The sequence below is a fragment of the Miniopterus natalensis genome, chromosome 16 (assembly GCF_054644295.1).
Source record: "Miniopterus natalensis isolate mMinNat1 chromosome 16, mMinNat1.hap1, whole genome shotgun sequence".
In the NCBI taxonomy this organism is placed as follows: Eukaryota; Metazoa; Chordata; class Mammalia; order Chiroptera; family Miniopteridae; genus Miniopterus; species Miniopterus natalensis.
Window position 1 is genome coordinate 10,466,022 of NC_142096.1, and position 110,475 is coordinate 10,576,496.

At 37.9% G+C, this 110,475-nt stretch overlaps 1 protein-coding gene across 1 annotated transcript; it reads left to right on the forward strand.

The window, feature by feature from the left end:
• Positions 1–1,320: 1,320 nt before the first annotated feature.
• PKHD1L1 (PKHD1 like 1) lies at positions 1,321–107,377 on the forward strand. The gene is made up of 78 exons (XM_087825597.1): positions 1,321–1,393; positions 3,050–3,139; positions 6,910–7,054; positions 7,993–8,101; positions 8,359–8,416; positions 9,238–9,331; positions 12,432–12,485; positions 13,009–13,082; positions 13,955–13,997; positions 17,026–17,096; positions 18,430–18,540; positions 20,122–20,211; positions 22,289–22,557; positions 23,835–23,926; positions 26,732–26,891; positions 27,195–27,330; positions 28,152–28,295; positions 29,023–29,180; positions 30,101–30,214; positions 31,627–31,776; positions 32,362–32,486; positions 33,688–33,851; positions 35,061–35,233; positions 36,365–36,512; positions 37,000–37,154; positions 38,954–39,076; positions 39,772–39,877; positions 40,819–40,929; positions 41,541–41,705; positions 42,668–42,789; positions 44,129–44,261; positions 44,657–44,852; positions 46,483–46,625; positions 47,040–47,144; positions 47,805–47,993; positions 48,754–48,924; positions 49,455–49,681; positions 50,424–51,408; positions 53,509–53,757; positions 54,457–54,606; positions 56,864–57,038; positions 57,981–58,137; positions 58,555–58,711; positions 59,928–60,007; positions 60,615–60,744; positions 61,694–61,823; positions 63,610–63,851; positions 65,440–65,576; positions 67,590–68,619; positions 69,879–70,070; positions 72,065–72,216; positions 73,221–73,380; positions 73,906–74,077; positions 74,659–74,747; positions 75,087–75,235; positions 76,706–76,835; positions 78,137–78,255; positions 79,027–79,156; positions 80,249–80,422; positions 83,182–83,285; positions 84,232–84,361; positions 85,075–85,196; positions 86,765–86,855; positions 88,325–88,473; positions 88,555–88,677; positions 89,293–89,404; positions 89,485–89,601; positions 90,150–90,315; positions 92,499–92,731; positions 92,922–93,089; positions 93,684–93,841; positions 95,882–96,017; positions 96,907–97,251; positions 97,909–98,060; positions 98,440–98,586; positions 98,928–99,081; positions 100,134–100,380; positions 107,242–107,377. Exons 1-78 carry the CDS (start codon positions 1,321–1,323, stop codon positions 107,375–107,377), a joined length of 12,870 nt encoding a protein of 4,289 aa, XP_087681723.1.
• Positions 107,378–110,475: the final 3,098 nt, after the last annotated feature.

Below are 110,475 nucleotides of genomic sequence, written 5' to 3' on the forward strand. Positions count from 1 at the left end.
CTTTCAGAGAGAGAAGGGAAGCCAGAAGAGAACCTGCAGGAATGCCAGTTTTCAGGAAGAGATGGAAGAGGGAAATACAGGGTAGCCCCCAAAAAAGTATACACACACTTTGAATAATTATAAAGGCAGTGTTTATTAAAATACATTTCATTTCCGAAATTGAACTATCAGCTGTTAAAGCATGTATACCTGTTTTTGGGACACCCTGTAAGAGCTAGAAGTGATTGGAGAGGTAGGAAGAAACCCAAGACTATTCAGAGGAATGGAATTTCAAGGAAGATATTAACAGTGTCACCTGCTGCAGAGTTGGGGGGGGGCACTCTTTTCAGCAGAGTGGTGACCCTGGAAGTCAGTTTGCAAAAAAACTTATTAGGTGACTATAATTAGCCAGATCTAACACAATTATTTTCTTAACCCCAGTGAGCTAGATATAAACACCTAATTTTATTTATTAAAATGTAAGGGCCCCATTTTATTTCCTTATCTTAGAGTTCTCTTTTCATTTCTTCTGTCTTCCCTCCCAGCTACACTTGTCAGATTTAGTAATGCTGAGTTAAATTTGAATTTCAGACACACCAAGAATAATTTTTTAGTCTAAGTGAGCCCTAAGCATCACAAGCCCTCGCTGAAAGCCTGCGGAACCGCGGGCGGTGCAGAGGCCGAGGGCGCTGGCTCTGGAGTCGCTGTGTTGAGCCCTCGCCCTGCACTTGGTGCGTGGCCCTGGGCAGCTGAACCTCCTGCACCTTGACGGGGATCATGCCAACAGCCACAGTGACAGTCCTTTCGAGGCGATTGTGCGTTGAAGCCTCTAGAGCACTACCCCTGGTGTTTGGGACATCAACAAATATGAGTAGGATTGAGAGATCATAAATATTAGTATGATTGTCAGTTAAAGGGAGAGCAGGCACTTATTTAAATGTGTGAGGTTTGCGTATTAGGTGGCCTTTTAGGCCCAACTGGGGGATCGATCGATCAGAGCAGACAGGCCATGAAAGTCTGCAGGCTCAGAATTAAAATAATAATAATAATAATAATAATAATAATAATAAATAAGGTAAGGAAAGGGGAAAGGGGGTGGGGCTCTTACCCCCACGGGAGGAGCCTTGGGATGCTGGCGCCCAGGCTGAGCGGGGGTTCGGGCGTGCGGGCGGGTGGCGGGGCGCGGCTCCCCCGCGGGCTGCGTGTCTGCGCGCGAGCCCCCGGCGCCGCCCGATCGCCGTGGGCGGGGCGCCTGCGGCGCGCGTGGGGCGCGGCGCGCGCGGGGCGGTGGCGGTCCCGGGGAGCGCAGGCGCGGGCTGGACTCGCGGAGCTCGCGCGGCGATGGGGCACCTGTGGCTCCGGCGGACCTGGGGCTTCTGGGGGCTGCTGCTGTGCGCCGCGGGCCCCCGCGCAGGTAACCCGCTCGGGGCGCAGGGAGGCGCGCGGGATGCCCGTGGAGACACAGCCCCTGCCCCGGGGGCGCGGGAGAGGCGGGACCCCCGGGACCACCCCTGGGCGCCCCTGCTCGGCGAGCCTCGGACCTGCGGACCTGGAAGGCTGGCCTCGCGGAGAGGGACCGAGGGGGAGGGAGGGGTGGCTCTTAACTCCCCAGGGCTGCTGGTGTGACTTGTGGAATCTCACCTCCTCGCCCCCAGGGCACTGTTGAAATGAGACTGAAATTTGGGGTGGGGTGGGGGCCTGGGCGAGAGAGACAACCCAAGTCCCCCCTCGCACTCTCCTTGGGTCCCTTTGCCCTCTAAAGGGAGGTCCCCCAATGGGACAGAAATGGTCTTTGTGGCGGGCGTCAGTCACTCCCGGGCCTCCTGCCCCGCGCCTTCAGAGTGATACCCGGGAGAGGGCTGGGAGGAGATAAGAAATTGGAGTTGGCGGGGAGATAGGGAAGATGAACCTGAGATAGGCGAGGGAGCGCGTCCCGGAGAGAGGACCCGGCTGGAGTTTCCCGCTGGAGCTGTCGGATGCTGGTTATTGCAGCGCCGAGGCAGGCAGCCTTGGGGCTCTGGGCAAAGACAGGCCCAAGGGCAGGGGCGCTGGGTCCGGGGCTGGCCTGCGTCCTGCTGGAGAGCTGCTGGCCTCGTGGCTCAAGTCCCTGCGGAACTTTTCCCAGGCAGGGATGAACCACACAGTCACCATTTTTTCCACCTTCCTCTCACTTCCATTTCAAACAATTGACGATTTCAGTGGTTTTCCTTTGTGCCCCCACTTAAATTTTTCCACCTACTCTGAGAATTTTGTTACTGGATTTAATAATTGCCAGATCTGTACAGTCGAGGCAGAAAATAATATCTCCTGTGCATTGCATATCTTTGAGTTGTTTAAATGCATTGCTTACAGCTCTCCCAAGAAGCCACTCACTCACCCTCTGTCTAGAACTCTGTCTTTCCCACAATTGGTCCAGTCTAGCTAATTCCTATTAGCCCTCCAAGATGTAGCAGGGGCACCTCTTCTTTCAATAAGCTGGTGTGACCCAAGATGTATGGATGAAATGCCCCATAGGAGTCATCCATAGCCCCTGTGCTCTCTTCTGTCCCTCTGTATTGTGCAAGCTAAACTTTTGGGAAGTTGGGATTGTTATGCATTTTTATAGCTTCAGGACCACAACACCGTTTCTTGAATGAATCAGTGACCTATGCATTAAGAACTTGCTAGCATCAGGAGGCTAGAAAGATCCCAGAAATTATCTTTTCTGGAATCTTTCTCTCTCACAGAAAACAATTTCTTCTTAAAACACAACATTCCCCTTTGCACTTGGGCTACTCTTTGATTCTACTAGCTTTGCACTTCCTATGTGCATGAACTTAAGGGTTTAATAAATGTTTCATAATATGATAGGTAAGAATGATGAAAATGATCGAGTATTAACTTAATGACTTAACACCTTGTCAAGTCATTGGTTAGCAATAGAGCCAAAAATAAAACATTGGTATATTTACTTTCAGTCTATAGTCTTCATGGTATTTTTCTAGCAATGTTGTAATATATGGTATGGAACTTGATGCTTGAAATGAAATACGTGATAATTTTACCTCTACTGTACTTTAATATCTTTCAGATGGCTCTAAAATAATTCCTAAAGTCACAGAAATAATACCTAAATATGGCAGCATAAATGGAGCAACAAGACTGACTATCAAAGGAGAAGGTATGGTTGCCTTTTTTGCATTTTTTGCCAAGGTTGAGGTATTTTAAAGACTATTTCACATTTCGAGCCTTATGGTTAAAAAAAAAATCCAAGGTTATTTCTCCAGTTGGCCAGAGTAGTAAAACTCTATCCCTTTAACAGTTAATGAAATCTCCAAAGTCTCCATCAACATGATCATCTGAATTCGTATTATAATTACTTGATTAACTCTAAGATCTGGATTCTAATGACTAAACTGAAAGGAATATCTTGAACTCAACTCTGCACAGAGTGTCATGGTGAATTTCTAGTTTTCCCATAAGTCTCAATTTATGGGTGCTTTGGGTAGAGAATTCTAGAGTAGTTAAATCTTATTTGAATTGCAGGTACCAGCACCCCCACCCAGATTTGTCTCCCCTCTCCCTGCTTTAACCACACACTGTAGGGCACTGAAAATGTGTTAGCATGTGTCTTTCTCAGATGCTGAGTCTAAATACTGTTTTATGTAGGTTTGTACACAGAATGTATATAAAGCAATGATAATTAGTTTGCAAAACACACCAGAGCTCCTATAGCTACATGAATACAGTACTTGAACCAAGTTTATTTGGAAGGACTGCATTCACACGATCCATCAGTATTGTGTCTAACAGACGCTCTCTGTGTAGAATCACACACAGAGCTAAGTTATTAACCACACAAGAACACACTCTAAATGAAATCGTAAAGGCCACATGATTACCCAAATGTTGGTCCCATAGGACTTTTTAAATGTTTTATCTTTGTAAAAGTTATGATGCAAAAGTAAACTATTATAGAAATGTTTGACTTAGAAAGTGATTTCTCTGAAATTTCACCCTCTAGAAAGACCTACTTTAATATTTTGGTGTATCCATATGACTTTTGGCTATTTCCACACATAATATTGACCTTTACGGGCAAAAATTTGCTACTGCCTTACCTTGTTCTAAAGGCTGTGCTTCAGGAGCCAAAGATACCTAATTTTACAGTTATGATGCCCAAGGAAGAGTGTTTTGTGCAATGGCATGATTGTAGAAATACTTCTATGTCCTTCTGAGACACAAGTTTTAGACTGCTATCAGGAGGCCCAGGTTTTCATGCCTGGCACGAAAGGTTGTATTTGAGATGCTGTGTAATTATTTTGCTAACTTCCAGAGTGTTTCTAACTACCGGTTTTATTACATTATATTCATACCTTGTATTTCTCAGTTGTCTTCCTTGATATTTATCATGTTTCCCTTTATTTAAAAATATCATTAAGATGGAAGGAGTAACATTTAACTTTTGGGTCTTTTTTCTGTATTTTCCTGTTACAGGGTCTGCTATATATATTTTTGCTGATGTGCAGTGTTGAATTGCACAATTTTTATAATATTATAGCTTTAAGTTCCATCTTTGCCACTTTCCACTATGTGCCTGGGGGAAGTTATTGCTCTAAGCTTCCGCTTCCTCATCAGTAAAATGGGATAGCAATTCCTACCTGTTTCGGAGATTGTGAATATTGAAATGTATGATGTATCTAAGATATCCATATACAGTATATGCTCCATAAATTAGAGCTACTTTATTGTAATTATTATTTTGCGTGTATGTTATAGGTTTAGTTTCATTCTTTAGAGGTTCCTTCCATCACACTGAACCTTTCCTTCCCATCATGTTCAATGGTACAACTTTTAAGTAGCTTCATACACTCTCAGCCATGCTTTTTTCAAGTAGAGAAACCAAAACAGCCAGAATTGTACGTGGCAGCTGACATCTTCTAGAAAGGCAGCCCAGACTGCTATCAGGAGTCCCAGGTTTTCGTGCCTGGCATGTCTTGTCTCCAGTTTTTCTGCAAAAAAAAAAAAAAGATACATCAACATGTTAGGAATTTCCATTTGAAGCCTCAACCCTTTCTGTTTCCTGGGTACACCCAACTGTTTCCAGGGTACACCCAACCCTTCCTGTAATCTTTGTGCCTTGGAGTACTTCCAGAGGTATCTTCTTTATGCGCAATTATTTATTTAGAATTATACTTTTAAATTAAAATTCATTTAAAAAATAATTCTTTGGAATTTTTTAAAAATTATGATTTTAAATTAAAATTCTTGTAAGCTCTTTGGAATTAGCTAAAAATTAGAACTATTTCTATGCTTGTTTTTTAGCAAAATTTATAATGACAATATTTACGAAAATATTACTGATTTGATTCATATTTTTTCCATAGATTTTACATGTATCTAGAGAGAGAAAGAGAGTGTGTGTGTGTAAACAACTCCTAAGCTAAAGGCAACATCCCCTTTTGTTGGTGTTGGTTTTAGAGTCGTATTTGTCTTGGGAAAGCTGAATGACACACCTGCACGCCGTATCATTCATGTGACATGCACCTAACGGACCTCACACCCCGAGCCGCAGCACAGTGGGAACTGTCCCCTTTCCTTAGTCGCCAGCAGCCCACTGTGTTTTCCAGACTCGCGTGAGCTGCAGAGCTAAGCAGCAGCCGGCAGGAGCTTGCGCGTTTACAGGGAGCTTGCTGTGCCGCGTGTCCCTGTGTCCCCGTGTCCCCACAATCCCGTTTCGCAGCGACCGCCTTTCTAGATTCGAGACCGCGAGCTCAGCGCCAGCATCCTCCCCGCTGTCCAGCTGATGCTCCCGGCCGTCCAGCTGATGCTCCCGGCCGTCCAGCTGATGCTCCCGTCTGTCCAGCTGATGCTCCCGGCCGTCCAGCTGATGCTCCCGTCTGTCCAGCTGATGCTCCCGTCTGTCCCGTTCCTGGTCTGTGCCAGCTGAGTAACGTCCAAGCTTCAGAAGAAGAAAGTGGCTTTTCTTAAGGCCCCTGACTTTCGTCGAGTTTCCTCTTACCTTTTCTACGTAGAAAGGATAGAAGAAAAGTGATTTCCTGCAGCGGGAAACCTCAGCCAGTGGGGCCAGGGCTTGATGAATAAGTGCTTCTTCCTGTTGACTCTGATTGTGAGAGGCCGTCTCTGTTTTCCTTAGAAGTTACCAGCAAGATTGAGCCCCGCTTGTCCTCAGGGGTGCTCAGTTTGTCTTCAGATCTCATTCTCCCTTGTCCCTAAGAGGTCACCACCCAAATACACTGCTTGCAAGTCCTCCCCTCTGACTTTCCTTTATAGAAACTTGTGGTAAAATAGTGTCATAGTGTTCCCCTCGTGCAATTTTTCTCTCCCCTTTAGTGTGGTTTTTCACAGTAGTTGTCTGCACCGGATATAGTATATAGCATCTGGTGACGTATATATGCACATACATATTTATGTATGTGTATATAAAATATTTGTCGCCCTCGCCGGTGTGGCTAGTTGGTTGGGCATCGATTCCCTTTAGGGCACACGCCCAGGTTGCCAGCTCGATCCCTAGTAGGGGCGTTGCAGGAGGCTGTGCATTGATGTTTCACTGTCACATGGATGCTTCTCTCTTCTGCCTTCCTCGCTCTCTAAAAACCAATAAACTGTTCTTTAAAAAATATATTTATCTATTTGCTCCACCCCTTCCTATCCTACCACAGGAATATAAGCTGTTTGATTCCACTGCATTTAACATCACCTGACAAAGAATCAATTCTCAAGAATTACTTTTATGAATTAAATTAATTAAAGTCTAATTTTTCTGCTTCCAAAGAGAATTACAATCATAGGGATAAATATGGAATAAACTAACTGCTTACTTCAATTCTATTCCTTATTATTTATTGAATAATTCAGTACTGAATGACAGTGGTGAGATCTCTAGAAACAGAATCCATTAATAATAATTGAGTGTTTTTACTTTTTCAGGTTTTGCTCAGGCAAACCAGTTTAACTATGGAGTTGATGACGCCAAGTTGGGAAACACTGTGCAATTAGTTTCTTCTCTTCGATCCATTTCTTGTGATGTAGAAAAAGATGCAAGTCATTCAACTCAGATCACATGCTACACTAGGTATGTTTTAAAGCATCTTTAACAACGTCATTTTTATCACTTCAGAATTGCAGTTCTGCATATTAGTATTATAATAAGTTTTATCACTCCAGCTGTTAAAATCATATTTTTTGGTTTTCAGCTATTTTTGATTTCATGATGTTTAGACTATTTTATACCTTTATTACATTCAGTTATAATGCTCTTTCCACATATTAGCATGATAAAATATATTCTAAATTCTTGCCCAGATTATAAGACCTATTATCATTATTGATCTATTTTAGAAGATAAATGGCTACTATTAAATTGTAATGATGTTCCTGAAAATATCAAAATTATGCTTTCCTGTCAGGTTTGATTAATTTTGTTCAATATCTTGACTTCGTCATTAAGATTAAAGACGATCATTTTATATTGTGACATTTCAAGTTTTTTACTATTAACCCAAATTAATGTTTGTTATTAGCAACTTAGTGAAAAAAATTAATCATTTTAAACTGCAGCTTTCAATATTGTAACATGTAGCATATATTCCAGAGGATTTCATCTACTTTAGGCTTGTTGGCTGTTTCTTTGCAGCAAAAGCTTACTTATGGAGAAACTTAACTAAAACTTTCTTTTAAAACAAAGCTAGGTGATCAACGTTATTATTATTTTAAATGATTATTATTACATTTGTTGTTACTGCATTTACTTTTCTTTTCAATATTCATTGATGCACTTAGAATAAGCAATTGCCTGAGGTCCATGATCTAGAGTCTTCAGTGCAGGATTCAGGATGGAGATCATTTTTTCATAATGTAAAGTAGAATTTAACTGTCCATCAGTTAGAATTTTAGACACCTCTTTTCAAAAATGACCTGTAACCTGGGGCAGCATTTTTTCATTAGTACTATACATTCAATAAAAGAGTTATTGTACTTCTACTTCTTATATGTTTCTCATTTGCCTTCCAGAGCAATGCCAGAAGATTCCTACACTGTTAGAGTCAGTGTGGATGGGGTTCCTGTTACAGAAAATAATACCTGCCAAGGTCACATCCACAGCCGAGCGTGCAGCTTCTATGTATGTGGGGGCTTGTCTTTAACTTTCAAATAATTGATCTCACACTTTCCTTCATGTGGAACTGGGTTTTTATTTTTTAATTTTACAGATTGTTATCTATGTCTGCACTTAAAAATATGTGAGCAAGTAGCTAAGGATATTTTGATAGTCATTTTATGGATGCTGTTTAAGTAGAAATAATGTAAAAAGCAGAGATATTCCATAAAACTAGGAACAAAATAGAGATAAGACTGCTTATCGACAGTATTATTTTACAGGCAAAAAGTTTCAGAACCCCAACAATAAGGAGCATCACACCTTTATCTGGGACTCCAGGTCTGTTATACAGAAGCTGAAATATCTTTTTGGTTTGTGGTAATTAATTAATTTACTTTTTAGTATATAAAATTATAATATCTGAAAATTTATAAATAGCATTTTTCTGATTATACTGACCATTTGTATTTTTTCTTTTATAAATTACCTGTTTTTCTCCATGGTTTAAATTAAGGCTAGTCAACTTTTTTATATTAGATTATGAGAATTCTTTATATTTTAAGGATATTAACCATTTATATGTCATATATGTGAAAAATATTTTTTAACTTGTCATTTGCTTTTAAAATTGATTAATGGTCTTATTGTCATTCAGGCACTTTTAATTTTTATTACCAAATCTGTAAATCTTAACCTTTGTTATTTTTTCCTTTGTTTTTATGCTGTAGAAGACCCCAAAATCCTAATTATGTACATATTACATAAATTTTCACTTATTTTTCAAGAGTTTTTATGGCTTTAGTTTCTACATTTAATTTTTATTTCATGTAGGGTTGATTTCATTTTTTAGTATATAGTAGGGACTCATTTATTTTTTCCCAATTAAATCACCCGTGACCTCAGTGATATTTATTGAATAATTCATCCTGTCAGGAAACACCTCTTTATGAATATTTATAGGCACTTCCTTAATACTGTAGATACTCATTTATGTTTTATTGTATTTGCTAGAACTTTCAGAACAATGCTAAGCAGTAGTGGTGAACATGAGTTATAAATATTTGGATGCTTGTTTTATTAGAAGACCCTCTAATATTTTGGTAGTAAGTGCATGGGCCTATAGGCAGATAATCTTACACAGAATTTTTTGTTTGTTTTAGGTACACTAATAACAATCCAGGGCAGAATCTTCACTGATGTCTATGGAAGCAATACTGCACTAAGCTCAAATGGGAAAAATGTTAGGATTTTGAGGTAAATTATCGATGTAGAAACATATAACTTACTGACCCGATTTGGTATTCCAAAAATAATGGGTCAAATTATATTAAAAACCACTTCAATGGAATTAACCAGTGTTTTTTTCAGCCATATTGTAGGAAGAAAAATAGACTGTTGGATGATGCATTGACATGGAAACATCATTCATTTTCTGTGATGGATTTTAGTAATAAAAGGCACGTGGAGGCAAGGGCCAGAGCAATTGAGTTAAAGTCACAGAACTTTATTACTAGGAAATTTTGTTACTTAATCTGACTGCCTCATTTTGCACACGTAAAAAACCCAAAAACAAAAAAAGAAATCCTCTGAATCCTAAGGTCCAAAGCTTCGTTAGGGTCAGGAGGAGAACCCAAGTCTGCTAACATGCAATTTGGCAACTCTTCTACTGCACCGTGCTTTACAGGAGAGTGCTAAGGCTACAAACCATCACTAACATTAACAGGCTTGAGTGTGAATCCTGGTTCCCCCGTTTGCCAACTCTGGACCAGTTGGTAGTATTGGCTAGTTATTTAACATAAAAATTAATTGTCTACATTTTGGACTGAAAACTAGCATTTTGACTAGAGTTCTTCTGTAGCCTAAGCGGGGTGATCTCAGTCCTACCTTAAAAGACTGAAAGTCTGTTCATTTCCTGTAGACCGAAGTACAGAATCAGTATCATGCCTTTCAAGTGCTTCTTGCTAATTGAATACATACATAAAATGGATAAATGGATAAATTAAACAATTTAGACAGCACACATACATGTACATTTGCACATATAGTTTTGTAAAACATGCACTTTGAAAGGTTTTATTTACTAAATGAAATAAAGTTGATTTATCTGGCATTCTGTGAGGTATAACTCTCAATTAAATAATATTTGCATGAATCTATAATCTAGAAATATTCATATTGATTCCATATATAAGAAAGTAGCTATGAAATAGGGAAATAACTAGTTAACATTTTATATGGACAGTTTAGCCTAATTAAAGATTTTGTTTGCAACAATATAACTGAGTGTTAAGAATGGTTTATATTCTAATTCTTAGATGGGGCGTTCTAAGTCATTCTTACTGTCAAGAAATAGAAAGTTTAACTTTCAAAAAAGAGATTCCTTTTTCCCCTGACTGTAGCTAAAGTTTCTTCTGTTTAATACAAAGGAATGGATGGAAATTATGTCATAAAATCACATAATTGCAGTCAGCAGGCACCTCAGAGGTTGGGCTACCCAGCCTTCACCCTCTGGGAACCCTGAAATACTATGTATAAATATAGAAAGAATTTCACACCTATTAATAGGAGGAGAGAAGACCTTAGACCTGCATTTATCTCATTTCTACCACATTAATTGTAGGTAGGGCCCCGAGGCATTTCATTGTGCCTGAATTCCATTAACACAGAGCAGCGGACTAGTTACTGGCTCAGGAAGTCAGGACACCCCAGTGCTCAAGCTGCTTCTGCTACTCACAAGTCTTATCAATTCAGTCACATCTCCAAATTCACACCAGGTACAAATTATAGAGGACATGCAAATGTCTACAGTGACCTAGTGCCTACCAAGGAGATTTTGGTCTAAAAGATCAGATGAGAAAATATAAAAATATATGTATTTGAGGCCAAATAGTGTAGTATTACCATAGACAGGCAAATGCAGACCAATGTGGGAATTTCGGGATGTGGTTAGGAGCAAATAAGGAGCTAACTGTCTGGGTTTAAATTCTTGCTCTACCCCTTACTGGCCACAGGCTTGGGCTAGCTACTCAATTTTCCTGTTTCAGTCTCTTCATCTGTATAGTGAAAGGGTAATAGTTACCAGCTTATAAAAGGCTGCAAGGATTAACTGTGGTAATGCCTCTAAGTATCAGCTGCCAAAATTCTTATTTTGGCGCAGTGAGCCAGGAGATCTGAAGGAGAATATGAATCCACACATCTATAATGGGTGCAGTAATTCAGGTTACGTTCTTTATAAACCTAATGTAATGACCAAGCGAAAGGATTTGTATGCAAAAGTATATTAAAAAGTTCAAAAAGGGGACATCTGTAATACTTGCAACAATAGAGAAAAATTTTTTTAAAAGTTCAAAATTCTGTGCAAACAGAAGTTTTTATATTTTAAGTTCAAGTTTGTGTCCAGCCTTATTTTGAGTCTGGGGTTTGCTGCCACAGAAGCTGCTTCGTTTATGATGGTGATGCAAACGATAGGATAGTAGTCAGTCACCTGCAGGCCTCCACCAGCATCAGGTTCTATCAGCCTTCAGGCCATAGACTGACCTAACCAGCTGCAGAAATGCAAAGACAGATGTTCTGCCTCCAGCCTTACCCTGCCCCCTCTCAGCTTCTTCCCCTTTCAACCTCACTGATGCCCTTAGACTTTCTTTTCTTCCTGATTAGTCTGTGGGGCCTCTGTTGTGGACCTTGTTTAATTCCTGTTGTATGAAACTTACTACAAAATTATGTTTTGTATTTGAGTTCATTGAACTTCAGATGGAAGAATCCCGGTTATCTGTTTCTATGTTTTATATTCCCATAGTGCTTATCACTCACTAACCCACCAAATATATTCTTTTTAAAAAATTTTTTAAAAATTTATCTTCATTGTTGAAAGTATTACAGATGCCCCCTCTTTCCTCCCCATTGATCCCCTCCACCCAAATCTGCCCCACCCCAGGCCTTTTCCATACTATTGTCAGAGTCCATGGGTTATGCATCTATGCGTATAGGTTCTTTCATTAATCTCTCCCCACCCACTCCCCCATCCCCACCTTCCCTCTGAGATCTCTCAGTCCGTCCCGTGCTTCTGTGTCCCCGGATTTCAAATATGTGCTGCTAATCATCTTTATAATCAGCCTCCCCAGTTAGAATGTCAGTCCCACAAGGGCAGGGATCTTTGTTTTTTCCACCGTTGTATTCCAGGACCTAGAGCAAAAACTGCAGCCTAATAGGTGTTCAATGAATGTTTGTCAAATGAATAAGTGATGAATAATGAGTGATTGAGAGAAAAAATATAAGGTGGCATTGAGTTGGTGAGAGGAGAGCATTTTGAAACAGTTTATTAAATATATTCTTTTCTAATAAAATATTTATACAGAGTGTATATTGGAGGAATGCCCTGTGAGCTTCTTATACCACAGTCTGATAATTTGTAAGTAATTCAAATAATTTTCTTTAGAAAAATAAATAGTAAATATAAACATACTAAGTTTAAAGAGTAATTTCTAGCAATACACCATAGCTGAATGCTTTATAAGACAGTATAAGTTATAATATTTTATAGTAAATTAGCGAGAATTTTTATACTTTGATATTACCTGATATCCCTCATTGTCTCCAGTATAGTATGATATTATTTAGATTATTATGAGAAAGATGTTTTGAGAAATATTTCTTATCAAATGTTTCACTTGGTAGTATTTTAAACTTTAAGAGGAACATCAATAGGGATAGTAAAATTAAATTACAAAGTATTTTATTGTTCAATGAAGTTTTATTCAAATATCTTCAACCAAAGCCAGGAAATACTTTAATTTCACAGAAATTATTTTTGTAGCAACGGTTTCTATCTGGATACTTATTCTGAAATTCATAAGATGTTTTTAAGGGAGAGACAATATTTTAACATTTCAATGTCAATGTAAGCCTTGAAACTAACATATATATTTTACTAGGTATGGTTTAAAACTAGACCATCCCAGTGGAGACATGGGCTCTATGATCTGTAAGACGACTGGAACTTACATTGGTAAATGTCGAGCACTCTTTATATCTCAGAAATGCCTGACTCTGTCTCCTTGTTTGGTACTCTCCTGCCACATCAACCGTTGATTACATACTGGCCTTTCCTCTTGTCCTTGGCTTCTTCTCAGTTCCATGTAAGCATGTATGAATTACCTTTTCCCTAAGGCAAGCTGCCTCAGATTTCTTTTTTTCTTCTTTGGTCATCCAGAAGATTTCATGACAAACTTAGCCATTTCACTGTGGCTCTTCTATACACATAAACCTTTTAGCCCTGAATGAGCTTCACCCCCATGTCTCAGGCCCTTTGCAAGCTTCACAACCTGAGAAGTTCAGATAAAATGTCTTGTCTTCAAAAAAAGCCTTCCCTAATCTAACTGGCTTCCATTCTCAAAGCTCACGCTCCTTTTTCTTGATAGCTTTGTCACAATTGGTAGTCGCCTGATTGTGTCATTGTTCTGGACTGGCTGCCCCCTCCACTAGGCAAGATGCTCTTGGGTGAAGAGCAGACTGTGTGCTCACCCTCCGTCTCTCAACCCCTGGCAGAGTCTCTGACCCAACTAAACAGCTGTTGAAAGGATGGAAGAAATTTGGGGTCAATATGGTTACATATATGTTCTTTCATTACTCTTCATTTATTATTATATTTGTCAGGGTTTTCTAACTTTAACGTTGAAACAGCTTATGTACATATTAAAATACTGTAGTCGGCACTTCTTTAAGATAGTTCTGTTGTCATTTCTTTGAGGATTGATAGATGGTTGTATAATTACAGTTTTAATTTTAAATTCCTTTGCTTTTAAATCAGCTTTATAATATATAGTTACTGTTCTCCTATGATTGGGATTTTAATTGATTGTGTATTTTAATTAATTCCAGGTCATCACAATGTCAGCTTCATCTTGGATAGTGATTATGGAAGGTAGGCCATTTTGTAAATAATAGTTTTCATAATTGATTAAACTGGGTAAATAAAATAAGAGTATATTTACTTCATGTTATAGATCCAGAGATTAAAAAATTAATCACTTTCTTCCCACAAATTAATATTTAAGGGGTCTGTAACTCCCTTTCCCTCGTAATTCTCTACCATGGCAGGATCACCCTACTCCTGGATGCATTTGCAAATGTGTGGAGACATTTTTTGACTGTCACAGTAACTGGGGCATGCTAATGACCTTTTATGGACAGGACCAGGATGTGCCAAGCCTAAATGAATTATTCTGCCCAAAATGTCATAGCGTCTTCCATTGAGAAAATGAGCCAGTTAGCAGAAATCCAGATAAATCACATTATTTACCCGTCAAATGTAATATAGCTATAGTAGATCAATAATAGAATAGGTCTATTGATTTCATTGTTGTCTCTGATGAGAGACTCAAGGATTAGAAGTTTGAAAAGAATAGTAATGTTACAACCAAAGTAGGTGTTATACCTGGTTAATGCTCACAGGCTGCATGAGAAGGGTGTTATTTGTTCCCTGCATGCTTGGAACTGCAGTTGAGTTGGTAAGACCAAATCCATTATCATAGTATTTTGGGATCATCTAGTTCTAGACATCTTGATGCAATAGGTTTGTAACACAGTGATGCCTGGGCTGGCCACTTTATTATAGAACAATATAGGTTGGACCAGAACCATGAAGAATGTTGTAATTTAAAAACAAACCAGAGTAGATAATATATAAATGGTACTAAGATTTACCTTTGTGACTTACAGGGGGCAAATGACTTAGAGTCCCATGAGTTAACTCTCATTTTCTTCAAGGACACGCCATATTTACATATAACTTGATAAGACAGGACAATAGTATTTTATTGAAAATATTAGAAAACCATGTTAGATGCAATAATTATTGAATTTTAAATGATTCCTTGAAATATATATCATTCTTTTAAGTTCTCAATGTCATCTCCACGTGAGAAAAATGAATTCTTATTTCTGAGACTATAGGAAAGCTATTAATTGCCAACTCCATCATGTCTCTCAGAGAAATAATTATCCAAAAGTAGAAGGTGTGAGTGATCAAGATTGAATGTGATTGTTAAGTATACATAAATCAATATGATGCATTAACATTCCCCCAAAATTTCGATTTAAAAAAGCCAGCAAATTTTCACATAATACAGGAAAATACTGCATAAAATTGTTGGCTCTGTGATCTTGACTTAAAATTTTTTAAAAATATATTTCATTGATTTCAGAGAGAGGAACGGAGAGGGAGAGAGAAACAGGATCATCAATGATGAGAGAGAGTCATTGGTCAGCTGCCTCCTGCACACCCCCTGCTGGGGATCAAGCCCGAAACCTGGGCATGTGCCTTGGTGGGAATCGAACCTGGATCTCCTGGATCATTGGTCGATGCACAACTGCTGAGCCACACCTAGTGGGCTAATTTTTTTAAAGCAAATTGCTGTCTTTTTTCTTGTCTCAGAATTGATGAAATTGTGTTTCTATATAAAATAATCTTAGGAATTTAAGAAAACTTAAAAATATGATATTTACTACATGAAAGCCTATTTTTAAGATTATATGGCGCTTTTTAAAATGTTAAACCATTTTATAAATTACAAAATGTGTGTTTTGCAAATTTTCAGGGGCATTTCTGAATATCAAATGAACCAATTAAAGACCACCGTAGCCTCCATTCTGTGTTTCTTTTAATAGCCAACCTTCTTTCCTCTATTACCCAAGTTCAAACAACAGCTGTTCCAAACTGATAAGGTTCAGATGAGGCTGCCTTAATTGAGAAATGCCTAGTCATTATCAGTGAATTAGGGAAAATCACCTCAGTGTCATACCAAATAAATTACATTCCAATTTTATATCAGGAGGCAATTTCCCCGCCAACGTAAGAAGCAGAGTTAATTTCTCTGGTGCAGGATCTGCCCACAGGCAATATTGTTGGAACTAGCATCATTTCAGATCGTTTGGAAATCAACTGAAAGGTTTATAACATAAAAATACAAAATCCAGTATGTACTTCTTAAATAACTAATTTAGCATCAGATACTTCCAGGGACTCTTTAGTGTTCAAATGCACATTAAAATGCCTGGGTTAGACTTAAAGGAAGCTAACTGTTGGTCTCAACCGTGAGGTTTGTGTTACCCTATTAGATTTTAATTCATTGTATTCTGGTTAATTTGATGAATGGGTATGAGTCTTAACATTTGAATTTTGTAGCTTTTCTAATTGTGAAGTTCATTGAGGTAATCAGGGAACAGCATTTAATTTCTAGGATCAGATTCTTTTCCTTCCCACACCTTCATGCTTAACTCTGGGTCACTGTTAACTTGCTCCCGTCCATTTGTACTCTCGTGTAGCTCAGTGGGTCTACCGCGGGGGTTCTGGGCGCCTACTGCCTGGATTCACATTCCCTTTCTGCCACTTACTGCCTTGGTGATCTAGTGTAGGATACGTAAACTCACTGAGTTTTGCCCACCTTGTAGGTTGATGTAAGGGTTAAATGACACAATAAATTAAAATATTTTTTAAAAATCTTAACTGCTTAAATCTCTTAGCATGATATGATACCTGGTAAGTGTTTAATAATATTAGTTATTGTAACACCAAATGGGTTATGAGAGAGAGTGGGGGCTCCAGCGGAAATGCCTAGCCTTCATAAAAGGTAATCTTCTTGTTTTTTATGGGAATATAAAATTTTACATAATTGGGTTATAATTTACATATACTAAAATGTGCATATTTTAGGGGTACAGTTCAGTAAGCCCTTACAAATGGACATTTGTGTAGTATTTGTTTACTTCTATAGTTGTGTAATCAAAGGTTAAATCAAGATACAAAGCCTAACCTTCCCAAAAAGTTCTGTCTAGCTCCTTTGTAAATTATAACATGATTATATTATTAATAAATAAATAATAATATTTTCCTAAAATAAAGTTTATATTTAAGGTAAGAGGTTTTGAACTTTTTTTTTTTTTTAAAACAGGAGTTTTCCACAAAAAATGGCATATTTTGTTTCTTCTCTGAATAAAATTTCAATGTTTCAAACATATGCAGGTATGTGACCCTTCACTGTGTGTGTGTGAGAAGAGAGAGAGAAAGCTGTCTATATTTCATTTCATTCAAAGACAATACTGACTTAAGGTGTACCATATTATTTTACATACTTCTATGAAGGAAAACCACCTGACATGGGGAGTCTCATAGGAAGCCCTGTCATTAAATTAGGACCCTGAAGACTGCATTCCTAGCATAAGGTTGACTGGAAAAGAGGCCCATCACATGCAAAGAGACAGAAGGGAAACTTGCATGTCTCGAGGTTGGCTGCTGGTTGCAGGAGGAAAAAAATTTCTGCTGTCAGTTTAAGCCACAAGCCAGATATATGCTCTGAGTATGTCCAAAGGAATCCTCAAGCAGATTATAATTTATTTTAATTTACACAGGTCTCAGGTTGGCAGTACTCCTAGGAGAGTGTCAAAAGCAAACACAAGTCTTCTCGAAAGAATTATACTTCACTCCAGCTCAGGAGTGATGGAATTGGCATATTCAGATTTCATAGGTGTTCAATGCGAAAGAAATGTGCCTTGGAATCAATCCAATATGATATACCTTAGATTTTTTATGAAAATTTATTTAACATGAAGCTCATATGTGAAACTACACAGAGCTTTGACAGAACTAATAAGAATAAATTTTAATAAGAATCTACCATATGTCATGCACTGAGCTCTTTTATCAATATAGCTAAAACTTTTATATTTAAAGCCACAGGAATTCTAATCGTAGTTAACATATTACTATATAAGAAAAATATAAAATTTATTCTTTTTTTTTTTTTAATATATCTTTATTGATTTCAGAGAGAGGAAAGGAGAGGGAGAGAGGGAGACAGAAACATCAATGATGAGAAAGTCATTGATCGAACCCACAACCCGGGCATGTGCCCTGACCGGGAATCGAACCCCGATCGCCTGGATCCTAGGTCGACGCTCAACCGCTGAGCCACGCTGGCTGGGCTAAAATTTATTCTTCAAGAGCATAGGGGAGATGAGGCTATTCTCCTGCCTTCCGGTGTTTTCTTTTGGAACCAAACACCTATGCTCAGCCCAGGTCTTTTTTACTCCCTGGGTCCTTCCATTACCAGCATCTCCTTAGCTTCAGTCTCCACAAAAGCCTGGTCCCGAGGAGGTGTAGGTCTCTAGGAAGACCATGTTTATTATCCTCTGCAAGGTTGCATCAGAGACAAAATAACAAAATATCTAATTCATTTTTTGGTAAGGCAAAACCTACACTGTACTAAGTGCTATGGCTAGCGAATTTAGAAAAAATTTTAAAAGCAGGCATTTGGGTTTATGTGTAATATTTATGACATTTCCCTCCCCCTCCCCAGAGGTCACTATGATTTCACCTTCACGAGGAAGCATTCAAGGCGGCACCACGCTGACAATCAGCGGACGGTTCTTTGATCAGACAGATTTCCCAGTCAGAGTTCTAGTTGGAGGTATTTTTCACCATTTTTAATCTATTGCTTTATAAGAACAAATTCTGCCTTTTCTTTAATAACTTGTAAGAAGAATAATAGTCCTTTCTCAATTAATATCTTAAATTTGAAGCTGGGTATTTTCACATGGGCATTTGGTCCTGGGTCTCAGTGCGTCTCCCACTGCACCTTTGCAGCCTTACGTGACCAGGACTTGGGCCCTGAGGTCGGTACCAAATGGCATTGTGTGGTGGCATCGTGGCTGCCATCGACAGATTCCTTGCCACACTTACCGACACGCCTGCCCTCTGTTTAATGAATTCTTAAATGTCATTCTTGAACTGTTGCTCCTTTTCAATGGGTTGGCTAATTATGAGTAAATTTGAAGTCGTATTTGGGGATCCTCTCCTCATCCCGTTCTCAGATACTGTACCTTGTCTGGACATCAGTAATTACTGATGATACTGGCCTCGGAAAGAGCGTTAATTGATATGCTGTGTAGTCACAAATGTACAAAGGGGTTGGTTCTTTGGCTATGCATCACTTTATTGTGTCTAGCCTTGATGTCTTCAAAAGTAGGGAGCTATGCAGCTCAAAAGGGAGATCGGGGTGATTATAATAATGGGGATTTTCCCACTTAGTCATAGTGACCTAGGCTGCCTTGATGAGCAGGGGAAAGGATGTCTGTCTATGCTCCTGGCCCATATGTTTTCTGATACAGCCCTCTGCTCAGGCATTTTCTACTTTGAAGGAATTTTTCTCATAAGCCAGCCAAAATGTGATTTCAGGAAGACAAATTAATATAAAGCAACCTCATCTAACATTTATGCAATATCTTTCCCATCCCTATGAAGCCTTCTTGGTTACCTGTATAAATATTAAAATCTAGGCCATAGATTTTAAAGTTTTATATATGTTATTTTGATGTTTTAAATATAAATATGCTTTGAATATTAAAACCAGGGATATAAATTATTTTAAATTTATATAATGTGTTTTATGATCTGATATTGTACAATTGATAGGCAAATATAACATGTTAATTTTTATGATACTTCATTGCTGTTAATGTGACAACCATAACTTGACATTTTGAATCCTCAATAATTTCTTGAAAATAATGGTTTGAAAGTACCATTCACAAGTTATAATCCTTTTTGTTTTCATTTGAAGAACCGGGACCAAACCACTGTCTTTTTAACTCAAGAGGACTGAGATCATCTGCTTTTGTAAATTCTGACTATCATGCATTTATTCAGCTAATTTTCTTCAAGGCTCAAACTATAAGGCTTCACTTTGGAACCAAAAGTGAAATCTCATTATGACATAATTTTGTCAAATTTTTAATTTTGTTTTTCAGAAACTGTAAAATTTTCTCAGTCAGACTTGTGATATTTTGCCAAGAAAATGTGGTCATGTGGAAGTATGACAGTTAATGAATGATAAGCTTTAATGGAGAACATATAAAAGAAATGAAGGCCCCCAAACTTTGCCTCTTGCTTGTGCAACTTAGTTTTAGCTGGAAAAGTGCTTCAAGACAGGCTGATGTGATTTGCATTCTGAAGCTCTGTAGTAATAGCTCTGTACCTTGCTCCTCTACAGGTCAAGCCTGTGATGTTTTGAATGTCACAGAAAATATTATATGTTGCAAGACATCCCCTAGGCCTGATATTCTCAGAACTGTACATCCAGGTAAGTTACCAGAAGAAATGGCCATTTCTGCATTTACTTAAGAAGACTTATTGGGCTGCCATATGGACCAGATAGCTTATAAACAGCAAACATTTATTTCTTATAGTTCTGGGCCCTGGGAAGTCCAAGATCCTGTTACTGGCAGATTAGGTGTCTGGTGACAGCTGCTTGCTCATTGATGGCTCCTCCTCAGGGCTAAGGAGCTCAGTGGGGTCTCTTTTATGAGGGCACTAATCCCATTCATGAGGGCTCCACCCTTATGACCTAAGTAAGCACTTCCTTAAAGCCCTACCTCCTAATACCATTACATTGGGCATTAAGTTGCATTTAAGCACTTCCTTAAAGCCCTACCTCCTAATACCATTACATTGGGCATGAATTTTAGGGAGACACAGTCAGCCTGCAACAATTAGTAAAAAAAATTATTTGAACTTTTTAGAATTTGTAGTTAGAATTATAATAAAGTTTTTCCTAGTTTTTCTCTTTACACTTTCTGGAATAGGAAATATTTGTGTTAAAATAGCTGCATCAAGGCTGCACCAATGGAGGTAAACCTGACCTGAATCTCTTGGACAGTCTACTAAAACAGCCATCTCTGTTGATAGGATGCCAGGCTGCCTTTATTTCAAATTAAATGATGATTACTAAATGTTGGTCCAGGCTACAGGGAAATTTAAATCATGCCTTTTCCTGGTTAAAGAATAAATGGCAGAGTTTAATCCTCCCTTGTCCAGAATGATTTAGGAGTAACGGAATGAGAGAAACGAAACTCAGAATTCTTTTCAGACTTTCGCTGTGACCCAGTGACCGTGCAGCTGATGGCCTTGGTACCTGCAGTCATTCCCCTGAGATTCTGTGCATGCATTTGAGGGGCTGTGTAGCTATTCTTGTGTATACAGTGAAATCGGTTTATAATTACATCAGTGGTTGGTGTTTGAAGCCAAATAAATCCTGTTTACCAACCTCTTATATTTCCTTGTTTGAATGATATTAGGAAAATGACCAGTTTAAGCAAAGAATTTTGCCCGGCTGGGAGTGGCTCAGTGGTTGAGTGTCAATCTAGGATCCAGCGGTCTGGGTTCGGTTCCTGGTCAGGGCACATGCCCGGGTTGTGGCTTGATCCTCAGTCGGGGGTGTGCAGGGGGCAGCCGATCGATGACTCTCTCATCATTGATGTTTCTACCTCTCTCCCTCTCCTTTCCTCTCTTTGAAATCAATAAAGATATATTTAAAAATAAATAAATAAATAAATAAGAAAAGAATTTTGATATACTGATAACGTCAAAGAAAGTGGTATATATTATAGAATGAGGCACTCAAGCTTTTCTTCAAACAGACTCAGCAAAAGAGGAGTGGCCATTGTTTCCCACATCCAGACACTCCACACGAGCTTGAGGCTGCTGGAGGGAGTCAGGAGCCTGATCGATGCTGTATTTGACGGGAGAAATAAAAAGAGTTCAGTGGCTCCTTCTTTGCTGAGAAAAAACTTAATCATACGGTTTATAGCAAATGTAGCTACACCTTAATGAGAATATTCTCTCTTGTTCTGCCCAAAAAGGAGATGAAATCCTTGAGCAGAAGTGATGTTAAAAAAAAGAAAAACTGACATCTTAAAGCCAGGCGTATCTGTTCTTTGATTGGTTATAAGCCATTAATTAATTTTTGTTACAGAGAATAATTAAGGCAAAGGTTTTGTGGTCAAATGGTCTGAACCTTGAAGTTTTTAGACTTAACTATATAAGCAACATCAGTCATATCACAGTATTTTATGTATTATATACGCAAAAATATATTACCTATATATTATATCTAATCCCCATAGCATCCATGAAAATAGTAGTATTACTCTCATTTTACATATGTGGAACCTGAGGTGCAGAGCAGTGAAGTAATAATAAATTGTAGACTTCTCAGTAGCAATCTATCCTCTGGATACAGGTACGTGCAGTAATTGTTTTAATCACACACATGCTGTAAAAATATGAATTGAAATAGAACATCTATAACCACACCCAAATAGAAGGCCATTCAGACACCATATCAAAATTCTGATGACAGTCTTTTATTTTGTGTTCAGGTGGGAGAGGCCTTAAGCTTGAGGTATGGAATAATAGTCAGCCGGTGCATCTGGAAGAGGCACTCGAGTACAATGAAAAGACGCCAGGCTACATGGGTGCCCATTGGGTAGATTCCGCCTCCTATGTTTGGCCCATGGAGCAAGACACATTTGTAGCACGTTTCAGTGGATTCTTGGTGGCTCCAGATTCTGATGTTTATAGATTCTACATCAAAGGTGATGACCGTTACGCAATTTATTTCAGCCAGACTGGGCTTCCAGAAGATAAGGTAGGGGAGACAAAGGTAATCTTTGAAATTATTAAAATGACATGATAATCATTATATAAAAGGTATATCATTTATTGTAAACCAACACCAATCAATATATGAAAGAATTTATCAGACACATTTTTCATGTGGGTGGATTCTCATGTGATATGAATGATAAAGTTGTCATAGAAAATCCATCACCTAAAATAAAATGCTCTCCCATATTTAAATTTTCTCTTCCATGGAAAAAACATGTTTCCTTTATAATTGAAATTTGTTTTTATTATGAAAGAATTATAACTACGACAGAAGAAATTTGGAAAAGAATAAAAATTTATTACTGTACTTTTACTCAGTCATGAAATGAAAGTTTTCATTTTCTTATCTCTCTTTTGTTCTTTACATAACTAGGATCATGCACCCAATTTCATAGTCCTCCTGTGTCTCATATTAGTATGTCAACATGTTATTAAATAATTTATATAACACCATTTTAATGACTGAATAGTATGCTATTGCATGGGTTTACTCAGCTTAGATCACTCTTTCCATACTGGTAAGATTCTTACTTTTAATTTTTATGACCGCAAATAATACCTTATCAAACATCTGTGTTCGTTAAATTATTCTGTATTTTAGATTATGTCCTTGGGACAATTTCATAAATGTGACACTGTTAGATCAAATCAAAATAACATTTTAACTCAATATATATGGAAAGATTGCCTCTCAAACTGACACATGAGTTTAAATTGCTCCCTGTGATATATGCATTCCAATTTTATCATAGCTTGCCAGTATGCTTCCTTCAAAAATGGTGTAGTCACTCCCAATGGGAACCCACATCCTAGCATACAGACCCACTTAGTGATCTTTGGCATCTTTCAGACATACTTTTAATGATCTCATTTGGATTAAATCCCTCAAAGTTCTCTGCAGAGCAAAAGAATATTTTATTGACAACCAAAACTATCCTCCTGCTACCTGTCTTTCTATTTTCTCTTGCAGTTCTAACTGTGGAAAAGCTATGGTCTGTGCAGTATGTTTGTTTTAGTGGTGCTGATGTTAGTTAGGGTGGAAGGAATGAAGTAAGCTTTGACCATTTTTTAAAATTCCGTTTAATCATGGATAACAGATCTTAGAAGAAAAATATGAAGTAGCTTCACATTTTTCTTTTCATAAAAGTCTTAAGCTAACAGAAATAATAAATAATAAGTGCTGAAGCAGTTTATTAATATTTCTTCTCTCTCCCTCTCTCCCTACCCCCTTCTCTCTCCCTTTCCTTTTGGGATAAGATGAGGATTGCATATCATTCTTCCAATGCCAACAGTTATTTTTCCAGTCCAACACAAAGATCCGATGACATTCATCTTCAGAAAGGAAAAGAGTAAGGTTTTTTTCTTTAAATTATTGTGTAGTATTTTAAAATTATAAGTTCATGTCTAAATATGTTTTTAATTTATTTTTATTGGTGGAAGTGATATTAGTTTATTGGATTAATTTGTAATTGTTTAGTCTCTATAATTTTAATACATTTTGTTTTTATATTTTAAGCATACTGGCATTCAGCTAATCAGGGAAATTTGACATCTGAATTTTCTCTGTTGCTGAAATTATAATTTTGTGAGATATATTTAATCCTGTTTTTAGCTTTTTACTAAGACCTTTCAGTCAATCCAGCCATCTCATTCCTCTGATTCTACAGAAACCTGAGCTTCTGAGTATTGTCAGAGAAAAATCACAAAACCACATGGATTGGTGCCACCGTTAATACATATTTATTATTCACTAATTTATTCCAGACCCTGAGCCAGGTATTGGAAATTTAATACAAAGGATATTGAAATACACTCCCTGTCCTTAAGAAGTACATCATTTAGTGCTGAAAGGTCAAGTGCAGAGAAAAGATGAAGGTAGCTTTCAAATAGCAGATAATACCATTCAAAAAAATTGTTCAAGATTCCTAGAAAAAAAGAAAGGTGAAAGGCATGATATATTTAAAATAGCAAAGTTACATGAAGAACATCAAGAGATTCATCGAGATCATTTTCCATTTATCATTTGTATCTGCTAAGATTTGCTGCATAAGAAACCATTCCCCAAACTTTAGAAGCTTAAAGCAACCCTATTTTGTGATTGACTGGGCAGTTCTTTTGGTGCTGGCTACTTTAGTTGGTGATTGATGGTATCGGATGGCCTCACTGCCATATCTGGAGCCTCACTTGACACAGTTGGAGTTAGTTATCTGGGATGTCACATTGACAAATGGGTTCCCAGCAGGAAAGAGGGCAATTCCTAATGCACATATACTTTTCAAGACTGATTGTGTTGCATTTGCTAGTATCCCATTGGCCAAAGCAAATGGCCAAATCTAGATTCAAGGGTGAAAAAATAGATTTCCCTTCTTGATGGGAAGAGTTCTTGTAGATATTGATGAGATTTTGCTCATAGGTAGCACCGTGAAGACCTGACAGTTGGACAGCGGGTTGGGATCGGTGGTGCCTGGGAGTAATCCCAGTGTTCTCACTGAGGTCTTGGCCATAGTGACATGCAAAAAGCATTCCATTCTTCCCCTCCTCTGCCTTCTACCTTCACTTCTTTATGTACTTAAGCATCTTCTTTCCTAACAGAGATCACTGGGCCAATTTAGGGTAAATGAAGTACCTAATTAATCCCTGCTTCTATTTAGTGTCAATTCACCTTCAGACTTTGCCTTGGCCTTGGAAAATGAGTTCAGTTTACCTGCTTGGCAGGAACACAGAGCTTGCATGAAAGTGACTCCTAATACATCTGCTGCCTGGTATCTGTGCTCCTGTGCTAGCTTAGAATTTACACACTGCACTTAGAATAATGACTGTGAATTTGAAATTGAGCCCATTCTAGCTGCATTAGTGCACAGTGGTACCTGAGGCTTTTCCAAAGGTACCTCATCTCCAGTTCATTCTACTCAGATGATGTAGCCCCATCTCCAAGCATGTGTCTCTTTGCTGTTCTACTTTGAAATCTACCTCAGTTACTGATTTTTAAATAATCTTTCAATTTTTAATACTCTCTTAGTCTCTGTTATTCTTATGAACAGAAAATAATAATATGTATTTTATAGGATTTGGTGAAGATTCTATGTAATAATGTCTGTAAAGTGTTCAGATTAGAGTCTAGCACATGGAAAGTGCCTAATGAATATTTTTAAGCTGCCAGGTAAGGATAAAGAATTTAATGGTTCTTCTCTCAGTCCTGCTCCTTAGTGTTGACCACCTTGATTTGGTAGAGCTGGCAAACAGGTTCTGAAGGCAGCCGAGAGCCTGATGCAATCCTCCAATATCAGTTCTATAAAGGGGATGACCCAGAGCCCCATCATTCTAGATAGATGAGAGGAGAGGTGATGAATGCCCCTCATTCAGTCTTCCATGAACTGCAAATATGTATTCTCCATATTCAAGAGTATGTGTTAATGACTGAGGCACACAGAGGAACTCCCAGCAGACCTCTCCAAAGATGGGAGCAACAGTAGCACTGATGGAGATTCAGGTAGGGAAGCAGTAGCTTTACACTCACCTGTAACAGCAGGTCAGTGGATGCCTTGTCCTGGATAGACAGTTGGATGGTGGGCTGGGGCCTCAGCCATCAAGAATTCCAGCTTGTTGTGGGGGCCATAGTCAATCTAATTAGTAAAGGTTTCCAGAGGCAATGTTTTATTTCCCAGTTTACAAGTGGAGCCAATATTTAAGGGATATGAGAGTAGGAACTTTCATCCCCAACACATGCAACCACTCAGATACAAAATAAATGATATGTCTTGTCTGCCTGCCATTTTCTTACACATATTAATTAACGTCTGCATGTCCTCTGTGCTTTATGCCAGGATCTTTTTTTATAAGACGATGTAATTTTGTCTTATGCTCCTTGAGGATAGGAGATAGTATTTTTTTTTTATAAATATTTATTAACAAAACTAAATGAATTAGTTATGAATGGGAACAAATCTTTACTAATGCAGGTATCAAACATAATTCATTTTATTATAGCAAACCACGATGCAGCTTTTAATATTTAAAATCAGGGATACCACAATATAAATCAATTAATAGGCAGGTGTTTTATATAGTATTAAAATTTTATTCATTGAAAAAAGAATTCATGACAAGTGCCCAGGGGAGGAAACGTTATATTTATTATTAACTCTATTTTCCAGATATTACATTGAAATCTTGCTGCAGGAGTATAGACAGAGTGCTTTTGTTGACGTTGGACTGTACCAGTATAGAAATGTCTACACTGAACAACAAACAGAAGATGCAGTAAACGAAGAGCAGGTTATTCAGTCCCAGTCAGCAGTCGTCCAGGAAGTTCAGGTTTGCTGTGATTATAGCCCCACTGTCTAGAAAGAAAGATAGGAGCTCTATTTGGTTATTCCATTTACTAGGTAAGATACTCTTTGGGGGGAAAGCAGTTGTGGAAAATTATTGAGTTGTGGCTTGGAGTATCTGTATTATAAACTAAAGAGGCTGTTACTTGATAAAACTTAAACTTTAAAATATGTTATCTTTTGCAATAAAATAGAGCAATAAAGAGACATTGCATAGCTGAACTGTGATGTTTTAAAGTGTGGTGTGTTTTTGTTGTATAATAAAGATCTTTTTTGAATTGGGCAATAGGTTATAACATTGGAAAACTGGGAAACAACTAATGCAACTAAGGAAGTTCAGAGGATCACAGTAACCAGCCCATGTATAGTAGTCAATTCATGTTCCCTTTACCAATATAGACTAATTTACAACATGGAAAAGACGGGTAAGTGATAAATGCTAAGGAAGATTTTATTTCTCTTCATGTGTACATGTAATTTATAGAGAGGCATTTGCTGTAGTCAAATTCAGTTTTAATAGTAAGCTAGACAAAAAAGTGGAGAAATAAAATTCCAAGTTAATTAAAATCAAACCAAATTTTCCTTTGTTTTTCATATGTTTTCATTTCACTTTTCAATAAAACATATGAAGATTAAAAAAAGAAAAGAAAAGCCTTCAGACTGGTATAGAAAATGGCATCAATAAAAACATTAAAAAAAACATAAAAATATGGTACATACTATCATTTTCTTCTATAAAGATCATGATAAATGTATATCTAAATGCACAAAGGATTTTATATATCTGTGACTCACAGGCATAAGTTAACAGGAATTAAATTCATCATTGCAGAGAAGTAACACATTTGCTTTCAATCTCTCAAATTAAGTGATAGACCCATGAGACACTAATTATGTTGATAAAAACATTATATTTCTACATTTTGTAGTCCTGAAAAAATAAATATTGTTCTTTCTGTTAATTGTTTCAATTAGGAAATATTGATGAATGCTTACTATTTGCCAAATACAATACTTATTGCTATGGGAACATTAAAACAATAATATATGAGCCCTATCCTCAGGAGACCACAATTCAATTAAGTAGCCAATGTTGTTGAACTTGAATCAATTTCAGAACATAATTTCATTAAGTGATGGCATATGGTGCCGACTATGAGTTCTTTAAAAAAGTCAACTCTAAGACGTCATTGTTAGTAGTGCAGAAAGATTTCAACTCTTTTTTTTTCTTCTAAATTCATCCAAGTCTTGCTACCTGCTGATGCTTCTGACTTCATACTGCAATCAGCCTTAAATGACCTCTGGTCTTTAAAACCGGATACAGTTCAAGTAACAAGGACACAAAATCCCCAAAGCTATGTTTACATGATAACCTTTATATCGACTAGAGGTAAGCATGTATTTCATTTTGCATGTCTCTAAAGTTTTTTCTAGGAAACAAATTTATATCCTATGCAACTCTACTGAAAAGAGTAAAAGCGCCATAAAATGACAGGAAAAAAATTGGATTCACAGCCTTCATCAATTTTAGAAACAGTAGAAATTAAATGGTTATTTTTTTAATTGTAACTTTAAGTCCCATTGTATTTAGAGGAAAGTACAACTCCAATGCATGAGAAATACACTATGTATACTATAAACACACTATCAGTATAATAGCCCATTTTAAATTAGAAAAATTAGTGAAGATATTAATTCTGGAAATGAAATTTAAGTAAATCAATGAATGTATGTGAGTTTACTTTTCTTTGGACTATCATCATTTCCCAATTTATTTAAGTAAAATGTTACATCAACATTTGTCTCATCTTATGAAATTGTTAATTTGATTATTGGGTAGAAGTTGAAGAATTTTGTTTAACATGAATTGAAGTTCTAAAAATTCCCCAAAAGTTAGAGCGTGAGAAGACTATATACATAAAAAATATGATTACCCAGTTTCTCCCAGGAACTTATTTATAGATCAAATTCAAAGACCTTCATCTTCCCGATTCATTTTTATTTTGTGATAATGGAACTCCAAATAAAACCAATTTTTTAAAGTTTGGGTTCTACTATGGATGTATTGATATCTTTTTAATTAACTTCTGAAAATTCTGTTTGGTACTTCATCGCAGGAGACTTTGATCTGCTCAGTTATGAAGTATTTGAAGGATATAATGTCACACTGGATATTACAGAACAAACCAGAGGAAAACCCAGTTTGGACACATTCACGCTGAACTGGGATGGGATCCCTTCTAAGCCTCTTACCCCATGGTCATCAGAAGCTGAAGTATGCTCTGTGGTAGTTTTTTAAACAGAAAACCATTTAAACATCACCTTTTTATTAAAAAAAAAACACACCAAAACACTCTAAGTAGTAGTAATACACTCTCCTACTTGGCATGATGGGTTGGGGCCAACCAGTAGTGAACAGAGAAGGGAGGAAATGTCACAAAGATAAGAATGACGGGATTTCTTTAGATCTGTGCCAACAGGACCCAGTGTATTCATATGGGCAGCTGTTCGTAAAGAAAAAATATTTATTGTGAGTTACTGAATTTTGACAACTGCCTGTACGATGAATTTAAGTTAATATTTGTTTGAAGATTAAAGATGACCTGTCATCCCAAGTCCTTAGTTCTAAACATCATTGTTGCTTTGCCAGAGGAACAATGTGGAAATTACAGGAGACCTCTTGAATGTGTACCGATTCCTGTATACTCAGAATTATTTATTATTTTTTAAATAGTCATAAATACAGGCTTTCAGTATCTGTATCTCTCTTCTTTTGAAAGACAATGCATTGGGTTGTATAGTGTGTGTTTTTTCCCCCCAGTTAATTTTGAGTTAATTTGTGAAACTGTTCATTTGCAGTCTGTTTAATTGGGTGCTAATTTATTTAGGCTTGCTTCATTGCTCTCTGTAAAAAACTATTAAACGTATATGTCTGCCTTAGTAATCACTAAGCTAATATTAGCCAGTTGGATGTAGCTATTGTCATTCTGAATTAAAACTCTTGAAAAAGAAATAGGACTTTTTCACATGCTACTATCACATTAACTTTTTAGGAAGTGATCTCTCAATCATGGCTAAACTATGGGAATTATTGTATGAATATGTTCTAACTAATAAGTAGAATTAGTCATTGAATTACTAACGTTCTAACTCTTCATGGAAAAGAAGCTACTAAAGTTCACATTGTTAATTTAGTTTCAGGCAGCAGTGGAAGAAATGGTTAGTGCCAAGTGTCCACGGCACATTGCAGGCTTGGAAGAAGGGTTTGATGTGAAATACTTCAGAGATTACGAAACTGACTTTAACCTGGTACGGGAAGTTTGAGGAGCGGTGAGACTGACCCAATAAGAATTCGCGTGAATGTTTGGCATTTTGTCATCTCTTTTGTGAACTAGCATTAATTCCTTATCTTTCAAGGTCAGATTGCAGATACAACTTTTCGGTAAGGCCTGTCGTTCTAACATCTCTTTGCATTATAAAGCGGTTCATTTGCGACAGCAGTGTTCCCAGTACACGTGAATTTTCTAGAACAGTAGAAAGTAGGCAAATATGAGATCTGTAGGGTTGCTTGCTTTCGTCGCTGGGGTGCAGAGTTTCTCTTTTCCTCATTGGCTTCAGAGAACACAACTTGTGGTCGAGTATTACAGAGCAAGTCACCGTCCTTGCTTTGGGTATCATTCTCTGCTCAGTACAGTGCCTAGTGATTATTTCTCGGTGAGATACAAAGATTTTTCATTGATACACAGTAAAGAAAGTTTAAAACACAATACTTTCCTAATTCTTTTTTTGAAGACTTGAGGAGGCCAGATAGTCACCGTTTCCAAGCAAATATCATCAAAATAAGAAATATGTTAGTTATTCAATTCAGATCAATATCCAGAAATAAATATGAGACTTTAAAATGTATATTATGTGATGCCTATATGAAGATGTTTATTAGTGGAGAAAAAGGGAAAGTCCATTTAATGGGCTACATTTTCCGCTTAGCAAAGCTGTGTGTCTTTAGGTTTTCCTATCCTGAATGCAGTACTTACAGCTGTGGGAGCTGCACAAGTAACTCACATTACACTTCTTTCCCTCTTCATCGCCATCAGCATCACAACATCCTGTGCTCCACCTTACCCCTTGAGTTTGCATTTCACAGCACTGCTCTCACATCCCTGCTCCTCTGCACTGTTACCCTCCTCTGAAGCCCCTTGGCTTCCCTTTTCTTTTAAATAATTCCTTTTTATCTTTAAAGACAAACTCCTGTGCCACTTTCTCCAGGTCATTTTTCTAGATACTTTTATGTTAGATGCCTCCCTTCAGCCTTGGTTTTATGATCCTTGGTTCCTTTGTTCCAAACTGGTAGGTGTCTGTGTTCACCACTTGAACCCTGAAGATTAAACAAAAAACAAACAAATTCATAGGCAAACAAAAACCTGGCACACAGCGAACAATGAATAAACTTTTGTGGAAGGAAGGATTCAGTATCATTAATGAGCTCATAATATAAGGGAAAGATAGGATTTGGGAAATACAGCTACAAGAGACTTTGTGATTATGGATCCCAATGAGTTATAGGGTGAGGGCCTTAGAATTTCAGAGAGAACACATTTCAAGTTGCAGTAGTTTGGGAAGCAATGGGATCCGAGTCGGAACGTGAAGGACTTGGGTGGAGATGTTGGGGAGTAAAGCAAGCACAATAAATCACGTTTTCATTTGAAATATCGTTTCTCTAGGAACATGTTAATAGAGGGCAGAGGACAGCTGAAACGGATGCTTACTGTGGTCGCTACTCCCTGAAAAACCCAGCTGTTCTTTTTGACTCAGCAGATGTTAAACCAAACAGACTACCATATGGAGACATTTTATTATTTCCTTATAATCAGGTAAGCTCAACAAAATGATATGCTAATTAAATTTGTAAAATCCCTTGGTAATAAAATTTCATGAAATTTTAAGACAAGGAAAAGTGCTTGTCATGTGAAATCATGTCACATTGGACAGGCACTGTAGTGCTCTCTGGGTGCTTGTAATTTCTGGTGATTCTCAAAAAGAGAAATTTAAATAATATGCAGTACTATGCACATGTAGTCTGCTTTATCTCATGATTTCAAAAAATCATTTGCACGCAAATTTAAATACTAACGCAATTAAGTATGTATATATATTTTTCAATATTTCTTCATTAATTAGGAAGAAACAAAAATGGATAGCCATCATAGGGTGATCTCAGGAAAAGTGAAAAAAGATTCTGAGAAGAGATGGCAATTTTAGGATGGGTATTTATGACTAGCAATCATAGATTTCTTCTGTACCTTATTGGCTGAAATTAATTTTTCCTTCCTGTGTTCTGATAATTTTTATGGAAAATGCTCAATATATATTTATTGGATTGGATTGAATTAATTTGAATTGTTACAAAACAATTTAATAATAAGATATTTTTACTTTTTTTCTTATTTTCTCTGTAGTTATGTTTAGCATACAAAGGATCCCTGGCAAATTATATTGGTCTAAAATTTAAATACCAAGACAAAAACAAGATTACTAGAAGCACTGATATACAGTTCACATATAGTTTTGCTTATGGAAACAAGTAAGTTACACTATGAATTTCAAAACTTAAATTATACTACAGTATATAAATTATGAAGATAAAACAAACCCATTTCTTGTTTGTTTATTTGTTTGTTTGTTGTTTTTGAGAAATCATGTACACCATGGGCCTAACTGCGATTTTCCTGCCCTCTACGTGAGCTTTCTAACAGAAATAGTTGTGTCAAAAATAAATCTATCAATTATGATAATAAAAACTGGCGTAGTGTCATCATCACCCATGACCATTTCAGTGACAAAACAATGGTAAACTGTTAAGTCTACCAAATCTTCTAATTAGTTTTTAAAACTTCAGAGTCTTGTAATTCATAAAATTCTATTTAGAGGCCCTAAGTACTTTTATTAATTTGAAGGGCACTTGAACTTAATGTAGTGCTACATGTAATTTTCTAAAACTGATGTAGTTCTAAGCTGTGATGCACCACAGGTAGATCCCAGGATGAGTTTGCCAACCATGAAGGAAATGAGCATAGAAAATGCCCGAACAAACTAGTCGGATAACGACTCTAGCTGCTGATGTAAAGATTATTGTTAAACTGTACTTAGTAATTTAGATGGCAGCATTTATCTCTGTTGTAAATTCTCATAGCAGAACTGCTTAATTTTCATTTATGAGATTCTAATGCAGTTAGTATTTAATGGAAAATCTGAATCTAAATTACACAATTAAAATGTACTGAATCAGCACCTTTTTTTCTTTTTTTTCATTTAGAACAGTAGATAGTGCAGCTCCAGTGAGCTCTTTTGGAAGTAATATCAAGACCCAGTTTTGTTTCTTAGTATTGAACTGAGTTTACTTTTCTATCCCTGACATTTTTTACTAAAATAGTTTCCTTCATTCTTGTGTCTTGTTTTACCCACTCTACACCAAAGTGCATTCTCCTTAGTTTCCTTACCTGTTGCTACAGAATATTTTACATTTCCTGTGGCTACTGGCAAGGCTGTACAGGTAAAACAAATATATTTGGATGCCACATTAAATCTTTTACTGCCAGTGTAAGTTTCTGCCTGCTGTCCCTTGAAATGGTTGCTTTTCTATGCTAATGAAATATGCTTAATGCCCTTCTTGTGAGAGAAAAAAACACCTCTTGCTCTTTAAGGTTTGAATGCTTTCGTAGTGTATTTGTTTATATTACACATTACAACTGATCAATATACCTAATTAATGAACCATATTTCAGCTGGACATACACTTGCATAGACCTCCTGGACCTCATACAGACCAAGTACACTGGGACTGATTTTTCTCTTCAGAGGATTAGTGTACAGAAAGCATCTGAATCACAGTCCTTCTATGTGGATATAGTATACATTGGACAGACACCCACAGTTTCCATATGGGATGGTATGTTGTGTCCTCTCATATCTACTTAAACCATCTAAATCTATTGTGTAGTAAAATCTTACCATGAAAATTATTCAGTCTATAGTTTGATAGAAACATTAATCTTTAACTACTTTTGAGTTTTTTAGCACAATAATATTATTTAAATCAATATTTTTTTAATCATTAGGGCCAGGTGATTACTCTAAGGATGACATCCTTAATGTAAACTGTCATTTTAACAAAAATTGCTTTTATTGTCCTGGATTCTGATTACAGATACATAAACTGTGGCAAACATTTTCATTTTGATTTTTGATTGTTGAGAAATAAACTACCAAGATAGAGATGTATTCGCTGAGGTTGATGTTGACATTGACATCTGCTTAGTAAGATTGAGCTGAATCTTTTCATGGACTTGATAGCAAGAATTAATAATGTGATAAATGTAAACTTTATTTCTGGAGGTCTTAGCATTGTTTTTCTAATCATCTTAGTAGACTCATATATAAGCTATGATAATAAAATAATAAAAGTTAAACTATGATTTTAAAAAAAATCAATTTAATCCCAAACAGTTCCCTCAACATTTTTTTTCAGAGTTTTGGAATTTTTTTTTTTTGGAAACTATTTTCAAGTTCAAGATCATGAGTCACCTGGTAAAAAATTAAATGTTATTGCTTTAGAGTCAATCCTTTCAAATCTGCTATCATGAAATCTACTTTATAATTGGTAGAACACATGTATAAGACCGCTGATTTGTGCTAGGATAGAGGTAGTTCCTTAAATAACATTTAGGCACCTACCATGTGTCAGGCACTGTGTTGGATACTGTGTCGGGCACAAAAAAAACAGTGAACAGGACAATCCTGGTCCCGCCCTCGTGGAGCACGTGTCCTAGTGAGCCACTCTCAGGGCCTGGAGCAGAGCAGAGCTAACTGGCCCACAGAAGGCTACACGGAGCCCAGGGCTTGGTGGCTTTTAAGTAACAATTTAAATAATTTTTTTGGTTTGTTTTACCTGATAAGGCTCATAGGTCAAAAGACTTAAAGCTTTTATTCTAGAAGTGAAAGTTTACCAAGCACCACAAACTATTTGCCTTAAGATCTTGTTTCTAAAATTTGATTTTAAATACCTTATTCCATGACATGTGGTTATTAGTTAATGGTGATTTCTTTTTAGCAGCAGAAGTTATGCACTATTACTCCCCATTTACTTTATGTTCTCTAGAAATGCCAAAGAGAAGACTCCCGGCATTAGCAAATAGAGGGATATTTTTAAAGCACTTTCAGGTGAATCAGACCAAAATTAATGAATCAAGTATGACGAACCAGTATTCTGTCACCATGACTTCATATAATTGCAGTTGTAATATACCCATGATGGCGGTGAGCTTTGGGCAGGTAAGCCTAGAATTGTACAAGTTACTATTTATTTTCGGTTGGTGCAGCATTAGCTTTGATCTAGTAGACTTTCTTTTCAATTTTTACAAATAGCTGATATACAGATTGAATACCTTTTAATAGGACAGGACAATTATTCTAAGGACAAATGAAGATTTAGAGGCTTGTTGAATTTGAGCATGAAAATTCACTTTAAACATTAAAAAAATTTCAAAAGATATATCTGTAGGGAAAATGGAGAAATATCCTTATGAAACAGTCAAATTTAAGTAGAATTTTCTCTGTTGATTTAAAAGAAAAAAATGTGGGCTTTTCCAATAAAGATCCCTGAACAAAGATTACTGAAAGAAAATTTTAGATTCTGCATGTTTTTAAATTGTTTCTGTTATAAACACCATTTATCTTTTGCTTCTATCGAAATTGATACAGGGAGGGAAGAGACAGTTTTCCACAATTCCGAAAGGATCTGAACAATTTTTTGTGCAGCTTGAGTTGTTTATGATAAGCATTAAATATTACAAATATGATGAGTTTTTAAAAATTAATGTCCTACAAAAATATATGAGTTAATATATTTTCCTGCAACAAACCAAAAACAATTTATGAATTTTTATACAATGTGTTGCTTTAGTTAATTGATTAGCACTCAACACTAGTCAGGTATTTCCCGAGTCTGAATTGTTCATTGTACTGATCATTCACTTCTTCATATTGTTAAGTTTTCATGTCCCTGTATGTATTTCTGCTAGAAGGTTTTTAGGTTTTTGATAGCCAAGACCACATCTCATCTTCCCTTGCCTCCCCACAGTGATTAGCACTGTATTTTAAATAGAATGCCTGCTCAATAAATATTTGTTCCTTGAGTGATGGAGGCTACACTCTGAATTAATGAGGAATTACTGTGGTTCCAGCTGATTGCTGCACAGATGACTGAGTTGACTTTGGCCTCATTATTGCAGCTCTATAGGTATGGTCTGTGTTGATTTATGGGACCCTCCTTAATGTTCTGAGGAATCCTGAATATGTGAGGCTCATTTATGTCATGTCACGGGATTGTACCATGGTGAAATAGAAGTCATCCTAGCCATTGTCGTGTTTAATCATTCTATCAATATTTATTTTGGAAATTAGATAATCGCGAACAAGACCGAGAACGGGACTGTTTACAGAGGAAATAATTGGCCGGGGGAGTCAAGGATTCGTGTTCAGAGAATTCAAGCAGCGTCTTCGCCTCTGAGTGGCAGCTTTGACATTCAAGCTTATGGACATATTCTCAAAGGTATATGCAAAAGTCCAGAATATTGGTATATGTGTCAATTGGACAGTGCAAACATAATACACATCTGGGTGTACTTCTTTCTAATATCGTTTCTCTACATAACTTACATAATTTACTAATGTAAAGGTAAATGATCCAGAACAAATTACATTTTCACATTTTTTTAATTCTTGCATGCATGAGGTTTATTCTTTGTGTCGTGAAGTTTCATAGGTTTGACAAATGCATGATGTTATAGACCCACCCTTACAGAACAGAACCGTGCAGAGTAGTTTTACCATAAAAGCCCTCTGTGCTTCACCTAGTCACTTCTCCCTTCTCCCGCCGAACTGTGTCAAACTCTGTGATTTTTGCTTCTAAGAAATATATAAATTCTTGACATCAGTCGGAGGAGGACGGTGGTTTACGAGTGATAACGCATAGCACACATTTCATGTATTTTAAGGGTAAAATAGATTTGTGACTTTCCGACCCTCTGTGAGTGCAGGCCTCCCGGCGGCAGTGTCGGCAGCAGACCTGCGGTTTGCCCTGCAGAGCCTGGAAGGAGTGGGGCAAGTCTCCGTTACGCGAGAGGGAACCTGCGCTGGCCACTCCTGGAACATCAAGTGGAGGAGCGCATGTGCAAAGCAGGATCTTCTGCAGGTTCCCTTGTTCGGCTGGGTTTCTGTTTCCTTCTCTGTGGTGCATGCCTCTTTGCACCCTGCCACAGTCTGAAAAGAACCGGAGACTGTGTGTATTTTTTTAAAATGCCCACTATAGACTGAATTAAAGTGAGGAAATTGAGAAGATTGTTCTGAATTAAGTCGACCAGGTGTTCTCTGCCATGGAAAATAGCTGTTGGTGCTCTATTCCCTGGCCCCTCGGGGGAAAGTCCAGGAGTAAGTCAGGAGACCCTTGGCAGGGGTGGCAGGAGCCTAGGCAGGGCCGGGCTCAGGACTAAATCTGGGTGTGCTCTAGGAGGGACGGGGATGATCAGCCTGGCTGTCCCCAGTTCTGCCACTGTGCATGAGAGCTGTGTCCTGGGGCCTTGGACGCTTTTGTGGTTTTACAGATGACCTTTTCAATTCATAAGGGAGGCACAGCTTAAACTCTCCTCTACTTGCCTTTGAGGAGTTAAGGGTGTGGAAGGGGCAGGGGAGAGGGGTCAGGCTGAGTGTAAAGGAGAGACTCTGGGCTCGGGTGGTCCAACATTAGAAAGATGATGCTTCCTGTGACGATGAGCGTGTGAGGAGACACCCTCCCTCATGCTCTGTCGCTAAGAAAGTAAATCAGTACGACTTTTTTGGAGGATAATTTAGTAGCCGCCTGACTACAGATACCTTATGATTCAGCGCTCTTTGTGATATAACTTTATTTTACTGAAACAGTGATGCAAATATTAAATGATATGGGCACCAGGCTAGTTGCTGCAACATTCTTTATAATAATGAAAACCTAGAAACCTAAATCCCAGTCAATGGAAGAGCGAGTGTCAAATGGACAGACCCTGAGCACTGTGCAGCCGTATGGACACCCACATGTGCCCATGACATACGGTGGGAAAAAATAGAGCTCTGCTTAATGAAACCAGTTTAGAAAAAGGAAAGGAGGGAAACAAAAAAAGGTGTATTAATATAGAATACAGCGTACCATACATAGGCTGCATGGGTGTCATACAGATGTGGGGGTATTTAAGAAAACACGTGCACGTACGCGTGACCTGGAAGTAGAACTGGAAAACCCTGCAGCTGAGACCACCCCAGTGACTCGGCTTCCTGTGGCACCTGCTGACGCCCCGTACCCCCTGCCTGCTCTCTTCCCTAACCGGTCTCCTCTGCCCATTCGTCGCTTCTTATCCGTTGGGCTCACAGGTGACCTTCCCCAACGTCCTAAGGTAGCTACTCTCAGCGTGGAGATGCCGATCTGTTTGCTAGGCCCCGTACACAGCGCATCGGTAGAGGGATTTTGGAATGACCAAGTGGTACATTTTTATTTGGTTTTATTCTTGCCATGGGCAGAAAACAAAATTCCATGAGTGGGTAACAAACCAGGATAGTCAGAGGTGAAAAATGCTGGAAGTGGGAAAGCTGACCCTCAGGCGGAAAGAAGGCTAACATTTTTAATTATTAAAAAATCATCTGTGAAAGTGGCAGAGAACATTTGGAGAAAATAAAATTTAGTAAACTATTTTCCTTAGACATATTTTATTCTAAAATTCAGGCTAACTTCTGTCATTTCATTCAAGTTGTAATTGCTGCAATGTATGAGATAGTGCAAGGCTTTTAGTATTTTTTTTTCCCTTTGGATAGATTATGTTCCTTTTCCAAGAAATGTGACTGAAGCAGTTTTGAATATTTTTTCAACCTTTATCCTTTATTCACTTTCAACCATGCTAAAATTTAAAAAGAAAAATTAGTGTGGTCCTTATAGCTTTCTAGTAAAATAATTTTGTCTAAAAATAGATTGATGCTTCCAACATTATTGGAGAAAAGGCTAATATGACAGTTACAAGGGTGAAGGAAGGTGGTTTATTCAGACAACGCGTACTTGGCGACCTACTTCGTACACCCAGCCAGCAGCCACAGGTACGGTATTTTTGAGACGTTCCTCATGACATTTAACACCATCTTAAATGTACAGCAAGTTTGTAATAAAGTTTGGTAAAACAGGAGAGATGACATCTTTATTTTTATGTGACTATTAGTGTACATAGTTGATTAATTCAGTAATATTATTTTATGACCTTTGGGAAAATTATCTTTCTTAGGATAAGAGAATGGACTTTTAAGCTCTACTACTGCCTGTTAGAATTTGAAAATACATTCTTTCATTTAATCTTTACAGAAACTCTGTGAGATAATTTTTAATGTTACCACTTTAATGATGAAGAAATAAGAGTGTAAGGAGTTTAGGTGACACCTTCATTTTCCTTCATAAGCACTCAAAACCAGAGCATAATATGCATTTAGTTTTTATAATTATTTTTTATTGTTTTATGCAACTATCTTTCCCATCCCTGGTACAGCAGGGATGTCTTCTGTTCTGTTCAGTGTTGTATTTCTATATTCTGACATTGCCAACTGTGCCCGACACAGAGTGGTCACATCTACTGAATGAATGGAGTGTCAAAACAGAAAAAGTGCAAATAGAATAGACTAATTTTTATAAACAAACAAGGAAACAAACAAAATCCCATTATTTGTTCTAAACTCTGTGTATATTCTTCTGAAACATGTGACCTCTTTACCTCTATTCTCTATCTCTATGTTTTTACTTGAAGGTTGAAGTCTATGTCAATGGAATTCCTGCTAAATGTTCAGGCGACTGTGGGTTTGCATGGGATCCCATGACTACTCCTGTGATCCGGGCCACAAGCCCGTCCCAAGGTAACCTCCTGCTTTTTAACTTGGAGGATGGAGTGGAAGACAACCAGCAAAAATGTAAATTCTGATCATGATTTTATATATGCTAAATGTAAATGCTGATAATGATTTTCTTATATGCTGGTGTCACCAACTAAAGCAAGCAAAGAGTTCTACATAGTGGAAATTTTTTTTTTTTATCAGATTGGAAAGCTATGGAAAGATTGTTAGTGACTTATCTTTTACTTCATGGGTAACCATGGATTTTGTATCATATTTAAGAAATTCATTTCTATGTTAAAGTCATTTGATTGTTTTTTTCTCTAAAACTTTAGTCTTTTTATTTTTATTTTTAGCTATTTAAATCCATGTGGGATCTTTGTTGTGTGTGATGTTATGTAAATTGGGTGACTGTGTTGTTTATTGATTAAATCTGGACACTTTTAAGAGTGAATGGAAAACCATTAAGTATAAGATACTGGGAAAGCAGCTGTAAACTGGGAATGTCCCAGGCACTTGAAGTTGTATCTCACCCTAGACAGAGGAATCTTACTGTATTTCAGATGGGGAGTGTCCGTAACACTTATGTCACTGTTTACCCTTTTCTCATGAATTTTTAATAGCAGTTCTGAAATTATCCAAGTCACCATAAAGAGATGTCTGCTTAATTTCTTTGTTGTAAGAATAACTTTTCTTTCCTTCATTTTATACTTTCAGTAAGATAACTCTTTCCACTAATCTCTATCAACACACAGGTTCAAAATAATAAGCAATGTAGAGTAATCCAATGGAAAAAAAAATACCATGGCTAAGTAAATGTGTATTTTTCCTCCCTGCTTGCTTATAGGCTTATTGTTTATATCTTTTAGAAGATAGGTTTATTTTTCTCCGAGAAATATCTGATTTCATAACAATGGATTCTAGGTTTTGTCATCTTAACATTGTTATTTAAACATCATTTTCAGGGTCTTTTGAAGAAGGAACAGTCCTCACCATATCAGGCTCTGGATTCTCTCCTAGTTCAGCTGCTTCGGTCTCAGTTGGACCAATAGGTTGCTCCCTTCTTTCTGTGGATGGTAGGTTCTTTTAAAAATTATTCTTATTGAGTCTAATTGTCCTTCTCTAAGAGAAAGTGGGATCAAAGATCACTAGAAAAATGTTCTATCCTTTTAATCTTTGATTATGAGCACAGACTAATCCTTTTGTTGTTGTACAGGTTCTTCATTCCATGGTAGTTGATTTTTCTGCTTTTTTCCTTCATACAGTGATTACTTTGAAACCGTTCCTTCTTTGGTATGTCTCTGGGACAGAGAAATATATGAATTGCCACTCTGTTACTCCATGGTCCCTCTGCCTGTGTAGAAGGGGGCGTGGCCATCTTCCCCGACTTCCAGTCCAACAGAACCTCCATCCATTAACATAGAATTTAAAATTATTCACCTTTTCTGCTCTTGAAAAAAATGAAGGCTGTAATTATTTATTTCCCTAAAAACTATCTTTCATAATCCTAGGTGTATTTCTTAATTTTAATAGGTTGAAACTAGGTGTATAAGTTTCTTTAGGTGTATCTTCTGGGTGTGTAACAGTGAAGGTCAGTGCTTATATTTGCAAGTATAACATTTCAGTGATTTGGTCTCATAAAAACATTGGCTTTATCGTTTTGTTCCTTGTTTTTTTTTACCCCAAGAAAATGAGATCAAATGCCAGATTCTGAAAGGAAGTGCTGGCCATTTCCCAGTGTCTGTGTCCATGGCCGACGTCGGACTGGCGCGGAGTGCAGAGGACCAGGTATCCCACTTCACTTACCAGAGTCAGATCTCGCACATCTGGCCTCTTTCTGGAAGCCTGGCAGGTAATAGTTGATGGTTGCACTCATTTCCATCATTTCACTGCACTGTTTCTAGAACAGGGTGGAAGGACAGGAGCCCAAACCTCCCTCGTACAGAACAAAGAGACTCCCCCTCAGAAGTCACAGCGATTAACTGGCTGACTGATTCTTTTGTTTCCTATGAAGCTCGAGTCAGGGCCATTGCTTATACTTACATCTTAGGTTATTGAATTAATATCATCAATTATTACATGTTTCTATAACAAGCTCATCAGTTATGTCAAGATAAGATTTATTAGTTATTACTCTGCTTACCAGCTGCTCCATTTGTAACCACAGTCTCAATGGAGCTACTTGACCCAGAAAAAGTTCCGGGAACACATTGGGGGAAGGAGGCGGCGCAGACAATGAGAAGAAAAGAGCACATTTCGCCTGTTGTTTCCTTTCCTTTGTGGGTTTTCTGTCTGTTGTTTGTTTAACCGTGCTTAGTTTATAATTTTGTGCTAGCCTCGAACTTTTGGGCGTGTTTTGCATTTCTATTTTACTTTATTTTATTTTACTTCATTGGAATATTTTTTCTTAGTTTTCACTAAGAGATACTGAGATTTGGGATTTGGTAAGAGTCTTCATTCACTCTCATGTCCCACCATGGAATGGTTGAGCAAATAGAAACAGTGTAAGTTTTCTCCAGGATGAAGAAGGCACTAGGGGAAATAGAAGTTGCCACTGGGAATGTCCCAAAAACAGTGTTGGTTGCCAGTCTGTTATTTCATTAAATTACTTAGCCCAGCTCCTTTACAGTTTCAGACTTCGGAGCGCAGGCTCGGGTGTGTGGTATGATTGTCTACATCTTGAGTCTGGTCCCTGATCTGTTTGCCAGCCCATCTCTTGGATGGTTAGACAGTTCTTGAATGATAAGTGAGATTATTGCCAGTTTCCTTTTGTTACAGTTAATCTGTTGTTGGGTTGTTTTCTTCCTTATGTAGGTGGTACTCTTCTGACTCTATCTGGATCTGGCTTTAATGAAAATTCAAAGGTACTAGTTGGAAATGAAACCTGCAGTGTGATTGATGGGGATTTGAATGAGATAACCTGCAGAACCCCAAAAGTAAGACATCTGATTTTAGTCACTTATCTGAAATCTTACGAATTAAGGAACATCTCAGTAGAGGGTTAAACAAATTAAGTAATTAGGAAGTGCAGAGTTTCAGTCATGCTCTTTAACAATTATTTCTTCAACATCATTCTGCTAATATTCAAATACAAAATATTACTCCATATTTTAGATACTTCAAATATCATTAAAGAAGACAGACACATAAGCCAACACTAAACAGTGTGTTCGATATGAAATAATAGGACTAGAGACAAAGACAAAACATGTGGGAAGGGGGTGTTAGAGTTTCACAAGTAAAGTTGATGTCCTGTCAGAGCTTGAAGGATGAATGGGAGTTGACCAGGTAAACCAAAGGATGAAAAAATTTTAGCATTAATAAATAGTCTAAAAAATTCAGGGAACCACGTTTAGACAGTTTTAGTTTATAAAAAGGACTGTATATTTTAAATGTGTTAAAGTTTCAGTTTGTTGATGAAAAAAAACTGAAGTTCCCGATGGAATACTCCATTTTAGAACCAATCGTTGTTCTTTATTTTTAAAAGTAGTGTTTAAACTAAAACAAAGACTCTGGCTTGCTTCTTATGTGCAAAAGGATGGTGAATCCAGCCCCTAACATCTAAAAAGTGTAGCAGACTAAGGTGGGTCTCATGCAGTCGAAACCTGTAGGAAAAGTAAATTTCAGCGTGCATTGGACTGAATAATCATGATGAGAATCTGGAGGGTAGGTCAGTTAAAACCTAGTTTGTTTAAATTATGACATTAAGTTATACAATCAGTGTGCATTAAGTAAAGACTAGGTATAAAAAGTGCTTTTTCTAACTGGCAATTGAGCATGTGCCCTACCAGTGAACACACCAAACATTTATTTAAGGGTCCAAGTGTTAGTCTTAGATTCTGGATCTAGGCTAGCTCAAGATATACTAATGTGATTTGTCAGTGAAGGGGAACAAAAATAAATATAATATATTTGAGTCTGTTTTAAGAGCAAAACATCACAACTTTTTGTATCTTATATTTTATCAGTTAGAGAATCACTTGTTCAGAGCTTCTAGACTATATTGCCTAATCCTCTGGAATTCAGTAATATAGATGCAATTAAATTGATCAAACCCACTATATCATATGCCTTTATCCTAAGAATTTAAATAGGCAACCTACATTTGAAAACAGGACTTTCTAAATATCTGAAAACTGACTCTCATTCATAACTTTGAAAGAAAACATCTTTGGAAGTTTATTTTGAATAATTCTGATTGCTTTTGGCCATTGGATAGCTGCATCTCAACATTTAACATTTTCTGATTGCTTTATTTTTTTCCTCTTATTTCAGAGAACTGAGGGTACAGTTGATATTTCAGTTATAACCAATGGATTTCAAGCCACAGCAAAGGATGCTTTTAGTTATAATTGTTTACAGACTCCAGTGATGACTGATTTTAGTCCAAAAGTATGGACAATACTAGGTAAGAAATTCTCAATAAGATGTTATTTGACATATATAAACCATTTCTAGAAAGGTTCTCAAACATTTTCCCCTGCAGTTCCGTTTCTTAAACAAAACCAGTCACGAGTTGTTTTTTTAAACCGTAGATTAGCCTATTTGTCAATTCACTAGGAACATGCGCACTAGGAGAAAAATATTAAGTTTTTTAAAAGTACTTTGCCGTCTTAACAACTAAACATGACTCGTGTCTCCAGGTGGCAGTTGTCAGCTCTTTCACTGATTTTTCTTCTGCCTCTAAAGTGTTGGGATTTCCTGAATCCAGTGAAAGAGATGAGTTGGTTTATTTAATATGCACATTGCATACTGCATACTAAGTGGCACCTTTCTGTAAAACTTTTTTATTTTAAATAATAGGAGAAGTTAACTTAACAATTAAGGGTTATAACTTTGGAACTGAGCTCACACGAAGCGTGAAGGTGTATGTTGGAGGAAAACCCTGCCAGGATCTTCACTGGAACTTCACCGATATCAGATGCCTTTTGCCCAAGTTGTCCCCTGGAAAACACTCCATCTGTGTAGAAGTCAGAGACTGGGGTTTTGCATCGACAAGGTACGGCAGTGAACGCGAGCTCGATGGCTCTGTGGATCACATGGGGCTAATAGGGTCAGGATAGGAGAAGAAATAGTCGTTAACCTTATAATATTTAGTTGCTTTCTTCACCTCTCTACATCTCCCTTTGCAAAAAGCTCTGAGAATATCTCATAAAGTGCACATAATTCTTAGTTCTGAGACCATGATCATTCAGATTAGGTTGTAAGATTCTCTGCAGAAATAGGTTTATGTATATGTTACATGATTTTCATTCATTCTGGAAATAAATACTTGTCACGCAGTTACTAGGGGGTAGGCACTTGCTCGGGGCTGGATTCATCATGGATAATAGAGGAACAAGCCCCCCTTCATTAGTGATGCCACAATTTTGTTGGGGAGGAAGATTTCAAACAGAGGATTACATAGTAACTTAATTATACATGCGAAAGGCTATGGAGAGCTACCAGGTGCTGTAAGAGTATGTAACAAAGAAAGCTAACTTTTCCTGAAGGAAAGGGAGGAGTTCTTTGGAAAGGTGACAATTAAGCCAAAAAGTGGGTAGGAGTTGGTCATCTGAAGGAGAGGATCACAGATCCTTCTCCAGCTCTCACGTGCCTTAAGTAAGTGTTTAGTTATTTTCTTCCCCAAAAGCTGTTCGTTAACTGGTAAAACGTTGGTTCTAGCGTAGGAAGTTACAGTTTTCGAATACATAGAAAAAATAAGAAACAGGGATTTAAAGATTGAGAAAAAGCGAGTAAAGCTGCCGTCAGAGTGGAAGGAGAAATGATCGCAGCGAATCCTTGTGGGAGGGGAAAGAAGACGGGCACACAAACAGTAAACACCAGCCTCAGAGCTGCATCCCGCCCGGGATCCAGGGGCAGAGCGCCTGGGTTCTGGAAAAGCCGCTGGCTTGCGCTTCCACATCATGACACAATGGGCAGAACTGACAGCAGACTGACTGCGTAGCTGGGTGGCCGTTCAAGAAATACCCATTTCATTAAGCTGAGGGAGTTAAAAGTTAACACGGAGGCTCATTCAGGTTACGGTCAGAGCTGGCCTGCAGGAGCCCACTCTTTGTCACGTCTGAAAAGCATTGTATGTTTTGATGGCCTCTTAGTAGACACATTGTTTGTAACAAAGCAAAATAAATTAAAAACCGTCTCATTGAAGTAATGGGAAGAGAGGTCAGGACAAATTTCCAACAAACACAGACAGATAAATTGAAATTAATTGCTCAAAACTTTTATTATTCATATAAAGTATATGAAATTTCATTGCTATTCTTTTTTATAGATAGTGCTGCCTTTATGTTTTACTCTAATGACTATGTAAAATATTTTAAAGGATTTTATGTATTTCTTGTGACCTCAGTTCTCATAACTGTATTTTTCCCATAATATTTTAAAATATTTTATCTCAAGTTCTACTACCATGGGATTTTCAGAAATCTAATTTTCATAGGTAGGGAGAAACTATTATCTATATGCCATCTAACCAAATTGAGGTTCATGATAATTAGTTTGAAAACGTATTGTTTAATTAAATATCCAGTTACTTTCTCTTTTTAAATGAATCAGCTGCTAGTAAAAGTTTAACAACGTGACCCCTGGAAAGCTCATTGAAACATCTATTAATTTTTCTCTTGCAGAGACAAGTTAAATGCTTCTATACAGTATATTTTGGATGTGAACGGCATGTTTCCGCAGAGAGGTTCCTTATATGGGGGAACTGAGATCACCATAACGGGTTTGGGGTTTAGCACGATACCCACTGAGAACACTGTGCTCTTAGGTAAGAGGATCATCCTCACAGGAGGGTGGCTTCATTTTTTTCCCCACATTAAAGGATGTGCTATAGGTGCTGAGTTATTACTCAAATATTCTCAATCATGGAAACTTTAACTTCCTATCAGTGCACAAAAGGTTAAGTGTATTTGGTTAAGGTGGTGAAGAGAAACTGAATAACTGCTTTCGATTTCAATAAGTAATGATTGTGCATTTAATGTGAGCAAAACACTTAAAAAGAGGAAGGTTTTTGTTCTAAAAATCAAGACTCAAACACGATTACTATCAGAAAACTGTACCCAAAGCCTACTATATAATGTGAGTTTTTGTAAGGCCTTGACTTTTTAGTAATTATACTTTATTTCTATAGTTCAAAAAAATATTTGAGAAAATTTTTTTACCCCATCTTTATTCTTTCTAGGGTCCTTCCCTTGTAGCGTGACATCATCATCATCAGAGGTCATAAAGTGTACTCTCCCTTCAACGGGGAATGTATTCAGGATTACCAACGATGGGGAAGATTCAGGTATAGGCCAACATTTATATATTGGATATAATGGAAGCACTTACCTTGAAATTAATTTGGTTTTTATTTAATTTGTACTTGAAAGTTTTCAGAGAATATCTATTGTTATTTCTTTCTATAATTTGTCAGTGGTATCCATCCCCTTGACAAACAGGCCACACAGAGAGTGAATCAATGGTAGACTTGAGTCCAAAAGGCCAGATTTTAGTGTCCAGGTTCAGTAATTGCCGTTGGGTTTTACTGCAGTACAGCACCTCCTGAATTACTGTATTTTGTTATCAGCCATGGGTTTCTTAATGAACATTCAAATTGAAATTATACAGATTTTTTTTGTATTCCTGTTTGCCTGAGAAAAATTATGTTTAAAGAATTAATCAGCTTTAACATATTTCATGCCTGAACAGCTGATGGACTTCCCGATTATTTTCAGATTGTCTCTTGGTCATCAGTTTTGTTGTGTATGTGGTTTATTTTTTTCCTTAATTTTCATTATTTCTGTTTATTTTTGTTACATGTTTAAATTACGCACATAAAAGTTTTACAATGTTATTTTAAAAGATTTCACTAGTAGCTCTGTAAAAATGCAATAGTTTCAAAGATATAAGAATTTTTTTCCTTTTTTCTTCTTCTTATGAAACGTGGCCCAATTTTTGCTCCCAGTGCATGGGTCAGGCTATGCCTGGTCGCCGTCCGTCTTGAATGTGTCTGTGGGAGACACAGTGGTGTGGCACTGGCAAGCACACCCCTTTCTCAGGGGAGTGGGGTACAGCGTCTTCTCTGTCGCCACTCCTGGAAGCGTAACTTACGACGGCAAAGGATTCACGAATGGAAGAGAAAAATCTGCATCCGGTATGTTTCCACTTTGCTCGGTTTTGCATCCTGCTTCTTTTTTTCTAGATATAATAAAAAAGATACTTTGTCTAGATTTAAAATACATTTGTACAAATAGTATATACAAAATGATTTAGTTGGCATTTTAATTGCTGTAGTAAAAAATTAAAAATTCTTAAGCTGTAAGTGAATGTAAGCCAGGTACTTTAATACATCGGTGATGAGTTTCTGATACCGAAAATATCTTTATTCATTCTGGAATAAATCAGGTGAAAAAAATATATAGAAACAAGCAAAATGCAAAGAAAATTGGAATATTTTTTAAATCATACCAGTCTGCTAGCAAGTAATGAAATTCTGTTGATTGAGATCAGCTTTAAAATCAGTATTTCTCCTAGGACAACTCTGTAAAGTGTTTATTTTAGTTCATACATGTAGCAGTTTGAAACTTTTTTACTCATGAACACTAAGTATTATTTTTTTTATTGTTTATTCTATGTCGAGTTCTTTAAAATTTGGTAAGTTATGCCACACTTGACGTAGTTTTCTAGAAAAGTCAGTGCTGAACCCTGTGTCCTTGGACTGTCATTTCATTATACAAGAGAGCTCTTTAAAGCCAGGGAGTCATTTCCTCACTGCTTGCTTTCTGTGGAAGTAGCGCATAAATGAAAAAAAGAAACCTGTCATCTGCATGTGCGTTTGAACGATCGCTTCAAATTTCTTTTCAAAGGTGCATTAACTGCCTGTATTTATTGTGTGCAATCTTATATTCTGGCAGGTTCATTTTCTTACCAGTTCACTTCGCCCGGGACCCATTATTACAGCAGCGGGCACGTGGACGAGGCCCGCTCCGTTTTCCTCCAAGGCGTCGTGAACGTGCTGCCCGCGGAGACCAGGCACCTTCCCCTGCGCCTGCTTGTGGGCAGCGCCGAAGCCGCATATACTCGGGGTGAGAGTTCAAGACAGGCACCCTGTCGCTCCGGTGACGCAGCTGTAATTGACCTCTCTGGAGCAGGAGGCAGGTGGCTGGGCCAAACCCTGCTTCTGTCCCTTACCAGCCGCATGACCTGGAGCAGGTCTGGACTACTCTGAGGCTGGAATTTATTCTATAAAATAAGGTTCATGTTAATGTTGTCCTGCCATTCCCCCAGGATCCCGTGCGCCTCAAATAAGATATAATATTTTTAAAGTTCTGATATTCTGTATGTGCCCAAAAATATGTTAAAATGTGAGATGATGTTATTGTTGTATTTTCCTCATGGGATCTGGCCTTGGACAAATTGGAAAATAAGTTAATTTTATATTCACTCTTTACTGTATCATCTTTGTCCAGGTCTTTCTTTTAACATTAAGGGGGAAAAAAAAAAAAAGGTTTACCAGAATATAAACCACCATGGTCAAAATAAAGAGTAATGCAATCTGAAAACTTCTTATTTTAGAATATCATCCATGACTTACAGGCAGTTCTTTTGTCTAAAGGAGAACCTGTGAATCTGAACTTGGGAAGCTCTGTGGCAGGCTGCCCAGCAACAGAACCCCTGTGTGGCCTGAACAATCCTGGGGTTAACAATTCAGATAGATTGCTCTTTGAGCTTTCACGGTGTTTTTCACCATCCATAAGCAACATTAGTCCAGCTACTGGAACAGTAAATGAATTGATAACGATTACTGGACATGGCTTCAGTAATCTCACATGTGCTAATAAGGTAAGACTATAAAGCTCTCCATTTTCACTTTTATATATTCAATAAAAGGAAGACATTTTTGTCCATAACCTCATAATTTAATTTCTAACAGCTTTATTGTGATTATAATGCACATACCATACAATTCACCCATTTAAAGTGCACAGTTCAATAGCTTTTAGTATATTCACAGTTACACATCTATCACCCTGGTCAATTTTAGAACATTTTATTACTGCAAAAGGAACCCCACAACCCTTAGACATTACTTCCAACTCCTCCCTACCTCTCTGACCTAAACAACCACTAATCTAATTCCTGTCTCTGTGGATTTCCTATTCTGGTCATTTCTTATAAATAAAATCATACAATATGCCATTTGTGACCAGCTTTATTCACTAAGCATATTGTTTTCAAGGTTCATACGTGCTGTGCCCCGTATCAGAGCTTCATTTCTTTTTATGGCTGAATAATATTCCATTGTATGGCACACACATTTTACTTACCCCTTCATCAGTTCATGGACATTTGAGTTGTATTGACCTTTTTGACTATTATGAATAGTGTAGCTGTGAACATTTATGGACAATCATAATTGTTTTAAGATTAATCCAAGATATACTGTAATCAATTCCCCAAAACAACTTTATGCATAAAAACTTGCACTTGAGTAATTTTTTTAAAATTTAGTTGCCGATAATACAAAATTTAAACTTGTACTAGAGAAATGTATTGACCCATTTTCACATTCATTTACTTTCAGGTTACAATTGGTAGCTACCCCTGTGTTGTAGAAGAAAGTAGCACCAATTCCATTGTATGTCGTATTGACCCTCAAAACTCAATGGATGTTGGCATCAGGGAAATTGTCACTCTAACTGTCTACAACCTGGGCATTGCTATCAACACCCCGTCCAATGAATTCGATAGGCGATTTGTACTTTTGCCGAACATTGATAGGGTGTTGCCAGATGCAGGGTCAATCACAGGAATGACAAAAGTGACCATCAAGGGCTCTGGATTCTCAGTGTCTTCTACAGCTGTAGAGGTCCTCATGGGTCGTTTTCCATGTGAAGTTCTGTCAGTGAGTTATACAAGCATTGAGTGTGAAACATCTCCCGCTCCCCCCCAGCTGGTGACAGTACAGGTTCTGATCCATGGAGTGCCTGCCCAGTGTCAGGGCAACTGCAGCTTTTCCTACCTAGAAAGCATCACTGCCTTTATCACAAGAATCTCCCCCGACTCTATCAGCGGATCTGTAAGAGCTCAGATTGAAGGAGAAGGTTTTGGCACTGCCTTGGAGGACGTTGCTGTTTTCATCGGAAGCCAGCAGTTCAGAGCAACCGACGTGCACGACAATAACATCACCGTTCTTGTGACTCCTCTCCCGGCTGGACTTCACCCCGTGCGTGTTGTGGTGGGAAGCAAGGGCTTGGCCCTGGGGAACCTGAGTGTCAGCAGCCCCGCAGTAGCGTCTGTCACACCCACTTCTGGAAGCCTTGGCGGTGGAACTACTTTGGTGATCACAGGCAATGGCTTCTGTCCAGGCAACACCACTGTCACTGTTGGGGACGAACCTTGCCGAATTCTCTCTGTCAACTCCAGTGAAGTCTACTGCCGAACCCCAGCCGGAGCAGCTGGGCGGGTCAGCGTGAGGATCGGCGTCAACGCAGTCGCTTATCCCCCTCTGTCCTTCACGTATGCCTTGGAGGACACTCCACTTCTCAGAGAAATTGTTCCAAGTACAGGTAGGTACTCCAGTACCCACCTTTTTATTGTCCTGATGTATTATCAGTAATACTTCTTAGCATAGAATTAGAATAAGGTTTATAAAAGATTATTAAGATATAGTTTTAGACACTCCTGTTTAAACCAGTTAATACATGGGATTCCAGTTCTGTGTAGTCTCTATTTTGTGATTATTTTTTGTACATTCTTGGGATAAAATTTTTAGTCAAATTCCACTGATATTTTGAAACAAAATCCCTGTTAATTTGACCTAAATTTTAAAATGAAAGAGAAATAGATAGAGTCTAAAATTGTTAATTAATTTATGACATTAATGTTGATTGATATGGCACAGAAAACACCTGTTAAAATTCACAAGAAGTTGATCTTACTAACAGAGAATTTTTTGGAATACCTTGTTGCTATGAAACTAAAATTGGTTATTAATTTATTAGCACAATAGAATCCTTTTAAAGAGGTAATTGGCTCATTCAGTTAGAGAAATAATATAAAATAAAGATTTCTTTAATTTAGCATGACTCATTTTTTCTAAGCTAAGATAGATAGATCCTTTGTCGCTGTGATCTTTGTCGTCATGTTAGGCTATTTCTGATCATCTTCAAGCTATTGGAATGCTTGTCATCTGTGTAATAAATTCTGGAGAGGCGGCTGTAGTGTCATGGGTGAGAACATGGTCCTGATGGCCTGGGTTCACATCTTGGTTTTTCTCCTTTTTACTGGTGAAACTGCATGTCATTGATAAAATATAACTTAGAATGGTACTTTTAATAAAGAACTCATTCAATGTTAACCTTTACAAAGTGTTTTTTAGTTTATATTACTAGCAAAGTGTCAAGTTTGGGTAAGATGTATTCTCTGCCTTCAAGAAGTTTGCTACTGAAATTTTCTTTGATGCATCAAGTTTTCTCATTTTTTGAAAAACAAACATTAACAATTACAATGACATTTTCAATAACAATGACTTTTCCCCCATATATTTGTAGTCATTGCAAATGATGAACTAAATATTGGCATATGTTCCTTATTTCTATAAGCCATTTATATGTCAGCTCTCTCTTTGAATGTCTCTTTCAAAACAATCTATTTGAAGACATAAAACTTGTAGAAAGTAGAATTGAGCTGTTTTATTTACTGAAGAGACAAGGCAATAGATTACACTTAAAGCAACACTTTCATTTGGAAGGTGAAAATGCCTGACAAAATTAAAAATTTAAGACTCCCAAAAGCATATTTTAACTTGGATCTTAAAATTATTCTACCATAAAAGATCTCATTAATATCAGTGTATTGTCTTTAAAATGACAACATATATTTTAATGATCTTTACAATGGTCAATTATAAGGTTATTTTTACTATTCCTACTTGAATTAAAATCAAACTACTACTTGGTGACTCTGCATTTATAACAAGTTATGTTGCTCAATATCTACTCACTTAATACTTAGATATGTAGGTTATTCGGATGACCTATGAAAAATTCCATGTGCTTAATGTCTTCAATGCATTTTTGTCAAAAGGAAGGGGAAAGGGAATGAACAGAGGGATTGAAGTACTTTGTTCTGTGTACATTTATTCAAAGCATCAACATTCATCTACAAGTCTTTAATTCATCATTTCTGTGTTTACTATGTTACACCTAATTATCTATCATAATTTGTTTTTCAAGTTATATCTATGGAAAATATTTGAATTAAGAAAAATAATCCACCCTCAAAGAGTTTCTAATAGCTGGAAAGTACCAAAAATAAAAACAGTAAGCTCATTCCTAAAATATACCCCAGCCCACCACCTCCTGCTCAGACATTCACACTCCTAACTCTGGATCTATCTTCTCTTGTCCTTTCTTCTCACCTGGCCTGAATTAGTAACATACAACTCAGTAGAATGGACAAAAGGGGCTGAAAAGTAAGGAATGTTGTCATAACTTACAGTTACTGTCCCACGAACCATAATGTATATGACACAACATGTTTCATTGATATTTATACCCATTTTTAAATACTGGATATTATTTTGTTTGTGGAAGTAGGTAAGTATATCTTAAATGCATGTGTATTAGAATTTAGATATATTTATATTGTTTGTTCCTTTTTTAAAGGTCCACCAGGAACCAAAATTCAGATCACTGGATCTAATTTGGGTACTGATATCTCGGAAATTTCAGTGATGATAAATAGCATCCAGTGCAATGTAACCATGGTCAATGACAGTGTACTGCAATGCATCGTTGGAGAGCATGCTGGTGGCACGTTCCCTGTGATGCTGCGTCATGAGACCAAAGGCTCTGCTGTGTCCACAGTTGTATTTGAGTACCCACTTACCATTCGCCATATCCACCCAACCCAAGGTAGTCAGCAGTGTGCAGGAACCTACAAATATTTTATGTTGTTCCAATAAACACCTTATTTAGGGAAAAAAACACTCTTCAAACACTGCTAAAATTGTAGTTTTTTAAAACACATTAAAAATATGTTTGTTTATGCATCAAATAAATAAGAATGCAAAGGCATCAATTAATCATTTCAAAATATCAGTTTAATGCCTATATTTCTCTTACTGCTATATAATTCATTTAAAAGTTAACCCTACTTAAGATGGACAAGTTGTATGTGGAAATTTCTTTTAAAATTATGTTTAGATATCACTGGCCTGTAATTGTCTACATAACTTTTTTTTCTATTTGAAAATTATTTCAGTTACTAGAAGTCTTATGGAAGTATAAACAATGTATTCTTAATTAAAACAGTAATTGTACATTCATGTTTTTACTGCTCTGAAATTCTTTGTGACATCTCTAAGAAAATTTTAGTTCCTAGTAGTTGAAACAAATGACCAGACGTGACATTTACTCAGTGAAGATTTAAAACATTACAATAGAGAGAGATTGTATTGCATTAATATACTATACTATAAATATTATTTCACTTATGAGAATCTTTTAATTAATGTCATTTCTATTTCAGATGTTAAAATAAAGTTAAGTATATACATAGAAGAGGTTTTCTTTTAATCTGTTTTGTTTTTCCCATTTTTATGTCTTCACTAGGGAGCTTCGGTGGTGGTCAGACCATGACTGTGACAGGCACCGGGTTTCATCCACAAAATTCCAAAATATTAGTGTGTGGCTCAGAATGTGCAGTCGATAGGCTTAAATCTGATGACACAACGTTATTATGTAAAATTCCACCTAATGATGGTAAGTTGTCAGAAAAAAAAGTCCAGTCTTTGAGAAATGGTTAATTTTATAAAGATCAGAGACTGCATTTCTGTTTTCAAGATTTTGTGTCTTCAGGGCAATTGAATCACCTTTACAACTGTCCTGATTTTAAGCAATTTCTTCAGAATTTTTTTGATGTTTATGTGTTTCAAGACTCGTAACATGGGTCAATTGAATTGTTTATAATAAATTGCAGGGTTTCAGTTTATGACATAAACTGATGGCTCTTAGTTTATTAAGCTTGCCTAATGGAGAAAACATTGTTAGTTCCTGTAGGAGTGTTGGATTTCCCTTGAAGACAGGATAGTGTAATGGTTATGAGTGTGAACCAAGAGCCAAACCCAAGCTGTCCTTGGGTAAGATATTCAACCTCACTGTGCCTCAGTTTCTTCATCTGTAAAGTGAGACTAACACATTAGCTTACTTTATAGGATTATTGTGAGGTTTAATAACTTAATGTGTATAAAGTGGATGGAATGATACCTGAGACATGTTACGTAATTGCTATTATGACTCTTTTAATTTTTTAACAGTTAAGAGCTGGGCTCTGAAGAGCTGCTGAATCTCAGTTTGCCATTTACTGTGCCACCTTAGCTAATAACAACTCCTCTCTGCTTCAGTTTCTCCATCTATCAAATGAAGCTGTCATTAACCCTAATTCAGTGCAATATTGTAAAGTTTAAATATATGGTATTTTACATAAACTACAATTTTTAATTATCTAACAAAATTTAAGAAGAACCAAAGGAAATATTCTCAAATAGAAAATAGGTTTCATGTGCAAACATTTTAAAAACATTAACAAAATTTGATGAAGCTTTTCTAAATATTTTAGTACCTTTCTCTGACTTCTTAAAGAATATTGAAGAAACTAGAACATTATTGTGACCGGGTTTATTTATCACTTTAATGTCAGAGTTTGTATCCTGATTATTTTTTTTTTAATGCAATGCTGTCAGGATGTTTGCCTTAACACTAGCTCTTCATTTGACTTTTTTGTATTGGGTTTCCGTAGTTTTTCTGTCTCTTTCCTTGCTTTCAGCTGTCGCTCCTTGCTGTTGTCAGAGTGCCTGCCGTTAGCAGCTCTTCCTTCCTTCCTGCTCTAATTTGCCATGTTGGCTCCTCCAGGACTAGGAAACTAAACAGGCAGGTTTGTAGAATTGTCCACAGTGAGGTGCTCCAAGGGAGGGTCTGAGGGGTTTTTCCCTGTTGCTTATGTGTATGAACCTTGTGATGTTTTGGGCAATTGCTAGAGATACTTATTACTTCACATATAGCCCGTGAGAGTGATTTGGGGGAAAGGAAAATATTATTGAAAATGTTTGGTTCAGAATGGCTATCGTCAATAAATCTACAAATAACAAGTGTTAGCAAGGATGTGGAAAAATGGGAACCCTCATGCACTGTTGGTGAGAATGCAGATGGTGCAGCCACTGTGGAAAACAGTATGGAGGTTCCTCAAAAAATTAAAAATGGAACTGGCTTATGACCCAGCAATTCCACTTCTGAGTATATATCTGAAGAAATCCAAGACACTAATTGGAAAGAATGTATGCAGCCCTATGTTTCATTGCAGTGTTATTTACAATAGCCAAGATATGGAAGCAACCCAAGTGCCCATCAATAGACAAGTGGATAAAAAGAGCTATGGTACATATATACAATGGAATGTTACTTGGCCATGAAAAAGACTGAAATCTTAACATTTGCAACACCATGGATGGACCTAGAGTATATTATGCTAAGTGAAATAAACCAGACAGTAAAAGACAAATACCATATGATTTCACTTGTATGTGGAATCTAAAGAACAAAATAAATGAACGAACAAAACCGAAACAAACTCATAGATACAGAGAGCAGACTGATGGTTGCAAGAGGGGAGGTGGGGTTAGGGGGTGAGTGAAAACGTGAAGAGATTACTAAGTACAAATTGGTAGAGACAGAATAGTCACAGACATATAAAATGCAACCTAAAGAATATAGTCAATAATATTGCAGTAACTATGTATGGTGCTGGATGAGTACTGGAAATAATGGGGAACACTTTCTAAAGTATATGATTGTCTAACCACCATGCTGTACACCTGAAACAAATACAAAATAATATTGAATGTAATCTGTAACTGGACAATAAACTTTAAATTAAAACATAATAAAAAGAAAATGTTTGGAGTTTTGGAAATGAATAGGGCCTGATGGCAGAGCTGTACTCAGTTGTACCCTCTTCTCATAGGCAGGGGACCTGAGCAAGCCTGCGAAGTGACTGTGGTCAACGGGAAGGATCTGGCACAGTCCGCAACTTCCTTCACGTACAACGTGTCACTGACTCCACTCATCGCCCACATATCCCCCAGGAGAGGCAGCACTGCAGGGGGCACCAGCCTTACGGTCGTGGGATCCGGCTTCAGGTACTGTCTTCGCGGGCGCACACATCACTGCCTGTCCCCACACCCGAGCCGCTGCGCCTGCTTTCTCGTATGCCAGGGCAGTGCTAAATGCAGCCATGTGCTGTGTACCCGTCTGCTGGAAAGTCATGCTTGAGGACCATGATAGTGCTAATAGCTGGCATTTACTGAGTGCTTAATCTCTGCCGGCCACCTCCTACCCCACTGAAACCTCCTGCCTTCTGAGATATTTTTTTATCCCATTTTATGGTTAAGATTACGAAGGTTAAATAACCTGCCCCAGATCCTACTAACGTCACAAGTATAAATCACCTTCTTGTTATACTTTCCTCAGTATCTCGTCTCCAACCACGACCTGCTTCGCTGGGTCATTGAAACATCTCTTCATGCATCAGGACTGTTTCATTGTAACTGGCCAGATTCCTTTTTCCTAAAAACACTCATTGTTTAGCTAAAATGTATGTCCTGCTTCATCATTTAAGTGAGTGAGGCTGACTTCAGAGTGCCAGCTCATTCAAATCATAGAAGGCAATTTTAGTTCCCGAAGTACTTATCACTACCTTGAACTTGCATTTTACGTGGAGATGAAGCTCTAAGGTCTGTGACTGTGGTGAAAGTGTCACATAGACAAAGCGACCCCTGAAAGTCTCTTACGAAGGTGCCTGCTTGGAGACCAACATGGGATTTCTCGATAAACTGAACCCAGGCAGGTTTTCTCTAACACTGGCATACCTTCTAGTTTGTGCGTTTGTATTTCCTGGCCTCTTTTTTTCTGTGTTTTTTCTGAACAAATATTTTGAAGTCTGCACTTTGATGAATCATACAGTATCAAATCTGCACTTTGATGAATCACACGGTAAGATTGCTAGTCTTGCAGTAACGCCTCTGTGACCTAGAAATTTGAGAAAATCATCACTGTTTTGTTTCCCCCCTTTTTCTTTACAGTGAAAATACTCAGGATGTTCGCGTCACCCTCGCTGAGGCCAAATGTGACGTCAAATATTCCAACCAGACCTGGATCATCTGCATGACCAGCGCCCACACGCCCTCAGGGTGGGCTCCGGTGCAGGTCACCGTGGGAAGCAGCGGCATGGCCAGGCGGGTAAGGGCGCTGCTGGGCGTCTCACCACAGCAGTAGAAAAGCTAGCATCTGGGAGGCGAGGTGATTGGTAACGAACTTTTTACTTCGTTAAAGTCTCCAAAAAACAACTGAGCTATGGCTATAATAAATTTAAAGTAGGTTATGTTTTTGGGTTGTTTTTGTTTGTTTGTTTGTTTTTTGCTTATTAAAATTTATTGCTATTTCAAATTGTAATTATTTAATTGTGGGGTAATTAGTAATGGATTTTTTACTTTATTATTACTGTGAAACAAACCAACAGGCAGCTACAAAACATTCAAAGTAGGTTATGCTTCTTATAAATGAAGATGTTTATTTTCCTGGGAGTTCTTCGCCTTTCAGAAGGGGAGTGAGGAATCCTGATAAAACCCCCGCCTGAGTCCCCGCGCTCTGTTTCAGGGTGGTGCTGACTTCCTCTATGCCGACGCCTGGTCCTCCAGCTCCTCGTGGGGAGCAAAGCCCCCTCCAGGGGAAGGGTCGCTGGTTGTGATTACAAAAGGACAGACAGTTTTGCTGGATCAAAGCACCCCGATTCTGAAAATGTTGCTCATTCAGGGTAAATTTTGGAAAATCTGCTTATTAGACTCTGTGTATGGAATATTTCTGTAAAATTAATTTAGTCGAAACTCATTACTATAAACATCCATAGTTGTATCATGTTTTTATGTGGAGTGTCGTACTGAGTTCTTTGAGTATTACAGTCCATCTGTGGCATGAAGTTATTTAGTGTATTGCAACCAGAATGTTTTAATGAAATACAATGGAAACTATCAGAGTATACTGCATTCCTAGGAGTGAGCATCTCTTAAAGCTAAATGTTATTTCATGAAACTTTTGTTTCAGTAACTCTGTGTGTGTGTGCACGCGTGTGTGCGTGTGCACACGTGTGCATGCCTATCCCCTTGCAGTGGATCACAATAGTGAGAGGTATTTCCCATTTAGAAAAACACTGGTGTAGTGGGTCCCAGGGGTTGTAAAATCATAGAAATTTGCATTAAATGACACCTCCCCCTGACTCCCCTTGGGTCCCAGATTGTGATTCTCACCTACACCTTTGAACCTGCTTTCATTGTTACCTGGAGTTCTCTCTGCTTCTTGATATTCTATTTAACTACGGAAAACTAAATAACCAGAACAGTTACAATTGCATGTAAAAGAAGCGATCATTGGCAAGAGTAAAATACTCTAGGCTTTAGTGTATAAATTTTGTGGTTTTAGCTGCTCAAAGACCTTTGTATTTTGTTTTTGTTTTTACTTCTGGGATAATAACAGTGCTTTAGTTGTTTGAAGTTATTAACTATTGGGCCCTTGGACAAGTTTTCTGTCATAAATTTATATCAGTCTTATAAAAATGTATCACAGTACTATCTTTAATAATGCTAATCAGGATATCGCTGTTGCTAGTGCAAATTAGTGGGTAAAAGTTCAGTTAATGTTGGCATTATAATAGTTTCTTATAAACAGTGCCTTTCTTTAATTTTAATTGGTTTCATTCTTAATTTATATTTTGTGGCCCTGTGTTTGTAGAACTAGAATTCATGTGGCTATTTTAATAACATTTAAAATAACCAGTGGTCAAGAGAAAATCTGCCCTGGGATTTGAGTTTTCTACCACTTACTGGGTCTTGTCTGAAGTTTTTATATTTATGCTGCCGAAGAGCTGAAGTGAAGTGACATGCGGAGTGATAAAGTTAATTTTAATGTGTAGTTGAATGAATAGCTTTTAATATTAATTTTCTTTGTGACATATTTCAAAATTGTATGACTCCTAGGTGGAACGCTAATATTTGATGAAGCTGACATTGAACTCCAGGCAGAAAATATTCTAATTACAGATGGAGGAATTCTTCAGGTATACCAAAGAACCTGAGACATAGTCACTGGTAACCTCCCTCCATTTCTTTTAAAAAATGGACACAGACAATAAAGTGATGAAGGCCTAGCAAGGCGGGTGCAGGGTGGAGAGAGGCAAAGGCGGGGGGAGGGGGGGGTAAATTGGAGACATCTGTAATAGAATCAGCGATTAATAATAATAATAATAATAATAAAATACTGTGTGTAAAACAGTTAATTATACTAAACTCGCACAAGTTTATCTTTGTGTAATTCCCTGTTTTTAGTACAACATCCTTTTTTGGGAAAAGTTTTCCAGAGTATTCTTGCACTTTTAATGAGAAGATAATAGCATATTACCCTAGAGCAGAATTTAAAATAGAGCAGAAAAAAACGGTTAGCTCTGAGATGTGGCTAAAGTCAATCAATGCACTTTCCAAAGGCCTGGCATAGTGCACTTGGCTGACTAGAAAGTTTCAGGTTTATCTTTTGGAAGAAGGATACTGACAACCGAACAGTCAGTTCTTGGAGGAACAGGGCGTACGGGAAAACTTTCCTTTTGAGTGGCTAGAATTGTGGCTATTGCGTTTGATCTCCCTGAGTGACGCCTGTGCAATCCCGTGCAGATTGGGACGGAAGCATCCCCGTTTCAGCACAAGGCCGTCATCACCTTGCACGGGCACCTGCGGTCTCCGGAGCTCCCCATGTACGGGGCCAAAACGCTGGCCGTGCGCGAGGGAGTCCTGGATCTGCACGGTACGGGCCTAAGGGCTCCGGGACTTGGTCAGGGAGACCAGCCAGGAACCCGAGACAATCGTCCTGATAACTTCCTCTGAAGGAAAACTTGCCAAGCTGCTCCTGTCCTTACACATTCCCTTCTTTTATGCAGGCCAGTGGCAGCCCTGCGTAGGCTCAAGACTGACAACCAAGGCCACCCTTGGGGAAGCCCTTCTGGGCCTCTCTGCATCCATTCCATGTGCTCCCTTAACACCTTTTGCCTAATTTAGTGCTAACCAGCGTCATGCTGATTGTTTATGGGCTCTTCCTGAAATGTAACCATAAATTTGTAGTTGTACTCTTGTATAACTGTATTCTTGTATAACTATATCACTGCAAACAGCAATGATTTTGATCATGTTTGAGGTCTTAGGTCAACGTATTTAAAGGAAGCGTGGGGTATTTCTTTTTATATCGAAGTCTTCTCTATTGCAATAATCTGTCTCTTTTATAAATTTAGGATATATAAACACGATACCCCCACTATGATCATAAATGCCCTGCATTGTGTTCAGTAGATACACTAATGGGATTTGCAGAAATTCACACATATCATTTATCTCTAAATTATCAATTTAAGCAATTCCCGTCAACAATGACAAAGATAACAGGCCTCTGCCTATCTTATCAAGAGTCTCATACCACATTTATATTGCTTTCACCTAAAGAAGACGGTCATAATGGAACATGTTGGTGCAGAAGGCTGTTTTCTTTAATTTATAGACCCATACATATCATTACAAACCTGATCACTACCTGTATAACGCAAGCATTCTACATATTTCTTTTGTGAGAAAGTTATGAAATATGAAGGTAAAATGAACCTTCCTCATATTGATTCAATCCAGGATGAGATGAAAATGCATAAAGTTCTCAATAACCAAGAAAACACATCTTTAGAAATACTTGGTCTGTATGTTGGCTCCAGGTCTGCCTGTTCCCGTGGTCTGGACTCGTTTGGCTCATACTGCACAGGCCGGAGAAAGGACTCTGACTTTACAAGACGCAGTAACGTGGAAACCAGGAGATAAGATAGTGATTGCAAGCACAGGACACAGGTATGATGTCTTCTGGGCCTGATCATTTAGATTTGTAAACAGAGATTTTTTTGTAACTATGAAAAGAGAGATGATTCAGAAGGTCCACAACTCTTTCATTTAAATTTGAAACCTCTAATCAAGAACCATGAACAGCCCTGGATGGGTAGCTCAGTTGGTGAGAACATTGTCCCAATTTGTGGGTTCAATCCCCTGTCAGGGCACATACAAAATCAGCCAATAAATGCATAAATAACTGGAACAACAAGTTTCTCTCTCTTCCTCCCTCTCTTGCTCCCTCTCCCCCTTCCTTCCTCTCTCTCTCTCTCAAAAAAATAAATCAAATAAATTTTAAAAAACAAAACACTAACAGCTAAATATGTATTTGCTAAATGTTAATATTGTGTTGATCACCAGTGTTATTTTCACTGATTGATTTGAATTTACAATATGAAAAATTATTTATTTGAACCTATAAAATAAATATATACAGTAAGTCCTCACTTAACGTCAGCGATAGATTCTGTGGCTTTAAGCAAAATGAAGTGTAATGAAACCGAATTTTACCACAGGCTGATTGATGTAAGCAAGAGTTAAGTTCCTGTGACATCTCATCAACATTAAGCGAAACGACATTGAACGCAATGACGTTATTCGAGGACCTGCTGTACTAATAAAGAATTTGGGTCGTTTTTTATGGTTAGGTCCCCATGTAAGATTTTGTTTGCGGAAAATATTCTGCTATTAAAAGCCATTTGAAAACTTCTGGCTTAGAGCTTTAGCCAAGCACTTGAATGCATGCAACAATGTAAATGCCTCTTTGTTTGGGGGTCACTAAAGAGTGGGGTAAGAAGCAGCAAGTGAACCCTTTGTTATCTTATAGTCCCAGCAGTGGTTCCATGGACCAAACTTGTTAGGAATGATTGAATGAAAGGGAAGCACTCATTACAGAATGAGTGGTGATGGACATGACCTTTCAGGTGTCTGACATTTTATAATCAAAACTGCATATGACCCTCAATTTCTGTTTAATTATGTATTTTGGCCAATAAGAAATACAAGACAGAGAACTAATCGGCTTACTGCATTCCAGCAGATACTGGTGGGGAGGCAGCCAAGGGGAGCTTTATTTTTGCTTTATTGTTCAAATTGTGGGGGTATCGGGGAACAAATAGTAATTTATGACAAGAAACGACTAAATTACATGAAGGTTGTGACTCAATTTAGAATTAAATTTTAAGATGGCATTTTGAGTTTGCCATTTTCCTGGTTAAAAATAGACTTGCAGATGTGAGGAAGAGTTAAATATATACTTAGCTTTATAAGTGACAGTTTTTTTCCTGCCCTTGGATGAAATTATAATTACATATTTAATGGCAAATAAAAGAGCCACAAAATGGTCGGGCTTCCCAATAGAATAGAGAGTCCTCAGTTCCAGCTTCTCTGTAGGAAAATGAAGAGTAAATTTAGCATTTCACGCAGAAGTATTTCGTTTTAAGAAACAAGAATTAAGTATTTTCCCACCAAATCTAAGTCACTGTTCACTATCTCATTGGTAAGTGTTATTTGAGAGTTTGTAAAGCCACGGGTTAAGAATGCTACTTTAAAGTCAGTCTCTTGGCTCCAACTCCCACAAATAACACTTATCAGGCTTGGGGCCATATTATTTTGCTTCTCTGGTCTTCAGTAAAATTAGAATGCCGTTCCTGTCTATCTCAGATTACTGTAAGAATTAAGTGAGTTTATCAACAATGTTATGTTGATTAATATTAATTTTGAAAAAAAAATTTTGTTAACATTTTTATAGACACAGTCAAAGAGAGAATGAAGAAAGGACCATCGCATCTGTGTCTGCTGATGGCATAAACATAACGCTAGCTCATCCGCTGAATTACACACACTTAGGAATCACTGTCCCCCTTCCTGATGGAACACTGTTTGAAGCAAGGGCAGAAGTTGGAATTCTTACAAGAAATATTTTAATAAGAGGATCTGATAATGTGGAGTGGAATAACAAAATTCCAGCATGTCCTGACGGATTCGACACAGGTAATTTTAGCAGCTATAGTGGGACCACTTAAAATGTTTTCAGACATTGCAAAAATATTCCCTGGAGACAAAATCACTCCTGGATTGTTATGCTCTAGTAATAAATATGCTCCAAATCTCAGGGATTTGAAATGAGAAAGGGTTATTTCTCATTGATACTACATGTGTCCATAGGGGGGTGCTAATGTATTTCAGGATCTAGGCTGATGGAAGCTCCATTGCAACCGCAACTGGGGCTTCCTCAATCTCAGAGACAGGACTCAAGGTGGCTGGAGAGTTGAGCATCAGCCACTAATTACTTTGGTCCTGAAGTGACAGGTGTCTGTTCTACTCAGGTGCCATTAGAACTGCTATGCAATGCTTAACTTTAAGGAAATGAGTTAGTGCAAAGCCCAGTATATGAAAAAACTGGATATAAGAGAACCTGAATGATGTTTACCACTGTATAGAGCACAATGTATTTTACAAGTCTCTTTTAAATATTTTACATAATCACTAATACCATCACAATCCTATAAGCAGTTGAATAACAGATACAGCTTAGATATAGCTTTTTCTTCAATGGAAAGTATACTATAAGGTAAAACTCATTGGATTTGCTGCCAAATGACCTATGTTCTAATTCTAATTGTCAGCCAAGAAAAAGTTCAGGCTGCAATAAAGAATTAAAAAAAACCCACACATTTATTTGAGCAAAAGAATTACCACCCAGGAGCACAGGTTCGGATAGCAACCCAAAGTGCACTCCGAACAAAGAAAGGCAGGGTTTTCAACGACAAAAACCACAGAATGTAATTCTTTCGTGCCAATGAAGGGTTGCTAGCTAGATGAGCAGATTGGTTAGTTCCAATATGCAAACGTGGGGGTGGGGATGGCGAAGACTACTAGGAGAGGGTCAAGTCCACGCGTTCCCACACAGCAGTTGCTGTTCCAGGATGTTTATGGCTCAGCCTTGAGCTGAGTTTAGCAGCAGGGCTAGCAACTTAATAGCAGCTCTGAGAATTAGCAGCACAAGACATGCACAGGCCGCCTACCCCGCTTCCTCAATAGGCTCCTGACTATTTTAGGTGACTCTCTTGGCAATGCTTACTCCATTCTGCTTTCTCCCCCCATCATCAGTTCATTGGCATCAAGTCTCAAAATGCCCATTAAACCTAGTTTCACCCTGTTTAAAGTCAGAATGCTTCCTATTCTGCTTACTTGCTACAGTTATAAGAATTAAGTGCGATCATGCATATCTAGTGCAATACAGGTGTGAGTTTGCATTAATTATGTTAATCCCCAAGTCTTGGGGAAAAGCTTCAGAGATAAAATGACAAAATACCTTTATCAGCATTCATTCACCCGCTCCAATATTTATTTAGTATCTTTGAAAAATACAGTAGTAAGTGCTTTAAGGAACACAGAGGCAAATGAGACAAGGAACTTGCCTTTCTTACTGTCTAGAGAGGATGATATGAATGCAAATACTGAAGTTCCAGAAGGAGAGGAAAATTATATGTGAATAAAAAAGATATAATTAGGTAGGAGAAAAAAATCTTTATGTAATTAGAGGATTTTGACATGGTTTTTCTTTTTTTTTTTTAAGGTGAATTTGCTACACAGACATGTCTCCAGGGAAAGTTTGGAGAAGAAATAGGAAGTGATCAATTTGGAGGCTGCATTATGTTTCACGCTCCTGTACCCAGTGCTGACATGGTAACTGGAAGAATAGAATATGTAGAGGTGAGAAGCATTGTTAGCAAATCACAATGCTTTGCCTGAGGTTGTCCTTGCAATGAATATGTACTACGTTCATGCTGTTTGTCAGATGCTAGTTATAACCGGGTAGAGGAGACATATCTTTTTAATACACCTAATTATTCACCCGTTTAATCATGCCAAAATTTTGTTTCTTTTCCTTATACTCCACATCAAATTCATCAGCAAGTGCTATACACTCTGCCCACAAAATACTGTATCCTGAATCCGCTGTCCTTCTACCACCTCCCCTTGATCCCTAACCCAAGCCACCGTCACCTCTCATCTGGGCGGCTACCATTTTCTTCTAACCGGTCTTCCTGCTCCCACCCTTGATCCAGCAGAATCTTCACACCACAGCTGAAGTAAACATTTTAAAGTATAAATCACATCTCGTTATAGCGTGTTCAAAACCCAGCAATGGCTTCATTGGACACCTAAAACTAAAAGTGTGAGTCCTTCCCATAGGACCCACAGGATCCATCCCCCGCTGGCCTCCGATTTTATCTCCTGTGACTCTACCCCTGGCTCATGCCATGCACGACACAAAGGCCTCCTGCTGTCCCGTGACCACGTCCAACACATTCCTGTCTCACGTTCTTTGCACATGCTCTTCATTCCACTTGAAATGCTTCTCCACCAAATATTTGCACGGTTCACACTCTCATTCAGTCAGCCCTCTTTACAAATGTTCTCTTCAGAGAGCTCTTTCCTTGCCATCTTTATTTGAAATAGCTGCCCACACCCCTGCTTTCCTTTATTTACTCATAACTCCCAACATTAAATCTATTTTTGATTTATTTTATTTCTCCCTCTAGAACATAAACTCAATTATTTTGGAGATTTTATCTTTCTGGTTTTCTGCCGATTTCTCTGTGGCTGCAACAGTGCTTCGCGTACAGGAGATTGTCAACTGATTGTTACTGAGACAAATATATAAATATATTAATAAATATGCAACTTATCCCCAAGAGATTAGGAGCTCCTCTATATTAGTTATATTAAGTCTATGTACTAGTTTTTATCAAGTATCCAGTAAAAGGAAGGAAGGAAGGGAGGAAAGAAAGAAAGGAAGGGAAGGAAAATAAAGTCCATAAATCCATTAAGCTGAGAACATTTCCACTGCAAACAAACTATTGAGGGTGACAGAGTTAACACCTGCATTTCGTGAAACTCCCTTCCTCCTAGGATATGTTACACACTTGTTACGTCTGAGATATAGACTGAGTGAGGTTGCCAGAGTCAATCTGTATATTAAATATTAGTAATGGTTAATTTTGTATTTTTGGAGGAAGACTGGAAATAGGTACCCTCATATTTTATTTCCAGACCTCCTGGGATCATATTTTATACACACACACTCAGATATGCATACTTGCACACACTAGCATCCACTGTATTAGACTATTAGATTGTAGATTTATTGAAAGAAAGTACAGCAGAGTGGTTAATAAGAGCACCAACTCCAGAATGAGACTAACTTGATTTTAAGGAGCCTTATGACCATGAACATGATATTCAGCCTTTCTAAACTTCAGTTTCTTTGACTGTAAAATGAAGTTAATGATAAGTGGCTACTTCATAGGATTGTGGTAAAGACTGTGATCATGTACATACAACACTTAGCACAATATCAGGTACATGGTAAACATTCAAGAAGTGTTTCTTATTATTCTATAAGAATAAAAGTGAAGGAGAGAAGTCTTTTAAGAGGTTTTATTTTGCTAAACACAAAAGTTTCATAATAGACTGAGGTGGAAACAGAACAGTTAAAGATGGCTTTTGTTCATTGGTATTAAGTATGGGTTGCTATAGAATGACTCCAGATGGGTTGGGGGCCAAATATTTTCTAACGAAAAACATAAGTAATATGGGAGATATAAATGTATTAATAATTATTATTATAAGATTGGAGATTATTTTTAAACAAGAGAGTATGAGCTAGGCAAACTGTGTTTATGTGGATCACTAAATAGTCATGATTTCTGAACTTGACAGGTATTCCACGCTGGCCAGGCTTTTCGGTTGGGGAGATATCCAATACATTGGCACCTGCTGGGAGATTTGCAGTTTAAATCTTATGTAAGAGGCTGTTCAATTCACCAGACCTATAACAGAGCTGTTACTATCCATAACACTCATCACCTTCTGGTTGAGAGGAATATTATATATGATATTAAGGGAGGAGCATTTTTTATAGAAGACGGCATTGAACATGGCAATATCCTGCAGTATAACTTGGCAGTATTTGTACAGCAAAGTACTAGTCTTCTGAATGATGATGTGACCCCAGCTGCATTTTGGGTAACCAACCCAAACAATACCATTCGGCACAATGCAGCTGCTGGGGGCACTCACTTTGGCTTTTGGTACCGAATGAATGACCACCCTGATGGGCCATCCTACGACCGAAACATTTGCCAAAAAAGAATTCCTCTTGGTGAATTCTTTAACAACACTGTTCATTCTCAGGGTTGGTTTGGAATATGGATATTTGAAGAATATTTCCCCATGCAAACAGGATCTTGTACTTCTACAGTGCCAGTGCCTGCAATATTTAATTCACTGACTACTTGGAATTGTCAAAAAGGAGCTGAATGGGTCAATGGAGGTGCCCTTCAGTTCCATAACTTCATGATGGTAAATAATTATGAGTCTGGAATTGAGACCAAGAGGATCCTGGCCGCTTATGTTGGAGGATGGGGTGAAACCAACGGAGCGGTGATTAAAAATGCCAAAATAGTTGGTCATCTTGATGAACTGGGAATGGGGTCTGCATTTTGTACAACGAGAGGCCTGGTTCTCCCATTTAGTGAAGGCTTGACCGTGTCATCCGTTCACTTTATGAACTTCGACCGTCCCAGCTGTGTAGCTTTGGGAGTGACATCCATCACTGGAGTTTGTAATGAGAGATGTGGAGGTTGGAGTGCAAAATTTGTTGGCATCCGGTATTTTCACACACCAAACAAGGCTGGCTTTCGATGGGAACATGAAGTGGTACTGATCGATGTCGATGGTTCACTCACAGGTAATATTATAATTTCTGATAAAATACTTTGGAAATATGTTTGCTTTAACCCAGAGTTCAACTGTCAAAGCAGACTCTGCTGAATCACAGACTTTACCCGGTACTGAACTGTACTAATGACTGAAGGATATAGGCATAGATGAGACATTCTTTTCTGGAAGATCCCCAAGCGATCAGATGCAGCCTCCAAATATGTCTTCTTTTCCCCTACATTTGCACCTTGGTTTTGAATTAATAGCAAATTTTGAATAGTTATGGAAACATTGATCACAAAAGGAAGCCGTTTTTGTTTTATAACACCTCCATTTTATTACTGTTAATTACACAGATAGAGACTGCTTATATAACTTCCCAAATTCTCCAATCATGGCCCATACATGTATAAATTCCAGGTTTATTTATACAAGCAATGTAGACAGACTGGATAAATCCTGCCCAAATATTTTAAAGGAAAGTAGTAAGTTACAGGCCTGATACTAACCCTTTTCTTTCCTATCTGAATTATGAATTTGGAATTAGTTCAAGAAATATGTTAACTAAGAACATTTTTTACCCAAGTTCACAGTATGTCACATTTTAAAGATATTTTTAGTCTCTAGAATTTAATGTCTTTATAAAGTTTTAATGATAAAGACCTGTCGAAATAAGATAGCCAGGGCATGTGTGAGAGAGAGATTTTGCTTAATACTTTAGAAGAGAGAGAAAGTTGATAAGTAAAACTACAGATAGTAACAATTTACTTTTGAAAGACTTTGAAAGATGGAAGAAGATTCATCTCAATATTCAAACAGACTGAATTCTGAACTATATTTGTTGACTTCTGTCTCCTGTTCTAATGGTGGCCTTAAGAGGGAGAACATTTGGATGGTTCTAATATAAAGCTTTGTGTAGCCTTTATTAGTTTATTTAATTCAGCTTAGATTTTTATTTTTAGTTAGCAGTCTGTTGGTTAAGACTACAGGCTCTACGGCAGGCTCTTGGCCAAGTTACTTATCCCACTTCCTGTCCCCTACTTTGGCTCTCATGGGTGCTTCAGATGCCATGTTTCAGTTATATCCACAATTAACTGCCTGACCAAAGAGTCCCTGCAAAGCCTCTGTATAAGGTCCCCTTGCCCCATGCCCAAAAAAAAAATTTACCAAGACTTTTAGATTTTATTAGCAGTACAACGGGTCACAGTCCCTTTACGTTGCAGACCATTTGGTTTTTCAGTTTTATAACATGAAGAAGGAAACATGCTGATTGTGTCCATTTCCTAGGTCACAAAGGACACACTGTCATTCCATACAGCTCACTGCTGGACCCTGCTCACTGCACTCAGGAGGCCGAGTGGAGCGTCGGGGTCCCCGGGTCGGTCTGTGACGCCTCAGTCAGCTTCCACCGCTTAGCGTTCAACAAGCCTTCTCCAGCATCGCTGCTTGGAAAGGATGCGGTTCTCTCCGACTCTTTTGGTAAGAAGAACGGAATCATTTAGCCCACTAACTTAAATATTTTCCTCAGTTTTCATCATCATCTTCTTGACTTGTCACTCGCTGTTTAGAACATTGGGAAAAGCATAATATTTGTGTGTCAAAAGCCAGACAGGAAACAAATACACTCAAAATGGGCACGTGAGGAATATCAAATAAATGCATGGACCAGTCTGATATTCTGTTGATTAAGGAACCTCCAGCCAGTGTTGTGACACAGAGCAGGAAAGCTGACATACCCTTAGAGCAAAACAGTATAAATACACCATTGTTCCTGCCATCGAATGCAAATGCTTTTGATGATCTTTGCAGATTGAAATGAGATGGGGGAGCATTTGCTTTGTCAGGAGCTGCACACTGGGTTCCAGGGACTGTTGATTTACTGATTGTTTCAGGAAATATTGTAGCTGAAAAAAATTAAGATAAAAACAACTTCAAAAATGAAAGTTAGTTTTACTTACGAAACGTCGGGTGAAAATATAATTCCATGCATCAGCAACCTTCGGTGGAGTTGGATTCTGGCAAATATAGGAGCAAATTCTAGAGGTGTTGGAAGATTTGAATTATATGTCTTATATAAGTCAGCAATTGGTTCACCACAGGCTTATCCAAAACTCAGTAGCTTAAACCCACGATCATTTATTTTCGCTCACATGCCTGAGGGCTGGGTTGGTTGATCTGGGCTGGACTCAGCTGGGAGGCTCTGCTTCAAGGTGAGGATCCAGTGGGCTTTGCTCTTCCTCAAGGGTTGAATTCAGGTTGCTCCACGTGTGCTTTTTGCAAGGCTGAGGCTGAAGGGAGAGCAGGTACCTGGGGGAGCCTCTTCTCGTGGCAGAGGCTCAAGCCAGCAGGCCTCACCCAGCAAGCACTTTTCAAGCCTTTGCGAATGTAGGTTCTGCTAATCTCCCGTGGGCCAAACAAGTCACCCAACATCAACAGGGCAGGGAAGTCTGCTCTGCCCCGAAGGAGGGGAGAGGACCAGATATTTGCTGAATGACCCAGATTATCATACCTCTTCTTATACGTGGCAGGTCTTCTGGACTGTGGTTTAGTGCCTCTGCTCATGGTCCTTTCAACACTAACTCCACTTCATAAGCCTAAGAATTAATGAAGTTATTCTTACTTGATATTGGAATTTATTTATTTTTTGCCTTATTCCCAAAATAAAAAGTATGATAGTTGATTTTATAATCTTGCTTCTAGATTCTTCCTCTTAAATTTGTAAGGGAAGTGGTTACAAATTTAACATAAAATTCAATCAGAGGAAAGGGAGAGAAAAAAATAGAATATGGGCAATTAATCACATATCTTTTCATTATATTCTAAGAGATTTTTTTCAGATCTTCTACTGAAGTTGTCAGGCACTCTCTCATGACCAAAGCATGATTAAATTACCTAGTTTGTCCCATTACAAGTAGTTCAGGTTCCAAGTTTGTCACTCTCAAAATTTAAGGCATGGCCAGTGTTTGTGGTAGGTCTAGTTGTAATCAGCTCCTTAAGAGTTCTAAATCAGACTTTTCAGTCACACTTGGTACGCAAGTTTGATTACCTCAACAAATATAAGAGACTCTAATAAAGAATCAGAACTTACGTTTGCTTACATTGCAAATCAATGATTCTGAAGAATTAAGTTCTTAAAAGAGTAGAAATGGAATTATATTTTAGATCAGTGATATTTAGAGAATTGAATAATATATTTAAGCATTTCTGTCATAGTAGTCATAATCATTGTTTTAATTTTTTCCTTTCCCTAAGGAAGAAAGGCTCCCTCTTAATTCAAAATTCCAAGTGAAAAAAATTTATGTTTCAGTTAAGTGTAATATTAAATACGTTTAGAACATAAATAATGAAAGGTTATGCTGGCTTCTTTAGAGACTTCCATAGACTAGACCAACGTTTTACATGTGCATTTGTCCATGACGGAGGAGTTTCCTAAGGGTAGAGGTCACTACTGTTTGTTTGGTGTTCTCCTACAGGCACGAGTGTTGTCCCATTTCAGAAGAAACGACTGACTCATATGTCTGGCTGGATGGCTCTGATTCCAAATGCAAAGCACATCAACTGGTATTTTAGAGGCGTGGATCACGTAACCAACATATCATATACATCAACATTCTATGGATTCAAGGTAAGCAACAAGCTATAAAATCCATCTTCTAATAATTAGGGTTGAACATTACTCAGCCACAGGGTACATTCTCGCCCTTACACCGACTGTTGGGCCCAGAAGGCCATTGCCTCAGATATTGACCTATTAAAGTCCTGCACACCCTCCGTTACCTGCCCTGAAATCTAAGACAAGCCAAGAAAAGGATCCTTATTTAAGAATCAGAAGTAAGCAGTCCTCGAATAATAGCAAACCTGTGCCCTGTTATTATTACCATGATAACAACCAACACTTACTGGATGTTTATGATGTTTCGGGCACCAGTTCAGGGCTTTATTATTGTGTGTTATGAAATATATCAAACACAGAAAATTATAGAAAATAGGCCAAGTCCTGATGTGCATGTCAACCATCTCTGCCCGAATCTAACATTCTGTGAATATTTACTTCTGGTTTTTAAAAATAAATAAGCATTTTAGATGATGCCCAGTGCCCTGTGTGGTGTATGGGGTACTCTCTTCATGTTCTTCACTGCCCCCCTAAGTGGACAGTGTCCTGAACTGGGAGTCTTCAGCTCCTTCATTTCTGTTCTTACACTTATGTGTGCAGCCAAAAATAAAAGAACCCTAGCATTGGTTGAAAACATTATAATTGAAAACATTATAATGTTTTCAAACATTATAAAATAAAATATTTTTCTAAATACAAACATATATATGTGTGTTGAGATTTATATATATATATGTAAGTGTGTGTGTGTGTGTGTGTGTGTATATATATATATATATAGAGAGAGAGAGAGAGAGAGAGAGAGAGAGAGGACTTTTATTGCCTTAGTGACAGAGTTAGTGTTATTGCCACAGACGTATAAAATGTTAATAAACAAAATATAAATGCAAGATGAAACAGAAAGTAAAACCAAAACTTGTCTTAATATATAGGCCGATTCTATGTTCTCAAAATTAATGTGTATTAGGCAGGGTATTAACATATAAAACAAGTCACTTTTTTGTAAACTTTCATAGGAAGAAGACTATGTCATCATATCTCATAACTTCACTCAAAATCCTGATATGTTTAATGTTATTGATGTGAGGAATGGCTCCTCAAATCCCCTGAGCTGGAATACTAGCAAGAATGGAGACTGGCACCTTGAAGCAAACACTAGTACTCTCTATTACTTGGGTATGTATTCACCAGGCAGAAGTGGGTATTTTATATAATGCTTTGTGTAAAGGAGCAGAAAAATTGCTTAATGGGCAAATGTGTTATACAGTGCCCCACATATAGCAGGACTCAAGAAATGTTTGCTGAATGAAAGGACTGGAGATGTATCCATGCAGGGAAAAGCCTTGAGTTGAATTAAAAACTTACATTTTATGTTTGGAGATGAAATGAATATTTTTCATTTAAACATGGCCCCAAAATTTATTTCACAAAATTAAAGGAAATTATTATTTAATTATTTTTGGAAAATAAAAATACTTAAAAATAAATTTTAAATTATAAAATATTCATTTTTTTCAAGATATTTTGACCATGTGCTTCTCCATCAGATGTGCATTTTGTCAGAATTTCTCCATGTATATTCCGTGCATTTGAATTATACCGAGTTACTACCTAAGGAATATTTTCAGATTGCCATGATTTTGCTTACCTTTGAGCGCTTTGGTCACCGTGTTGATTTAAACTGCTTTACTTCACGTTTAGTGTCAGGGAGAAATGACCTTCCGCAGAGCCAGCCGGTTTCTGGGACCCTGGACCCGGACGTGAAGGACGTTATTATTAATTTCCAAGCTTTCTGCTGCGTCCTCCAGGACTGCTTTCCTGCTCGTGCCCCGTCAGGAAGCCCGGCTCCCCGGAAGCGACCCGCCGCATATAAGTATATGGGCCTTTTGTTCCTTACTGCCTTCCGTGATCCTTTTCATACCTCGCTCCTGGGTGAAAAAGCAGTGTCCCCACCTGCACGGTGCCTCATGGGCCACAGAGCACTTCTGTAGGCGTTACTCCGCTTGAGCCTTACAGCCACCCTCATGAGCTTACTGGTCATCTCCGACTTGCACAATGTTAGATCTGAATGATTAGACCAATTCCCTTGTGACTTAGGTGAAGCCGAGTGACCTGAAGTGAGTTGCCTGAGATCACAGAACTTCTTGATGGTACACCCAGAGCAGCAAAATTAGGGTGTCACAACAGCATGGCTTTGGTTGGAGAGAAAGTGATTCAGGTTGTGGATGGAAAGGAAGTTTTCTTCAATGTAGGAAAAAAACCGATATAGGTAGTTGTGTGTGTTGAGTATGTTACTAATTTCACATATTAGCTTGTCTACTTAGTGAAGTTATAAACTATTTAATTTGCATTCTGTCATCCTCAAATCATCTAGTATAATGCTACACCCTCAGAAGATGGTCATTAAATATGTAGAGATAATATTTAATGGAACTGTTTTTCTTCTGTTTTCAGCTTATGGTCAAATGATTCTTTTTGGCAATCGTCTCGGGAAAATAATTATACCATACCTCACCCAGGAGCAAATGTGGTTATTCCCGAAGGTAAATACATGAAGAAGTAAAATACTTCTGTTTATGCAGCATTGGGTTCGATGCCACACAATAGTTATCATTCCACCTTTAGGAAGCACTCCTCAGGAAAGAGCAGATGTGGAGACAGATCCTATTATTGTGTCCTGGAAACCAGACTTAGCCTTCTGGGTTTTATGTGAACTTAAACCTGAGTATTAAGAATATAGATTTTCCCGGGAGGCAATAACCAGTCATTGTGTGGAAAAAGGGTGACACACTTCAAAACCAAGACTCACTGAGAAGGTTGTCAATGTTTTATAGGCTATAATCTCTGGATTATATTTCTTATATTTAAGTATTGTTTTACAGGAACATGGGTTGTAGCAGACACAGATATCCCACCACTGGAAAGGCTCATTATTTGGGGGGTTCTGGAACTGGAAGATAAACACAATGTGGAAGCTGCAGAGTCTTCTTACAGAAAAGTTGTTTTGAATGCTACCTACATATCACTGCAGGTAAGAGTATGGTCTTATAATTTATTAGCCAAATTCCAGAATGTTGGAGGTATACTGAAAAGTTATAAGAAAACATATTCAATTGATATAAATATAAAACACAGCTGGCTCTTGCCCATGAAATGGAAGCCTCATAGAAGTCTAATATATTTCTGCTTTCTTTTATATTGTGGACTAAACATTCTTTAAGGAGTGATGATCGTGCTACTTTTAGTGTAAGGTTTTCCCATTTTCAGTCCTACATAGGGTAGTTGTGTTATTATAAGGTACAGCTAAACTCACAGCTTGATCCAATCAACAGAGAATCCTCAGGAATCCTGGGAAAAAATTAAAGATTTTAAGCCTTTTGTTTGTTTCTTTAGAAAACAAACAGTATTTCCTTTTTTAAAAAATAAGTTTAAGTTGATTTTTAGAGAGACAGAGAAACATTGATGTGAGAGCAGAACTTTGCTTGGCTACCTCTTGTACGCCCCCTCCTGGGGATCGAGCCCAAAAGCCAGGCATGTGCCCTGACTGGGAATCGAACCAGCAACCTTCAGGTGCATGGAATGCCGCCCAACTGACAGAGCCACGCCAGCCAGGGCCAAACAGTATTTCTTAAAATGACTGAATGTAGATGGAATTATGAAAGCTGAAGTAGATTAATAAAAATAATTCAGTTAGAACAGTCACTTTATTCTCAGAAACCTCAGATGGTCTTATAATCATATAACAGTTTAATCAGTCCAGTTGTTCTGTTAGTCTTTTACTATCGTTCATTAACAAGAATGGCCTAACCAAAAAGCTGTTAAATACCATTAAAAAATAAAAGTGTGCAGTAGCTTTTCTTTGGTAAAACTAAGCTTTTAACGTTTTAAGGGTGTGTGATATTTTGGTTCCATGTGTGAGCTTTGAGGATTGAATCCTTACTTCAACTGTGTAATAGTTGGGTGACCTTGGGTAAGTTATTTCACCACTTTTAGCATCAGTTTTCTTACCTATAAAATGAGAATAATACCAATTCATGGGTTTAGTGTAAAGGTTAAGTGATACAGTGTATGTAAAGCCTTTCACATTATGCCTGACATAAAGTCAGCAAGCATTTAGTAGTAGCTATTATTATTAACAGTGATGGCTCATAAATGGCATAGCTTGGATGTAAGTAGAGGAGTATATTATATATAGGCCATATTATTTTAAAATCCAGTGTGATCTGTTCAAACAACATTAGTTTAGGTCCTAAAAGGTCTCAGTTTTAGGTCCAGTTCTGACAGTAAGTAGATAATGAATTTGACCTTGGAAAATTAAATTGCCTATCCCATAGTGAGTAAATTAAATTAAGGTCACTTCCAGTTACAACATTGTTCTTTGTATAACAGAATTTATTCATTTTCACTAGACAAGGCCTCCTGTCTTCCTAATTCCTTTCTTATGGGGGAAATTTTTTCTGCTCAATTTTTTAAGTATTGACAATTTTCTGCTTCACTGTAGGGAGGTAGACTCATTGGTGGCTGGGAAGATAACCCTTTTAAAGGAGAATTACAGATTGTTCTTAGAGGAAATCATTCTACCCCAGAGTGGGCTTTTCCAGAAGGACCAAATCAAGGATCAAAGGTCTTAGGTATGTGCTTCCAGATACTAAAAGCATCATTTATATCAGTTTTAAGAATGTACTTTAAAACGTATAGTATTGTTATCAGTTCATGATGTTATGGTATCAGAAGCTTTTACAAACATTTATTGTAGAGGGTTATAAAAGTGGCAGAGATTTTTAAAAATTAAGTCATGTCACATGAAAATAGATATAGATGTGCATATTTTAAACCAACATGTAATCCATTACAAAACTAACAGTAAGAAATCTCTCCATATTCACATTACTTCTCTAATCTGGTTTCTTCATAATCTTTCTTTTATATAAACAATAATACTTTTTATATTTTAGTACTTTTCCTTAAATGACAAGTTTCCAATACAGTACTTCATTTATAATGTTAATAATCTGTGAATGACTGACCACAGAGTCAACTGATCCACAGTTTTAACTTCCCTGTTGCAATTGTATGACTGTACATATTCTTCTATGGGCCTGCATATTAATTTAAAAGACACATACAATCACATGCTATAATCAATCACCCCACTGCACAATTTCTAAAACAGTTACAATCAGTAAAAAATTATAAAAGTGGCTTGAGATTGTGTTAGCTCTCCCAAGACAAATTCAGAGCTTCAAAAATGTCCCAAGGAAGACAAATTCTCTTACATTTTTTTATGTGTTTATTTCTTATTTCAAAAATAACATTTCAAATAACACAGAACAATATCAAGGAAAGACATTAAAGAATTATATACATTTTTCCAATTCTACTCCCCTCTTGAGGAAACTAGCTACCGTTAGTTTGCAATGTTTGCATGTCTTTTCATGTTTTCTCAATCTATGCCTATGTTCATATTATATATATTGATTTGCGGTGGTAGTGTTGTGCCTTTTACAAAAACATGGTCAAACTAAATAAATTACTATACAGTTTTCTTTTCTCAGCATATTATGAATATCTTTCCAGATCAATACTTACAAATAACACTCTTCCTTTTTTCGGCACGTTACACCATGGTATTAGTATATTACAGTTGATCTCATCATTCTATTGAAGTAGACTTTGATTAATTTTAGTTTTCTAATATTTTCAAATATTGTTGTACTTCACTCATATACCCTTGTGTGCTGGCCTTAATGTCTATGGACCAGATTCCTAGAAGTGAACCAAAGTGCAAAGCCCTGAGCAGATACCCCGGTTGACTTCATGCATTCTAAAATGTTCCGTTGCTTATTAAGATATATCACTGAATGCTTCATTTTATATCAGCACCTACTCAGTGCCGTGTGGTGAATAGTAGGAGTGTGCTTTCCTCCTGCAGGGGTGTTTGGTGAGCTGGACCTTCACGGAATTCCACATTCAATATATAAAACGAAGCTCTCGGAGACCGCAGAGGCCGGTTCCAAAGCCCTGTCTCTGAGGGACGCTGTGGATTGGAAGGTAGAGGGGACACTGGGGGTCAAACGTGCATGCACTGAACTCGTACCCTATCACGTTTTCCCACTCGCCTCCCTCTTCATCAAACCCAGCATAGAAACACTCAGGTTTAGCAATTTCTTCAGACCTTCATTTCCTTATGAAGGCTCCCATGTCACACAAAACTGCTATCGAATACATTTCTACGCTTTTCTCTTGTTAGTCTGCCTCTGTTGCAGGGGTCCCAGCCAAGAACTGAGAGGGGTGGAGGAAAACTTACTTTCCTGCCCTGCAGGTACATCTGAGCAGAGGTTTGGATGGCAGGAAGGAGCTTGTCACATACAGATAACGATTCTAAAACTTGCTCTTTTTCTTTAAGGTTTCTCTTCCTCTCCCACCTTTCAAGAATATCAAGTGGTAGTTAATTATGTTTTAAAAACCCTGGGAAATTTTTTTAAGCCTTAAAGAATATTGTTCTGATCAGCTTTTTAATGAATTCACGGATATATTTTCTTTGATCTATTTAATTTTTTTAATGTACAGCCTGATTTTATTAAAAGACAGAATTAAATTTAAGGAAATTCTGAGATAATTCAAATTTTAGAATTCTTAATACCAAACAAAAGCATATTTTTGTAGATACCTAAATGTATAGGGTTTTTTCTCTGTGATAATATCATGATTCTAATCAGATATAAATTAAATTAGAATTATCAAATAGTTATTAAGAAATATAAACCTATATAAACCTATTTTAAAAATTGTTCCTGTATTTGGCACTTGAATTTTTCTAAGGAGGGAGAAGAGATTGTGATAACAACCACAAGCTATGACATCCACCAGACGGAAACTAGGAGCATCGTTAAAGTCCTGCATGATCACAAAATTCTCATTCTCAATGACACCCTTTCCTATACTCACCTTGGTAAGTGGTATCCTTTAATCATACATATGTAATTATAATGTCTTGAAATGTTCACATTTTAGTGCTTTCCTCTGTAATTGCATGTATTTAGTGAAACATCTCACAAATATTTTAGAAGAGCATTTCACCCAGGCTCTCCTGGTTTGACCTGCTGCCCTCATGTGAATCCCAGGAAGTGGAAGCAAACAGGGGTGAGTGTTAGAAACACCACTCAGGTGCTCCTGGCACTCCGGAGACCCCGCCTGTGAGATGCTGGGGGGACTGGTGGATATGTGATCTGCATGAAAAAGAAACGTAAAAGAACTTTTTAAAGCAGTATTTTGATAGAAGCATATGTGTCTGTAGTTCTATATCACACATTTTTCTTTAAATCAAAAGGAAAAGTTTCATTGAAGAACGTTTTAATGGTATAACAAAAAGCTTTTGAAGTTTGACATTATAGAGTCTTTCCTTTAAACTACCAAACATTGCGCTCTGTTTGAAATGTACCTGCTTGTCTTAAAGTTTTGACTAAAGACGTGTAGAATGGAATTTAGATTACATTTCACAAAATAATTAAGATGTAAGTGTATGCACTGTGTTTGCTGTGCTGCTAATATTTATAAAGAATTGTGGTTGATACAAAATATGCCACAGGAAAAGTGGAACAAACCAAGGTTTAGGGGTCAGCAGCGGTAATATCTATGTATTGCTAATTCTTCACACGGCCTTGGGCAAGTTTTTTTTACTTCTTTACCTCATTTCCCCACTTATTAAAATTACAGAAGCTTCTCAACTTTCCTTACAACATTGTTTTTATGTATAAAGTGATTGCGCACTTCCTATGAAGCAGTAACTTCATAATTGCTGATTACAGTCATCTTTTTGGTGTTAATAGAAGAAATACTCTTAATTATGTTTCATTTTATAAGTGAAAAGCTATCATAATTTCACTCTGCCATCTATGTATGTTAAAGCATAAAACTCCAGTCAGTTCATGCATTTGTGCTGACTTTTGGCATTTTAGAAAGCTGTGTAGCCTGTGAACCTCAAAGAAACTAATAAAGACAGGTATTTCTCAGCCTTGGTAATAACCTACCTGTCCTGTTGCAGGTGAAAGATACCACGTTCCTGGAACAGGTCAGAGCTACAGGTTAGCAGCTGATGTTGGGATACTGAGTAGGAACATCAAAATTTTTGGTGAAGACTACCCAGGTTGGTTCAAGGAATCTTTCGGTGCACGTGTCCTGGTCAGCTCATTCACTCAAAATATGATGACATTTAAAGGTTAGTACAAATTCAGTTTCTTTTCCTAAGTGAAGTGTAGTGTAGTCTCATCTATGTTTAGTCAGTTCTTAAGTAATTCTCACTTCTTTATAAGATATGATGTGTTAAGAAACAAAATTCAGCTGAGTACATTTTAAAGCTCTCGCTGGCTTTATCCAATGACTCATGCACCAGGCAGCACCCAGTGTATCAGGTAAAAAGAAGCTGTGACGGACCTTACACAACGGTAGACTTTATAGGCAGCAGGCAGCGGGAAAGAGGACGTTACACTCGGTAAAAAGCGAACTGGTTAGTGCAAGGTTACTTTCTCTGTAGGGATGGCAGGGGTTTATCAGGCGCGTTGCCCCTGATGCTGATCAGGCAATTCCTGATGGACTGGGTTAAGATTCCATTTCTGGAAGAGCCATAACTGTAGTGAAGTTAAAGGTCGCTTTGGTAATGTGTGGCTTAGCCTAAGTGACTCCGCTTTGGGCCTGATGTCTTGTTTTTAATAGTTGGAAAAATAAAGCTTTGGGTGGGATTATATAGCCCAGGTGCTACCCTCCTATACCAAATCCCTAACATTATTCTACTCATTTTATCTTCATATAGTAAGGATTATCAGATTAAAAATGACCTCAGATAATAGCTTGCCCAGCCTCTCACCCAAACAGGGATCATTTTCTAACAAGCGTAACACATCTGTTATTTTTGATGGAAAATTTTCAAAAAATTCTAGAAATAGAGAAAATTGTGCAATGAATCCCATTACCAGCTACAACAGTTATCAACTTTTGCCAATCTTGTTTCATATATATATCCACTCACACTATTAAAGCCACTGGATTATTTTGAAGCAGCCACATATATTTTTATTGAGATGTAATTAACGTATAACATTGTGTAAGTTTAAGGTGTACATATAATATGTTGATTTGATACTTATATATTGTGACAATGAATACCATCATAGTAACTAACACCTCTATCACATCGCATAATTATTTTTTTTTGTGGTGAGAACAATTAAGCTCTAGTCTCTTAGTAACTTTGAATTTTATAATACAGCATTGTTGTCTATAATCACTATGCTGTGTCTTAGATCTCCATGACTTATTTATCTTCTAGTTGCAAGTTTATATCCTTAACGTCTCCCCAATTTTCCCACTCCCCAGCCCCTGGTAACCACCATTCTACTCTCTGTTTTTACAAGTTCAGCTTTCTTAGATTCCACATATAAGTGATCCCCTACAGTGTTTGTATTTCTCTCTCTGACTTAGCTCACTGTAATGCCTTCAAGACCCATCCATGTTGTTGCCATTTGCAACAGCTTTAATTTTAGAAAATCTTTATACTGAGCAAGCAGCTCTCCCCCTATAACTTCTCCCTATTGGTTACAGTCTGCAACAGCAGCTTAATGGATGATGATGATGGTAATGATGGTTATGATACAAGTTCTAGGCATTGTGCTATGCATTTTATACATATTATCTCATTTAATACTCATAGTACTATGGCATAAATATTGCCTCCCTTTTAAATATTTTTATTTTTTTCATCTACAGTTGACAATATGATATTAGTTTCAGGTGTAAAGCATAGTACAAACATTTATATAACTTACTAAGTGATCCCCCTGAGAAGTCTAGTACTCACCTGACACGATACATAGTTATTACAATATTGCCCCTCTTTTCAAGATAAAGAAATAGATTATTAGAGGGGTGAAATTGCTCTGATCTTGGATACTAATCCATGTCTGTCTCACTTAAAGTTCCGTGATGGACCCCATTCCTATGGCAGCCTTTCCTTTCTCCTAGAAATTGCCTTGTGTTGTAAGTAAAGAAAACATATCCATGGCTTTTGTAGACCCAGATGGTCTCTGGTAACCATTTCTTCTCTGTCTCTGTCTTATTAATCTTTGTTCTCCACCATACATCTAATCACTGGTGCATGGATCTCGAGACAGGCTTTTTCCTTCTAGTGCAAAGTAACTCCTCTCTAATGCATTTTATTAGATACCAATTTTTGAAACAAGGACTGTAGTCTGCTGGTTTTTTACCAGCCATGAATCTCTGTGCCTCCATTTTCTTACACAGAAGAGAGGAGTAATAGAAGTTCCTAGCTCATAGGACGTTGTATGAGAATTAAACCCGCATTGCCAGCAGCCAGTACAACACTTGGCGCAGAGCAATCTCCCGTGGACTGTTATTGCTGTGATTACTAATCTACGAAATTGGCTTTTGTCAGCTCAGTGGTACTTAGGACGAACCGATGAGCAGATAGTTGGCAGTGCATATTCTAGAAGAGATTCTATAAACATAATGCCTTTAAAAGCTCTTTAGAACATCAAAACGGAAATGTCAGGTGAACGATATCACGTGCCTTCTGTCAGCCACTCTCAACAGGGACAATATCACCACCAAGGGGGTGAAATTGGTTCCTGGGGGATGAAAATACCCTTAGTTATTACGTTGGTTTGTAGCCCTCCAAAGGACCATGATACATTAACAGATACATAGTATACCTGTGTTATTAAAATTTCATAAGGAGGGGAAGCTATTAGGGGACAAATGTCTAAGAAGGCTCTGTGGGAACAGGGAAGAAAAGGTTCCGAAATACTCCTCATTTAGATTAAAGGAGCAAAGAAAAACTAATGAGATTTCCATGAAAGAGTTGAAAACAAATTTGTCATTGGGAAAATTACAACTTTTGTAGCTTTTCAAAAATGTTTTATTCTTTTTCAAGAAAAAAGAACTTTAACTGCCTCCTTCCCACAGGAAATGCAAGGATAAGTAATGTGGAATTTTATCACAGTGGCCAAGAAGGCTTCGTGGATAGCACAGACCCACGATACGCTGTCACATTCCTTAACCTGGGAAAGGTCTGTACTTTATTTTTAACTTTTGCACATATTCAAAGTAAAATACTTTTATTTTGATTTGATTTTCATTTATCTTTATTAATAGACATATCTTAGAATCACTAAGACTATAATTTAATATAATAAAACTTTCTTAGACATATTCCCCGTTAACTGGTTAACTGTTTTAGAATCCTAGCAGCATTTCATTCCACCCATTTCATGCACTTATTTAAGATAAGTTAAAAAAAATAAAAACAGAGAAAAAGGAGCAGAGAAGGTGAAAGGATTGATGATCTAAAATAGTATTTCACATTTTCACTTTATTTTGCAATAACCATATTTTCAGTAGAAATTAAGCAAAGTGAGTATAGCTTAAATTTTTCAAATGAAAAATATTTATATCTGTATATTCATGCCTCTGTCAAAAGTGGGAAAATAAATATTCTGAGAGCGCTGGTGATTTAAGAAAAATGAGAGCTTATTTCTTATGGAAATAAAAAGTAATCTTGTAGGTTTGAAATTGAAACCCTTGACCTACGCATTGACTGGTTCCAATAGACATTTGAATCATGACCCCTTGCCTAGAGTGTCAGATTTGGTGGGGGTGGAAATCCCTGCTCATCACATAGTAAATTATTCTAAAAAAAATAAATTTTAGTACCTTAGCATTATATAGGTAATGATAGAAATATAAATACATAGCAAAGTACCTGAGACTTTTTTTATCTGCATTTAAAGTAAGCATACTTTTTTTTTTTTGCTTTATTTAATCATAAATTCAAGATATGTGGAAATTTCCCAGGATTAAAAGATTTGCTGGGAAATCATCTCTTTTTATGGACTGTAAATTGAGTATTTTATTTATCAAGGTGTGTCCCCTGAAAATCACCTACTTCGAATTTTTTTCTTCATATATATTTTCATTTTATTTTTAAAATAGTCCCTGAATCCCGATGTTTTATAGATTCAAGAACCTGGCACATCTTACATCCGAGGCTGTGCCTTCCACCATGGCTTTTCCCCAGCAATTGGTGTGTTTGGGACAGATGGATTGGACATAGATGATAACATCATTCACTTTACAGTGGGGGAAGGTAACTTAGTAATATTTTGATCCAGTTAACATATCTTTCTGAGAGTCTTGTCTGTAAACTCTAGGGCCTTACTGTCCAAAGGTTGATGTCTGTGCTAATATGGTAATTACTAAAGCACGTGTGGCCATTGAGCACTCGAAATGTGACTAGTGTGATTGAGGAACTGGATTTTTAATTTTAATTGTACTTAATGTAATCGTACTTACTTTGCATGTGAGTAGTCACATCTGGCTATGGATACCACAGTGGACAGTGCAGCTTTGATCTTATGTGTGTTATCTAGTTTAAATTACTAGTTTAAATTACTATGACTTTTAAGGTACTCCTCACATATCAATCAAAAAGCTTATTCACAAATAAGCTTATTCTTATTATTTGATAAAAAATTATATTTGATTTTAGGAGGTTACTCTTTCTTGAATATCAGTAAAAAGTATAATATAAACTTATTCAATATGCATAGAATTTATGTGTATGTTTGTTAACTCCTGAGGTGGAGCCTGAGACCCACATATGTCACAAGCACCCAGAAGATCCTAATTCAGGTAGTCCATTAAAGAGGCAGAGTTTCACTATCAAAGAGTTCAGAGGGCTCAATTTAAAATTTAAGGGGTTCACTGATCAAGCTTAAACTAGAAAACTAATTTCCTCCATAGACATCCCCATAATACTTATTACAAATTTATACGTATTGGGGGGGATTTTTTTCCCAGGCATAAGAATATGGGGGGATGCCAACAGAGTCCGAGGAAACTTGGTTGCACTTTCAGTTTGGCCGGGAACGTATCAGAACAGAAAAGATTTCAGTTCAACTCTCTGGCATGCAGCAATTGAGGTAACGCAAACAAATTTATGGTAATTATAATTATACAAAGTTATAATTTCCTTTTTGAGGATGATAATTTCTGTAGAAATTGTAAATCTCAAAATATTATTGAAAACTATTTCTTCCTTAGATAGAGATTGGTGAACCAATAAAATGAGCTGATTAAAGGAGTGAATGAACTTCCTTAAAAGATAATGTGCTGTGTGCTCCAATAGCTATTGGATTTTTCTTTGTGTTGATGTCCATTGGTTTAAATAGTTCTCTTATTTTTTTGTCTCTCTAACAATTATTGCTTTCAAATTATGGTACAGGGTCTCTGTGCTGCTAACCGACTTAGTGGCTTGTACATATTACTACTTAACTCTGAATTTAGTTTCCTTCCATATAGAAAATTATAATAATACACTATAAAATCCCTTTCTCATCTGCAATTTTTATGATTCTATATGCAAGGTTATTTACTCTTATCTGCATTACTATTCGGCCCTTCTTGTTTCCAATGAAGTTTCTTCAATTACTATAGTTCTTTATTTAGAATCAAAGTGAGATTAAAAGCAAGAAAATAGTATAGAGAAAAGATTTGGAAGAAATATAGCTTCCTCTTGTTTTTATTTTACTTACTGGTGCCATTGGAACAGAAAAGAATTAGAAATAGCTCTCTTGAAAGACGGGATAAGGACTGGGTTTTGTTTTTGTGCAACTATTAATAATCGCCTTACAGCAAAATGTGAAAGCCTGGAGGTTAGTATACATTTATTAGGTAATAATGTTCTCTTTCATCTGTTTATAGATGTTAGAATGTAATAAAATGTCTTTCCAAATCTTTATAGTTATCCGTATCTTTTGAAATAAAAGGTACTTCCTTTACTTTTATGAGTACCATTTAACTCTATTTTATCATAATATTTAAAAATAAGGTGTTCAGTATGCTTTAAATAACCAAGGTTTCAACTGTTTTGCTGACACTATAGGCAAGAACTAAACCTGTGCTTTCTCCTTTTCATTTTCTACCACTTTGACTTTACTCATAAAATAAAATTGCTGAATAATTACCTAATACTTGTGCTATCCAGTTTTTTATTATAGCATATTTTAATTATACTAGTGAATGCCTCTATTGAATCTTATGATCCACTGTAATTGCCTTGGTTGTCTTGTTTAAATAAATCAAATTGGTAACAGGATGTAACCAAAAAGAGTGATAAAATCTTTGTAACCTTTCTATAATACTGGAATTTGGTCTACAGCTTGTAAATATTGAACCATATCCAGTGGATTTTGTGACTGAAATTTAAAAAAATAATCTCTTTAATGCACTTTCCTTAAGTCTAAGGTATAAAAATAATAATCTCTTTAATGTACTTTCCTAAGAAGTCTAGTGATTATTTTACACCAAGAACCTAAGGTAATGTCAGTACTCATTTGTAATATAAGTTTGGATGGAATGATTAATGAGTTAAAAGTTTCCTTCTGAAAGTGTAGTCATAATTAGATATTCTGTGTGTGTTGCATACTTGCTCTCATTGCCTAATTGTGAAAGAGCCTGACCCAAAGCATTTTCTTTATCATTGTACTAGATAAATAGAGGGACCAATACAATCTTACAAAATAACGTCGTGGCTGGATTTGGAAGGGCGGGATACCGCATTGATGGAGAACCTTGCTCAAGTAAGTCTGTTGTCCTAGAGTCACTGAAATTAGGAAAAATTTGTCCCGATTTGTTAGAAATAAATAATGATTGTTTGTCATTTCAATATGTGATATCTCCTCTCCCTGGACACTGAAAGGACTCAACAAGGGAAATTATGTCAAGATACCATTGGGTCTAAAGAAAAAATGGATAGGCTTTTAGGGACAACTATTTTCCATGTTTATGATACCTAACCTCTAACAGCAACTTCAATTCTTTATATATATATATATATATATATATATATATATATATATATATATATTGATTTCAAAGAGAGGAAGGGAGAGGGAGGGAGGGAGATAGAAGCTTCAATGATGAGAGAGTCATTGATTGGCTGCCTCCTACATGCCCCCACTGGGGATGGAGCCCACAACCCGGGCATGTGCCCTGACCGGGAATCGAACCTCGATCTCCTGGATCCTAGGCCAATGCTCAACCACTGAGCCACAGCCGGCTGGGCACAACTTCAGTTCTTGATTTGGCTGCTATTGGAACAGTGAGTCCCTCATCCCACTTTCATAAAAATGAAAACTAGAGATATGTGCCTGTAGGGATATGCCACTATTTTATGCTTCTGCTTTATAAAGGAATAAATGCTCAGTGTTCGTGTGTTAAAACCTGCAATCATGAAAACCAAGGGACATGAACAGACAGTTCGCAGGTACATTTCTATCAGATGGGTAAAAACCAAGAACTAACTGAACACCTGCTCTCTTGGTGAGGCTGTAGGGAAACTTTTACACATTGCTGGTTGAAGGACAGTGATATGACCCCTACCGAGGGAACCTGGCAGTAGCACCTTCTCAGCTGTAGGACTGTGGTGGTCAGTGAGCTGGACAGTGTCTTCTCTCGTGAAGCTTATATTGTGATAGGAGAGAGGAGATGGATGATTCACAAATAAATCATAACACGTCAAGTGAAGAGAGTTCTAACTGCCATGTAAAGTGACTGGGGTGCTGCTTTGAATCAGGTGGTCAGAGAAGGCTTCCTAAAGGAGCAACACTTAACTTGAAAATGGGAACCAAAAGGACCTGAAACACAAAGGTCTGCAGGGGAAGAAGCCTCATACAGCCAGCAAGTGGTCTCATTGTGTTTCAAGTTCAGCCTTGTTTGAATCCAGCGTCATGCTCTTTTTAATGACGTTCATGTTCAGTTTAATCTGACACAATAAGTTAAGCGTGTTAACACTAAACCAAACTTTTGCAAATGAATATACAATTATTCTAAATAATAGTGAAGGGACAATTTAGATAAGAGTAAATACTAACTACAGTAAATCATAAATGGTTGAACCATAAAAATATTGACTCATCTTGTTAAAATTTACATCAAAATTATATATTTAATTTTTAAAAGAATTTTAATTTTAACCAATACTGCTTATAAAACTGTAAGATGTCGTGACTTATAATGTTAATTCTCTTGTTCTGTATTTCCTTCTAAGGTCAGCCTAACCCCCTGGAAAAGTGGTTTGACAATGAGGCCCATGGGGGTTTATATGGCATCTATATGAACCAAGATGGCCTTCCTGGGTGTTCTCTTATACAGGGATTTACCATTTGGATGTGCTGGGATTATGGAATTTATTTTCAGGTAAATTAATCCAAGATCATGACTGTTTGTTTTCCTTTGTGATTGTATTTTGTACTATGTAAACTACAAATTGTATTACAGACCACAGAGAGTGTGTATGTCCATAACGTGACCCTGGTTAACAATGGAATGGCCATTTCTTCAATGATTTACAGGCCAGCTGCCAGATCCCACCAAATTTCTAGAAAAACAGTGCAAATTAAGGTAAGAAATGAATACAGCCACATGAGAAGGGGAAAATGGTTGACAAACTAATACAAATAATCTCCTGGACTTCTACCCCAGCTAGTCCAAACCTCCTACCTTTGCTCTCATTGACTTCGGGCAGGAAGCGCTCCACCCTCCCTCTCCTCCCCAGTTCCCTCACCTCTCTTAGTTAGCACGTGCTAATTTTGCTACAGTTAGTTAGGCTTTCATTCCATCTATAAAGTATTCCCTGAACCAGCTTACGTAGTATTGACACCCATCCTCTTGTTGTTCCTGTTGTTCTCTGGACATGTTTCTATCCTAGAAACAGAACATGTCATTATATATAATTATTATGTTTTATTTTTTTTAATTCTCACCCAGGGATATTTTTTCCATTGCTTTTCAGAGAGAGTGAGGGTTGGGGGAGATGGTCCCATCTTCCCCTTAACACTTTGAGTGTCATTCCACTCAGGGAAGAAACCACATCTTTTTCATCTTGGTGTAATGAACGATCCAATTCCCAAACTTATAGATTGTGTTTTGCAACAGTGCAATTCAGTATTACCCATTATTATGTTTTCCTTTAGCGGTAGCTATTATTAAAGCTGTGTTGTTTGAATTTTTTAATAGAACTCATTAATCGTTGGAAGTAGTCCTGAATTTAATTGCTCTGATCTCTTAACAAATGATGATCCCAATATTGAACTGTCTGCAGCCCATCGCAGTTCTAGACCTCCATCAGGTACAAATTTTAGGATTTTTATTTTGGTGTTCATATGAATGCACTTTCAAATTTCATTAACTGCCTTATTTTTATAAAAGGAGGGAGAAGTGGGATTTGCTGGCCTACCTTTGCTTCAGCACATAACATGGCGCCCCGGAAGCCTCACGCGGGGATCATGAGTTACAATGCCATCAGTGGCCTTTTGGAAGTCTCAGGCAAGTTTAAACGTAGTCTTTGACAAATCTCAGTTAAGCTCTATAAAGAATACATAGAGTACAATGAACGATGTTCCATTATTAGTAAAAAAATAATAATAATGATTTAAATGAATTTGTATATGAATCTGTCCCATGTGACAAGAAAGAAAATCAGACCTCAGAGCGAACTTCAAGAATGGAGTGACAGGGGTGACTGAGCTAGGCTCATTAACATTTTAAAAGTCACAGAATTTCCTAGAGCACCGAGAGAGTGAGCCCTAATATGCAGGTACTTTCAGATCTGCTTATACCACAATTGCTCTTGTCCCATTGGCCAAACCAAGTTACATGGCCAGGCCCAGAGGACTATGGAAATGACCACTCAATGCTATTGATATAGGGAGACAACAATCTACCATGAATAGTGGTGGGTGAATCTACCATGTAAGGTAAGAGCTTCATGTTCAAGGTGGTATTAAATGAAGTGTTTGCTGAGATGTACATGAAATGCACCTGTACCACTTCCTCCACAGAAAATAATTATTTTGCTATTATTTATGTTTTAGGTTCAACATTTGTTGGATTCAAGAATGTTTGTTCAGGAGAAACTAATGTGATATTCATTACTAACCCTTTAAATGAGGATTTACAGCATCCAATCCATGTGAAGAACATACAGCTGGTTGATACAACTGAACCATCAAAAATATTTATACATAGGCCTGATATAAGGTAAAATATATGAAAAGCCAGGTATCGTCGTCTCTTCATAGTTCTCCATTGTCTTTTTCCCCTGCCATAGAGCTGGGAAAGTTGCTGTGTTAAAGTAACTGATACTTTTATAAAATTTTTATCAGCATTATGAAAATTAAGGCTAATGCATCTGGGTTTTCAGTTAAGTTTAATATGTGTATATTTTCTCATACTGTTTTTTCCATGCGTTATATTTATTTGATTTCTTAGAAAGAGAGGGAGAAGGTTCAGAGAGAGAGAGAGAGAGAACATCGATTTGTTGTTCCACTTATTTTATGCATTCATTGGTTGCTTCTTGTGTCTGCCCTAACCCAAGATTAAACCCGCAACCTTGGTGTATTGGGATGATGCTGTAACCAACTGACCTACCAGCCAGGGCTCCATGCATTATAAATAACACTATCATTAAACATAAGAGACAGAAATGGGGTTAGAAGTGTGCTATACATAAATCTCTCTCCATTAATAGTCATTTGGAATGAGACATTTCTGTTATTTCTTCCCTTTTTCTTACCTCTTTTGTTTCCTCTTGCTTTCCAAGTGTCTTATCTCATGCACTCCAACATTTAGTTGGAAATTAAATGTCAGTCATTATAATCACTGTGAACTAAGACTATGAGGAAACTTAGAACAGTGGTTTTTCAGTCACAAAGGTCAGGTGGTGTCAGAATATTTGTAGCAGCTGAACCACCTAGATTCTCAGTCTTGAAATAATATGGTCAATAATTGCTACTGTTCCTCAGAGGGGCAGACTAGGAGGTAGAGCAGTATTGGAGGTAAGAAATTTCCTGTTAGAGATCTTTGTCCATTTTCAGCATAGGGAACAGACAAGGAATACTGCTGTCAGATAGACATGTCTTCAGAGAAATGCAATGTTTCAGAAATAGTTTGACTTCATCTGATTTTGTTTTGATGGCAACCCCACAGCTCCTCTATATGGCTGCTCTCCTTCCCTTTTGAGAGGATTCCCTCAATAACTAACTTGAACAAAAGTCTACACCTCAGCCTGTTCCTTTGAACCTGAAGTCAGACAGAGCCCTAAGCGATAGTATGAGGGCCATTAGGCACCTACCCACGGACTTGTTTACAAAAACACTCTGCACATACTTGAAAACAAAGAACACATGAACTACAGGAATATTTATTCAGGTTATTTCCAAAAGGATTACAGTAAGGAATAATTTATAGCTTTATGTCTCTCTTATAGCAAAAAGGAAGAGATATGCTATATGCTATCTAACAGAGCTGAGCTTTTCCACTATAATTTTGTTGCTATAATTCTGGAATAAATTCTATTTCCCCACAGAATATATGACGATGTAGTGTAAGTATACTGTATACCACGTATGCTATACAATGCATAGTACGCTGCAGATTGAGCACCTATTTTATTGTTAAACCAGTTAACAATCCACACTCCAGGCGGCCCAAGATGAAATCAGAATACTATATATGGTTGAGCTGCATTGTGAGTTTATAGTATTTCATATCTTACAGTTTAGGTATCTACAGAATGCTTACTAAATTATATAGCATAAAAATCATAATCCAAGTATATCTGTTTGCATTTACATAGGCAAAAGCCTTTGAGAATATATACTAATCTGCACTTTGTGATGAGCCTAAGAGCTTGAGATAGGAAGGTAAAGGGGATTGAACTTTTACCAAGTATTTACTTAGATTATTTTATAGTAAGCATACAATGCTTTAAAAAGAGAGAGAGAAAGAAGGGAAAAATAATAAAGACCTCCATACCAACACAGGGATTTTGTATGCCCTGAACAGTGGAATAACTCTTCACCTCCTCAGTGAGGCAATGTTAGTATATTGTGAGCTATTCACAAATCTGAAATCTATTATCCAACAAAATATGGAACAACAAAATGGAATTCTAATTTTATATCCCACAGGTGTAACTTGTCCTTTTGAAATGTTAATGAATTCATAATGGACCAAATCAACACAATGGAAAACAGACCTCATTACAATGCTTATTACATATGCTACTTGGTCCTATTTTAAATCCTGTCTGAAATGATAAGATTCAGTCAATCAATTTTTTTTATACTCTCTTATCGAATACAGAAATATACTCAAATGCTCCCTGGAAATAGGGGAGGGATACTGTCTAAGTATTCATACATTTGACCTTTTCTCCACAGGAAGGTGAATCCATCTGATTGTGTAGACATGGTTTGTGATGCCAAAAGGAAATCTTTTCTCAGAGATATGGATGGTTCCTTTCTGGGGAATTCTGGTTCAGTGATACCTCAATCAGAATATGAATGGAATGGAAATAACCAATTTGGAATTGGAGACTACAGGATTCCGAAGGTGATGCTCACATTCCCAAATGGAAGTAGAATTCCTGTCACTGAGAAGGCGCCTTATAAAGGTTTGTTGCATATTATTCTGTTAGTCCTCAAATTTGTGAAGCAAAAATATCTTTTACTTTTAATGATTCATGTACTCAACCAATAATGTGTTTTCTACTTATTGTTGCATAACAAGAAAAAGATAGTATGTGGATGCTTTTGCAAAGAGATTTCTTTTCATTGCTAAAACACATATACCTATGTTTCTAGGAATTATTAGAGATTCAAGCTGTAAATACATTCCAGAATGGCAGAGCTATCGGTGCTTTGGGATGGAATATGCAATGATGGTTATTGAGAGCCTGGATTCTGACACAGAAACTCGAAGACTCTCTCCAGTGGCTGTAGCAAGCAGCGGTTATGTAGATCTCATTAATGGTAGGTGTTCAGTGTCAACAAACCGGGGTTACTCAAAGCACTTACTACTTATTACAAGCTTGGAGACATCTCATAAATTATTTATCCATAAAACTAGCAAACATCAGGACTACTTTGGCTCCCACTTGTAAGAAAGATCTATGTATAAGAGAGAGACTTAGCTCTTCAGCAGTCCCCCGCCTTAGAAAGCCAGGGCGGTGATTCCACACTGAGCACGAGAAGAAGAGAGGAAAGTTATTTCTTGGGTGATCTTCATACTTATAATGATAAGGTGACAAATATTTTTTAAGAAAAAGTTGGCCTGAGTGTCTCCAAAAAGACAGTTTGCCTCACATAAAATTCAAAAAAGATAATGTATTATCTGGAATCCTTGAGAACAAGTACTCTCAGCCTGCTCGTTTTTTATTTTCATGAATCCTTTTTAAGACAAGATGTGAGAAATAGCTTAGATCTCTGGATAGATGGGTGGATGGATAATGGATGTAAATGCTGAACTTCATCACTGCAATTTATTTTTAATACAATTATTCGTCACACTTTGCACTAATAGCATTCATCATAGGGAACATGCACTTTCATTCTGTGTGGATTTAGGCCCACAGGACCATGGTTGGTGTGCCGGGTACACCTGCCAGAGGAGACTGTCCCTGTTTCATAGCATCGTGGCCCTGAACAAATCTTACGAAGTTTACTTCACTGGCACCAGTCCTCAGAATCTTCGACTGATGTTGCTTAACGTTGACCATGACAAGGTAAGGCAAGATGGAAATAATTTCATAAGAGTTACTGGTGTTGGTTACTTATATTTCTATCTGCTAAGGACTTTATCTCCTCCCCTGTTCTCTTGAATATCATCTCCCATATCTCCTTTTCAGGGATCATCAGGGTGCTACTGAGAATACCATTAGCCCCGATAGTTTTCATCAGCATGGGAGCACATATGAGAGCCAAACCCCTCTCCCCCTATGTCCTTGATTCATATATGAGGTGTGACGCTGAGGCCTATGATTCGTGTGATTAGGAAGCAAACCTGAATTTTTACATAAAAACAGTGCACATCCAAAATTGGTCACCAGGATTATATATTTATTCTTCCATGCTGCTACTATTTATGTGTCAGAAGTACACCTTTGGACTTGACTTTAGAGAGCATGTTATGTAAAATATCTTCATTAATGTCAGGGCTCAGCTATAAACTGAATTCAGCTGGGAAGATTAAATTTATATATACTGCATCAGAGGGAAAGAGTATGAGGTTAAGCAGTACTTTAGATTTTCTTTTCTAAGAGTGTGAGACTTGGAAGTCTCAGCTTATTAGGAATGTGAAGAGAGGGTGCTGATGAGACGAAGCAGAGAGACGGGTGATGAAAGGAGTCGCCCACCCCTTCTCCGGTGACAGCAGTCCCGACCTTGCGGCTGCTCGAGATAAAACCTCGGGTCCATTCTTGATTCCTCTTTCTCTCACATCCCTCATCCAGTCCATCTGCAGTCCTGTCGAGTCTCCCTTCTAAGTGTCCAGAATCTGAGCACTTCTCGCCGTCTCCATGGCTCTCATCCAGTTTTCGCCGTTATCCCTCCCTTGGATGAAGGCGGTTGCCTCCCAGCTCCTCCTCCTGCTCTACCTCGGCCCCTTTATTGTCTGTTCTCACCTTAGTAGCCACAGAGAAACCCTCAAAATGTAAGCCAGTTAGGTCATTCCTCTGCCCCAAACCTGCAGTAAGTTCCCTGTTGGTCTTTGTCTAAGACGCAGAGTCCTCACAGGGGCTTGCAAGACCGTGTGAGAATCTCCCCCTTAGCTCTTCGACTTTCTTAGTTTACTCCTGCAGCCACACTGGGCCCCTCGCTGTCCTCAGCGCACCAGACGTGCTACCACCGGGCCTGTGTTCAGGTTTGAGCCTGCCTCCAGCATTCTGCCCCAGGTGGCTAACCCCCCACCTCAACTCCATTCACTCCACCGGCCCAGCTGGGCATCCTCCCTCCAGGCTCTCCCAGGTGCTTGTACTCCGATAACCTTTCCTGCTTTTCCACATTCCTTATCACTTTCTAACCTGCTTGGTACTTTACTTCTTATTATTTCTATTAATTATTCTCTGTCTCCTCACTCTACAATGTAAGCTTAAATAGGGCAGGGACTTTTGAGAGCTCCTAGAATAATGCCTGGCTCAGAGAGACACTCGAGTTTTGAATGAAAGATAGTATTTTTTAACTTTAAAGATAAGAATGGCAACTACAAAGTAATGTGACTGTTGATATTCGGAGCCTCTGTAGACAATCTCAAAAAAAGATTCCTCTCTGTCTTGCAAAAGCTAGTCTTCTTACTTTATGATTACATCTGATAGCATGACATTTGGAGAGTTATTTTGGCTGATTTTTATTAGTCTTACTTCCATATTTGTCTCAGAGATAAGCATTTTTTTCAACATTAAGTAGCTAATTTTCTGTGGTTGCATTATACAGAGTACTGCTAGATTTCCCCATTTCCTCTGCCCCTGGAGTTGAAAGCCTATATTGAACTCTGTTATCTTTTAAAAGGACCCTTTCTTTAATTTAGAGACTCTCATCTAATAATTTCTTTCTTACATTATACTTTTCTACTGAGAATTGTCAATGAAGTTGTAATATCTCTGTGAATGGTTGATAATTTTATCTCAATATTTATCCGAAGTTCATAAAATTTAGTTTTAATATTTTGCAGAAGGTATATTAGTTGAAGGACATTTTTAAAGTGCTAAATTCTAAATATCCTGTTTCATTGTTCTCTTAAGATGCAAAAATGCGTTTATTTTTAACAGGCTGTTCTGGTAGGAATTTTTTTCTCCACACTGCAGCGTTTGGATGTCTATGTGAACAATGCATTGGTCTGTCCCAAAGACACAGTGTGGAACTCCCAACAGAAACACTGTGAACTTAATAGACATCTATATGCAGGTATTTACTCAGAAAAAAACAATACAAATTGTATATGTACTTAATTACATGTAAAATTCTTTGTTAATATTTCATCATTAATATTTTTAGTCCCTTAGCCATTGATGGACAAAAGATAAAATTGTTTTTAGCCACCAAATACTAGGATGCCTTTATTTATAACATGTGTGCCCTAAAAGATCAGTCCTAATGGAAGTCTTAGCTATCTACTTACATGCAGGTATACATTTTTTGTATGTGATGGACAGACATTCCTTAGTCCCCTGAGAACATTTACAGGCTGAAATATAAACCTGTTTCACTGGTATAAGATCCTTCTGGGATGTTTTATTATATACTTCATTTGTGTTACATACTTTTGTCCTTGGTTAAAATAGAAGCACTGAATTATAAATGCTCCTCAAGATTTGGTATATAGCACTGCACAGACTAGATGGCTATTAAAGTTAAATTTACAGTTTTTAAATTACCAAATGCCTTTGGTCAAGGCTTAAAATTCTCAGCATGTAGATAGTTATAATACAAGGTCCTGGGTTTATAATTATATTTTATTTCTCACTTGTACTGTGTCTATAGTATTGGATTTTTAAATAAATTTAATGTACAATGCTTTTTAAAAAAAATTAATTGGTTTTTAATAAATTTTAAATTTTTAAAAATAAATTGAATGTATATTAATTATTAATGATATTATTTAAAGGATTGACTTTAATTTTGCCTGCCAGTTCTATAAGTGTTTTTGTTTTTAATATGGATACTTTCTTATGAAAGAATGCTGATGTTGAACTTTTTCAGAATTTTCTAAATTTGAACAAGTGTTAAATAATACATGGTAATGTGATCATATGAATATGTTTAACTGTGCTGTTTTGGCTTTTTTCCTTCACAGGGCAATTCCTTCCTAACCTGAATTCCACTGTCCCTGGTGAAAACTACTTTGATAGAACCTACCAGATGCTTTACCTTTTGGTTAAAGGAACTTTACCTGTTGAAATCCATACCACCCCAATCATATTTGTTTCTTTCCAAATACCTGCTGTAACAGAAGATGACTTTTATAACTCTCATAACCTGGTTAGAAATCTTGCCTTGTTCCTAAAGATACCAAGTGACAAAATCCGTATCAGCAAAATAATAGGAGGGGAGAGTCTGCGGAAAAAGAGATCCATGGGACTCACAGTTGAACTGGAGATTGGAGATCCACCCCCTCAGTTCATCAGCAATGACACTGCAGGTAGAGTAGGAGATCTTTGAGATAGAGCAATGAAATTACCAAATGCACACCCATAAATAACCTCCTCAAGGCCTGGTAGGCATGGAAATCCCACCTACCCCACATCCTGAACCCTGTAAGGGCCTAGAGACCCTTTCCCCTGCCCTACTCCTGTAATCCCAACCTAGTTTGGAATTATGAAGGAACTTGTCAATGTGCAGAAAAAGAAACCATTTGTTAGTACTTTAATAAATGTAGCATCTTACTAATATACATACTGTGAGTTTTACCCTTTCATTTCAAAATAACACTCTTTTTTTAAACAATGATAAGTGATGACAGATATGCATGATAGTGCTTTACTTCTAAACAAAGGGAGACATGGGAAAGTATAAAATTGAGACGTATTTTCCCACTATGCTTTCGTTCACTTATCTTGTATCTATTTTATCTACCTTTGTTTTTTAATTCCAGCTTTAGCATATTCTACTGAGCTCCTCATTTTCCTAACCTCATTATGACTATGTCATATTGAGCTCATAACTCTACAGGTTAGAAAGCTGTAGAGTTCTAAAATGTGGATGGGGCAGCACAAACAAAAACTTAAGTGAAAAACTCATGTGTTGTGACAATTCCATATTCTTATCATTCACATGTCATAATATTGTTTCCCCATAGGTCAGACGCCATTATCTGAACTCCAAAAAATTGCTGCTTCTCTTGGACAAGCTGTAATTTTAGGAAAAACCAGTAGTACCCTTGGATTTAATGTCTCTTCCATGTTTATTACCAGTCCCCTCCCCAGACCAAGTGATTCTGGCTGGATTAAGGTAAGGAAATACAACTAGAAAAATGCATTTTAGCCATTTAAAACATTGTTGCTAATTTCTCATTTCAACTTTTTTTCTATTTCAAGACTAATTTAGAGAGCATGTCTATTATTATTATTGGCTATTTTTATGGTATCACTAAAATGATAAAGTAGTTCAAAAGGAGCCTGTCTTCTAAACAGTTATTTACTGGAATAAAATGTGCTATGCTTTGACTATTTACAACAATGCTTCATGAATCTGATCTAGAGGAAATGTTGTAATAATATCTGCATATATTGAACATAAAAAAGGAATATTATACTTAGCCTGGCTAAGATGAGTTTGCTGCTGAATGTATTTTATCACGTGAAAACCACTCACTCACGACCATTCACAGGTGACTGCCCAACCAGTCGAAAGGTCTGTGTTTCCTGTTCATCATGTGGCCTTTGTGTCCTCGCTCTCGGTAATCACCCAGCCGGTGGCCGCGCAGTTAGGACAGCCATTTTCTCAGCAGCCTTCAGTAAAGGCAGTGAATTCCGACGTAAGTTACAACTCAAAGCTATATTTAAATGGAAGAATTAAGCTATAAATTCTGGAGGGTGAGCCAACTTCACTAATCCTGGTCCTTTGGCTGCCTGAGGATTGCACTGCCCCTTAGAAGTTGGACTAATATGCATGGATATTGTCTTTTGCTGTTTTAAATATGTTTCTTTTCCATGAACTTGCTCTGGTGTCCATATTTGTGAATTCTTTGTGTAGGAAAAGGCTTCTGCAAATTTTAAATTTGTAATGAGGCATTTTAAAAAAGAAAGTTTCACATCTCTTTTAAAAATAAAAGCAGGGGACAGGACAATAGAATTCTCTGCTTCCTTTTTTCTTTAGGGCAGTTGTGTATCAGTTGGGATTACTTCATTGACTTTGAAGGCCATACTAAAGGACTCCAATAATAACCAAATCAGTGGCCTTAGTGGAAATACAACAATTCCATTTAGCAGCTGTTGGGCCAACTACACGGACCTTACTCTTCTTAGGACAGGTGAGTGTACTATTTTGGATTCTCACATATATTATAATTGAACAAAGCATTCTATAATAGTCTGGTCAGTAAATTATAGAAATCAGAACCCTGTACTCTGACTTTTTCAGAAAACATTTAGCTTAGTTTACTAGATTAAATAAAGATATATTTAATATGCAAAACAAAATAGAAATTAAAATAAGCAATTAAAGAAATTAAAACAGGGAATTTGAGGATATGCATCAAAATTATCTCATGATTCATATTTTTACCTAGTTGTGTATTTATCTAAATTTTCACTAAATATGTATTATTACATTTTAATACAAACAACAGATTTTAAAATTAAAGAAAAGAAAGGAGCCTTCATATAATTTTCATACCCCATGGGGGTGTTCAGACTTGGGCTAGAAAGTGGGTTCTAGTCTTCCTGAAAGCCAATGCAAAGGAGAAAATATTAGAATCATCAGGGTTCACGGTGCCCATCAGATAAGCCAGTTGCCATGGAGACTCATAAGTTGCTCTGAGATCAGAACAAATATCCCCTATGCGTTCTCATCATGTATACACAATGAATCTATACTAAGTGATATCTTCAACATTGTCACAGTAAATACAGTCATAACTTCCACAGCGATAATTCTTATATTATCTCCATTCGGGTCGATGGTGTAACTCCAATTAGTAAAAAGCCTTTCTACTGAGGCCAAAATGATTGTCCAAAACACAGATGTGTAGTGGTGATAGATTATAGAGTACCTAAAACAATTCAATGGAAACAGGTCTCCATTAATCTGTTTACCTCAACCTGGGGCCCACTGAAGACCTTAATAGGCCCTAACTTTTGAAAAGTTGTGTAGTTGCACTCCCACTTCTTACTACTGTTATTTCAGAATATACACACATGCACACAAATGTCAGAATAAAACTAAAAGAGTAAAATAAATTAATCCTAACAGTAGTCTGATGTTTTTCATCATCACTAAATATCAACTACTAAAATCATTCCAGAAGCATTTTTTCCTTGTTTTTTGTTCCTTCGTGCTTTGATGATGCCCCACACTTTCCAGGGAAAAATTATAAGATTGAATTTATTCTGGACGACGTTGCTCGGGCGGAATCCAGGGCGTTCAGCCTCGCGGCGCAGCCCGTCTCCAGCGGCAGCGGGGGCAGCGGGGGCAGCGGGGGCAGCGGGGGCAGCAGCAGCAGGGCCCCCGCCGCGGGCGCGACCGCCCGGGTCATAACCACAGCACTTAGCTGCCTGCTGGCCAGAGTGCTCCTCTTGGAAATGTTCACGGCTGCAGTCTTGGCGTTGACGTGAGTCTAGGTAAGCACAGTTCGTTTTTGATACAATGAACGTCTCCACGTACTGAGCCCCCAGTAAACGTTTGCCTGATGGAGACAGCTCGCCTCGCTTGGGCTGGCGTCGCTGAGGACTCTAAGGCACGGCCGCAGCCGCTGAGAAAGTCATAACCTCCGGGAAATGTTGCTCGCTGCGCGGCGCCGTGGAAGGATGGGGAGCGAGACGCGCGGGGAGTGCCCGGGCTCTCGCTCAGTCACAGGGGCAGGAGCTCAGCTCCGATCGGTTTGCGCAGTAAAGTGAACCCCTTTAACTGAGCAGCCCAGAAGTAGTCTAATTTCTGCCACAGTTAGACCCAAGGACTCAATGATGTCTTCTGGAACCTGTGTCTGTCCCATCTCTTGGCTTCATTCACCTCAGCAGTAGATTCACTCCCAGGCAGGCTCTCCACCAACATCCTCATGGCAAAGATACCACCAGCATCTTCGTGTTTACATTCTACTAGCCAAGCAGCTAATGATATTGTTCCTGGCATTTTTGAGGACTTTTTTCCAGCAAAAAAATTAATCAGCAGCTTCCCCTTTGCTACTAAATAATCTCTCATTCTTTCATTAAGACACAGATGACTTAAAACCCATGGCTTTAGTCCGTTCAATCTGCTATAACAAAATACCACAGACTGGGAGGCTTATAAAATACAGAATTTTATCTCTCTCAACTTTGAAAGCTGGAAGTCTGAGATAAGGGTGCCAGCAGGTCAGGTGAAGGCCTGCTGCTGAGTCATAGACCTCTGGCAGCATCCTTCGTGGCCGAAGGGGTGAAAGTGTTCTGTGGGGTCTCTTTTATAAGGGCACTAAATTCAGTTATCAAGAGGGCTCCACCCTCATGACCTAAGCACCTCCCAAAGACTCCACCCCAAAATACCATCCCATCAGACATCAGGTTTCCAACATAGAATTGGGGGGGGGGGCACATTGAGACTACAGCATTAATGAAATGAAATGATGGGTTTTTTAATAACTTTGCATTCTGAATTAACAATATTTTACTTTTAAGAGAGCCGTGAAATTCCATTAAAAAATGACAAAAACCTAATGTGAAAAATACAATGTATAAACACCACTATTCTCATTCCACCGCTCCACAAAAGAGCACATCATTGATTCTGACACTAAATTGGTAAACTTTGAAATACTGATTTTCACATCCGACTTTTGCCCTATTAACTATACTAGTTAGACAAGTTAAAATTAATAAAACATTTTAAATCATACTCTGTATTACTACTACTTTTAAAATATATATTTGTATGTTTTTACTTTTCAGGAAGCAACTGAAGTGCTGTTCTGAAAAACATGCTGAAAACAAAACTATAAGAACTGCTTTTTCTCCTGAGCTATTTTGTTGCCCAACAAGCAAAAGTCTATAGCATTTTCAAAAATATGCTAAAAATATTTTTATAATATATAAAATGTATTAACTTTAATCCTAAAAATCAAATTTCTTCAAAATATAAATTTCCTTTGATTCCTTATGTTATGTGTATGTACTTATTTCTTTTTCTAAAAACTTACAGAAATTTTATTTAGAAGCAGATATGCCATCTAGAAGATACTATACCTATAAATCATAGAGTCCTTTAAATAGTTGAATCAGCTTGTCTAATTTTGATTTCACTTCTTTAGATCAGATTGGAAGCATTTTTGTACATACAGAGGGATCTGGCTTTCCATCCATTCGTGAGGTTCTGATTTCTGATGATCTAAGCCATTATAATCTCTAAGAATTTGGGGGAAATGAGATTGTTTTAGATCTTTTTCAGACCACATTGCTGTTTTTCAGATCCATAGTAATCCCAACAATTCTAGATTGTTCTGTATTTTGGGGCCTGCCAACTACTAGCCAGTATTCTAAGAAAAGTTTTCTTGGTATCCCTGGAACAAGCTTTTGGGATAAGTCCAAAGCCCTTCTCTGATGACTCCTCCTTTCCACTCAAAAATGCCACTCCTAAGAGTGTGACCTCCCTCAATCCCAGGCTACAGCAGAAGAGACACTTATTTTCAAGAGGATATAATTAGAGAATGCAAAAAAAGCCATAAATTAATGTAGCTGAATTAACCAAAAGCTCTCATACCATAAAAATTGTACTTTTTACTCAGAAAATCTTAAATGGAATTCCTATTTTGGAGGAAGAATTCCCAATAAAAGCACTGAAACCGTGCCCAGAGCAAGTAGAGTTGGTACTGTACCCACAAAACTTACCTTACAGCAAGTGACACTCAGCAGGCATTTGGAACAGCTGAGAGAATTCATCGAAGCCCAGACCTCCTCCTTCTGGATACCATTTCCTAGAATATTCCTCCCAGGTCATGGGTAATCTTGCTTAACAGAAAAGCTATAAACATTTACCAGGTGGTAAATCTAAACATCTTTGGATAAATTTGGCATTTCATTCAGTCAAACAAACGTCTATTTAGCATCTACTAGATACCAGGCACTCTAGTGAGAAGACTACAAAAATAAGATGCCGTGTCTGCCTCCTAAGAGTTCACAGGGTAGCTGGGGAAATAGGAGTTGAAAAGGGTAGTATTGATACAATACGGTGTGTGAGAGGGCTGAGGGTGCTAGAGGGACACTTGTCTGGGGAGAGGGGTCATCCGGGGAGGGTAGAGATGGCTGAGGGACAACTTCCAGAAGATGATGTCGGGGGCGAGTGTTGAATAAAGCAGGAGATTAGCCAAGGAAGAGTGTCCTGCAGGAAGGGGCGGTGGCAGGAACGAAGGCTGGGACACCACTTGAGGGAGTGCCTCAGGCAGGGCCCTCCCTGACAGCATTTCTCCCTGCCGGCTAACAAAACATCTGGCACGAGCAGATGCTGATCTGCTGTTTGAGGGATGAAGCGCGGAGTGTGGGCAAATCAGCAAGTGGTCTGACGTCACCGGAGCACGAAACACGACACGAGGAAAGGCTGGCAGGGGAGGGCGGCAGCCTCCTGCGCCCTGACGTCAGAGGGCCTGCATTTGTTCTGTGCGTCCCAGGGACGCAGCTTTGACCAGATGTTAAAACAGAAGTTTTGGCTACAGCAAACTGTGAGGGGAGGTGCCTAACTAGGATGTAAAACTTTCTAAGTAAGTGGCCTGGAAGAGGAAAGGACCAGAGGAGGAATTTTGAAGAGCGATTCTTTGAGATGACTATACCGGGAGGCCCCAGACAAAGGGGAGTGAGCGAGGATGCTGGCTCGCAATGCCAAGACAAGAGGAAAAGACTCAAATTAGGCCCCAAGAAAGCTTAACTGGGGGTTCCCTGAGGCTTGGGGCACACAATGGATTGGCATCAGCATCATAACTGCTGAATCTAATGAGAGAGCCGGTGACTGAAGCAGCTTGTGGCAGCTGAGTCTAGGGCTGCAGTTTTGGAAGTAACAGCATCCCCCGGTTTGTGAGGCCAAGAATGTACAAGTGTGTCCCTGGAACCTGATGTGGGCACACACGTGTGTGCGTGCGTGCGTGCGTGAGTGTGTGTGTGAGACAGAGACGGAGGAGGAGTGGGGGAGAGAGTTGACTAGCACGGGAAGTCTGAGGTCTTTTCCAGGAAGGCTGCCTGGAAGGGGAGTAGACGGCAGGAAAAGGAAACGTGGAGAAGACGACAAATGCCGAGCAACTGCAGAGGAAGTTCACACAAACAGCCGGAATAGAAACAGTGTCAGTTTTAAAGGACCTGCAGGTAAGAGGTCTCTGACAATGAGGCCTGCGAAGAACACACGAGTGTCCCTTCATGAGGAGCATCTTTCATGTCCAGAGATCACTGGTACTTGACTAGACGGCACCACCCGTTAATTGAGGACTATCACGCTTCCCGCAGACCCAACCTTGGAGGGGGGAGACAGCTCTGCTAATAAAATGGGGAGGAGAGACACCAACACACCCCCTTCTGTGATGGGAAGTCTTAAAAATCGTTTGTTGTTTTCATGCAAATCCAGTTTACTTTCCATTTCATGATTCTTTCTGTTAGAAAACTAAATTCCACAACCTGCAATTATAGCATCTACTGAACCAATTCCTACATTGGGTTCTGGAAGAGATGCAAAAATCTTCACTTCAGAACATTGCAAACACCACAGAGTTGGAACCATCTGTAGTCTTTCCTCAGCTCAAGTTGTAATTCAGTCCGCTGGAAATTTTTTGTCAAAAATGTTCCAGAGGTTTTTAATAAAGAGTTTTCTAATATGAGTCATTTGAGAGAAAAGGAAGTTTCTAAAACTTTGCTTCTTAGCCACAGACTTTGTTAAAATGTTTCTGATTTAACTTCTTTAGGTTCTTGGTTGTTGGTTTTTATAAGATTTTCTGGAGATAGTATATACTTACAATTTTTTATGCCAGACAAATTACAAATTTAACTGCTACATTTTTTAAATGCCTGAGTTGTTAAGAATCCATGGGCAATGTGGCTTTACATCTCCTTCATTCATAAGCTGGCAACTTTTTAAAAATATTTTTTCTCTGAATAATGCTGTCATGTTTAAATGTTCAAAAATGCATTTTAATGTAAGAAGTGGCTATTCAACTGTTGAACAAATCATAAAAATATAGTCCTATCCAGGATCTGAAAAATGCATAGAATAAATAAAGTAAATATAAGGAGGTAATAAGAAAACCTTCCTGTATTTCCAATAAAAAGTAAAATGTTCCTATCTTGTACTACCTACCATCTCTACTCTTTTCTAAGCTCCATCACCTTCCCATCTTGGCAGTGACTTCTAGGTGGTCCATCTACTTTTGCCTCTTGTCATTTTATCCAAAAGAGGGCTATCTAAACCACTACTACTACTACTATTAATAATAAAATACAGATTTACCACGTGCTTACTGAGCGCCAGGCACCATACTCAGTTCTGTGATGACACTTTCCTTACCGTAACACAAGTTTTTATGCCCTCTTCCAGAGGAGGAAACTTGAAATCTAAAACAATTAAGTAAACTGGCCCTGTTCACAGAACTTCTAATGATAAATTGGGATTCAAGCCCAGACAATCTAATCCAGGAGCCCGAGCTCCAACATTTAATCCGCCCCCCCCCACACACACACACTTTTCCTCAAGCATGGAAAAGTGTTCTGTTGTGAAAAGAGCTTTTAGGAAAACATATTTATGTCCAAATTCCTGTTCAAATTCTAAGTTTATGTTTTACCATCTCTATGCCCTCAGGCAAGTTCTGTCTCTTTTATGCATTTTCAGTTCCTTCACCTATAAAATGTGGAAAATACCTACAGTGCAGTGTGGTATTTGAGGACCAATGGTAGCATATATATGGCAATTAACACAGTACCTAACAGGTGGCAGGCCCTCTGTAAATGGCAGTCACTCCTGTTATCTTTATGACTGTAATGTTGCCCATATATGTCACTCATTGGCCCAGTAAACCATTAGACTTATTGCACCAGAGCAGTGCTTAGTATGTAATAAACGCTATGTGAGTGTTAATTATTAGAATCTTTGGCTGGGCACAGGGCCACCTAGAACAAAGACTGTTTCCCAGCTTCCCTTGCAATGAGGAGTGGCTAACTTCTGTGCAGTGAGCTACAAAAAACAGAGATGATCCTGCAGCATATTCTAGGAACCTTCCTTAAAAGATGGATATTATTTTCCCTTTTGCCCTTTGCTCGTCCTTTCCTGGTTTCCTTTGGCAAAGAGCAAGACGCCTCCTTGGACCAGGACAAAAGCCAGCCCTTGTGGGGAGGAAGCGGAAAGCTCAACAGAGAATCCTTCCTACAGGGGGAGGTGGGCAGGGACAATGTCAGGGCAAGAAAAGAGTTTAAAATACCACACACGTCTTTGAAATTATTACCTGTATCACCAAAACAGAAATACTTGAACCCTGACCTGAATCCATTATATATTTAGTTTGGGAAACCTGTCTGCAACCGTTGGAGGGCCACACTTTTCTTCCATGCTCATCAGTGGGCTTCTTTAGGATGGCATCAGCTGGCAAGAAATGTCCAATCTCCAGTGAAAGAAACACTAAGATGTATTTCCCCAATTTCACCTTCTCAGAGAGTAGCTACAGACACACTGTGTAAGACAAAGGCAAGGAGCCTGCCATCAGGGTTGCAACTGGTACTTGAGTACTTGTGGGCAGTCTGACCACCTTCAAACCTCTTGCCACCTTACTTGCAGGCTCTGTACACTACTCTAGTTATTATGATCAGATGATTCTAAGATTGGAAAGCTCCCTATGAAAAAACTGTTCTTCCGTGAATTCTGTTTACCAGCCATGTGGAGTTTATTAGAGAAGTTCCTTTAGGTGAAGGGCTGTGTGTTCTTTTGACTTCTCCAGCGTGCTTAGCACACACTGTGCCCATGGCAAATGAGAATAAATGTTTAAATAAACAACTGAATAGGCACCGTAATGAAGCTTTTCCTCCACGAGATTTTTGAGAGAAATCCTTACGAAATATTGCAGAAATTGCACTTTATTCTGACTTACTGACTTAACATTTCAAATAACAGTGTGCTATAAAATTCACACTCAGTCATAGACCAACTAGTTATGGTTGCTATGGTAATGGGCTCAGTGCCTATGAGCAGAAAAATTTATTCCTTTGGGGCAAGATATTTATGAGTGTGTCTGGCTACATGGCAAGAGTATTTTCCTTTGGCTTTTCTTCAGAGTAATTTATGCATTTAGGCAGATGATTCTTTATAGATATAAGTTCTCCCTAGAAGAGAGAATATAACATATATTAAGTTTTTTTATGCTGAAAATGTCTAGATTTAATTCTCACTTATAAAGGATTTAATTTCAAATAAACACACAGCAAGATATATTTCATGATGAGGAGGCAAGTTAATTTTCACTGTATAAAATGTACGTTATATATAGACAAGCACCTTTAACAGGAATTGCTGCTATGTCTGATATTTTACAGGGCCAGAAGTGGCCAGAGGAGGATCCAGGAGTAGCAATTCAAAATGAAGAGTTTCAAGGCAACAATCAAGACTTGTATCTTCCTGAGTGAATCTGAATTGATGGACAGTGCCAAATCTCTATTTTAAATAGGGCCATTCCCATGAAGAGGTCTGTGTTTTAAAAATATTTAAATTAATCATACAACAAAGGATCAAACCAACTTAGAGGAAGGGGGTAAAATACAAAATTCTAGTTAGGACATCATTATGATAATCCCAGTGTGCTAAAATGATGGACACTGAGAAGCAAGAGTGGATGAAGCCTGACAACACATACTGTTATGAGGAAAGTATCCCATGAGTAGTCAAAAAAAGTGCAGAGAGGGAGGGGGAGGGCTGTAGGTGCTCAGATCATAGCTTCAAAGCTCCCCTTCTCCCTTTTTGGATATGTTATTAGCAAACATGTCTGTTTCTGGTTGTTGATGAGAGAATATTCACCTCTGCTTTTCTTGCTGTAGCTAAAACAAGATTCTGCTGGACTTGATAAACCTGTATGCGTGAAAGCTCTCATTGATGTTATTGCTTTGTTTCCAATGCATCTGCCCATATATTATGCCACTTACTTTCTAAAATAAATCCATAAGGCCAGAATTATTAACCAAATTTTGCAGATTAGGAAACTGAGGCTCATTTGTTTAAGGTAAAAGCCACGATGACTGCCATGCTGTAGCTGAATGGATTAAGCTTCCATTGTTGTTTCAGTGTTGTTTTATTTTAAAGTTTCCAACTCACATATGAGATAGATCATGTTATAAACTATTGTTTTATTGATTGAATGAATCTCAACACATTTATGCTTAGAAATAAAAATGACCTTCTATTGCCAGACCTGCTCAGATTGTCCATTTAACTCATAATATAGCTGAACTATATTAGAGCTCTAATAACAATGTGGACATTAGCCAAGACGTAATGACAATACCAAGCCTCACTACTGGAACACAGACGTGAAGGGTTTACCCCCCTTTTCATTTGAATTCATTTCTAGTAAAAGACATCCATTACTTTCCTTCATTCCTATCCAGGCCTCTTCTGAAGAGACTTGGTTAACCCTTAATTGTTGTTATCTTCAGTGTTCCTGTATTTAGCAATAAAAATTACTACTAATTGAAGATATGTGGTAGTAATATTATGAAAAATATTTATTTAAATGCTTCATGGAAAGTTAATTTTCTTCTAATAGAAAAGTAATAAAAAAAGCTGCTTCAGACTTTTTTATTTCTCTATTAAGCAATTGACCCAACTATTAAGTGGTAATAATAGATATTTTAAAATAAATTATAATTTTCCAGAATATTAAAATATATTATAGTGAAAGAAGGCAAAAGTCCCTAGAATAAAAGGATCAACAAAACAAGCCATTAAAATGATCATCATCAGATAACCCTTTGTTTTCCAGTGAATCCGTTCAAAGCTGTCACTCAATGAGCTACAAGGCTTTGTTTTGCTTGATCGTGAACTGAATGTGACTTTATGATCTACATTCAACTGTGAACAGCTGCTCATTAATAAAAAGCCTTTAATGTCCAAGTCAGAACAGCAGGTCTACAGTTGTGCTTGAGGGGAAAATAAATCCCTTTAGTGAAAAGCCAGGGAACTGGGTTGGGGGAGATCTGGAAGCCCTGGGCTGTGTCTGCAAGGTCTGCCTTCCTCCTGGGAAGGGATGGGAGGTCAGTAGACAGGACAGTCCTAACACCCCGCTGGAGAACTCAGAACAAGGGAGCCGATACAGGCTCTGAACTGGGAGAGAAGGTGGTGGCTTGGAAGCTGATAGAGTGAGCACATCAAGAATAAATAAACCACGCTGTTGGTTGGGGATTGGGTAGAGGCCAATCCCATCATAAGCCTTTAAGTGGCAACATGATCTTGACACAGAGCAGGTAGAATTAACTATACCCTGTGAAGTAGGGGCAATCCAAAAGAAACCTTTATCCACCAGGTCCTGTTCCTTATGTACCTCTCATTGACATTTGGTCACTCCGCCCTCAGTCACCCACCAAGCCTTGGCCAGAGGACAGGACTTCAGACTGCACAGACCTAGGAGGTGGTCCCTGAGCAAGATCCCAAATTATTGGCACCTGCAATCCCCAGTTAGGGGCTTACTACTCAACAACTAAAGATTCTTTTAAAATTTTCTTTTATAGGTATTTTAAAGTAAATTTCAAGTGTACAATCTCCAGCAAACTTTGTTTTGTTATTGTGTTGGGAAACAAGTATTCACTGTTTCTGTAAAAGTATATACTTTTTCTTTTGTTTCACTTGGAAATGGCACGTTTTAAAAAATATATATCTTTATTGAATTGAAAGAATGAGAGAGACAGAGAGACAGAGGGGGGGGCATCAGTGATGCCAAAGGGTCACTGACGCGCTGCCTCCCGCACGCCCCCCACTGGGGTCCCGCCCACAGCCCCGCACGTGCCGCGGGGAGCGGAGCCCGCAGCCCCCGGGCCTGGGCCCACGCTCCGCCCACGAGCCTTGCCCGCTGGGCTGTCGTGGCCGTCGCACTGCTACGGAAACGGAAGTTTCTATTTGAAATAAAGTTACACAGAATCATCTCAGTCCAAGAGCCATAAACATCCTTTTCTTCTCCTGGGAATAAACAGGTGGCGTGTCGACAGAGAGGCGGGGTCCCGGGCATTCCGCGGCCGGGCGGGCGCGGGGGCAGGACCCGGGCGCGGGGGCAGGACCCGGGCAGCGGCGGCAGGACCCGGGCGCGGGGGCAGGACCCGGGCAGCGGGACGCCCAGGAAGGGGCAGAAACAGCGGAGCGGCCGGGACGGTCTGCGGGGGCCGCGTTCAGCCTCTGCCCACGTCAGCTCCTATCCTTTCCCACCGGGCGCTTTGCCAGACGGTGGGGCGGGTCGTTCCCTGAGGGCCCCTTACCCGCGATGACAAAGAACCCTCGCCTTTGAACAGCGCGCAGGATAAAAAGCGACAAAAACCAGGCTTCCAAGGGAGACACAGAAAGAACGGACACCCTGGCTTGGGAGAATGGCTGGCCCAGGCTGCGTGCGAGGGAAACGCCGCTTTTTCACTTCCAGTTAAAGGCAACTCAGTCAAAAGCTTCCTGGAGGAGTCCGAGTCCGAGGCGAAGCCGCACTGCGCACCCCTCGGCGGCGGGACGACGGGGACCTGGCCCGCCGGCGCCC

What these genes read in the sequence shown, in the direction of transcription:
- PKHD1L1 (XM_087825597.1), top strand. Translation starts at nt 1,321, where the DNA reads ATGGGGCACCTGTGGCTCCGGCGGACCTGGGGCTTCTGGGGGCTGCTG. An exon ending in TGAGAAGGCGCCTTATAAAG is followed by an intron (nt 92,732 to 92,921) that starts GTTTGTTGCATA and finishes CTATGTTTCTAG; the next exon opens with GAATTATTAGAGATTCAAGC. An exon ending in TTATGTAGATCTCATTAATG is followed by an intron (nt 93,090 to 93,683) that starts GTAGGTGTTCAG and finishes GTGTGGATTTAG; the next exon opens with GCCCACAGGACCATGGTTGG.